Raw genomic sequence first — 144179 nt, forward strand, 5'->3', positions numbered from 1 at the left:
TCGATCGAGTACCCCAATTCTCAGCACTGTCCAGTTTTCGTAAAACAGTCATAACTCACTCATTTCTTGGCCGCTTTGGGCGTGACCTATCGTTAGAATCGTAAAAGGACAAGCTATCACCTCCAATTGGAATCACATCAAAATCATTTATGCATCTCAAGTTATAACAGTTTAAAGACAACCTCTTTATAATCGAAAAACACAACTACTTGATTTTACTTCCAAACAACTTAAACAACAACCAAGCAAACAAAACCAGTCCAAAACTCATAAAACCAGTATTCATAATCATATGTTACTATTTTCAAAAGCCAAACAACAGCATTCATCATGCACATAATTTATCTAACTTGCCAATTATGACTTACCCACATGTTTTTATTCTATCACTTTTCGTAAACAAAATCACAAATACACGACATCAAGTCCCCTATTCACATGTTACTAGCATAACAACATTATAAAATAACTTCCATTATATAACATGCTTAATCAAGAACCATGTTATCACACCACGATGATTCATCTTTTCCCACTAATTCATCCATCATACCGCATATTTACCCACCATATTCGTTCAACACATTCACCCAACACATGTTCAATTCACACTCCCAACCTTCTGTACTTTTACTCAACACGACAACAACAACATGTATACTTACACATCACTTTATATATATATAGACAAAACACTTTTCCTTACATAATTATAACATGCCAAATTACACGTATCAATCATTATACTTTCATGCTTTACAATCCACCAACATATAATTCACGTCATCATCATCAATTCATGCAACATACTACTACATAGATACACACAGCACACAATATGCACATAACGATCCCGACACATATCCCATGGTGACCGGTTCAAAATTGTAGGGCGAGTTCGCGACTTTAGGACGTCTCCCAAGTCTTTGCATTAGCTCCTACAACCTTTACCCCGGGTTCATTTTAATTGACTCCCTAGATTCATTAGATTCATTGGTTACGGGTTTCGGATCGTCGCTCGATACCATTTGTAACACCCCATACTCCAAGTGCCTTACCAGGACCACTCGGTGTAAGGATGCTACCATCTCGGTTAGCCGAGGCATGATAATCATAAGACAATGAAGAAACATACTTTATTAAATAAGTTTAAGTGATTACATTACAAACCAACTGTAAGCAAAATACAACTATTCTCAAACTATAAACCAACTGAAAGGAACTGCTTCTAATAAACACAAATGAAGACTAAAGACTACGATATGTGATGACTCCATCCCAGCTAGATCCCACGCGTATCCAAGATATACACGCTTAAGCAATCGCTCACCACCCCGAATGGATCACCACAGTTTTAAAACATTTAAACGGGGTCAGTACTAATCACACAACTTATATATATATATATATATATATATATATATATATATCAATAATAAGACAAACAGACAACTGAACTGTCACACACACACACACACCACCAACCAATCCCCATCATCTCAATCTTGATGTCCACCCTTTGGACCACCACTGCCCGATGGGGGACCGCAGCCGTTCCCACCTAAGCCCCGCTCATCATACCGAGCGATAACCCTGTCCCATTAATGTGCACATCCCCTTCCGTGGCGGGTTCCACGAAGGGCGAAACTAGGGCGTGAAGTCACTCCCGCAAGTGACCCCACTCAGCCGAGAACGCATCTCGAGAACCATCAACAGCAATCACAATCTCAATCACAATCACAATCATCATATCAGACAACTAACTACAGCACATCACCAATATCCCATTATGGGACTAATACTGAGTAGGAAATCCTACCTGGAAAGCACAACACGCAGACGGTATCTACAGCTGTATCAAAACGGCTCCTCTACGAATTCTCCTCCTATCATACAGCACATAAAGACTACACATCACAAACTACACACCAAAACCCCCAATTCCTAAATTAGGCTTTCACCAATCTTAACAAAACATTATAGAAATTATATTAAAAGCTTACCCTCGACGCAAGGAATCCAACGACACGAACTACGATACGAACCGACCGTCGAACTCCGGAATTGTCAAGAACGCGATTAGGAAGAAGAACTAGTTGCTTTCTCTCTTAAACAGGTTTTAGGTTTTGTAAAAAGTGATTTAAAACAATGACGAATATGTTTAAATACCTTAACCGCGTAATTAACAAAACCCGAGAAAACTCCCCCGTAAAACCGGACACTCGATCGAGTACCCAAGGTACTCGATCGAGTACCCCCTTACTCGATCGAGTGCCTAAGGCTACTTGATAGAGTACCCCCTTACTCTATCGAGTACCTAAGGCTACTTGATAGAGTACCCCCTTACTCTATCGAGTACCTAAGGCTACTTGATAGAGTACCCTACAGGTCAGAAACTTTTCTAAAACGCAACTTACCCTTACTCGACAGAGTAAGGCCTACTCGATAGAGTACCCCAAGACTTATAAATACGGAGTATTACATCTGATCCGTGATAATGCTTCACATATTGGCCATTAACCTTGAACCTTTCTCCAGCAGAGGTCTCCAATTCAACTGATCCAAACTTTGTGACTGCTGTGACCGTGTAAGGGCCAGTTCACCTGGATTTCAGCTTACCAGGAAATAAACGGATACGAGCGTTAAAAAGGAGTACCTTATCGTCAATATGGAACTCGCGCTTGATGATTCTCTTATCGTGCCAGCGCTTCGTTTTCTCCTTGTAGATCCTAGCATTGTCATAGGCCAGCAGCCTAAATTCCTCTAGCTCATTCAGCTGTGTCATGCGTTTCTCACGAGAGAGGTTAGGATCCAAATTCAAATCACATATAGCCCACCAAGACTTACGCTCTAACTCAACAGGCAGATGACATGTCTTACCATAAATCAATCGGTATGGTGACATCCCGATTGGCATTTTAAACGCAGTTCTATAAGCCCATAAGACATCATCTAACTTAAGACTCCAATCTTTCCGTGATTTAGAAACAACTTTAGCTAAGACTTCTTTCAATTCTCTGTTAGAAACCTCAACCTGACCACTAGTTTGGGGATGATACCCCAAACCTCTACGATGTTGGACACCGAATTTAGTCAATAAAGCACTAAGTTGTTTTTCTTTAAAATGCATTCCCCCATCGCTAATGACAACCCGAGGGACACCAAAACGAGGGAAAATAATCTTTTTAAATAGTTTAATCACGGGTTTTGCATCGCAATGGGGAGTAGCAATAGCTTCCACCCATTTGGATACATAATCTACAAAATTACGAGGATATATTTATTACCTTGATTTTCGAAAAGGTCCTTGATAATCAATGCCCCGGACATCGAAAATCTCAACCTCAAGAATGCCTACCTGGGCATCTCATGTCTCTTGAAATATTCCCGATCTTTGACAAGCATCGCACTCAAAGAACAAAATTGCGACAATAACGCATGCAAAGTTGGCCAATAGAAACCAGTTGAGTACCTTAGCCACGATCCTGGACGGACCGTGATGACCGCCATAAGCAGAAGAGTGGCAAGCCTCTAGGATGTCCTTCACCTCCCATTGAGGCACGCATCTCCGGATGAGACCGTCTGCGCATTCCTTGAAAACATAAGGATCATCCCAAAAATATTGTCTAGCATCATAAGCAAACCGCTTCTTCGCCGCCATGAAAGCTCGGGTGGTATCTTACCTCACGTCACAAAGAAAATTAGCAAAATCACCAAACCACGGAGGTGGATAAGACCCTGAAGTAGTAATAGCTAACGGACTCTCATCGGAAAAGAATCATTAATAGGCAACGAATCCTCCCTTTACTCGTCACCGCAGACGAGATAGGTGGTCGGCTACTACATTCTCTGCTCCTTTCTTATCTTTGATCTCCAAATCAAACTCCTGCAAAAGGAGTATCCACCTCAAAAGCCTCGGCTTCGCATCTTTCTTAACAAAGAGAGTCTTCAACGCTGCATGGTCGATAAACAATAACCTTAGAACCTAACAAATAAGACCGAAATTTGTCTAAGGCAAAAACTACAGCTAGAAACTCCTTCTCAGTGGTAAAATAATTAATTTGAGCCTCATCCAGAGTTCGGCTCGCATAATATATGGCATTCAAAGCTTTATTCTTCCGCTGTCCCAAAACTGCACCGACCGCATAATCGTTGGCATCACACATGATCTCAAATGGGAGGTCCCAATCAAAGCGAATGATTGGCGCGAAAACTAGGGCCTCCTTTAACCTTTGTTAAAAGCGGTAAGGCACTCATCGAAAATTCAAAGACAAAGCATCCTTAAGGAGCAAATGTGTAAGTGGTTTAGCAATTTTTGAAAAATCCTTAATGAAACGCCGGTAAAAACCAGCGTGACCAAGGAAACTCCTCTCCTTTAACATTCACGGGAGGAGGTAATTGCTCAATCACCTGCACCTTTGCGTTATCAACATGTATACCTTTATCAGAAATCAGATGCCCTAACACAACTCCCTCATTGACCATAAACTGACACTTTTCCCAGTTTAAAACAAGATTAACATCTATACAACGCTGCATGACTTTATCAAGGTTAGCTAAACAACGATCAAAGTCACTACCATAAACTGAGAAATCATCCATGAATACCTCCATAATATTCTCTATATAATCAGAAAAAATCCCCATCATGCACCTCGAAAGGTAGCGGGCGTTACACAAATCCGAAAGGCATTCTACGATATGCAAAAACACCATGTGGACAGGTAAAAGTGGTCTTACTCTGATCGTCCGGATGAATAGGGATCTGAAAGAACCCTGAATATCCGTCTAGAAAACAGAAAAATTTGTTAGAAGCAAGTCTTTCAGTCATTTGGTCAACAAAATGGAGGGGGAAGTGGTCTTTCTTGGTGGCGGCATTTAACTGTCTATAATCAATGCACATCCGCCACCCTGTCACTACTCGAGTTGGTATTAATTCATTTTTCTCATTTTTAACCATGGTAGTCCCTCCTTTCTTCGGGACTACCTGAACTGGGCTAACCCACTTGGAGTTGCCAACTGTATAAATAATACCTGCATCGAGTAGTTTTATCACCTCAGCCATAACAACTTCCTGCATCTTCGGGTTCAACTTACGTTGACCACATGCAGTAAGGCTTGTAGCCTTCCTCCAACTCTATCCTGTGCATACAAACATCGGGGCTGATGCCCTTAATGTCATCCAAAGAGTAACCCGAGCTTTCTGTTTTCTTAAGCACACACATCAAAGCGGACATACTGGTCATCATTAAGCTTAGCACTAACAATAGTCATCTTGCTCCGTATCATCTAGAAAGACATACTTAAGATTAGGAGGAAGTGGCTTACGCTCGGCACCTTTACCTCTACAAAGATAGACAGAATCAGCTTCAATGGTGTAGCAAGTGTTGACCAAGTTCTCGTTGGCCAAGCTTAAAAGCATCTCATCTTCTTCCTCATTGAGCTCGTAGCTCTCCATTGAGGCTACCAAAGCATCTGGCTCCTCAACATTCTCCACTGTATTACCCGCACACTCATCTAAACGGGTTAGATCTGCTAAGGGATCCTTGGCTAAGGATTCCCTCCAATTACAAGTAACAGCCCTGTCAACAATATCAATGGAATAACACGTATCCTCATCAAGAGGTTCGGTCGCCTTGTGAGCAAGATCAACTCAATGGTGTCATCCCCTACCTTTAAGGTTATGGTTCCGCGTTTGACATCTATTACATTGTTGTATGTAAAAAATGGTCTACCTAAAATAATAGGTATCCATTGTCCTCAAAGAATGTCCAAAACAACGAAATCGACAGGGATAAAAAACTTACCCACTCGAACGGGTACATCCTCTAGAACTCCTATAGGTCTCTGAGTCGATCTATTTGCCATTTGAACGGTAATATCGGTCACCTTAAGTCTACCAATATTTAACCTTTCGCAAACAGAATACGGCATGACACTGACACTGGCCCCTAAGTCACAAAGGGCCTTTCCAATTTCGTGGTTACCTATAGTGCAAGGAATTGAAAAACTACCCGGGTCCTTTAATTTAGGTGGTACATTAATTTGCGAAAGAGCATTACATTCTTCCACAAAAGCAACATTACCATCATCACGAAAATTTCTCTTACGATTTAAAATATCTTTCATAAATTTAGCGTAAGAGGGTACCTGGGTAATTAAATCAGTGAACGGAACCGTTACCTCGATATTCTGGACCATCTCCAGAAACTTACCAAACTTACGCTCCAGCTTAGTAGTCTTCAAACGCTCCGGATACGGGACTGCAACACTGGCCGTAGGATCAGTAACCTTCGGCTTCCGTAGGCTTAAAACCTCCGTCAAATCATCGATAAGTGTAGAATCATGCAAATTAGTTGACGGAATTGCGTCTTGCACTAAAGACCCAGTCGATCGACCGGTCAGCATGGTCGATCGACCAACTTGGCTGGGCGTGAACAGTTCTGTTCAAATTAATCTCGTCGGTGACTTTCGATCGATCGACAATGTTGGTCGATCGATTGCTTGTCTTTGGTGTGAATAGTTTTTGATCAGAAACTTTTTTATCTGACGCTTCAGTCGATCGACTGACAATGTTGGTCGATCGACCAGAAGTACTGGCAGTTGAGCTCGTTTTTGTACCAGAAATTAGACTAGCCTCTTCATCATTTTCCGAGTCTCCTCTTGGCTTGTCGGGACCTTCATAAGAGAGGCCACTTCTGAGATTAATGGCGTTAATCGTTTCAATTGGCCCTTCACATTTGTTTGAAGAATTTTCGACTTGCTTAGCCTCTATATTCTCCAACTGCTTCACAAAATTCTTTGAGGACTCAATCCCTGCTGCTTCCATATTCGCCACTTGAATCAAAAGAGTTTGGACCATTTCTCTCAACTTCGCGGTCTCATCTGAATTATGGATAGGAATTTCAACTCTTTCCTTGGAAGTTTCAGAGGCCTCGAGCCTCTCAAGACGGGTGACACGGCTATCGCAACCCTATCAAAGATAAAACCTAACGGTCTCAACTAAAATGTAGCAGAGGCAGTCGAGTATCGAATCCACAGGGAGGAAATGTAATTATAGTTGTCTATTCTAATCCTATGGTAACAATTGGGGGTTGTTTAAATTTTGGTTTCTAAACTACGAGAATTAAAGCGGTAAATTACGATTTAACTATCAAGAAGAGAGGGACATGTCGGGATTTCGGTTCACTACGGCGGTCAACAACTCAGCGATAAATGACTCGGGCGAACTAATGTGAGACGGATGTTAGAAGGTCCTTTCGGTCCACTTCCTACCCTAAAATACCACTAACTTAACTTTCGCCCTCATTAGGGTAGTCTCTTTATTTATAGCAGGCCTATTTAGTCCAATCTTTCGATCCAGGATTAATTGTAGCCAGTTTAATGGGTGACATAGAAGCGTGCACTCAACTAGGTCGGGAATTACAGTTAAATTGCTATAGTGACAGGGTCTCTTAATCAATTCGTCCAATTCATTCACTACGTCGTCATTTTTCTACCGCAGATCCCCTAATCCCAACATGAAGGGGTTTAGCTACTCATATTCTTAATTAAACTAACAGCAAATAAAATTCCAACAGAAAACATGATGAATAACAATAAATCGCAATAATAGATAAATTAGGGCAAAAGAATAAATAAAGCAAACAAGGAATTAATGCAACAAGAAGGTTAATTATTATTGAGAGAAGAGAGGAAATTACAATCCAAGCAAATTCCGGCGTAAAGAACCCGAAATCCAATGAAGCAAAATCCCGAAAATAAGAGTAGCAGTAGTTTCTAGTGTAGAAGATAGTAAAAAAGATAGTAAAAAGAATATCTAATAACCTAATTAACTTAGGTTAAATAGCCAAAAAAACAAAGAGTTTGTGCGGAAATAATTAAAACATGGACTGATTAAAGCCCATTCCCGTGAAAACCACTCGATCGACCATCATCTCAGCAGAAGTCCCTCGATCGACCAGCTTCTTACTCGATCGAGGACTTGGTCATGTGGTGCTTACTCGATCGAGGACTGGGTCATCTCGATCGACCAACAGGGGGTCTAAAAACCACTCGATCGACTAGTGAATAGCTTGATCGAGCACTTTATCTTCATTTCAGCTCACGTCTTCACCCAAGTGCCTTGTAATGCGTGCCACGACACTTCCAAGTGCAGTATCTCACTCTGGAACAGTCCCGTCTCCTCTAAATGCATGCAAAAAGGACGAAAAGGAGTATGGTTCCACCACTTTCGCGATCATTCCTACAAAAAGGACAAAATACACCAAAGTAGCCAATTCGGGGCAAAATACCATAAAAATAGTATAGAATTGCATAGAAATACGTGCTGAAATAGGCTAAAAAGACTATACATTAGGCACGTATCAAATCTCCCCAAACCAAACCTTTACTCGCCCTCGAGTAAACTCAAAACTAAACTAATGGAACGGAAATGACAACTCAGAGCTAGCTTAACTTGTCTACTTGAACCGATTTAATGCAACAAAAATCAACAGTTAAAGCCAAGCGATCGAAGACAAACGAATTATAAGCTGTTCATAAATAAAGCTGACCTATCGACCTTGCAAGACCAACAAAACTGGACTCTCACGTGGTCACTCTTCTCTCACGAAGCAAAGGGCGAATGTAATATGTAGAAGAGAGAAGAAAAGACAGTCGCTCACCTAACTGCGACCTACATAGCATGCATGCAACAAAAATGAAAGACAATTCAAGTACTAATGCACACACTCCAACCAATAATGTCCGTCACAGCCGAGGGTATGCAATTAATATGAGAATAGTGAGGTTCAGGTGAGAAAAGGTAAAACAAGTTATGGAAATGTGGAGGTAAGAGCGTCAAGCTAGTTCCTAACAGGACCATAATGAAACCATCCGGATCTCAAACTGACTGAAAAACTAAGTACTAGTGCCCTTCACTTGGCACAAAACTCACTAGACTCAAAGCACAATCTCCTCAAAAAAATATAGGATAGAACGGAGGAGTCGACGGTTACAAACTTCCCTTTTTAAAGACACCGTCAAACAACTAACTGAAAAACAACTCTTGTCGATTGTACATCTTCGAACATCTTCTCAACTCTGACAAGAGGGTACAACTTTTTTCACAATTTCTCTTTCTTTCTTTTCATATCAGCTCTTTTTTTTCTGTTTTTCATGTATATTTTTTTCTTCTCTTTTTTTTTTTCTTCTTTCACGTTTTCTTTCTTTTTCTTTTTTTTCAATACTTTTTTTTTTCTTTTTCCTCCTTCCTTAATACAAACACCAACTCCCAACAAGAATGACAGGCCAAACTGCAGTGGAAAATATACCACAAAAGGACAAACTAACTAGCTTGACTAGGCAGGCTTAGTTTGGAATGTAGCTAATGGGTCAAAAAGGCAAGTTTTGGCTAATGTGGAGCTAAGTGGGTGAAAGATATAAAGAAAGGGGAATTTGCAAGACCCTCCCTGCATGTGACACCAACCACAAACCCGAATATGTGCATTTGACGAGAAATTGAATGTCATAAATGTGCAAATGAGACAAACATGCTATGCAAGGAGTACTACTCTCAAAATTCCTAATGAACTGGTCATGAATGTCACCAGTTATGGCTCTAAAACTCAGAATTTTTAAGTAGTTTGCCAGTTTATAGGTCAAGTCTAAACAGTCAGCTTATATTCGAACAGAAATTCGTAGATTATGCGTATGACAAGGCTAAAGACTATCAATAAAAGTGCAAGGCTCAAGTAATATGACAAGTTATAGTGCCATTTCATCACGGGAATCTACCGTTCCGACTCAACCTATATGCAAAAATAAACGTGAAATGTTTTTGAATTTTTGAAATTTTTCTAATTCTTTTTTTGATTTTTTTGATTTTTATTGAAAATAAACAATGCAGGCAAGAAATTAAACGTGAATGCAAAACAAATGCAGATGCAGACTCAAAAGGATACAATACCCTCCCCAAACCAAAACGGACAACGCCCTCGTTGTCCTCCAGCATACACCAGCAGAAAGATGGGGGATGGGGGTATACAACCAGCAAAAATAAAGAATAAAGGAGACAAAAATGAAAAGAGTAATGTACATACAAAAGCGAACTTCCCCAAACCAGCCCAGAAAACCGGGAAGTGAGTAGACCGATAGCTACTCGTCGTCGTTCAAGATCGCTGCCGTCTCCTAGGTACTCCGACTCAACAAAACGGTCTCCCCAAACCAGCAACAGACAAGGTGGAAACTCAGTCGTCATCTCCAGGCTGATCCTCCGGACCGGGTGTGAACGGAGGATCACTCTCCTCCTCTCTCGGCTCATTTGTGCCGCTGCTCGGCCCCAGAATCCGCACCTCTCGTGCTACGGTGTCTCCTCCGGCTCCTCCTCCGAGTCGAAGGTAGTGGAGGGTACCGTCCGCCGGGGTATCGGTAGAAGGAGGGATGTGGCCACCCTCTGGGCCCGGTCGCCGTGCTCGGATGTGGTACTCGTGAGAGCGGGAATACACCAAAGCCATATCCCGTCTCATCTCGGTAAATGTACCCGCACATATCCAAAAGCAAGGCATCACGACGCCCTTGGTCCATGACCTCGGGCGCCCCTAAAACAGGAGGGCGGACAAAATTGGCCGGAAAGGCCGGATCGGAAGGAGGTGGAGTGAGTGAAGGTGTAGGTGTGGGAGTCTGTGGGGTCCGATCGAGTCCGAGTGCGGGCGGAGTCTGAGCCTGAGAGCTAGAAGTCGCTCCGGCCTCCCGCTTCCTCTTCCTAGAAGAAGAAGTAGGGGTAAAGGTGAGGTGGTAGGTGGGTGGAGGTGGCCTCGCTCCCTCAGCAGCAGACGGGAGCGGTAAGAGTGGAGGAAGGGTAGAGCACGGCAAGGTAATAGACGTGGAACCACAAATCTTCCACGTCCTCGCGCTCCCCTTCGCCTTTGGGGACCAGGCGATGTCGGTCATGGCTCCCAGGTCAAGGTAAGCCATCCTATCGGGTGCAGTAAGTCCAGGCTCAGTGGGGTAAAGGTGGCGGGCAATCCTAGTCACTAGCCCGCCGCAGACAACGGTCTCTGACCCGAGTCCCAATTCCGTTCCAATCTTTGAGCTACTAGATAGGCAATGTTTAGAACAAACGGGGTACCGTAGTCAATGTTGAGGTACCCCGCGAGAATCGCTAGCTCAGTGTTGGTCACGTTATTGGGCTCAGGTCACCCAAAGATGGTCTCTCCTATCAGACGCAAGTAGTAACGGGGGGCAGGTAAGTGAACGTGAGCTCCCTTCCGTGAGGAGAAGGGGGTGTGAGAAAGTGCAGCCCAAAGTGGCTGAAGGAGGTCTCGAGGTGGGTCGGTGGGACCGTCACTAACTAGGCCTAAAACCTGCCCAAACCTGGCCAAAGTCCAGTGGTGCGACTCATTGCGGAGTCGAAAGTGAATGCAAGAACTGGAGTGGTCAGCATCGTAAGAGTCGGTGTCAAAAGAATAGGAGCTGAAAAACTCGTATGTAGGGGTACGAATAGCAGCTTCCTGCATGGTGATCAGACCCGACATACCCGTCCCGTTCAACAAACTACAGACCTCCTCGTAAATTCCTATGGTCTCTAGGTCAGTCCGTGCAAGGAAACGGGTGGAGGAGAGGGGGCAACGAAGTAAAGCGGCCAACCGAGTCCGGTGGTCCGGCGAAGTAAAACGTCACCGTGGGCATCCGCATAAAGGGGTGAGAGCGCCCTCTCCCGTAACATCGCCTCGGAAGGGCCGGAAGTGATGGCTAACTGGCTAGCCTGCTGATGCGGCCTCGGTGGCAGCATACCAGGCGTCGGGAACCGAGGGGTGAGTCCTCTGTCCAGCATGGAGAAGGGCCTGGCAGGAGTGGTGGCTGGTGTAGCCTGAACTGAGCTCCCGGCTGAGCTAGCTGAGGTGTAAACTGTCCCTGCAGCTGAAACAAGGAGAATCTGGTGCTTTGCGGTGGTGACTAGGGGAAGTAGTGGTGACAATGGGGGACCACCGACTCGCTCACGGGACGGGCCGGAGGACGTACTAGTAGAAGGCAAAGAACTAGCATCCATCCTGCAATCAAATCAAAGGACTAAATAAGAAAGAACGGCTGCTAACCGTGGCTAAAATAACGCGTTAACCAAAGATGTGACAAAGATGTAAGTCCCTAAAAGTCGAAAAAATCGACTCTCAAAGAAGTAAAATCCCAACAATTCCTCTGGATTTTCGAATTGGCAGCAAGTGAATGGTGATAATGTGACAAAATAATGACTGCTAAAGGAGACTAAGAGGCATGGAAGCCGCATATGAAAGCATGTGGGACTCCTAGCAGACGAAAAATACTCACAGTACAAGATTCCCAATGATTTACAGCATGTAATGGCGATAGGGGACGGAAAAACAGATAACGGCAGCAACAAGTAGGCAAGAACTGCAGTTAGACAAAGCATGGCAGCATAAAAACCGTCTAGCAGTCGAAAAATTCGACTGAGAAGCCCTAGTCGCGGAATCTAGCGCAAAATTCGAATTAAACATGTAACAACAGCGAGGAATTGCGATAAGATCATCAACAAGCTAATTAAGGGCATATAAACACAAGTAAATCGAAAAAAATCGTCTAGACATGGATTTTTCGAACCCTAACTCAAAATCACCTCAAGAAATTCGAATTAATCGAAGAGAAAATGCAAAGAGTGTGAATGAGACACTTACTTGATGATGATGATCCTATAAAAGCAATTAAACTTCAAATTAATAAGCAACAAAGGCGGATTTTAATCGAAAAAACCGCAAACCCTAATTCCCTTTAAAAACAGTGAAGATGAACACAAATAGAGGGAAAAACAAGGGGCTATTGAAGATTAAAGTGCTAGCAATGGAATGTAGGTGACGGATTTGGTGATTTTGGGCAAGAAAATGGGGATTTGGGGGAGTGAAAATCGCAATTAGGGAGGGGGTTAGACGGAATTAGGGATAAGATGAAAATAGAATTAGGAAAATAAGAGTTTTAAGAAGGAAAACTCCCGTGTCCTATTCATACCACTCGATCGAGTGGTTTTTAAATCACTCGATCGAGGACTTTTGATGTCCCCTCTGCTCGATCGAGTAGGCATCCCTTCGATCGACCAGTTCCTCTGTGGCCTTTCTCGATCGAGTAACCAGACAGCTCGATCGACCCAATTTCCACTCGATCGAGTACAAAAAGTACTCGATCGAGGATTTCCTCTTGTAGACTCAATGAATTTCCGTCTTTACTTCCTCGAAATGCGTGAAACTTCCCCAAACCTGCATAAAACACATCCAAACACATCCCGAAATACCAAATACGCAGAAAACACAGTCTATAGTCGTAGTCTATGCTAAAAATTGTCTAAACTAATTGTCCTAATTAAAACGTAATAAAGCAAAGTTAAAAGAAATTCAAAATTGTCTATTACAATTTGTTACACGGGGCATTTCCCCGTTTAATTCTCATCAGCTTTCAGTAGCCCCTTCGTGGGCTTCTGACTGGAGGACGTCACCTCAGCGATACTGACCGACCTCTTCATCTTCCATGAGCTTGAATCACCATTTGCGACAGTAGGAGGAATGTAGTTCCAATCTATGTAGGTTCGAACTTTCTTCGTTCTCGCTCCTCTGTTGTCTTCATTAGCATCCTTGCTGCCACTTTGATTGATAATGGCCACACCATGTCCTTTGACAGTCCTATCCTCGCTTTCATCTGTACCTGCAGTAAGGACAACAGACGAATTTGCCTCCTTCTTGCTCTCAATCTGAGGCGGAGGGTTAACAATGACAGCAATATTCTCCAAATTTTCATCTGGAGCGTCAACAATAGGGACAATAGAAGAAAGAGCATTACAAGGTTGAACTTGCATGGGAGCTCTCCTAACTTGGGTGATGAAAAATCGGCTCCTCATCCCCTACCCGAAATGTCAAAGTCTTCCCATCGACGTCTATCACTTTGCACGGGCGGTGGATAGAAATGGTCTCCCTAAAATAATAGGGGTGTGTGCATCTTCGGGGATATCTAAGACAACAAAATCGATGGGAATAAAGAACTTCCCAATCGGGCAGTACGTCTTCTACTATACCTAATGGGAAGCCGTGACGGACTACGGTCGGCCATTTGGACGATCATGTTGGTGCAACTCGGTTTTGTCAAACCAAGTCTCTTAGCCAGAGACAAAGGTAAGACACTTACGCTAGCGCCTAGATCGCATAGCGCATTATCAATCAACTGCATACCGATGTGACACGGAATTGAAAAACTACCCGGGTCTGATTGCTTAGGGGGTAACTTATTTTGAAATAGGGCTGACCCTACCTCAGTTAAAGCTACGGTCTCACTGTCATTTATACTCCTCTTACGTGCTAAAATTTCTTTCATAAATCCTAAATAAGAGGGTACCTTAGTCGAAGAATTCGAAACGGCACGGAGACTTCCAAGTTCTTCAAAAGTTCAACAAATTTGCCAAACTGTTGATTGACTTTGGTATTCTGCAGCCGCCTCGGGAAGGGAACCGTGATAGGTATCTCGAGTCCCTTGTTTCTCTCTTCCAAAGTGTCTTCTGGTGCAAGTTCGGTATCCTTTGGACGCCTCTTACCTCTCGAACGAGGTCTTTCCGGTGATTTCTCGCTTAAACGAGCACTAGCAGGCTCTCGAATAAACTTCACGTCATCAATATCACTCGATCGAGCAATGTGCTCACTCGATCGAGCAGTTTCTTCATCAACTTCAGTCGATCGAGTAACATTACCACTCGATCGACCAATCTCAACTTCCTGTTCACTCGATCGAGCAGAGAGACTACTCGATCGAGGGCTTTCTTCACCATTTCCACTCGATCGAACACCAGCCTTCAGTCGATCGAGCAATTCCTTTGTCGTGAGCCCTTTTTTCTTGGCAGAACACTGTTCATCATCAGTTACAGCTATCTTCGGGTCTGATTTCTTCACTTCTGGTCCCTCATAAGAAAGACCGCTTCTCAATTCGATCAGGTTTACCGTCTCATGTGGGTTCTTCTCATTTTGAGTCGGTAATTGACCCGGCTTCCTCGAAGATTGATTTGCAGCAAGTTGGGCAACTTGAGTCTCAAGTGCCTTGAATGCCGTGTCCTTCTCTTGTAATTGCTTTGCAATGGACTGCATCATGGACTTTAACTCACCCATCTCACTCACCCCACTAGAGGATGATGCACCTTGGTTAGGAGGGTTGAAGGATGGAGGCTTCTGATAGCCTTGTTGCTTTTGGTGTGGAGGAATATATGGCTGCTGCGTTGGAGGAGCCGTGGGGTTGAGCACGTTCTGATTGCTCCACCTCAAATTGGGATGGATATTCGGCTCGTAGTAACTGTTGTTCTGCCTGTAATGTTGAAAGGCAGCGCATTGCTCAAAAGGACTAGGACAATGATCTGAGACATGTCCATCTCCCCCACATCTTCTACGAGACGAAAGGACCGTCATCACAAAGATTAACCTGGTACATGCCCCCCTTGGAAACCCCTCCTAGCTCATACTTGTCAAACCTTGCACCGAGGGCTTCAAGTGTCGCGACAGTAGATTCGGCGCTCTTCTTTGGTTTCCTCTCGAGTTCCCATATTCAACTTTATGGGTGGCCAGATCATCAATGATCTTCCACCCCTTGGTAGCTCCCAAATTTTCAAAAAAACGGCCATTGGCGTGACATCTAAAACGGCCCTGTGATCATCATATAAACCATTATAAAAATGGTTGCACAAGCTCCATTTTTCGATCCCATGGTGCGGTATGGTGCGCACTAGCTTCTTGAATCGAACCCATGCCTCGTGGAAGGTCTCGTCAGGCCCTTGTTTAAAGCTCGTTATCTGAGCTCTAATGGCAATAGTCTTTGAAGCGGAGAAATACTTCTTGTAAAACGCCAAAGCTAGCGAATTCCAGTCAGTTATCCCCTCACCGCCTTGCCCGGTCCAAATCCCTATACCACTCCCTTGCAAAGATCGCGAGTGAGAAAATGAACATGGTTTCTTTCACTTGGTCAGGAGTCACGCCAGTTGGTGGAGACATGGAACTGCAATAATCAATGAATATTTCCATGTGCTTGGCTGCATCTTCATTTGCAGCTCCCCCAAATAGATTCCTCTCGACCAAATTTATAAGGGACGGCTTTGGCTCGAATTTTCTTGCCTCCCCTGGTAACGTGAATCCCTTGTAGAGATTCGCTGCTGTAGGTTCAGAGTGACTAGCAATGGTCGCTTCTTCAGCCATCTCAGGAATGTCTGGAAAGGTAACGGTTTCAACTGATGAGGTAGAAACTGGAGAAGACGGTGGGTTGTCCTCAAACAGTTCGTTCTCGTAGTAATTGGAACGAGAACTAGGCTCTTCTTCTAGCTGTTGATCTTGGAACAATCTCCTCTTTACGTGCAGAGACCTTTCAATCTCAGGATCAAACGGTAGTAGTGGACCACCTTGCGACCTGCGCATAAGAAGAAACTACAACAAGAAATGAGAATAGTCCAAGGAACGGGTGTCCCTTAGACCGAAACAGGATTAAAACGAAACAACTAATAAAATTGAACAATTGCCTCCCCGGCAACGGCGCCAAAATTTGACACGGCTATCGCAACCCTATCAAAGATAAAACCTAACGGTCTCAACTAAAATGTAGCAGAGGCAGTCGAGTATCGAATCCACAGGGAGGAAATGTAATTATAGTTGTCTATTCTAATCCTATGGTAACAATTGGGGGTTGTTTAAATTTTGGTTTCTAAACTACGAGAATTAAAGCGGTAAATTACGATTTAACTATCAAGAAGAGAGGGACATGTCGGGATTTCGGTTCACTACGGCGAGTCAACAACTCAAAGATAAATGACTCGGGCGAACTAATGTGAGACGGATGTTAGAAGGTCCTTTCGGTCCACTTCCTACCCTAAAATACCACTAACTTAACTTTCGTCCTCATTAGGGTAGTCTACTGTTTATAGCAGGCCTATTTAGTCCAATCTTTCGATCCAGGATTAATTGTAGCCAGTTTAATGGGTGACATAGAAGCGTGCACTCAACTAGGTCGGGAATTACAGTTAAATTGCTATAGTGACAGGGTCTCTTAATCAATTCGTCCAATTCATTCACTACGTCGTCATTTTTCTATCGCAGATCCCCTAATCCCAACATGAAGGGGTTTAGCTACTCATATTCTTAATTAAACTAACAGCAAATAAAATTCCAACAGAAAACATGATGAATAACAATAAATCGCAATAATAGATAAATTAGGGCAAAAGAATAAATAAAGCAAACAAGGAATTAATGCAACAAGAAGGTTAATTATTATTGAGAGAAGAGAGGAAATTACAATCCAAGCAAATTCCGGCGTAAAGAACCCGAAATCCAATGAAACAAAATCCCAAAAATAAGAGTAGCAGTAGTTTCTAGTGTAGAAGATAGTAAAAAAGATAGTAAAAAGAATATCTAATAACCTAATTAACTTAGGTTAAATAGCCAAAAAAAACAAAGAGTTTGTGCGGAAATAATTAAAACATGGACTGATTAAAGCCCATTCCCGTGAAAACCACTCGATCGAGTGGGTTAAACCACTCGATCGACCATCATCTCAGCAGAAGTCCCTCGATCGACCAGCTTCTTACTCGATCGAGGACTTGGTCATGTGGTGCTTACTCGATCGAGGACTGGGTCATCTCGATCGACCAACAGGGGGTCTAAAAACCACTCGATCGACTAGTGAATAGCTTGATCGAGCACTTTATCTTCATTTCAGCTCACGTCTTCACCCAAGTGCCTCGTAATGCGTGCCACGACACTTCCAAGTGCGATATCTCACTCGAACAGTCCGTCTCCTCTAAATGCATGCAAAAAGGACGAAAAGGAGTATGGTTCCACCACTTTCGTGATCATTCCTACAAAAAGGACAAAATACACCAAAGTAGCCAATTCGGGGCAAAATACCATAAAAATAGTATAGAATTGCATAGAAATACGTGCTGAAATAGGCTAAAAAGACTATACATTAGGCACGTATCAACGGGCAGTAATAGAAGTAATGAGTGTCACGACGGTACTCATTTCATCACTTTGCTTCCGTGAATTCCCACGTGAACTCCCAAACTCAGCTCTATGGACCGCCATTTCCTCAATAGTGTTCCAACCTCTATTCTGACCGGTATTGTTTTGAAACCTACCATTCGCAGCTACGTCCAGGATGACCTTGTAATCATCATATAAAGCATTGTAGAATAAGTTGCAAAGATACCACTGCTGGAAGCCATGATGAGGGACAGCTCGGACCAAACTTTTGAAACGTCCCCATGCTTCACAAAAATCCTCATCAACTCCTTGCTGGAAACTTGTGATTTTGTTTCTCAAGGCGTCAGTCTTTGAAAGTGGGAAGTACTTCTTGTAGAAGGCTAATGCTAGAGATGTCCAATCCGTGACTCCAGCTGCTACCCTATCAAGGTAGCGGTACCAATCTCGCGCCGAATCCTTCAAGGAGTATAAGAACATCAACCCCTTTACTTCATCCTGAGTCACCCCAGCTGGTATAGGTATGGAACAGCAGTAGTCTGTGAAAATTTCCATATGCTTCAAGGGGTCCTCATCTGGTAGACCAGCAAATTGATTTCGCTCAACTAAATCGATATAAGAGGAACGAAATTCGAAGTTACCCGTAGTAGGGGTAGGTAACTGGTGCCCCTTTGGAAGATGGCGTTCCTTTGGCTGAAGATTATCATATATAGTAGCCATATTCGCAGAACTGAGAGTACTCAAGCCTTCCCCTCAAAAACCTGTCTTCTAACTGTGCAAAAGCAAAACTAGAAGTAAAGGTAAGCAACGGCCTCAAGGAACCAAAGTTCCTTGAGACAAGAAAAATAAACTAAAAATAAAGCAAACAGAATTACACCGTCTCCCCGGCAACGGCGCCAAAATTTGATACCGTCGTTTTGTATCAAAATTAAATTTATAATTCCAAACTAAAACTATAGCTAGTGATAGTAAGGGTCGAACCACAGAGAGACAAGGTTGATTTTGTTTGCTATTTTTCAGTCTATAGAAGTAACAATTAAAAGGGGGGTTTTGAAATTGGTTGATTCTAATGACTAATTGCTTAAATAAGAATTTCAAGATAAAAGGAAGATCGGGAAATTCGGTTCACCATGGCAATGGTCAGGGCAATAAGGTAGCAGAAATCCTATAATACGGTCTCAGGGGGTATAAGCAAGTCTTTCGATCTATGCTCAAATTAACCTTGTGGTCTTCTAATTCCCCGAAATTTCTCAAAGCTTTCGCTCAAAGGAAATTCCAATCTAATGATAATTCTAATTACTAATCTTTCAATCTAGTAAAAAGGCTTATCAAAAGACAACAAGATCGATATGGAAGAATTCATGCTAACAAACAATCCTAATTTATGCCATGGCTCACCTCGTTCCCAATCAAAACAATTAGCTACGCATGACTAAAACTAAAACAATTGCTAAATTGATAACAAAGAACAAGATTGACATGATTGAATTTAAATAAAAGACAAAAGGCAAGAGATGAATTGCTGGAATTAAATTGGTAAAACAAGAATTGAAATAACAAGAATTAAAAGAAGAGGAAATTTGCATAAAACTTACTAATTGAAAAGATGAACAACGTAATCGAATTCGAGGTTTTCCGTCTCCAAAACTAGATCTAAAAACTGAGTTCTTCAATAATGAAAAGCATAACCTAATAATTGCTGCGTTCTACTGATTAAAGATGCCAAAAGTTAATTACAAATTGGGCTTTTAAAAGTCTTAAACGAAAAATCAATATCAGCTCGCAGACTGGTCGATCGACCTGTCAGCATGGTCGATCGACTGGTGATAGCAGTCCAGTAGCGTCTGATGTACTTCATTGGTCGACCGACTGTGAAGCATGGTCGATCGACTGGACTCAGCTGTGCAAGGGCTTCTTTCTCTCTTCAAATCAGCTCTTCACTCCCATGCACGCGTCCCAAGGTGGATGAATCTGAACTCCCTTCTTCAAAGCTTCCCTGAAGTTGCCTCCGGAGGACGGTTTAGGCTTGAATTAGCTCACTTCCATTCATTCCTACAATAAATCATAAAAAATGCAAAGTAAACCGTTTCGGGAGAAATAGTGGCCTTAAGCCAACAATTATGCATGGAAATACGTGCCAAAACTGCAAATAAAGTGTATAGAATATGCACGTATCAGTTAACTATCGGGTATCCCATAAGGGTTTAGTTGAATATACAATACTCCTTAGTGTAATAAATTAGGTGTAACTTAAGAGTTTAACCTTAAGATAAAAAAACCTAATTGCATATATATTGGTTAAGAAGAAAAATGAATGTACGTATATATTTAGTAATTTGAAGCAATTTTCTTAAAATTGAAACTCATTCTAAAAATTTGTTCATTTTGTTATTATAAATAAAGAGTAGAATAACAAGGTAAGATAATGAGACTTGATTTGTGAATAGATAACATTTCAAATAAACAAAAATGAGTTATATAATAATTTTAATAGAATTAATCTAAAACTAATCGATTTTAGGAGTAGTATCATAATATCCCTCTCCCTCGAATCCACACAAAACCCCTGATTTGTTTTTTGGAGGTCAAACTTTGCAAAATTTGACCGTTAATTCACTTAAAAATATATCTCACATCTAAAAAATTAAATTCCGTATTATATATTTTACATGAAGTTCATAGGGAACAACCAGCCTTAATGGTTAATAGTCAAAAACAAATTTTTATTGTTTAGAGATCTAACAAAAATCCTCCAAACAGGCTACATATATAATTGAGATACATGTTTTGCGTACCACCATTCAACATTTACATGGTTGTATTACAAAATGGAATATTAGTAAATGTTGTAAGTTAATCTAATTTGTGAATCTTATAAAATCGGCCTCAGTTATCACGTGTTCATTTTATGGAATTAAACCACATTTTTGGGAACGACGTTTTAAATTAACTAAAATCGGTGGCCCGTACAACAATAAAGATAGGTAATTACATAACATAACTGTGTCTTCGGATGCTATACAACTGATATAGTTAATACCAAAAGGAGTAGCTTTTAAGTTAAAGGGACTGATGATCCATCAATAATCAACCCAAAAGTTTTTTGTGTTCCGATTTTCAAGATAGTTGGACTTTATTTTTATCAGCTTAATTGACTTCTACTATCAAACCATGACAATGTAAACCAACGTTTGCAATCTGTTGTTCAACAAATTCTTAGAACGTTCAACATGCATATTGTTAAAGATGATCCTAAATGGGAGCCCCATGCATTCTATGTAACAGAATCACAAATATTTTTGTACTGTTGTTTAGAGACTACTAATTTTATTAGAATTTAGTATGGATTTGATTTTACGAGAAGGTATAAAAAGAGCAAAACACTCTCTTAATTGTAGATAGTCAAGGTAAACTTTTTCTATATGAGATCTAACATTTCTCTAAACACACTAAATATAGATATTTATGATACTTGTTGCTTTACGTAGCACCATTTAGTTTTACGTAGTTGTTATAGGTTAAAATAATTTGCAAAACTCATAAAGGTCTATCTCCGTTATTAAGGGCGGTTCATTTGGTGAGCTGCACTCATTGTCGTCAGAATTACGATTCGATCCTATGATTTTACGATTTTACAATCCAAAAATGCTTGTTCGATCCCAGATCCTACGATTCTATCATGTCTCTAGAATCTTACTATCCTATTTATTTGAAATTTTCTAGAGGTAGGATCATAATACGATTTTACGATCTTACGATCCTACGATCTGACTCCATAGTAAACATATTAAAATAAATTTTTATATAATGACATCGTAAAATCCAAATTTCATGTCATTTTTAGAAACATGTTCATGAAATGATACTAAACTCATTAATTATCAATATTTGGGTATAAGTGTTTTCATCTTCAATTATATATTTTTACCAAATAAAAAACTATATTTAGTGAATTTGTAGAATCTTACGATTCTACGATCCGATTCTACCGATTCGATCCTACCCTCCCCATCGATTCAAAATAGAATCCCGGTCCTGACAACATTGGCTGCACTATATTTATGGAGATAATGTTTTGTATTTAATTAAAACCAGTTATTTCTATAACAATAATGGAAAAACTAATTACATACTCTTACTATGTTACTTGATGTTTTACAACTGAAATGATAACTACTAAATGACAAAACTCCTATGCTAAAAGCACTAATAGTTCATTGATCAACTATACCAACCACGAACTTTTGTTTATCAATGATTTAATCATAATTGAACTTTTTTTTATCAACTATATAATATATTTATAAAGATGACCCTAATTGGAGCCCCGTGCTCCTCTATAATAATAATAAAAATAATAATAATAATAATAATATGATAATTACATATTTCCTAATTAACTTCTTATAACCTTAACCTACCACTATAAATAGATGGTAAACCTCAACAATAGTCTTTATTATTCATCAAATCTGAAGATAATTCACAAAAGAGAGATAGGGAGAATAAGAAGGAGAATAGCAAGGAATTTATCGTCTTTTATCATCTCAAGGTAATATTTTAAGACTGTCTCATGTATATACATTTGCTTTGTTATAACTCGTAAACTAGACTACCGTTTGACGAACTAAGATAGTCATCATGACTGTGGATTACTAGGGTTTGACCAGGACCCGTCGTTGACCGTCATTGACCACCAAGGACCTCGGGAAAAGGGGGATCTCAGGCGGGTTTGAGGGTGGTTATCGCATACATTAAACACGGGTTAACTCCTTTGTTGTGACTCGACTTAGACTCGAATCTGGTATGGTTGGACTCGTGGTGGTAGGGCGAGTCTATTGGTGGCTATAGGGTGGTCGTGGGTGGTGGTTTGCGTAGGGTCTTGTTGTCGTTAATTCGCATAAAACAGGGGGATAACAGGGGAGTCTTGTTGTCGTTAATTGTTGGGTTGTTTGTCAATGTTGTTTTTCTAATTGTGGTCGTTGGTTGTGGTGGTTGGGTAGGAAGTAGGTGGTCGGTGGATATAGGTGCAGTGGGGGGATCTGTGGTGGTGGTTTGGACCATGTTTATTAACCGGGGTTGTTGGAGGTGTTGTGCGGTTTAGCTATTGCGCAGGCCGTTGTTGTTGTTGTTGTTGTTGTTGTTGTTTCTGCCGGCTGCTATTAGGATGGTTGCAGGGGGTGTGTCGGGTAAAGGTAGTGTTGGCCAGGGAGGCCACCGTGGCTGGGTGGTCCACGGTAGAGGTCGTGTGAAGAGGGGCTGCCGAGGGGGAAGTGTCAAGGTGTGTATGTGTGTGTTCTTTGGGTTGGACGTGTCACGTGTGTTGGTTGATAAGTTGGATTTGTCTTTTCTTCTAATTATTGTAGAGTTGGTTAAGAGTCGGGATTTGAGTCGGGTTTGTTCACGGGTTTTTAATTAGCATAATTGTATAATCAATCAATCAATCAATATATATATAGGAATGAGATCATGTGAGTATTAGTTATATATTTAAGGATTGAGGATTAATACTATGATAGGTATTTAGGGTGGAAACAAGGAAGGGCACATTTGTAATTTAACAGTTGCCTATATAAACTATGTTTTACAGGAATCCCGTTATTTCCTCCTTTTTCTTCTTCTCCCTTCAACTTCTCTCTCTACTGTAGCTTTTTCCTCCATTGTTGAGCTGGAAAACCCTAGAATTTAGGCGTCATCTCCGTTTTTCGTCGTCATTCTTCACAATTATCATATTATTCCAATTAGTTCGTTTGTTCAGGTACGTAATTGGCGTTTTTCGTCCCTAAATTTCGAATCCGTCCTAGCATTACTCTGTTTGTTCTTCTTTCGTTCCTATAATTTGAATTTCATCTTGATTTTGTTTGTTATTTTGAATTTAATTTTGTGTTTCCTAAAATTCGGTACGTTTTTGTGTTTATTTACAGGTTTTGTTGCTCATTCTTCACAATTATCATATTATTCCAATTATTTCCTTCGTTCAGGTACGTAATTGCCGTTTTTCGTCCTTATGTTTCGCCTTCGTTCTTATCTTACTCTGTTTGTTCTTATTTATTTGTTATTTTCAATTTAATTTTGTGCTTCCTTAAAATTCGGTACGTTTTGTTTGATTTCCAGGTTTTCCTGCTCAAATCTCTGCGTCTTCAATCTTCATTGCGATGTCCGTATGTTATTCTTCTTAATTTTGTACTTTCAAATATTCTCAAATTTCTGCGTATTCTCTCTTTATTTTGTATTTTCAGCTTTCAATCACATGTTCGTCATACTTTTGGTACATATTTTTTCTTCATTGACGTTCTTATTTTCCTCAATATGTGATATTGTTTTGTACACCTGGTGATATTGTTTATGTTGATATGTACCATTGTATATTCACGTTTGTGATATTGTTTTTCAACTTCATGTGTGATATTTGTTCCAGAGTACGTGATATTGTTTTCCTGGATATGTGATATTGTTCAGGCACCTGTGTGATATTGTTCCTGCAACATTCTTTGTGATATCGTTTTCCATCTTCAAGTGTGATATTTTTCCCAAACAACGTGATATTGTTTTCCTGGATATGTGATATTGTTCAGCCACTTGTGTGATTTTGTTTTCGTCCATATCTTTTAGACTTTTTCTTGTTATTTTACATTTTTCTTTTCTTGCCAGATTCTACAAGTAATGTAACTTCTTCTTCCTGTAATGATCTTCATGTCTCTGCCATTACCTCTAAAGATAGTAACGATATTGTTGAGTCTTCACTTACTTCTACTGTTCTGATTGAACCACCTGATGCATCTAGTTCTACTCCACATGTTGAACAACATTCTGTTCCTTCTCGTGTGCATCAACTACTTTTGGACTCCACACCTGGTGGTAGTGAATTGTGGACAAGGAATGTTGCACCTGAGTTTAAACCTTATATTGGCCAGTTGTTTGGCACGTTGGAAGAAGCTATTAGTTTTTATGATGTGTATGCAGAAGCATGTGGTTTTGAACCTAGGAAGTCTTCTAAAAAAAGGTCTGTTTCTGGTGATGTGAAGTATAAATTTGTTGTTTGCAACCGTGAAGGTTTTAGAGATCGTAAGAGGAAGGCTACTGTGTTAGATAGTGGAAAGGAGCAGGCAACTCCCAAGCCTTTTGATATCAGGAACACTAAATTAACTAGGATTGGTTGTACTGCTATGATTGAGTTTCGCTATAATGGGGATGGTTATGTTGTTTTTCAGTTTCGTGAGTGGCATAATCACCGTCTTTGTTCACTTAGAAATAAACAGTTTCAAAAAAAACACAGGCACCTCCATCTTTACCATAAAAAGACAATTATTAATCATTCAAGGGTTAATCAAGGGCCAACAAGGGCATTTAGAAATGTCAAGGAATATGTAGATGGCTATGAGAATGTTGGAGCTCAACTGGTTGATTTTAAGAATTTTGGAAGGGATATCAAATGTTTCATAGGAGACCGGGATGCTCAACAGTTTGTTAACTATTTTGAGGATAAACGTGATACCACTGAAGGTTTTTACTTTGCTTATGAGGTGGATTCTGGTAAATGCTTGGTTCGTGCGTTTTGGTGTGATGCAGAGTCTCGTAGAAACTATGCTTTGTTTGGTGATTACATCACTTATGATCCAACTTACAGTACGAATAAGTATTGTATGCTTTTCACTCCTTTTATTGGCGTAGACCACCACAAAAGGTCAGTTACTTTTGCTTCTGCGTTGCTATTTCATGAGGATGAAGATTCGTTCACATGGGTCTTTCAAAAGTTCCTTGATGATATGGGACAGCGAGAGCCACACTGTATAATAACTGATCAGTATGCTGGAATAAAGCTGGGTTTGCGTGCTGTCTTCAAACATGCTAAGCGCAGATATTGCATGTGGCATATCATGCAAAAGCTTACTGATAAGGTTGGGCCTGCAATTTCGAGAGAGACTGATTTTGTCAGCCGTTTGAATGCTATTGTTTGGGATCTTTGAGTTAGAACCTCTTGAATTTGAAGAAAAGTGGTGTCAGTTGGTCAATGAGCATAATCTTGACGGTAATTCCTGGTTGTCAACCATGTTTAGAAAAAGGAGGAAATGGATCCCAGCTTATTTTCGTGATGTTCCTATGGGTTGTCTATTACGAACAACTCAACGTTCTGAGAGTCAGAATAATTTTTTCAAGCATTTTGAAAATGCACATGGTACACTTGTTGAATTCTTGATGCGGTTTCAAAGTGCCATTGATGTACAGCGCCATACTCAAAAACAACTTGATAGAGACGATGATTGTACTCTTCCACAATTAGCGACTTCTCTTAAGTTGGAAGCTCATGCTTCCAAGGTTTATACAAATGTTTGCTTTCTCGATTTTCAAGTAGAACCTTCTGCTTCTATTTGTTCCCTTAGTGTTGGTGGCTTCACACCACCTGCAAACGGTGTAGAATTAATTGGTATTGCTGATGCCAGAACGCAGAAGACCTACCAAGTCGTCTACAATTCTCTAACGAATGACGCTGAATGTTCTTGCAAGTTGTTCAACAGGAAGGGTATTATTTGTAGACACATTATCTGGGTTTACTCTGGAAAACAAGTCTACACTTTGCCCGATAAATACATTCTTATGCGGTGGACCAAGAATGCACATAAGATCCCTATTTATGGTCCACATGGTGAGTTAATTGAGGATTTTGATGCCACTGATTTACGAAAGATGGAAATGTACAAGTTATGGTCAGAGTTCTACGCGACCATCAGTGTGCTCAAGAATGTGTCTACGAAGGACATCACTGATCTTGTTGACACCCTTAAACAATTCAGGGTGAAACTCAATCCGCAATCAGAGTCAATGACCAAAGATCAGGAGTTGGAGATGCTTCTTGGGTGCAGTTCCTCAACCGAGGTAAGGATTTTACCACCTCGTCAGGCAAAGAACAAGGGTAGCGGGAAGAGAATGATCTCCAAAAAGCAACAATGCATAGCTAAAGCGGAGAAGCCTAAAAGGCTTTGTCGTAATTGCAAACAAATGGCTCACCATGATAAACGTAACTGCCCTAATGCTTTTGTACCTGATGCCGACAATAAGGTATGTTCACCATGACCAGTCTATGTATGAAACTATTTATCTATGCTGTATGGTCACGAGTCAGAAACAATACCATATGTTATTTAAAATAATATCACATCTTATACTAAACAGTATCAGTATTTGACGATACCAGAATGTGATATTATTTGAGGATAACAGAATGTGTCAACACATCTGTCTCAACTTTGTTTTATATTTTCCTGGTAATTTTAGAAACAATACCACATCTTGTTAGAAATATTATCACACTTTTGTAGTACACAGTATCACCGCTGAGGATAACGAATGTGATATTGTTTGTAATTGTTCCGAGATAGAAACAATATCACACTTCATTTGAAATAATATCACTCCTTATATAAAATAATATCACTGTTTCACCTTTTTGTATTTTCAGGGTAGTTCAGATGAGGATGATGCTGATGATGGTTGATCGGTCGATGGAGTTTTTGTTGATGGCGCTCATTAATTATAGCAGCAGCAAATAGAGGACATTCTTTATGACTAGTATATTAATATAGACCACAACATTCATTAAAGTATAAATTATACTTTATTTTATATAGAAAGTACTCGTACTCGGAGAATATTTGATTATTTTATTTGTCTCGATTGTCTTGTTTTTGTATTTTTTGATATTGAGAAACAATATCACACCTTACATTTATATATTTCACATCTTACTCTAAACAAAAGATCACTACATCAGGACTACCATATATGCCTTTTGCTTTAAGTTTTTCACATATTGTGTTTTGTGTGTTGTCAAAATATGGCGTTCATAATATGCTTCAGCTTTTCTAACACAATATCAACTTGTGTACACAACAATATCACAACATAGTGAAAACAATATCAACGTAAGACTTAAACTAACATATTCATTTTGTGATATTGTTTAGGCATCCGTGTGATATTGTTTAACATACTGTGCGATACTTAGAAGCAATATCAACCTGTGTACACAACAATATCATAACATTCTAAAAACAATATCAACGTCAGATTTAACAATCCATATCCATAGTGATATTTAAAAGTAAACAGTGTGGTATTGTTTTAGCCCTGTGTGATATTGAGAAGCAATATCACAGCAACTATTACACAATATCACACCAAACGTGAAATAATATCACACTTTAGCAACAGTTAGATGACATCCAAAATAGCCATCACTACTTTACCATTATAAAAAGTTACCATTAAATTCGTTTTTGTACTACCATTACATACCCTTTAGTTTAATTACAACTTCGTTCTAACAAATATAGTAGTCCTAATTCCTTCCTCTTCCTCTACCGCGGTTCTTCGAATTTGCAACGGTCTTAATCCTACCACGTTTGTATGTTACTGCGGGCCCGTTCCTACGATCTTCACCATCTTTTCCGGAATCAGCTCCTCTGTAAAGCATATCCATACCAACAATCATTTATTATTTCTGGACACCTTTGTCCTAATTACTATCTATCTTTTTCTATATACAATTGTAAATTGTTTTTACCTTTTCCTAGGAGATTGCCGAAGAATCGGCAATTCTGTGTTAATAATCGGTTTCTTAGTACAATCCTCCTTTGTCTTTGTTTCCTAACATCTTTATTTTGTCTCCTCCACAACAACATCAAAGCATTCTCTTTTGTTTGAACTTCGCCATTGGTACTTCCTCTTCTCGCTTACCTTTCGCCTTTTCGTTGTTCTTCCTCTGTTGTTTCAATGTCTTCCATATTTCATCCTTCCCATCTGAAAATTCTTTCACTTTTTCGATCAAAGGTGTTCTTTCTCATTTATGTCACTAAAAGCAATGCTTTCTGCCATTTCTAGCCGTAGTATCGCCTATACACTTTTTGGTTCAGGTCGGCTTCAAACATTACACCCTCATATCGAATCATGTGCATCATTAAGAAGTTCACAGACTCAGTATTGTTCATCTCTGTCTTTTGCCAAGGGAAGTTGATGTTGACAACATCAAACGTTATTATATCATCTGCTCTTTCCACTTTCTTCTTTGCTAAGTAGTCACTCATGTGCTCCGCCTACAATATTACGGTTCACCATTAGTAATAATTTCACAAACACAGAAAATCCATTATTTCAATGTTACTATACAACAATACTTTAAAGAACTATCAATTAATCATACCACCAAATCTGCAACTTTGTGTATTTGTGTTTGCTCCCGATCGGGTACTCTGTGTTGTCCAAAGACTTCCACTTTGTCTTGGTTTTGAAATTTATACAAACACAGAAATAATGCTCTTTCCATACCATTGGAATAAAAACCAGATCTGCTTGCAGGTTACAGAGGAACTGTGTTTCTTCTAATGATTCGTCCCATTCTTAGAACATCTTTTCTTTAATCAATTCCCTGTCTCCAGCTCCTTCGGTTTTAATTTCCTGTTTTGAATATATATGTTACAAGTCCTATTTTTGTTTTAAAGAGTGATTATATTTAATCAAACTAAATGGACAGCTTACCATGTGTCGAATCCCAAAAAACATCACACTTGTTTCACATTTTTCTGTGTGCTCAATATGGTTCAAAATGAGGGACCAACATTCAATCACATTGCTACTGACATGCTCATTTGGAAGCAACGACAATATATCGTTTCTGACAAGATATTGATCATTACTGAATTTGGCAACCACCTCACTGCTCCAAACATTAACACAAACCAAATTAAAATAGTGCACACAATATCACACTTCTCTAAAAACAATATCACATCCCTTAAGAAACAGTATCACAAAAATAGCAGTTATGATAAAATAAAAGTACCATCAAATTTAAATAGTGCAAACAATATCACACTACTCGAAAACAATATCACACTCTTCAAGAAACAATATCACGAAACATACTCTAATGGGAAATTGTGGTCGTCAATAGGCGATAGTCAAGCACTTGTTTCCTCATGGTCAACATCTTTGCACACAGTGATTTGTTAGCCTTCATAAACCTTGAGACGACCTCCACGTTAGAATCTGCCACACCACAGTTGTATGTGCTACCAAGGCCATCTGATTTCCCCCTCCTACTGCTTCCCACCACACTGGCAGAACCATCTTCTACCACACCTACAAAAATATTTATTTTTGTTATTTGAATATATAATGCTTATATATAATTAAAATAAGTCAGTGTTGAAGAAAATAACCTGTTTTTTTTTTGTACAGGAGTTTGAACATTCTTTTTCCCACCTTTCCCTCTCTTTCTTTTGCTTGCTGCTTTCCTCTTTGCTACTAATTTAGGCAACAGTGTCCCTTTGATTGCATTAAGGTTTGTAACCTTCCTCAGGACCTGACTCCTACATTTATTTAAATCGCTCAACACAAGCGTTGCTGCAATCTCCCCCCTGTACAACTGCCTCTTCTTTTCATCGTTCAGTTCACATTTAAAATCTTCACCCACAAAAAACATCATGTGGAACATCATGAATAATCCACAATCCAGGTTCAACTCTTTTGTTTGCCAATCAAAGGCGACATTTGTCAGCACATAGTCTTGTACTTTCGCCCCACTTGCATAACCTTTACTGTTGAGGTAGTGCCCGTAAACAGTTCCCTGTTTATGTTTATAAAAAATACCTATCAAATTTCAATCTTTAGCTAACAAAAGCATTATATCCTTAGTTCTTATTTTTAAATATAGTACTTACAGTTAAATGAGCAAGGTGTACATGCTCCTCGTCCTCAAAATGATCATAATCTCGGTTGTCAAGTAGAACATTTTTTCCCTCTTGGTGTCAATACAGACGCAAATGTAGTGGTCTTGATATAGCAAAGGTATGAACACCTATAGAAATATTTTATAGAAAATAACACTGTCATTCACAGACCATAGCATACAATATCACAAGTACTGAGTAACAATATCACAGAATATATAATACAATATCACAACTAAAATAGCTACGATTTAAGAAACAATTTCAATACTTACTTCGACAATATCGGATAATTAACTTAACAAGTATTAGATAATTAACTTAACAATGATCGAACTAAAAGTACTTTTAAATTCTTACCATATCGAATTTAAATTCAAAGTGGTCGTTTATATTGATTTGACCACGTATCCCATGTCCTCCATACGTCTTCCTTCAGTCTTGTCGGTTCATCAACATTTTCTTCATCTACCAATAAGATTTTCTCCATACCACCCTGTTTGTTTATAACAGAATTGATTAGTCGTGTTGACAGATTTTTCCACGTAATTTAAAACACAAGGAACACATGAGGTTTATGTTTCCCATACCGAGTGGGCAAGGCCATAGAAAATCCTTGTTGGTCTGTTGCTGTCTTTTGGCACCATTTCAAACTGATTGAGCAATATTGCCCATGCCTCAATAACCACTGCTTCTATTTTAGTGTCAGGCAACAAAGACTCAATATCGCTCTTTGGTATGTTATGGTAAATACCAAAGTCACAGACAATCTCTCTGTACCATTTTCCAAAAAAAATAGCATATTAGTTTTTAAATTATTTTTATGTAGTAGATTAATTAATGTCTTACATTCAAAAAATAAACTTACGTCTTCTTAATCGCATGATCTGTAAGGAAGCAATAATCCATTACTTCCTTCCGACGCTTCAAGACAGTCTCAAATAAATGGTCCTGTCTGAACATGAAATCTGAGACAAGTGCAGCATCCCTGTCTGGTAAACCACAGTCCATAGTACACCCCAAATTATGAGGTACCATATCTGCCGATTCAGGTATTTTGTTCATGTTGTCTGCGTGCAACAAATAGTTATTGATGCTCCACGTTCTCTCTGTTTCCAACTGAACATTTGGAAGAACCTCCTTCATATGAGACCCCACACTTTTATCATCATTTTTCTCCCCAGCCTCTTTTCCAGACTCCACGTTCTTATTATTCAGGTCCTCAACATCTTTTCCAATTCCCTCCTTAACATTTGTTACGTCCTCAACATTTGCTGTCTTCCCATCCCTTTTTACAGCCTCCTCATTCATTTCCTGAACCTTCTCAACAGTCTTGGTCCCTCCTAAAACAACATTGATTACACCTTCATCAAGCTGTGTCAACACATCTGTCTCCTCATTTATTTTTCCACACTGTTTTTCACCGTCTTCTTCATTTAGTGTATCACGATTCAAATCTTCAACGGGACTTCCTACTCCTACACCAATACTGGATATAACATCATTCAATTTTGAATTCATGTCATTATTCAGTCCATCATCTTGGTCTTCATCATCACCACTGTCCAAGTTAGTAACATCATTAATATCATCATCCTGTTGTTTGTCATCACATTCCAAGTCATCATCACTGTTCTGTAGATCTTTATCTGTACATCCACCGTATTTTTGTTCAATTCCTTGTCTTTGCACTTTCAACATTTCAGTCCAAACATCAAATGCTGGCATCCCTTCTTTTGCTTTCTTCATTTCATATGACCTCGCTATCAACATGTCCAACAAGTTATGATACCTAACATCTTTCATGAAAGGCAGCGTTTGAGTCTCTTGTGTCTTGTTTTCAGGATTCTCAACCTCTTCTTCAAAGAAGACATGTTCTTTAGGATCAACATCTTCCGCACCATCTACCTTCGCACCAGATTGTATAGATGTAGTTGCTTCACCCATTGAACTCTTTGCTTTCATAGTGATCATTTTTCTCATGTTACGTACATACCTACCTATGAACAATTCATTGTCCCTTTTCATACGTAGATAAATTTCATGAGCACGCTGCCAAATTACAAAATAAATATATTAAACACTAAAATAGACTCTTTGATAATAAGAAGATATGACACAATAATAAGGTTTTTAATATCAACTTTCATAACAATATCACAAATACTACAAATAATATCACACTAGTGTAAAAACAATATCATAACATTTTTAAAATCAATATCACAACAATCTGTTATTCAATATCATTTGCTTTTCTAAACTATATCACAATTATCAATTAACAATATCACAATATCATACAATATATCAAACAATATCGTATCTAAAATAATTATCAGATAGCAAATGCTTTTATTCAATATCAATATCATAATAATACCACAATGGACTCAAAACAATATCACACTAGTTCAAAAACAATATCACAATAATATTTTAATATCATAGCTAAAATAATTATCGATTAGAAATTTATTTCATTAGTGCTTACATCCATTGCCCTTGCTCTGATTTGTTCATCGGTTTCAACACCACTAGGCAACTTCACCATCATATACCCCTCTTTTGTTTCCACTTGACTTCATGATCGACGTCCGAGTCGCAATATCTCTCGCGCTGCTTTGAAGAATATGGTGTTTTTTAGGGACTTCTTGTTGTTGACGGATGGGGTCTTCATCTTTGATATTGGAGCATTCCCCAAAGATCCTGTTTTTTTCTCATCATCCACTCTCTTTAACAATTTTTTATCGTCCCAATGTTGGATGAGTGGTAAAGTGTGTTCCAAAACATCACCCTTGAAATCGAACCTATGCATATATGCTAGCATAATAACTATTACGCATCCACTGACAGTTGACTTTCCCCCTTCTTTGAACACCCTAACACTTCTAACCATTTCCTCAAATACATATTCACACCATTCAAATTGGCTTATCCTTGTCACATGCTCAACAGCCTTTACCAGTTTCAAATCCAGAGATTTATTTGAAGACAGTGCTAGGAAAATAGACATGCTGTAAATTACAAACATTCTTTTAAATTCATCCCCAGCATCATTACATTCCATCAGTCTTTCATGTACATCTTTGACCATAATTGGAGCTGAAGTACTCTCCAATCCAAACTTTGCCCTCCATGCATTTTTCATCTTTGTGTCTGTCATAGCAGTGGTGTTTCCCATGTGAGCAACGTCCACTTTCCGACCTTGTCGAGGAAGTTGAAATATGTCATGCACATCGTCTTTCGTCAACAGGAAATCAAATTTTTTTGTTTTGAACATGTTGCTTGTGTGATCAAATGCCTTCAACAAAGATTTTCGAATTCCATGTGGAATTTTTGTTAGTTTCAACTCTAACAATCCACCAAAGCCAACATCAGAAACAGCCTTCCTTTGTTCTTCATTTAAGTTGGCAATCAACTCAACCAATTTCAGTGGCCTACATTTAGTTTGAAACGGTTGCACCTTCTTCTTTTTGATCTCAGGCTGCTCTACCTCTGCATCCTGTACCACCAATTCGGCATCTTTGTTTCTATCAGTCTTTGATTTCTTTTTTGATGGTTGGCCCTTTTTTTTGTTGACGGCAGGATGCTCTTCAATTTCATCCGTAACACCATTTCGTCAGCTTTACTTTTATTTTCATTACCATTTTTTGACCTCTTGCTTGGTTGTTCAACCTCATCATTTTTTGATCTCCTCTTTCTCGTGTATGTTTTTTCAGGTTGTTTTGAAGCTGTCAAGTCCATTCTGCTGAATCAATATCACACTTCATTAGACATAATTTCACACCTTATTCAAAACAACATCACTATTGTATGTCACTTTGGTAATAAGTATTTTTAAAGGAGTATACGATTTTGTATTTACGTAAACACTATCAATAATAGAACTACACAAAATTCATGAAGATTCAAAGTACCACTAATATATTGATTCAATATCGGACCATACAAGTAACGAAGATTACAAGTTTGTCTTCCTCATTGCCAACACATATATCAACGTTATTCATTGTATCTTGAACAAAAACTCTCAATTCATGGACCTCATTGTCAAACAAATTCAATTCAGTGTTATGAAATTGTACTCGTTCACATTTAACCAAACGTTTAACCCTAATTTTCGCGATTCAAACAATTTGCAACCGTTATTTTGACAAATACACAATTTTGAACTTTCAATTTCACAATCGAACAGTGTTCAAACGAATAATTAAACGGTTTATTATGTTAAACAGTTTTTAACCAGTTTTAACCCTAATTTTTCACAATTAAACAATGTCGAACTTTGAATATCACAAATAAACAATGGAACAGTGTTTAAACATAAATTTCTTCATTGAATATGTTAAACCCTATTCTTAATTGCTAAAAACAATACGAAATACTTATTTTGCACTTCGAACAATGTCAAACCCTAATTTTTCGCAGTCGCACAATATTCAACGCTAATTTAGCAGATTTAAAGAGGAAAATATGCAATTTCAACTCATGTGAAAAAAACATTCAAGTAACAACTACGAAGTTGTACAATTATATGAAAATTATTGGAAATTAACGAAGTTTATCAATAATTTTGATACTTAAACTAACTAATACTCGATTTTAACAATGATTTCACTAAAATTGAAGTCCTCGAGAGAATTAAGATAGAAATTGTACCTGATTTTCAGTCAAAATGCAATTGAATTGAACAATGATTAGTTTTGTTTCGTAAATTGTTGTTGATTCGCGTTAATAATCGGGAATTTTAGTGGTTTTTTGAGTTTTTAGAGAGAGAAAGTGAGAAGTCGAAAAAAAAAGCTGCTGTGATTATGAATTTCAAAAGGCGTGTGTGTGTTTTTTTTGTTACCTTTTTTTTAAGTGATATTGTTTAGTTTATTGCGCGATATTGTATCCGTTACTCAATCCTCAAATATTTAGGGGTTCTCACCGGATCCCGACTCTCTATATATATATATATATATATATATATATATATATATATATATATATATATATATATATATAAGAGGCTTTTTTCAGCAATGCTAGAGACTCCAACTTTTTTTAAACACGATTTTATTTTTAATTATAAACTCAGCTGAAGATAATTATTTTTAGCTAATAAAATAAGAGATATAGTAAATTACGAAAAAGATTGAGTTTTATTTTTGAATCCTACACGATGACCGCCCTTTTACACAAATTATATTATAAGATGGTTTTACACAAATAGGTTATGTTTTTCATTATGGGACCATCTTACACAGTAACTACGGCCTGAAAAAAGCCTCTTTTATATCTATCTATATTATTAAAGGAAGCTTTTTTCGAGCGATTATAGAGATTCCAACTTTAACGAAATACCTAATCACAAAATATAAATATATTAAGAAAAAAAATAAAATATATTAGTTTTTAACTATGATGCTACTTCTTTTCTTCCAAGTATAAATAGTCTTTCATAATCCTCTACCACCCATAAATTTTGATGCTCACGTTTTTGTTTGATCATTTATATTAGTTTGTCTTGAGCATTATAATTGTGTACTATTATGATTCTACTTCTTTTATTATTAATCTCATAAAATTTTGTATATTTGATTGCAGGAGGTTTTGGCTCGATGCTCACATTCTAGAAAGCTATTATGGTTAGTTTCCCTATATTCATGAATTACATCTATTTCAATCTGCTGATTATATTTTTATTTTTATGGGTGGTTTTTTATGATTAATCTTTATCTAACATCTTTGTACTTATTTTAGATGCAATTTTTTTTAAGCCTAATTGTTAAACATCTGTTTTCTTTGCCGTGTATTTATGAAGGTACAATTAGCAATGAAATACGTAAAGAGAGTCCAATTTTACGATTTGCTAATAGAATGGGGATATTAGAGAGTCCAACTTTCTTAAACTACTTACTTATGTGAGAAAATAATATCGGTGTCATATAAAATTTTACGAGCTCCTACTTCATACTTATTAGATTGGAAAATTTTATAGAATAAACAATCAATCAATTTAACAGATGATATTGTAAGGGTGATGTAATATTAGTGCAGGAACTCCATTGGATTCGAAACTCAATTTCTCATGCACCTGTCACCATTCTCTTACACGTAGAATTCTAATAAAAAAAATAGAATCAATGTGTGTTTATAATTCTATTAGAATTTAAGGAGTCATTAAAAGATTTAAGTAAAGTCTTTAAGGTAAACTCTATTGCTAAACGTTGAAGATAGTACGTGTTTGATCTTAGTTAGTAAAATTGAACACAGACTCAACATACAACGTCCACTTATTAATTAGTAATAATACATTCAAGAAAATAGAATGAAGAGATAGATAAATCTAACCTTTTTAGAAATCTTACCATGGAAGTAGATAGAGTTCGTGAGATCCATTATAAGTGGACCTGACAAAATTAACCCGACTCGAATCTGACATGAGACTGAATTCACCCAACCCTATTCAACTCAACCCGTATGTTTATTATTGTATTCTAACCGTTAAGCCCAAAATTTTGAGAACAACTGATCCAAAAATGACCCGAACTCAAAATGACCTCACTCGACCATATTGTAAGTTGATTGAATCCCTGAATAGGGTTGATTATCATTAGCTAATTTATAGGTACAATATACAAACTATATCCTAATTACAAGGAGAGTATTTCTCTAAGTATAGAAAACATGCTATATAAAAGATATGCAAGATCATAAAGAATATATACAAACTAACTAATAATATTTACTAATACATATTTCTAAAATTGTGCAAAGTTAGAACTCTTACAAGTCAGGAGCCATAGGGAAGTTACTATCTACGTATACAAAAATACTTGTGTGTAAACAATTGACTATAAACCTTAAATAGAAAAGTGTTAACTATTGATCGTATCGAATTGAAGGGAATACTATTTACCAGTTGTCCTCGAAAGGGACAATACGAGATACTTTTTAAAAGCACCAATTGTTGGAATATGTGTCCTCCGACAATAATGCGATCACAATTTTCGATCATGATGATCACATGTTTAAATCTCATTTTAAGAATACATGTGGGATGTAATATTTTACAGTCAACTGGTTCACACATATCAGTAATGATTGGCTGACTAGAGTTTGACATTACTGTCGTGCGACAATGGTGATCAGTTGATCCCCTTAGGTCATACCTATAGGGAAATACTCTTAATTGATTATTTAATTAATCGTATGCCGATACGAGTTAATTAAATTGCTTAAAATTGACGGATGATTTGTGAGTAAGATTAACGTGTCTTATTATAATTCGATTAAATTAGATACGGTCTAAGTAATCGAATTGTTTTATTACTTAGATAAAATTATTGTTTACGAAACAATTGAAATTGAAATTAAATAAATAATTTATTATAAATACAAGACGTTGTAATTTATAATTTGATAAACCGTTTTGGTACAAGTAATTACGAATTACTAGTCGATTTTGTATATGACATATTTTATGAGTATGTTGATTTTTAATATGTTAAAAATACATTACCATTTAATATGTCAAGTAACATGTCACATATGTTACAATTGACAAATGACAAAATAAAATGGACCTCCCATTTTATATGTATGTGCCGAAAATGGAGGGGATTATGGTTGAAATTGTGTTAATTATTTTAAGTGAAAAACACAATGATTACCCATAGTCTTAGCCTTGCATACCCATGATTTCTTGGGTAGTAAAACTAGCTCATGCATTGGGCACCCTCTCCCTCACCACCGGTTTTCCAAGAGGAAATAACAAGAGTTTTTCCTCCATCATTTTTATTCATCACTTCAAATATAATTTCTAGTGTAAGAAATTATTATTTTCTCTACACATCTTATGAAATATTTTTAGAGAAATAAAAACCTCATAAAAGCTCCTCTCTTGACCGAAATATTCAAGATAAAATACAAAATATTTTGTGTCAATTTTTATAGCAAGACTTATATTATTACTAGATCATAATAATATTAGTTATTAAGGGATTTTCTTGGGTATATACTTTTGGGAGAGGTTCTATTTTGGACCTTTTGTTCATCCATTATAAGAAAGCTCAAGAACTAACAAGAAGGAGATCTTGTTGGTGCCCTAATATCCGAAATCTCAATGTAAGATAGACGATTTCTTCTCTTATCTTGTTTTAGTTTGCATGCATAAGATCTAGAATTTATTTTATGACTAAATAAACTAATTCATATATGAATATGTAAACTTATGTAAATTAATGAATTTAACAAGTGGTATCATGAGCCTTAGGTTGTTTGCATGCAAATCGGTTTATAGTTTTTCCGAGTTATAAGATTAACATACAAAACTAATTAATTTGGATTTATGAAGATAAACCTAAAAATAACTTTGCATGTTAAAAGTTTCTGGTCCTAAGTGATTTTTAGGACATTTTGGTTCATTTATGGATTTTATTGTTCATTTTATATAATATTGGCATTAAAATGTGATTTTTATGATAAAAAATGTCATTTTTGGACGAAAAATAGCTAAACTTCGAATTTTTCAGTGGTTTTTGGATATGTGTTCACATATATTATCTTCTGATGGCCTGTAAATTGTCATGTTAAAATAAGTTGTTTTGCTCGAAATATGGATTTTTAAAGTTAAAATCGTATTTAAATGGGTAAATAGGTTAATATGAGTTATATTTCGAATCTGGTCATGGAAATTTAGTATGTTGTCACATGCAATTTTACAAGATGTGTGCAAAATATTTGGCTATAATGAAGTCTTTATGAATGATTTATGAATTTTTGATGAAAAATCACATAAATAGTGACTATAACTAGTAATAATGCTAAAACATACTTCATGATTAAAGGAAAAACGTCGCATGTTGCATTTTATCATATATTTCAGATCTAAAAGTGAAAAGTTGATAAAAAAATATTTCCTCATATTTTTATGGTCATAATTGTTAAAACCGATAAACCGCAACATTGTTTTTCTCGATAAATTTTCGGAATTTTTAACCTAAGTTTTGAATATTATGAGTGTCATGGTATTTTTCCAGAATGTTAATGAGTTTAAATTTCAAATTTCAAATTTATTTGAAATTTTTATAATTTAATCTGAAGTTTATAGCATAATTTTGTATTTTAGGTCCATTTATGAACAATATTAAGAAATCAAGTTTAATTATTGTCAAAATATTAGTGGAGACTAATTTTGAGTCCTAAGATTCTTAGGGTAATTAACTTGTACATAAATATGAATTTATGTAATTATTGTGATTTTAACAAGTTATAATCACGCAAATCCATGAAAACCGATAAATATACGATATTGGCTCTTAAAAGGCGATTTAGCACAAAATCTAGCATGTTCATACATATTATAATGCTGCATTTTATTTATGATTGTCATATTTTAATTTTATGTAATTTTTGAATTATGTAATTTTACTTAGTATGGCCTTAGTTTTAATTGGTATTACCCGAAATATTTGGGAATATCGATTCGGTTGTAATTATTGTGATCTCGTATCACCGTTTTATAATTTAATAGATTTATTTTTATTTTTTATTACAAATGTATAATAGGAAATTATGTAATTCATTTTGTAATTTAATTATTCCGGAGTTCCTTGAAGACGGTACCATTCGAGATAGCGGTCCATCAAGACGGTGTTACCTTGAAGTGCGTGCCAAGACCGAAGTTCAAGGGACCGAAGGAGTTGGTTTCCGAATTTGTAATAGTTTATTAGATTTACTATTTTAGGAAGGCCATACTAGGATTTTATTTTTATGCTTTGCATTTTATTTATATGTTGCATGCATCGCTAAATCGCCATAACTAAACATGCATTTTTAATCGAGTTTATCGACCATGTCAATTACAATTACCGTAGTTCACCGCTTTAGTTCACTTAAAACGTGATAGATAATAAATTGACATGACCTCTCGCTAAAATAAACAATTGAGACTTAGCCTTACCAAAAAGTAGAAACCATGAAAACCTATTTCGTGAGGGAGTGCGCTCGGCCACACCGGGGTACAAACCTTGTTACGTAGGGGAAGTGGGTGATAAATGTCTATCCACCGAATTCATGTTGATAAGGGATGAATCGGCTACACCGTGCCCAAGTTAATGTGGATTTGGATCATGGACACATTTATTCGAAATTTGGGTTGAACTCAACAAAAGTATTCTCGACCATTGCCGGATGTGTTTTGGGCTAAAGATAAATATTAATGTAATTTTATCGACCAAGAGTTCTAAAAGTAGAATCGATTAAAGAGTTAATCCACCGAGTTATATTGATAAGGGATGAATCGGCCACACCGTGCCCAAGTTAATATGAATTTGGATCTTGGAATCATTTATCAAGTTGGGTAGAGGTCACTAGATAAATGTAATAAAACTTGTTTAAATTAAAATTTACGAGTATTATTATTATTTTGAAAACGACAAGTGTTTTATTTCTTCTATTTTGTTTTGTAGACCACTTTTATTTCTCATAACAAATGGCCGCACCAAACACCAACGCCACCACTCTCACTAGTTTCATGGCTCCGATCCTTCATGGATCGTTGTAAACTTGAAAAGAATGGGTCAAATTTCTCCGATTGGGATGCCCAACCCAAATTGGCCGCCCAAGGTGACGACAAGCTTCGTTACCTCATTGAGGCCTCTCCACCCGAACCTAATGCTAGGTTGAGTGCCACCACTAGGGAAGAATATGAGGCTTACCACAAAGAGTCTGTCGCTATGAAAAATGTGTTGATTTTTGCTATGGAGGCGGATCTCCAAAGGAGAGCCTTTAAAATGGGCACCGCTTATGAAATCTATTCCAAACTTGTGACAATGTTCTCACAAGCACCGAGGATCGTCCAATATGAGGCGGCCTCGGCATTCTTTGATTTCGATTTCAAGGAGGGCCAAAAGGTTAGCTCTCACGTGCTCAAATTGTTGGAGCTAGTCGAGACATTGAAACTTCAAAAGGTTGAAATCCACAAGGAGCTCATTGTTGATAGGATTCTTCATTCCTTATCCAAAGTCAAAGCATATGTACAATTTCGGGTGAATTTCAATATGCAAGACAAGGACGTGTCTCTTGAAGAGTTACACAAGTTACTTGTGCAAGCCGAAAGAGACATGGGGCTAAATGTTAACCCACCTAAGGATGTGCTTAATATAAGCACTAAGAGCAAGGGGAAGTTCAAGAAGAATGGGAAAAAGGGTAAGAGGCAAGCTCCCATGTCCACCAAGGCTAAGACTTTTGAAGCTAACACTTCCAAAACCAAGAAGGGTCCTCTTGATAAATGTCATTATTGTAATGGTGTTGGACATTGGAAGAGGAATTGTTCCAAATATCTTGGTGACATCAAAGCTGGAAAGATCACTCCAGTAGGTAAATGACTATCCTTTCTTTTATGTTTCTAATTCAACTATGATATTTGATACAAAGTTGTGATAATGTATCCCCTTTTTATTGTAAATAGGGTCTCCTCCAAGCAAAGACAAGGGAAAAGAGAAGCAAGCTTGAGAAATCATGAAGGAGCTAGGAGTAGCTACCTATGAAGCTTGGCTTTTATTATTATCTTTATTTTAATGTTATGAATTTTAGAACTATTTTGATTTCCGTGTTTGACATGGAAATGTATTATCCTTTTAAACAATGGTTGTATTTTGGATTATGGTGGCTTGGCTTGCAACCCAAGTCACCCCTTTTATCGTATTTGTTTGTTCTAAAAATTCGTCTTTACATGCTTGCACATAGAAACATATGATCATCTACTTAAAGTGATCCAATAGACAATTATAATGATGGGATTCATTATATGTCCACAAGCTTAAGGCTTGTGTATGATCAAGTATAAAGTGATGTTGAGTTGATGAACTCTCCTAAAGGAATGTCGATTACCGAGTACATGAAGGGTAATATCCGTATAAAACCCATAATTTGAAGGATTATAACGCAAATTTAATACGTGATTTATAGTCATAAACGAAAACAACAATGAAACGATAAAGATAAGAATTAACCTTCGGTCCTAGTGCAAATTGGCAATGAGAGATCAAAGTAGATCTCCTCCTAAATGATGCACCCAAGATCGTCCGAGAAATGCCCTTGTGCTAGAAAGAATCCTCTAATTGTCTTGCAATATTGAGAGGATTGTTTTGTGAGTTTTCGTTGGATGAGAGATCCGAATTTTGAGAGGCAATTTTTCTCAAAACCCTAAAATTTTGTGAGAAATGAATTAGGTTACAAAAGAGAGGATAACCTCTCTTTTGTTCTCTCTCAACCGTACCCATGGGCTCTCTTGGGAAGTGGGCTTCCACTTCCTTTTAGTTTTAGCTCATGGTCTGGTTCGCAAATCGCTAAAATGTATATGACGCGGTTTTGTTATAAATCGTCATCGGTTATCGGTTATTAAAGCATCAACTAATAATACGGATTAGTTGAAACATTAATACATGTCCGACAAAGACGATATTTTATAATTATATTCAATATACATTTAATTAAATATAAAACGCTTATATTCAATTTACGAATTAACTGCTTAATTCGCCTTAGCCATTATTATTTAATCCGTATTAAATAAAATATCTCAACATCACATTTTGACTAATTATTAGTCAAATAACTCAGACTAACTGGTTAGTCAAATTTGGCATCTACATGACTGTATTTTCATACCGTCACATCTCTCAAACGTATCCTATAGGTGTGACTTTTAGGGACCAGTTGATCACCGCCATCTGTATGACAATAACGTCAAACTTATCTAGCAAGCCAACCGTTATCGATAAACTTGGACCAACTGATTATGATACAAAAGTATACCCTTTGATCCTTTTAGAGATTTATAAGTCCTTGCACTAACTGTAAAGGACACCAGCTCCAACAAGCTCCCACTTGTCCGTACAAGTGTATGTGCAATGACGTTATCCGCACTAACTGGAGGACACCACCTCCAACAAACTCCCACTTGTCCGTACAAGTGTATGTGCGATAACCGATTCTCATATTCATTTAAAATTTCTCCCACTCAATGTAAAACAATTTGCAGATCCGGATCCGCAAAGGTCGTATTTTACAATCGATCTGTATCAAGAGTGGTTTCCCCGACTAGAGAGTAACTTAACTGATAAAACGAATACGTATTCGAGCATGGCCATGCATTTCGATTCTGACTCCTCGAGTGGCCCTGAGAAATATCGAGTACCCGATAAAGGCTGAATATTTCCTTCAACTCGAACTCCTTCCGATCTAAGCACAGCATGAAATGACCCGAAAACAATCTACTTGGCCCCTGTTACGGATGACCGTGAGAAAGAAACCAAAGTCACCCAAAATCTGCCTTAGTCTCTAGAGACAGTCGATAGTCAAAAGAATCGACTCTTAGGATCACCATGGAGGTCCTATCCACGACCGGGCACCGAATGTTGTAAAACATTTAGGACTCCACGTTGATGTCACAATTGTGTCCTACGAGATATCCGTATAAATCGCCTCTGTGATTGGTCGATCAACTGTTGACTTATGGCTCGTTGAACCCACCATCAACCAACGTCACAAAATAATTACCTTGAGTTATCAGCTCACGTGGGTAATTAAGGACCATAAAATATAATGTTTGTTCAGTTCACTTTGTGGTGTTCAAAAATGTCGGACAAAACCACATGAAAAACAAAATATATAAAATATCAAAACGATGATGTCGTATAGAGTACAAAAGAGAATGAATCTAATCCATAAAAGAGTACTACAACTTAGGAACACGTTTAATTCCCATGGAATTAACATGCCCTTCATGCTTATCTTGTCGTAATGGTTTAGTGAGAGGATCTGCTATGTTATCATCTGTAGCAATCTTTTCTATCACTACTTCCTTTTGCTCCACGTAATCTCGGATTAGATGAGCTTTCCGTTGTACATGTCTAGACTTGTTGCTAGACTTTGGCTCCTTAGCTTGGAAGATGGCACCTCTATTGTCGCAATAGATGGTGATCGGGTCATTCGAACTAGGCACTACAGATAGTCCATGTAAGAATTGACGCATCCATATCGCTTCCTTTGTAGCTTCAGACGCGGCATAGTACTCGGACTCAGTCGTAGAATCTGTTGTAACAGTTTGTTTGGAACTCTTCCAGCTGACTGCAGCGCCATTAAGAGTAAAAACGAATCCAGACTGAGATTTCGAGTCATCACGATCCGTTTGGAAGCTAGCATCTGCGAACCGGGTTCGCATAGCTTTTGTTCGCCTCCATAAGTCAATGCCCAATCTTTAGTCCTCCGTAGGTACTTAAGAATGTTCTTGACACCATCCAATGTGATTCACCTGGATCTTTGTTGGAATCGACTTGTCATACTCAATGCATATGCCACGTCCGGACGTGTGCATATCATGGCATACATGATTGATCCTATAGCCGAGGCATAAGGAATCCGTGTCATGCGCTCTTTCTCTTCCGGTGTCTCTGGTGACTGAGACTTGCTCAAATGCACTCCTGGAGCCATAGGAAGAAACCCCTTCTTGGAGTTAGTCATGCTGAATCTCTCTAGGACTTTGTCTATGTAAGACTCCTGACTGAGAGATAACATGCGTCGTGATCTATCTCGATAGATACGGATGCCTAGAATTCTTTGTGCCTCTCCCAGATCTTTCATCTGGAAATGGTTTTTCAACCATACTTTCACCGAAGTTAAGAGAGGTATGTCATTCCCAATCAGGAGTATGTCATCGACATACAATATTAGGAAGACAATCTTGCTCCCACTCGACTTGATATAAAGACATGGTTCCTCGACCGATCGAGTAAATCCATTTTCTTTAATCACTTGGTCGAAGCGATGATTCCAACTCCGACATGCTTGCTTAAGTCCATAAATGGAACGCTTAAGCTTGCACACTTTCTTAGGATGTTCTGGATCGATGAAACCTTCGGGTTGTACCATGTACAACTCTTCCTCCAAAAAGCCGTTTAAGAAGGCGGTTTTCACATCCATTTGCCAAATTTCATAGTCATGAAAAGCGGCAATCGCTAAGATAATCCGAATGGAACGCCGCATGACTACGGGTGCGAAAATTTCATCGTAGTGCAAACCTGGCACTTGGGTGAAACCTTTAGCAACTAGTCGTGCTTTATAGATATCTTGTTGACCTTCCAACGAATGCTTTATCTTGTAAAGCCATTTGCATTGAAGGGGACGAACCTTAGCAGGTAAGTCAACAAGATCCCATACGTTATTCTCATACATAGAGTCCATCTCGGATTGCATGGCCTCAAGCCATAGCTTTGAGTCGGAACTAGTCATGGCACCTTTATAGGTTGCGGGTTCACTACTCGTTAAGAGTAGAACGTCATCTATGTCATGTTCCTCGACCATACCAATGTATCTGTCTGGAGGAATAGAGACTCTTCCCGACCTCCTAGGTTCCTCAGGAATATTCACCGCAGCCGGGATTGAAGGAATTGGTTCCTCCAATGGTTGCTCGGTATTTGGTTCTGGAATCTCCGACAGGTCGAAGGTTCTATCACTCTTTGCATTCTCGAGAAATTCCTTCTCCAAGAATGTCGCACTAGCCGCAACAAAAACACGTTGTTCGGTTGGCGAATAGAAGTAATGACCAAGTGTTCCTTTAGGATAACATATAAAGTATGTCTTGACCGATCGCGGGCCGAGCTTATCCTCGTGTCTCCACTTGACATAAGCCTCGCAGCCCCAAACCCGTATAAAGGACAAGTTAGGGACCGTTCCCTTCCATAGCTCATATGGAGTCTTGTCAACAGCTTTAGACGGACTTCGGTTAAGTATTAGAGCAGCTGACAGAAGAGCATAACCCCACAATGAGTCAGGCAACACGGTGTGACTCATCATGGATCGAACCATATCAAGTAATGTTCGATTTCTCCGTTCGGACACACCATTCAATTGAGGTGTTCCAGGTGGAGTTAACTGTAGGGCAATCCCACAGTCTTTAAGGTGTTGATCAAACTCGTGAGAAAGATACTCGCCACCACGATCCGAACGCAGTGTTTTAATCTTTCTACCCAATAGGTTCTGTACCCTATTCTGGTATTCCTTGAATTTCTCAAAGGATTCACTTTTGTGCTTCATTAAGTAGACATAGCCATATCTACTTAAATCGTCCGTGAAAGTGATGAAATACCTATAGCCTTCTCGTGCGGTGATTGACATAGGACCACATACATCCGTGTGTATGAGTCCTAATAGGTCAGCAGCGCGCATTCCAACACCTTTGAAGGAAATTCGAGTCATCTTACCGATGAGACATGATTCACACGTGCCAAATGATTGAAAATCAAAGGCCGAGATAGCTCCATTCTTTATGAGCTGTTTTACGCGTTTCTCATTAATGTGTCCCATACGGCAGTGCCATAGATACGTTTGATCTTTGTCACCAACCTTTAACTTTTTATTCATTACGTGTAATATTTCGGTGGTCTGATCTAAAACATAAATTCCGTTCATGGAGACTGCCTTGCCATAAATCATATCGTGTAAAGAGAAAATGCAAGTATTATTCTCTATTACAAATGAAAAACCAAGTTTGTCAAGTGCGGCCGAAATAATGTTTTTCGAAAGACTGGGTACATAATAGCAGTTATATAAAAATAACTCAAATCCGCTAGGAAGCTGGATCACGTATGTTCCCCTTGAGACGGCAGCCACTCGTGCTCCATTCCCAACACGCAGGTCCACCTCACCCTTTACGAGGGGTTCCATGTTTCGAGCCCCCACATGATTACACAGATGAGAACCACAACCAGTATCAAGTACCCAAGTTCCGTAACTTGTGTGGTTAATCTCAATCATATGAATAAAAGTAGAAGAAGAAGACATACCAACAGGTTTAACACGACCTGCCTTTAAGTCCTCATGATAAACAGGACATGTACGCCTCCAATGCCCAGTCTTGTGGCAATGATGGCATTCCATGTTTTCATTCTTGCTCTTTGTCGCGCCTGATGAGGTGCTCGACTCACCAGGCCCACTCTTACCTGAACCCGACTTCTTAAACTTCGGTTTGCCTACTGCTAGGCCTGGCTGAACTTTGCCCTTACCCTTGCCCTTGTTTGACACAACGAGAACATCCTGTTTCATGCTCCCACTGAACTTCATGTCCTTCTCGGTGCATACGAGAAGGGAGTGCAGTTCATGGGGACTTTTCTTCAAATCATTCATATAGTAATTCGCTCTAAATTGCGAAAAACCATCGTGGAGTGAATGAAGCATGCGGTCAATCACGATGTTCTCGCCGATTTTACAATCAAGCGTCTCCAGTCTCTCGACATTCTCAATCATGCTGAGAATGTGTGGGCTAACCGGTTGGCCCTTCTCGAGTCTCGCATCAAAGAAGCGAGTGGTATGCTCATAGGTCACGATTCTCGGTGCTTTCGAGAATTCCTTGGTGAGCGTGGTGAAAATCTTGTTTGCACCTTGGGCTATGAAGCGTTTCTGCAAATTGGGTTCCATTGCAAAAATGATTACGTTTTTAATCGCACCCGCTTCCAAGGCGAAATCGTTATACTTGTCGATCTCGTTAATTCCAGGTAGTGGGGCCTGGGTTTGACGGCATGGGCTCAAGCGAGAAATTTGAGCTTCCCGTCGGCGGCAAGCATTCCGTAATGCTTTGCCTCCCGATCCGCGAAGTTTGATCCATCATTCTTGATCGAGTTGACGATTCATCCGATTCATGAAGATCCGAAGCCGGGACTCACGGTCCAATGTGGCACTTGGCATTGGGTCGTTCAAGTGACCACCATATTGTTATTTGCGCTTTAAGTGAACGTGATCTACACTTTGAAAAGAAAGAAAACACAAAACGAAATAAGCAACTCATCGAGGTGATTTAAGTCTATTAAAATTTATTTTAATCGTGTAGACTCATTGCACTTGTATAATTGATCTCCCTCAAGAATAATACAAGTGATCCCAAGACTCAATTTCCGTAAATTGATAAGCCAACTGTTTAGCTAGTTCTTCCGTAAAAACTCTTGGTCGATAGATTTCCGTAAATCCTATCTATAGTCCACCATGATCACAGGATCGTACGAGTGACCATAGTGTTGAGATAAAATAAGTCAATCGGTTCCAACTTACCCGACGTAGAAGGGGTCATATTATGCCTACCGACGAAGAAGGGATTCATTGGAGTTTGACCTATAAAGACCGTTCTCAATTTTTGTTTATACGAGGAAGGTCCCATCAACTAAGTTTCAATTCATTTTAAGTGAACGAATAACTAGCAACTGCGTGAATGAATTAATTTAGATGATGGCTTAAATCGTGTGACATGAGAATGTCAAAGAAAACTAACTCGTGACCTCTATATGTGTCAGTTTTCATGCAATTATTAGGTGGTTTGGTTTTAGGCGGAAAATGATGCATACTATCGTTACGATAAAATAAATAAATGAATGCAATACGTAAATAAAATTCCTAGTGTGGCCTATCCTAGTAAAAAGAACATAATACAACTTTGGAATCCACCGTTGGACCCGAAAAGCTTGTCTTGATGTTCCATCTTTGTCCATGTAGCGGGAGTGAGCATCCGGTCTCCTTCTTTAGTCTTCTCAAAATTACAATTAAAATTTACAAAATATAAACCTATTTACATTCTAAATAAAAACTGTAATTAAAAGAAATAAAAGGAGATACGAGATCTCAAAATACAACTAAGACCGTGTTCCATCATTACGGTAACACGTTCTACTAAGGCCACACTAAGTTACAACCGTTTGCAAAATAAAATAAATACGTAATTAAAAGCATTCAAAATAATCTAAAACGATAAATAAAATGCATCAACTAAATTAAATTTATTCGTGACATAATTCCGTAATTATGTTAAATTATCCAAACCACCAAAGATAATTAAAATTATGTGACAAAACCGCTTCATCAACTTAATTTTAATTCATGATAATCCGTTACTTTAAATCGTTTTAAAGTAACTAAATTGTTCGTGGGTGAACCGTTTCACTATCAAGCGAGTGCATAAATCCGTATTATGCAATAATTGGCCGAAAAAAAAAACAGAAATTTTTTTTTTTTTTCTTCACGTCTGATTACGTGAACAGTACCAAAAATTTTTTTTTTTTTTTATTAAAGATGCTCATTGCCATGAGCAAAAAGAAAGAAAAAAAAAAAAAATCAGACGCTCTAACCGAGAGCAAAACATCCAATACCGAATCGATTTGACAAAACTCAATTGCAATTTGAACATAATCCGGATTAAAACAAAATTACAATTGACATGATCTTCACATATTGTTGTAATTATCGTTTAAAACAACAATTCGCAAAGAACAAACCGAAAACAAAACAAAACAAAAGATCGACAATGCAACCGTGTAAACTGGACACGGTTCCCAAAGCCAAAACAGGCCGTGACAAAAACAGCCACACGGTTTTATCATTTTTAAGCAAAAAATATCGATTTGATAAAAACCAATTGCGATATCACCTAATCCGTATAGAAATGAAATAGCAATTGATAGATCTTTAACATATTACAATGAATATCGATTACAAAATAATCTGCAAAGATCAAAATCGAAAACAAAAAGAAAACAAGGCACGAAAAACAAGGCAGCCGTGCCAAAAAAAAATAAAACCGTGCATAAAAAAAATTTGGCCGTGTGGTTTCTAGCAAAAAAAAATTTATCGATCCATTTCGATTGATGAAAATCACATAGAAAAATTTACGTGGCCTGGCTCTGATACCACTTGAAGGGTAATATCCGTATAAAACCCATAATTTGAAGGATTATAACGCAAATTTAATACGTGATTTATAGTCATAAACGAAAACAACAATGAAACGATAAAGATAAGAATTAACCTTCGGTCCTAGTGCAAATTGGCAATGAGAGATCAAAGTAGATCTCCTCCTAAATGATGCACCCAAGATCGTCCTAGAAATGCCCTTGTGCTAGAAAGAATCCTCTAATTGTCTTGCAATATTGAGAGGATTGTTTTGTGAGTTTTCGTTGGATGAGAGATCCGAATTTTGAGAGGCAATTTTTCTCAAAACCCTAAAATTTTGTGAGAAATGAATTAGGTTACAAAAGAGAGGAGAACCTCTCTTTTGTTCTCTCTCAACCGGCCGGCCATGGGCTCTCTTGGGAAGTGGGCTTCCACTTCCTTTTAGTTTTAGCTCATGGTCTGGTTCGCAAATCGCTAAAATGTATATGACGCGGTTTTGTTATAAATCGTCATCGGTTATCGGTTATTAAAGCATCAACTAATAATACGGATTAGTTGAAACATTAATACATGTCCGACAAAGACGATATTTTATAATTATATTCAATATACATTTAATTAAATATAAAACGCTTATATTCAATTTACGAATTAACTGCTTAATTCGCCTTAGCCATTATTATTTAATCCGTATTAAATAAAATATCTCAACATCACATTTTGACTAATTATTAGTCAAATAACTCAGACTAACTGGTTAGTCAAATTTGGCATCTACATGACTGTATTTTCATACCGTCACATCTCTCAAACGTATCCTATAGGTGTGACTTTTAGGGACCAGTTGATCACCGCCATCTGTATGACAATAACGTCAAACTTATCTAGCAAGCCAACCGTTATCGATAAACTTGGACCAACTGATTATGATACAAAAGTATACCCTTTGATCCTTTTAGAGATTTATAAGTCCTTGCACTAACTGTAAAGGACACCAGCCCCAACAGTACACTCATCAAATCTAAAATTTATTAGTCAATCTATGAGATAATCCTCCTTCTACTTCAAAATCATTATTTGTGTCTCATAAGCTATCTTTGAATATCTAGTGTATTTATTCTAAAGATAGAGTGGGAGAAAAAAGAAGACACAAAGAATTCAAAGAATAATTTGTATGCTTGAGTAAATGAGATCTACGAAAGGAAGAATGATTTGTATACCAAATTAGATAGTATACATGAATAGATGAGATCTATGGTCTCGAATAGATGAGATCTACATGACAAAAGAGACCAAGTGAAGTAATCAAAAGAATATGTTCTTAAGATAACTACACGAGGAGACCAAAAGAAAGTTTTGATTGAAAATGACTAAAGAAGATAGAAAATGAGTAAAGAAAAGTCTCAACAAAAGATTTGGCTAGTCTATGACCTACATATAAATAAGAGTTTCAATATTGATATTTACTTAAGAGCCTAAATAAAACAAAGTTGCATCCTTGAATATAAATGAGATTTATGATTAAAAGTTGCAAAGAAAGATATGCCAATGTCTACAAAAGCTAAGTTAATTGTTAACCACGCTAGTGTCATTACTTAACCTCATTTTGAAAATGAAATGGTTAAACCTTCTTCCGAAAAGGGTATTTTGAGAAGGACGTGTATTAAATGGAATTTCATTTTTAAATAATGACATTGCTACGCATCATTATAAAAATGAATGAGTTAGAGATTAAAATCTCTTTCCATTAGTTTAAGATTGAAACCTTTTCAAAATAGGTATTTTGAAAGAATATGTTGGGAACATATATGGTTTTAATCTTAATAACTTGGCAAAGCAAAATGTATTTCAATTCTTGAAATGTTTCGATTGAGTAATCAATTACGAAACATGTGGAATTGAGTGGGAGTTTGAAATTATCATGTGAAGACATGAAATTTAGTGGGAGCAATCATCTTGTAAAATTTATAACTCATTACTTACTGAGAATAACGAGTTAGTACTATCTTTCACAAAGAAGTATTTGAGTTTTCAATTCTGGATGAAAATGGACTAAGATGAATCCAATCACATCATAGGATGTTGGATAGGCATTGAGATATGCACATCAAATCAACGAGAAACGTAGGTTATTCATATCGATGAAAATGGAATTACCATAAGCAGTCATGGTCATTCATTGAACCTAAGAATGGTTGATCACATGACTAAAGATTACTAATGTTTCCGCCATTAGAATAATCATGCACATGTCCAATAATGAATCATATGCTTAAGAGCATGATGAGTCATTGGTAAGCCATAGAAGAATCGTCATGAATTCTCGAGAAGAACTAATGAGCTATTCTAGTGTTTGACAGAACACTCTGTTATGTGACAAGAAGTTGCACATATTGAAGTTCGAAAACGCGTAAGGATTTATGAAAATCCTAAGCTATTTAAGCTAAAAAGAGAAATAAGAAGTTTGAAAAGATACTTGGTTATAGTAAGAAATTAATCAAAACTAGTATTTTCAAAATTTGCTAGGACTTATGAGAAGTGCTAGGCTAATCATCTTGACAATTGTTGCAAGATCCTACAAAACATATACCTGGTACATTATGAGTTGGAAGAACACTTGACTAGTGTGAGTTATGCCGTCCACCATAATTCGTTTGTTATGTAATAAACAACAAGAAAGTTCTTTCAAAGTAAAGAACCTAAAACTAGTTTGGGAAACTAGATATGTACTTGGTGAGATTCATGCTATCTAAGACAAACATGAAAATAAAGGAAATGCAATTCAGGAGTTTGAACACATGGACACATGGTATGTTAAACACATGTTGCGAGTAACTAGTGTTTACACACTTACAATATACATCACAAGGTTGTAATATGGTATGGACTACCCGAATGTGATGTCGACATTTGTCGTTTGAATTATTATTAACTCACCTTGTACTTTGTTACATCCAAACGGGTTGTAGAGACAATTGAACCCCGTTAAAGTGAACATGGATTAGCATTGTATTCGCCCATAGTCACTTACATGAGGTGACATCTCGAAGTGACTAGAGTGTGATGCGATTGATGATAAGTTCAAGTGCCATGGAGTCATGTGAGATGACTAGTCGATCACATAGGCAGACTGTTAGGAACACTTTGTCGGGCTAATGACCGCTTATAGAGTTCTGGCAAATTTATATAGCCTGGTCGTGGCGAGAGCTACTATAGTATTCTAATGAGTTGATTCTTTTGACTAAAGACTGTTCGCCTAAGGTGGCACAGTTTCAGATTAACTTTGATTTATGTTACTATGACCTTCGTAAATAGGGTCAAATGGGCATATTTTGGGTTATGATGGCTGTGGCTAGTCGAAGGGAATAAGTGCGATAGGAATTGTCCACCCCTTGTCAGGGTATAATAATATCTCAGGGCCACTTGAGGAGTAATGAACTGGAAATGCGTGGCCACGCTCGGAAGGCATCTATGGTAGATAATTCCGGTTAATCAGTTATTCTCCAGATCGAGGATACCACTTTAGATATGATCAATTGCAAGTACGACCTGAAAGACACCTTGCATTGAGTGGGAGATAGTAATAGGACAAGAGAATTGGTGACGCACACTTGTCGAGGACAAGTGGGAGATTGTTGGAATATGTGTCCTCCGACAATAATGCGATCACAACTGTCGATCATGATGATCACATGCTTAAATCTCATTTTAAGAATACATGTGGGATGTAATATTTTACAGTCAATTGGTCCACACATATCAGTAATGATTGGCTGACTAGAGTTTGACATTACTGTCGTGCGACGGTGGTGATCAGTTGATCCCCTTAGGTCATACCTATAGGGAAATACTCTTAATTGATTATTTAATTAATCGTATGCCGATACGAGTTAATTAAATTGCTTAAAATTGACGGATGATTTGTGAGTAAGATTAACGTGTCTTATTATAATTCGATTAAATTAGATACGGTCTAAGTAATCGAATTGTTTTATTACTTAGATAAAATTATTATTTAAGAAACAATTGAAATTGAAATTAAATGAATAATTTATTATAAATACAAGACGTTGTAATTTATAATTTGATAAACCGTTTTGGTACAAGTAATTACGAATTACTAGACGATTTTGTATATGGCATATTTTATGAGTATGTTGATTTTTAATATGTTAAAAATACATTACAATTTAATATGTCAAGTAACATGTCACATATGTTACAATTGACAAATGACAAAATAAAATGGACCTCCCATTTTATATGTATGTGCCGAAAATGGACGGGATTATGGTTGAAATTGTGTTAATTATTTTAAGTGGAAAACACAATGATTACCCATAGTCTTAGCCTTGCATACCTATGATTTCTTAGGTAGAAAAACTAGCTCATGCATTGGGCACCCTCTCCCTCACCACCGGTTTTCCAAGAGGAAATAACAAGAGTTTTTCCTCCATCATTTTTATTCATCACTTCAAATATAATTTCTAGTGTAAGAAATTATTATTTTCTCTACACATCTTATGAAACATTTTTAGAGAAATAAAAACCTCACAAAAGCTCCTCTCTTGACCGAAATATTCAAGATAAAATACAAAATATTTTTGTGTCAATTTTTATAGCAAGACTTATATTATTACTAGATCATAATAATATTAGTTATTAAGGGATTTTCTTGGGTATATACTTTTGGGAGAGGTTCTATTTTGGACCTTTTGTTCATCCATTATAAGGAAGCTCAAGAACTAACAAGAAGGAGATCTTGTTGGTGCCCTAATATCCGAAATCCCAATGTAAGATAGACGATTTCTTCTCTTATCTTGTTTTAGTTTGCATGCATAAGATCTAGAATTTATTTTATGACTAAATAAACTAATTCATATATGAATATGTAAACTTATGTAAATTAATGAATTTAACACCAATCTCTTATTTATTTTTAGTCATGGTAGAAATTTTTAGTTTAAAAGTAAGAGGGTAAATTGATAACTTATACCTACTATAAGTCAATTTTTCAAATCTTATACCTCGGATAATTTTCTTTCAAAACATATACCGAAAATCCTCATTTTTTTTATACTCCATACCAAATCTCAAAAACAGACTAAAATTGACGGTTTTGCCCTTATTATTTAAGCTATCATCTCTCTTTCCCCACAACATTGATCCTTACCTCCCTCTCTTATCCACAACATATACCCACCACCACCACGACCTGTCCCTCCTCTACCAGCGCCACCACCAGTGTCGAGCTGTCGCCGTCGCCGCCGGCGCAAATGCTACCATCGGCCGATTGGCTCTCCTAATGTCACCCAATTAAATACCCATAACCCCCAAATCTCAAACCCACATACCCTCACGACCAGCACCTTTTTTTTTACTTGATTCATTGTTTTCTTGATTGAATTGCATTGATTGCCATAACCACTGATCATTTGATAATGTTCACTAAAAAAAATTTCATTTGATAATGTTGGACGAACTTGATTGGGGGGTAGTTCTTGATTGAATTGGATTGGTTAGTAACTGCCATAGAAGAGAGGGGAAGCGTCGTTCGAAAGGAAGATAGGGTCACAAAAAGCATGGGAGTCTAAGTCATTGTTACTTCCTACTCTCTCTGTCCCGATCATTTGTTCCCTATATAGGGAAGAATTGGAACGAAAACAACAAACCTTGGAGGTTGTGGGTATTTAATTGGATGACACTAGAAGGGCCAGTCGGCCGAGGGTAGCATTTGCGGCGGTGACAGATCGACACCCGTGGTGGCGCTGGCAGAGGAGGGACACGTTGTGGTGGTGGTGGTGGTGGTGGGTATATGTGGTGAGTGAGAGAGGGAGGTAAGGATTAATGGTGTGGGGAAAGAGGGATGGTAGCTTAAACAATAAGGGCAAAACAATCAAATTAAGTCTGTTTTTGAGATTTGGTATCGAGTATAAAAAAAATGAAGATTTTTGGTATAAGTTTTGAAAGAAAATTATCCAAGGTATAAGATTTGAAAAATTGACTTATAGTAGGTATAAGTTATCAATTCACCCAAAGAAAAATGATATCAAAATTTAATCTGATTGATTAGTTATTCTATTGGAGTTTAATTTTTTTGAACTACTTTCGAGCAATAACATGGTCTCCAACTTTTTCAAACTATGGATAAGTTTCATATTTGAAGTCTCCATGTAACAGCATTATCATATACGGAGTACATAGTAGTAGTGCAACAATTATTATACATCCTACTAAAACAAATAGATAAAATAATTTATCATATCCAAATGAACTGAAAATAAGTGTTGTATGAGCAATAATTTACGTGAAAATTTGAGTTTAGATACTTTGCCTATCCACCGAGTGGAAATTTGAGTTTTGCGTATAGTAATTGTTGATTTACGAGACTTTATTTCTAATATACAGAGACACCACAAAGTGAAATATGTAAACAAGTAATCGAGACGGACATAATATAACTTAAAAACTATTATAAAGCAGTTTAAAATGAAAACATAATACATTAGGAACTCCAAACAATGTCACCTTCCCTTTGTATCAGAAAAAACAATGCCCCATCCCCTAAATTAGATAAAAAATAATAAAATACTGCATTTGATAGATTTGTAATTAGTTAATGATGATTCATCATGACATTATTAGTCTCATCATGAGTTAAACACCACACAAACGAAGTAACACATATAGTTTTGATCATACTCCCTCCCATCCACTCTTTTCTTCCCTATTTCCTAAAACGGATTATTCAGTTTTTCTTCCTCTTTCCTTTTTGAGAAAGTTTTTATTAATATTATACGCTTACCTCTCTACACTCATCAAACCTCACCATATCATTTATTAATATTTAATTCTAATTATTCCAACTTCTCTCCAATAACCAAACCCCACTTATCTTCTTTATTAATATTTAATCCTAATTATTTATAACTCTCTTCAATTACCAAACCTCATTCATATCTTTATCAATATTATACTGCCCACCCTTAATCCCCGTGCCCACTTCAAGGAGGAAAAAAAGAGTGGATGGGAGGGAGTACAAATTAAACTACAAACATTTTTTAGTTACAACTGTTATATACAAGATTGAACATAACAGTAATTGATCTTTACATGTTTTGATCGAAGCGACAACTTCTATAAGTTAAAGATGTTAATTTAGACTATAAAAACATACAAAAGATACTGAGAGCTTTTATTAATATAAAGAAAACCAGAAAACACCATGATGAACTCTAGATTTACTGATTTACGGTTAACTTATATTCACGTGTTTATTTCATACTATTAGAGTTAAGGTTGAGTTAGGGTTGATTGATACAAAAATTGTTTGTAATATAAAAGCGTCATTATATAAATGCACACACTATAGAAGATTACATATAGGCACGTGCATTGCACGGGCATTAAATCTAGTTTAGTATATACTAAAAGAGGCTTTTTTCAGGCAATTCTAGAGACTCCAACTTTTTTTAAACACGATTTTATTTTTAATTATAAACTCAGCTAAAGATAATTATTTTTAGCTAATAAAATAAGAGATATAGTAAATTACGAAAAAGATTGAGTTTTATTTTTAGATCCTACACGATGGCCGCCCTTTTACACAAATTATATTATAAGACGGTTTTACACAAATAGGTTATGTTTTTCATTATGGGACCGTCTTACACAGTAACTACGGCTTGAAAAAAGCCTCTTTTATATATATATATACTAGATTTAATGCCCGTGCGATGCACGGGCCTATTGTTTGTTGCATTTGTAAGAATGGAAACACTCGAACCGTATGTATACTCTCATGAAATTTGGGTAAAAGCATATACATTTCTCTTTATCTTTCCATACGGCAATTTGAGCAATTATTTTTGTTACGTCGTGTCATAATCTCATTAATTTAATAGACCATTTTTTTAAGTGCTTAAATGTACTTGGTCGGCATGTCTTTTTTCATGTGTGTAATTCTAACAAAAATTAAGGAGTGAGCAAGAGTTTTATAAAAAACAGTTAATCTTGTAGCAGTTGAACTATACGGAGTAGTAACGATGTGATACATATTCTTTTGTTCATTTAATTGCTGCAAGAAAAAATAACAAAAAATATGTAAAAGTTTCACGATAAATTTCATTAGACCGACTTAATTAAGTATTTTTGCCTGTTGCTTAGGTAAATGTTTTTCACTTTAGAAGTAAATCAAAGTTAAAATACTCATCTTAATTGTTTCAATTCACCCTTTTTATTCTTGATATGTATCATAATTCATACTCATCACCCCCAGAACTCATCTTTGTCCCCCATCTGCCGAACCGCGCACCAACAGCCACTTACCGCGATCGAACACCGGAACTATCAGTGCAACCATCACCAATCGCCTCCGCAATTATCCCGTGCCTTTACCATTCCACTTTTAATCGCTAAATATCGAATCTCCGTCTGACATTTACTCTTTTCCGATTCTGATTAATTCCACATCTATCTTTTACCCAAATCATGTCTCATCTTTATGGGTGACTGAACTTAATTTGGTATTTGCTGTCATCTTCTCATCTAATTATCGGAATGACATGCAAAAACCTAAATCATGAATCTTCAATTCATCGGATGGTGTTGTTGTATAGAGTTGTTTATTTGATGCTGGTAGGATTGCTTAACAACAACATCAACAACTGTGAAATGGGTGATAAGATGAAATTTATGGAATCTACTATTGTTCCTGATTCGGTGGTCTGGTATAATCCTACAAAGGTCCGATCTTTCTTGTTTCTTATTAACATTCAATAGTATTTGTTGATTTTAAATAAGCATATGGCTGGATGAATACCATTTCAATGTTTCATGGTTGTGACTCATGACATACTTTGTTTTCTATTTAATTTGCTATTTGATCTTTTATGTTTGTTGAATTTGTACATTCTGTCTCTAAGATTAGACTTAGGTTTATTATTTGTCAACATAATCGTATTACTGCAATTGCTCATATAAAAAATTAAACAACTGTCAAACTTACGGTTGTAAATATTAAACGTAAATAATGAAAAGATTAATGTCTATAAATGTACGTCAACTGTGGTTAAACTTCGTAAATTTGAAGCTTTAATTATTACTTTTGTGTTCAGAAGTCTACAAAGCTGTCCAGATAATAAATCATAGAATTTTTGCGCCTTTGTTTGGGTTTTACGTTAGCCTTTCGATTGCTTTTCTCTAACAAAGTCTTTGGTCGACTTCTTTTTTTTTTGTAAGGGCACTCCTTTTTCTTTATACCCTTTGCGCTACTATAATCAATCGTATCTAAAGCTTTTCCAGGGTCTTCATTCGTCATTGATATTGATACATGACATGTCTTTGTTACTTCTTCACCCACACACTGTCTTTTAGCTAGCATTTGTTCAACAATTTTCATAGACTCTTCACAAACCTTGGACATAAAAGTGTAGGTTTCATGGGATTCACATGCTCGATTTACCAAACTTCCAATACGAGGGCATAACTCTCTGTAACGGCTGGTAAAATGAGTTGTCATATCTACTTCTTTAAGTTTTTCATTCCCATCATGTCTGAGTCCACGTCTTGCGTCTCTTGTCCATCTCTTAAGTATATAATGATCCGGGATCAATTTGATATTCATGATGTCTAACACGTTTAAAGCATGACTACAAAGAATTCCATGAGTCTCAAACTTGCGACAATCACAATAAACAGTCTGCTTCAAAGCATTGCTTACCACTATTTGCTCCTTAGTCTTGTTGATATTCGCAACTGTGTAGATATGCATTAATTGGTCTTCTTTGTGATCTTGTATGTAAGCACCTAAGAATTCTTCATAATCTTCTTGAAACTCTTCAAATATTTTTGGCGTGTAAAGATTACCCGCTTGTATTAACATTAGGGCTTTTTCCATTTTCAATCTTGGAAGCTTATGAATGGAATCATATTCTGCTTTTGATTCATTATAACGCTTGGCATTGACAACCCTTTCAAAATGAGTGAAAAACTCAACCAAGTTTAAATCTGACTTTAGATGACTCTTCAAATGCGAATTCAGATTTTCGCTTAGTTGGGTTGATCGCATACCTGGTGTAAATGCACTGATAACATAAGCCCATGCCCACTTTTCCTTCACTTCAAAAATAGTCTCTAGCCAAGATTTAGTGGGTAAACCATGTTGCACAAGTAAAGCATCCCAAGCACGTAAAAATTCATCCTCCTTCTCATAGACATCAATACATGTGAACGTAACTTGCCGGCTGGAGAGGATGGTTATTGATGCCCGTCGTTGTGTGCACCAAAAATAAAATTTATAATTCCTAACTACAACTATAGATAGCGGTAGCAGGGTCGAACCACAGAGAGGCAGATGTAATTATTAGTTGTCTAATTTCAGTCTAAGGTAACAAATATGTGGGGGTTGGTTGAATTAGTCTATAACTAATGAGCAATAAACTAAAGAAATGTATAAAATCAAATTTAAAAGGGGTACTAAGATGGTCGGTTCACTGTAGTTTCGGCAGCAGCATACTAAGTAGGTCTGAAATAAACACATGAGGCGGGAAAACAAGAGGTCCTCTCGGTCCACTCTCAACAAGTAGCATCTTTCGATATCGCTACGGGTCCCTAATATCACTAGAACTGACTCTCGTCCTGAAAAGTGACTTATAATCTAAACTTTACCTATCTTTCGATCTTAGCATAGTTTAGTCATTTTAATTGGTAGTCTAACAACCTTCCCTATCTTTCGATCTAATGGGCCAGTCAATTACTAAGCATTCAACTAGTCGCGTGCACTCGATTCGTCAAATATAGAATTTAAATTAATTAAAACGAAGCAAAACCTCACGTGGCCAGTCGATCGACCAGGGTATGCGGTCGATCGACCGTGGCGTGACTCAGGTCATATCATTCTACTGCCGCCTAATCTACAGTTCCCCTACATCCTAGCACAAGGTATTTAGTTACTCATGTCTACGATAAAAACAACAATAAAATTGGCTAATAAAACAGAAGAATTCATGATTAAAACGACGAAATAAACAATTAACATAAAACGATAACTTGGCTTTCGGGAGACTATTCTAGCAATTCCTATACTACGAATAATATAAACAACGAAACTGAACAGAAGAATACCGGAAAATAATTGCAGAGAAAGATCCATGACCGAAAGTGAAAAAAACTTTATTAATGGAAGAACAATAATCTCGAACCCTAATTATGAAAATAGAACTAAAACTAATTTAAAGCTTGATGAAAAAACTGAATTCCTATTCTGAATGCTAAAGCTACGTTATATAAGAATACCACGTAGTTCTTATTCCAAAACCTAACATATCATGGGCTTCTAACTTCTAGATCTTTATACTCACGTCAGAACTAGCGGCTTGGTCGATCGACCACACACGGCAGTCGATCGACTGCTCTTCACTGAACAGTAGCTACTGGAACTCTTGGGTTGGTCGATCGACTAAGGGCAGTGGTCGATCGACTGAAGTAGCTGATACTTGACTTCTAACTTCTCGTGGATCTGTCTTTTGGGCCTCGAAATGCGCACCAAGCTCGTTCCTTGAGTAAATACTTCACATCAAATGCAATGCAGGATACTCGGGGACGGATTTAGCTCAATATCTACTCATTTCCGCATAAATCTGCAATATTACATAAAAATACGAAAGTAGACGAAATGGGGCAAAAAGTAGCCTTAAACTACATAAATGAGCTCTGAAATGCGTGTAAAATAGGGTGTAAAACATCATATAAATGACACGCATCAAACTTCCCCAAACCAAACCCTTGCTTGTCCCCAAGCAAAAACTAGACTCGATCCTAAAAACCTAATGGAACGAGTTCAATCTCAGAGCGAAATGCACACCGAATAGCCTAAACCAATTTAATGCAACTAACAATCAATTAGCAATGTGAATCATGCAAACGAGTTATGTAGTCGTCAAAAACTGCTGAACCGTCAACGATAGAGACTTATCAATATGGACTATCACGGGTCGCTCAAATCACTCAATAAATACAGGTGAGTATATGTAAAAGATAGAAAGAATTTACTTTGTAGTGACTCTCACCTAACTACGACCTATAAGAACATGCCTGCAATATAATATGAAAATGATCTCTACAACCGTACATATGCATTCCAACCAAACAAATGACCATGACACATGCCGAGGTAAATATGGATATGTGAGGTATGGGTAAGAAGAAGGCAAAACATTTATGGGAATGTGGAGGTACATGTGATCAAGCTAGTACCGTAACAAAACCATATGACAATATCCAACTTCTTGCTCAAAATCTTCAACAATAAACGGTGCTATAGCAAGCACAAATCTCGCAATCTCCATAATAATTAATCAATCAACTCTCCATAAGATATAAATGCAACATGGGAGCAAAAATAGCCATATAATAAAGACTTTGAATTATGCGAATTGATTTCTTTTTCGGGCAGCGGTCGATCGACCAAGACGCGCAGTCGATCGACCGCATCTACAGTTAAACACTCTTTTTTTCTTTCTTTTTCGAATCATTTTTCTTTTTTTTTCTTTCCTTTTTCCATCTTCCCAACTTCATCTCAAAATGAGCATATGCCACCAAAAACAAAGTAACAACCCCAAGAACGTAAACTACTAGCTTGACAAGGGCAGGCTAAATGTAGGATGTAGTATTGGGACAAAAAGGCTGTTTTCGGCAGTGTGGAGCTTATGGGTAAAATTGAACAAAGGAAACCTCTTCCACATGTGTCAACAAACCACAAACCGAATGCATACAGGTATTAAGCAGATTAAGTTCATATTTATGCACATTTATGTAACATGTCTCATAAGGGGTACTACTCACAATCCTAGATAAACTGGTCATAGGTGACACCAGTTATAAGCTCTAAACCTCAGAAAATGATTTAGTTTGCCAAAAATCTAAGTCAAGTTTCAAGTTCAGCAAGATATTAACGAAAACTCGTAGATATGCATATGTGATTCTACTAATAACATGTCAATTTGCAAGGCTTAGGCATAAACAGCTGAAAATGCAATGTCATCATTGAAATACTACCGTTCCGACTCGACCTATATGCTAAAATAAACGTGCATTTTTTGAATTTTTTTGAAATTTTTCAATTTTTTTGAATTTTCTGATATATATATAGGAAATGAAAAAAACAATGCAAGACAAAATGTAAACGTGAATGCAAGCAAATGAAATGCGACGCAAAACCCTTCCCCAAACCAAATCGCACAATGTCCCCATTGTGCAAAATCATGTAATGAAGAAAAAAGGAAACGGGAATTTGCGTGAAATTAACTAAACAAAACATGAAGTAAGGACTCGGAACTCACAAGACTTTAAGCGCAGCAAAAAGGAAACCTCCCCAAACCAGCGTGAGCTAGGAGGTTTCAGTAGCCAGCAGTGCTACCAATAGGTACCTGAAAAGACAACAATACCACGCATAAAACCGAGAAAGCAATGTGAAAGCGGTAATTATGTGCAAAAATTAAAAAACGGAAGAAAACATAATTATGTCGGAAAATAAAGAGGAAAGAAGACTCCCTCAATTCCGCAAAACGACCAAACACAGCAGGGGAAAAGTCGTGAATAGGTACAGCAGCGACAACGGTCGATCGACCATAGCAGGCAGTCGATCGACCGGAATGAACAGGAACAGAAGCTCCTGGAAGTCGCACCTCAGTCGATCGACCAGGGTAGGCGGTCGATCGACTGGAAATACTGCTGTAACTTTCTGATTTCTTCGAATTAGCTCGATAACTTGAGCTATCAAGGTCTATAGACCTGCAAACACACATAATAACGCGCCCAAAATTGCGCAAAACCCAAATGTAAATTCTAAAGGTCTAAAAATCCTAAACAAACTTAAAAGAGCGAAGTTTCGCACACACAAAAAACGGTAAATAGTCTTAAAAAGCAATAAAATGAAAGTTTGAAAAAGCATGTGATCAACTAATAGTTGATCAAGAATGGCCACGGAATGGCCCACTTGGTCGGCTTCTGGCTACAAGAGGTAGCCTCAACAATGCTCATCTTCTTAGCTGCACTCTTCTTAGCTCCAACATCCGCAGAACTCAATGGATCAACATGTCGGACATCTTCCCACTCAATGACCTCTTCTGACTCATCAGAATCCAAATCGGATTCCCTTACTTTAACTGGCTCATCCTCAAGCTCCTTATCAGTGCCATAGCTAAGACATCCTAGACCACCTCTTTGAACGATTGGCTCCTTCGCAGCTGGAGCAACATGCGACTCTTCCTTCCCCAAACCAGCTCCTGCAATATTCAAAACAGAAGAATCTTCCTCCAAATTGCTCCCAGTCTGGGGCGGAGGTGTCACAACAGGAATAGGCATATCAGGAAGTATAAAATAAGATTTCTTTTCAGAAACCGTATTGCAAGTTATTGGCCACATGGGGTCTTTCTTCCTAACTGTCTAGGCAAAGACAATAGAATGCTTTCCTACCTTAAAGGTCAAAGCACCCGAACCAACATCAATAACTGCAACAGCAGTGTGCAGAAATGGTCTACCTAGTATGATAGGTATGTGGGCATCTTCGGGCATATCTAGCACAACAAAGTCAACAAGGAAGAAAAACTTCCCTATTTGCACGGGAATATCCTCTAAGACTCCTATAGGCTGGAGCGCAGAACGATCAGCCATCAGTACGGTCATGTTGGTAACTGCAAACCTATTCAACTTCAGCTTCCTAGCAAGACTCAAAGGCATAACACTAATGCTAACTCCTAGGTCACATAAGGTTTTCTCAATTGAGAAAGTACCGATGTTGCACGGAACAGAAAAACTACCTGGGTCTTCTAGCTTATTAGGTGCAGTTTGGGTCAAATAAGAGCATGACTCCTCAGTTAGTGTGACAGTATGCACAGTTTCAAGTGACTTCTTCTTAGACAATAATTGCTTCATAAATTTCATGTAAGCAGGCACTTGATTAACTAATTCAAGAAAAGGAACTTGTACGTTTAAGCTACGAACAACATTTTCAAATTTATTAAATGCCATGTTCCTTCGTCGGCACTAATCTCTCCGGATAAGGGGCTGAAAGAAGCAACTTAGCCCTCTCCTCTAAATCTCTCATGCCGGCGTCAGTGGACTTAGGCTGAAAATCCACCACCTTCTCTTTTTAAAGCTCGAACCCTCTTCAGACCGTCTCAGAAATGAACCATTAACCGTCATCAGGTCGTACTTTGGAACCGGAACTAACCCATCAGCATTTGGGTCTTGCCCCAATATTTTCGGAGCTGTCGTACCCCGAAACAAGTGATTCCTCAAGTTGTCAGGCATTGGAGGACGAAAAGAATCACCTTCAGCAGCGCTGTCAGTCGATCGACTGACTTCTACAGGACCAGAAACTACTGTTTGTCGCGGACTGGTCGATCGACTGGGTATGTCAGTCGATCGACTGACATACCTGGCAATTGTCTTTTTCTTTCCACTGTTCGTTCCAGCTTTCTTCGGACTCGGTTCCGCCTCATCTTTTACAGCAATGTTCTCGACCATAGCGGGCTCATCAAGAGTAGACCCACTCCTCATAGTAATGGCATTAAGGGTCTCCTTTTGATCTGTCTGCGTCGGTAAATGTCCCGGAGCTCGAGTTGTATTCTTGCTAGCCAATTGAGCAATTTGGCTTTCCAACATTTTCATCCCGGCCTCTCTAACTTGAGACTCTTTCAGCAACAAATTTTTCAGTTCGGCAAATTCAGAGTCTTGAGATTGCTGCTGCTGCTGAGGAACATAAGGAGGCTTTTGGAACTGTTGTTGCTTATGAGGGGGCACATAATTCTGCTGCTGCTGCTGCTGTGGAGGTTGAATCGGATTCAAGACATTTTGGCTACTCCACCTCAAGTTAGGATGGGTATTCGGCTCATAATACGTGTTTGTCTGCCTATAATGTTGAAAGACAGCACAAGACTCAAAGGGGTTAGGACAGTTGTCTGAAACATGTCCCTCAGCTCCACATCTTTTGCAGACGAAAGGACCATCTGAAACAGCATTCACATGGTAGATCCCTCCTTTTGAGGCTCCTCCCAACTCATACTTATCAAATCTCGCCGTGAGAGCCTCTAGTGCAGCTACAGAAGGAGATTCAGCACTTCTTCTTTGATTTCCCCTGGAATTCCCATATTCAGCTTTATGGGTGGTCAAGTCATTGATTATCTTCCACCCCTTAGTCTCTCCAACATTCTCCTGGAACCTACCACTAGCTGCAGCATCCAGGATAGCTCTCTGATCGTCATAGAGCCCATTATAGAACTGATTGCATAGGCTCCACTTCTCAAACCCATGGTGCGGAATGGTTCGCACCAGCTTCTTGAAACGGACCCACGCCTCATGAAAGTTCTCATTCGGACCCTGTTTAAAGCTCGTGATCTGAGCTCTAATGGCATTAGTCTTCGAGGCAGAGAAATATTTCTTGTAGAATGCCAAGGCCAAGGAATTCCAGTCCGTGATCCCATTAGCAGCTCGATCCAGGTCTCTGTACCACTCCCTTGCAGCATCTCAAAGAGAGAAGATAAACATAGTCTCCTTCACCTGGTCTTGGGTCACACCAGTTGGTGGGGGTATGGAACATCAATAATCGATGAATGTCTCCATGTGCTTAGCTGCATCCTCATTTGCAGCTCCCCCGAATTGGTTTCTTTCAACCAAGTTAATGTACGAAGGCTTCGGCTCGAATTTTCGGTCTTCCCCTGGTAATGCGAATCCTTTGTAAAGATTCGCAGCTGTCGGCTCAGAGTGGCTGGCTATACTCGCTTCTTCAGCCATGACTGGAAAAGCTGGAGATGTGACGGTCTCAGCTGAAGAAGTGGAAACGGGAGATGAATGTGGATCCTCCTCAAATAGCTCATTCTCGTAGTAACTAGACAGAGTACTCAGCTCTTCCTCTGTCGGCAATACTCTAGATGATCGTCTCAACTCACGCAAAGTCTTCTCAATCTCGGGATTGAACGGTAGTAATTCACCACCCTGTGACCTGCGCATAAGAAGAAACTACAAAAAGAATATGAGAATAGTTTAAAAAACGAATGTCCCTTAAACTAAGAAACAGACTAAAATAAAACAACTAAAAATTAGAACAATTGCCTCCCCGGCAACGGCGCCAAAATTTGATGCCCGTCGTTGTGTGCACCAAAAATAAAATTTATAATTCCTAACTACAACTATAGATAGCGGTAGCAGGGTCGAACCACAGAGAGGCAGATGTAATTATTAGTTGTCTAATTTCAGTCTAAGGTAACGATTATGTGAGGGTTGGTTGAATTGGTCTATAACTAATGAGCAATAAACTAAAGAAATGTATAAAATCAAATTTAAAAGGGGTACTAAGATGGTCGGTTCACTGTAGTTTCGGCAGCAGCATACTAAGTAGGTCTGAAATAAACACATGAGGCGGGAAAACAAGAGGTCCTCTCGGTCCACTCTCAACAAGTAGCGTCTTTCGATCTCGCTACGGGTCCCTAATATCATTAGTACTGACTCTCGTCCTGAAAAGTGACTTATAATCTAAACTTTACCTATCTTTCGATCTTAGCATAGTTTAGTCATTTTAATTGGTAGTGTAACAACCTTCCCTATCTTTCGATCTAATGGGTCAGTCAATTACTAAGCATTCAACAAGTCGCGTGCACTCGATTCGTCAAATATAGAATTTAAATTAACTACAATGAAGCAAAACCTCACGTGGCCAGTCGATCGACCAGGGTATGCGGTCGATCGACCGTGGCGTGACTCAGGTCATATCATTCTACTGCCGCCTAATCTACAGTTCCCCTACATCCTAGCACAAGGTATTTAGCTACTCATGTCTACGATAAAAACAACAATAAAATTGGCTAATAAAACAGAAGAATCCATGATTAAAAGGACGAAATAAACAATTAACATAAAACGATAACTTGGCTTTCGGGAGACTATTCTAGCAATTCCTATACTACGAATAATATAAACAACGAAACTGAACAGAAGAATACCGGAAAATAATTGCAGAGAAAGATCCAAGACCGAAAGTGAAAAGAACTTTATTAATGGAAGAACAATAATCTCGAACCCTAATTATGAAAATAGAACTAAAACTAATTTAAAGCTTGATGAAAAAACTGAATTCCTATTCTGAATGCTAAAGCTACGTTATATAAGAATACCACGTAGTTCTTATTCCAAAACCTAACATATCATGGGCTTCTAACTTCTAGATCTTTATACTCACGTAAGAACTAGCGGCTTGGTCGATCGACCACACAAGGCAGTCGATCGACTGCTCTTCACTGAACAGTAGCTACTGGAACTCGTGGGTTGGTCGATCGACTAAGGGCAGTGGTCGATCGACTGAAGTAGCTGATACTTGACTTCTAACTTCTCGTGGATCTGTCTTTCGGGCCTCGAAATGCGCACCAAGCTCGTTCCTTGAGTAAATACTTCACATCAAATGCAATGCAGGATACTCGGGGACGGATTTAGCTCAATATCTACTCATTTCCGCATAAATCTGCAATATTACATAAAAATACGAAAGTAGACGAAATGGGGCAAAAAGTAGCCTTAAACTACATAAATGAGCTCTGAAATGCGTGTAAAATAGGGTGTAAAACATCATATAATTGACACGCATCAGTTATGTTCAGCAACAAAATCAAACACATTTTACTTGCCCACTTCCCGATCAAGAGAAATAGACATATGTGCTTGGCATCCTGTTCTTGTTTCAGCCCTACCATCTTTCGTTAAGTAGTCTCTTTTATCGACACCACGTTCACCTTTTTTGTGACAAGAAAACCTTCTTGAAGTCAAAATTCCATCTTTTTTGCTTAAATTTCGATACTCTCTATGAATACCGAAGCCTATTCTCCTTGCATATTCATTGTAAAAGTCATATGCATCTTTTTCACTCTTGAATTGCATGGCTATTATTGGAGTATTGTCGGCAGGAATTTCTTCGCCATGAGTCAGCGATTGATCATGGATTGTATTTATCCAGTTTGATATATCTGGGACTGGTGTAGTGTCCATTTGGACATAAACTAACAAAATATAAGTTGTCATAAGAAGTATGTGAGAGTATCTCTTCTAAGTAACAACATTGTACTTTTCATTTAGAAAAATTAAAAGTGATGAGATTTTGTTTTACGACAATATGCAGGTTCATGAAGCATGTAAAATTATTTGTATCTCAGATAAGATGCTCGCATACAAACAAGAAGGTGAAACAACAAGAATTGAGATCGGGATGATGAAGAGAAAGAGATTAAGAATGTACCTTAAAGAGCTTGATAAATTGTCGCCTTGTATAAATGAGCAAATTATTTGTATTGAACTTTCTAGTAGAAAATGAGTAAATTATTTGTATTGAACTTTTTTTATTGAAAATAAGGTAAATTATTGATAGCTTTACTCCTAAAATGGTTTAGTATTCCCGCCAAAAACTAACAAGTGGGGTTAGCTTTAATCACTTTTCTTGTATTTGCAAGGAGTAAATCTAAGCCTCATGTTTACAAGCTAACATGTGGCAACATTATAGCAAGGTACTGGAGGGAACTGGAGAGAATCTGAAATTGCGCGCGGATCCTCTCCAGTATGTTACGGGAACTGGATGGTCCAGTACCACTTTAGATGTGTGCCGCGTATCAGTGAAAAAAAAATGAGCGGTACATATTAGTTTCTCTAGAACAGTAAAGGCTATCATTAAAAATGATTAATTTTTTGAGAGTAATTCACGAAAATTGGACTCTCTATAATCGCTCGAAAAAAGCCTTTAATAATATATATAGATAGATAGTTATTGATTATTTGATTTGTCAAAAAAAAAAAATCCTTTTTACTCTGATAAGGAAATAGATTATTCTCCTACAATAGAATAATCATCATCAATGTCATTATCAAAAAGAAAAATGTACTCGTACTCGGCCCAGTTCTATGAAATTCAGTTTAGTTCATTTTAAACTTCACCTCATTCAATTCAGTTCGGTTCGTTTGAGCTGGAGCTTGGAGGCCGATCCTTTGGTGAAGAAGTCCCATAGAATCATAGATTAACGGGAATATTCCAACGTATACGTATCCTTCTCATATTAATCCATGCTTAAGTTTAACTGAGAAAAAACCGACTTAGCGCATCATTTAACTTCTATTGAACTTGGACAATTTTTGACCTGTTGTAACAGGTATCCTATTAGGTCACTTGATGTGGTCCCAATTTTTTGTTTTTAATCTTCCTGAAACGTACCTGCCTCCATCTTGTTCTTTTTCTTCAACTTTTTCCTTTTCCTCCATTTTTCTTCATCTTCTTCTTTTTCCTCCATTGTTCTTCATCTTCTTCTTTTTTCCCTTTTTTCCTTGATTTTCTATTTCGTATTATTTGTTCCATATTTCTTTGTAGTTGTTAATTAATGAAGACACAAAGTTCTTCACTAAACTCAAGTTGTTCAAGTCTCCCGAATAATGTATTTTGCAAACACAATGTTGCAGCGGTTTTGAGAACGGTGAAGAAGGGAGTTAATACGGGTAGAAATTTTTACGGTTGTTCTTTTTGGCCGGTAAGTTAATTTGATTGTTAATTTTAGAATCGGTTGTTATGCAAACACATAGCTAAGTTGTTTTTGTCTAAACTTGAAACATAATGACTGCCATTATTTCGAGTTTGAAGATGAAATGAAGTCAGAGCATGAGCAGCTGAAAAATTTAGAACAGAAGATAAAGAAGCTTAAGAAGAAGAATGAGAAATTGAAGAACAATGTGCTGCTATTAAAAGAAGAAGTTAGGAAACACTGTAGATGTGAAAAAATTGGGATGATTATGTTAACTTTATCTTGGGTATTCTTTGCTATTTGTTGGATGTTGAAGAATGGTATTTGATGAAGTATATTAATGTAATGAACTATATGTAATTGTACCAAACTTTTGTTTCCATTGCAATGAGATCATGTCATTTCTTGCTCAAATTGTTTCCAATGTTGCTTACATATCTTTCAAAATGAACGGCTACAGCAATCACAAGTAGCTAAACTACTTAAAATGGTACAGCTGTAGCATATCCTTGAAAATAAACTACTACTTAATTCTTCTAAATATCCTACACATATCACATATCCTTGAATATAAACAAAATAAACAGCTGCAACAATCACTTAATTGTCTATGTTTAAACATGAGGTTTTCAAAATAAACTTGCTGCAACAATTCAGATTTGGCTTCCCCTTCAAATCTGGTTTGATGACACCTGAGTTGTTGGGTTAGTGTTGGATTGACTAGGAGGATGGTGGATATTCCTAGGTCCGTTGAAGTTGTTTGGGGGGTTGGTGAAAGCATTCCCGTGACCATCAAATAAGACTCCTAATCCCTGGGGTACCTGCAATTGTAATTTGAGTTCAATTAATGATGAATGAAAAACATAAATAAAATAAGATTGTTCATCAGCTCAATCAAGTATCTTACCCTTTGTCTTGAAAAACCTCCTCCTGAAGAACCTCTTCCTCCCCTTGCACTACCTCTTCCATTAGACTTGATTACCCTGCCATTCCTTCCTAGCCTTGAAGGGTGTGCAGTAGGTTCATGATTGGTTTGGGAGTTTCTAGAGGTTGTTGCCCTATTGGAGTCAGAAGTACTCACATTTCTAGGTCTGCCCCTACCTCTTTTAGGAGTTGGTTCAAGCAATAAGGTCCCTTTTTGAGGACATCTTCTTTTGTTATGATCTTTAGACTTGCATACAGAACATGTCATTTCTAGACCATGTTTTGTTAACTTTCCACTTCTTTTTGGGTCTTCATGTGGATCCCTTCTCCTTTTTTTCCTTGGTCTACCAGGACCAACCTTAATGGGTGGGGGAATCATTGGGGCATCAACTTTAGGCCAATGCCTTTCTCCTGGGCAAGGGACTATGGGGTAGTTGTATGCCCTAAGATAAGTGGTTTTCCTATAGGCTTCATGGACAAAGTCCTCTGCCTCAGCATGAATGTCGAATATAGCAGCTATAACATGGCAACAAGGCATACCTGTCACATCCCATTTCCTACATGTGCATGTCCTATCAACAAGATTTACCTTCAGTTCATCAATCCCACCCCCATTCCCATCTTTCACCTGATATAGAATAGGACTAGAGGGTAAGGGAGTACAGCAAGCTGCCTTTTCTTTTTCAACTTCTTTTTCAACTTCTAACATTTTTTTTGGTCACCATACTGATAATACTCTGCAATAATGAAGCACTTATTATGTCACTAATACAGAGTACGAAAAAAATTATCCAGAATAACTAATATTAAGGAGAAAATGAATTAAAGAAGTATTACCTGATGCTCATCAGAAATGATTGTCCAGCCCTCACCATCTTCCTCTCTTAAAGCTGTTTTCAATTGTTGAAAGAACCACTGATAACTCTCATTATTTTCACCCTCCACTACGGCCTATGCCAAGGGGTACATTTGTTCATTGGCATCCCTTCCAGTAGCACTTATTAGCTGACCCCCCAAGAATGTCTTCAAAAAACAGGCATCAATACAAAGAAGCTTTCTACAACCTTCCAACCAACCTTGCTTCAATGAAGCAAAGCATACAAACAACCTCTAAAACACTGGTTCAGAACCAACCACATGAGGATTGGTACACAAGGTGAAAATGCTGTTAGGGTACTCTTGTTCAAGTACTGACAAATAACTGCCAAGTTTTGAGTAATGTTCCTTCATAGAACCATGCAACAACTTATGTGCATAATACTTGACCTTATAAGCAAAACCTTTCTTGATCATTATCTTGTAAGCTCTCCTGACATTTTCTATAATATCAGCTGCTGGCCAGTGAGGTTTTGCCTTAAAAACATCAAGAAATTGCTTTGCTAACCAAGTTGATTTCATTTGCCTATTACTTTCCATGGTCCTCTGACAGTTGTGGGTGTTCTTGATGCCTTAACCAAAAAAACAAGCTTGCGTATTATCCCAACTACCATACAATTTGAATGGACAATCTTTTTTACACCTTACTCCAAGTCTTCTACCCCTTGATTTATCACTCACCACAAATGTACAATTTCTATCTTGTGCTATAGAATATCTAGTAACACAATCCCTAAAGAACTCTCTTGTAGAGAATCTAATCCCTACACACCACTTTAACTTAGTAAAGTCAGAATGCTCATTAACAACAGGTATTGAAGTCTTTCTCCTCTTACCTGGTACAAAATCATCGTCACTTTCACCAGGAGTGTCTACTTCATCACCACTCTTGTCATAGTCACTCTCACAACCCTCCTTTGATCCACTACTTTCAGCTCCAGTGACAGCAGGTTCTTGACCAGGTAAGAGTGTGGATGCAGCTTCTAGTTCAAGTTGCTTAACTATTTTCAAAGCATTGGCATTCCACACCTTAACTTTGTCCTTAACTTCTTGTAGCTCTTCATCATCTGAGATGCCATCATACAAAATATCTTGCTCTAACAAATTCTCCTCGGCCTCATTTTCAATTAACTCCCTAGCTTCTACATCACTTCCCTCATCATCACTTAACTCCTCACAATCAGGCTCATAATCAGGCTCACCTTCCTCTTTTGAATCTTCCTCCACCACGGCAGAAGTACTAAGACTTGCTAGATCTGACTCTTCCTCATATGTATTAAATGCATCATTTATAGTAATGTCATTGAAATCAAAGGTACATTCTGGAGTATCAAATTCAAGGTTTTTTGGGGTAATTCTAGGTGATTTTCTTTGGAGTATTGTAGATGCTTGGCTTTCCTTTTGTGAGGTTTTGGGAGGTGTTGAGTTTAGGGTTTCAGAATGTGGTTCTTTAATAACAGTGTGAGAGGTAGAGGTAGAGTTGCTTTTTTTAGTGTTTTTTTGAAGTGGTCCATGCTTTTGAGATGGGTATCTTATTCCAACCTTTCTCCTTGGGGTCAATTCCTTGGAACACTTAACAAGACTTGTTAAGTTACTTTCTTTATCATTACCCTCAATTAAATGCATTAAGTTAACAAAAAAACCAGCAGAAACCAGGTAGCATTCAACAACCCTCTCAGATACAGCTATTTTACACATAATTTGAGCCCCTTTATCATCTACTACTCTCTCTAATTCACCTTCGGAATTTATAAAAAATATAGCATCAACATCCCTTTTATAATTCCCACACTTCTCACCCTCCTCAACAATGGTAAACCAACAAAACTCATCTATGTCAATAGTTGCAGTCCTACACATTCTACCCGTATACACCATACCAGATTCATTTCTAGTAAATGAACCACCATACAACAACTTCAGAGTAACCGAATCCAAAGAATTAACCTAAATAAAATTTCAAATTTCAAATTATTAAATTAAACATTGGATTTAACAGTTGGCTGCATAATTATACCAGTTCCTTCAAAGTCGTTCAATTTATCATCAATTCGAATCATTTATCTTTGTTGCAAAATACTAGTAAATAATCTTGACCAAATACATCCCACTCCTTATACGAATAACTTGATTTTACTTGATTTAACACAAGAAAGAAACTTGTACAAAAATATAGTAAACATTAGTGGAATTCATCATCGCCCTAATGTTATACACACTCAAAAAAGACAAATTAATGCCACCTTCAAATGAAAAACGTGTTTTAGTTGTAAAGACAAACACAAGAGTCAAGAATGTAAAAAAAGTGAGAGTTAGGAATGAAATTCGCATACAAATTGAATGAATAGGATTGAAAATCGAAATAAATAGCGAAACTTACATGCGCCATATGAAACTTCAGTGCTTGATGATCATCAATAATCAATGATGGGATGAACGTAGCCACTTAAGGGGGTTTTCTTTTAATTTAGGAGTAGAATACAGAGAAAGAATTTAGGGATTTTATTTTCAATTTAGGGATTTGTGTTCTTAATTTGGGATATTTGTTTGTTTAAGTGAGAGAGACGATGATATGTGTTTAAGAAGTCAAGGAAACCGGTACATTAGGTATCCCTTCCATAAGTTCAATAGAAGTTAAATGATGCGCTAAGTCGGATTTTTCTCCGTTAAACTTAAGCATGGATTAATATGAGAAGAGTACGCATAGATTGGATTATTCCCGTTAAATATCCCTAGATTATTCATTATCCTACAATAGGGTAATCATCATCATTCATCATCATTATCAAAAAGGGAAAATGTACTCCGTACTAATCATCTATTAATGATGGCGAATTAAGCAAACATTTAATTGCGATTTCTCCTCTCTTGCACTTCTCTCTTCGAACCTCCTGAAGTCTAAGCCTATCTATCTTCTCGCAGCTCAGCTGGGACTTCCATTTTGTGTATCAGGTATATCACTTTCTCGACCAATGTTACTATTTGTTCAACATTTTAATTACTCTTTTTTCACCTTCTTTTGCGAATCTGGTAATAAAGTTAAAAGTCTTTGACTTGTTTCAATTTCTGTTTCTGGGTTTTGTCCATTACTTGCTTAATTGAATTGGGTTCTCTTCATTTAATTCTGGGTATTAAGTTTTATTTGATTAATTTGTGTATTTTGTATGGTGGGTAGATCCTATTATGTGGTATTCTACTATGATTAAGTTGGTAATTGGGGTTAAACCTATTATTTTTACTGTAGATTCTGTATAAGTTGGATCTTGGTATCTTATACGTACTTTTGTTGAAATTTGATGTTTTGGGATGTTATCAAGGTAATTAGACAGTTTTTGCTGATTTTATATTAACATGGGGGTTTTCGACATAGGGTTAGTTTTGTTGGCATATATCTGGTCTAGTCTACTTCCTTATGCGAGATTGCGAGGCACCGAGTGATATTGTTCTGAGGATATATTGTGCATTTTGGCATTGAGTTGCAATTTAATAGTGTGTTGATTTTGAGCTAGAAAGCTGATAACTTTCTGTTTTTCTTTTTAGTTGATTTTGAAAGATACTCAGTTTGAGTTCTTTGTTTGGTGATTTGGAGTGTTTAGTTGACTAGTTTCGATGGCGAAAGTTAATTTCGGCTTGGTGTAGTAGCCATTTCACTCTGGTCAACTTTTGAGTTTACTGTCCCTTCAGTTTCCTCTTTGTGCTCTTTGCTCCACAAATTTTGAAGTGGGTATACTTTCTTTAGATTATCATTGTTTTCTTGAGGTATATAATATTATAATTCATGTAAAAGTTTGCACTAGTCCTAGACGAACTCAAATTAAGCAATAGTGTACAAGAAGCACTAATTTTAGAGGTTGGCTTTGTTTGAGAGAAGCCTTTTTCCTTGTTCATTTTTGCTGTTGCTATGAAAACCATTACCTTTTCTCAGTGGCATCTTGAGGGAATATTGAGTAGAAATATATTAAGATGTTACGAATTTATAATTGTAATGTTGCAATGGTTCCTTTTGGCTGGTAAATGCACCATATGTCTTGGATTTGTTGAGTCCGACATGGAATCGTCATTTGCTTCATTCATTGGTAGCAAAAATTCGATTAGTGTAAAAAAATCCAATATGGAGCAAGATGCTGTTACTTTACGCAGATAACGAGTAGAAAGATCATGTTGAGGAATTTCAAGGCTTCCCTTTCTGAAATGACCCTTTAATGCTAAAGTGGCTGCTAACATCATCGTGGTATTATAAGAGACTGCCTCACTGCATTACAGCCGAGTTGTAAAGGTTTTGAAGGAACTGGGATTACATTTTGAGGCAGTATCAGCCATGTATAGGTAAGGCAAAATGATCCCAAGATAAAAATGCGGCAACTGATTTCGAGACCATATCTGAGACTGGAATTGTGTCTGAGAAATAACTTGTCTTTTTTCTTTCTGTTGAAAACTTAGTTAACTTCTCTGTATTATCTACTTGCATTATGGTACATTTTCTGCAGATTATCAATGTACTACTTAGGCTTTAGAGCCTTCGTGGAAAATAAGGAAGTAGGAGCTCACTAATTCAAATTTGATGTGTAGGTCCTGTAGCATGGAAGATGACAGAGGGATTGAACTCAGCTTGGGTTTAGGATGTGGCCCCACATCTTCTCCTTCAAAGGATAGGAGTGAAAACTCAGCCGACGATAAAATGGATACTGATGAGAGAACTAGTAAAATTTTGAATGATTTTAGAAATTTCCTCAATGCTGGTGCTTCACAATCTTCTCAAAGGACAGATCTTGCAAAACCTTCAGAGAACTTCTTTAACAATTTTACGCAGACTGCTTCTGGTGGAAATGATTTGAGTAATGTTGACATGAAAAAACATAAAAACCAGGAAACCGACTCCGATAGTTCTGATTTACAAGTTAAGGAAGTACATTCTCACATATCCATTACAACCGACGACGAGGGATCAACTGGTGATAATGAAGACATGGCAGAATCTGAAGTGGAAGTCTCAATGTCAAAAATCAGCCCACATTGCGATAATGAATCTAGAACCCCAGGTGGAAGTGCTAGCTCTTCTCTAGCTCCCAAGGAAAGTGATGGAAAGGCAAATATTAGCGCTTCTTCATTTCCAGTGCAAACTGTGATTGCTGTAAGTGTGCCTTATTCGTCAACTGTCAAAGAGTCACCCTCAACAAGTTCACTAAACTCGCCAATTTATCCATTATCTATGCCGAGCATTCCTCCTACAACTGTTGGCCATTCCCACCCACATGCTGCAAGTACTGGAAGTGCCCCAGTGACTTTAACATACTCATCTTTGCAAATTCCGAATAAGGATAGCTCGTGGGGAATGGCTCGATCTCAACCCCTCCATTCTCCGTATGCTACCAGACTTGCACCATCTTCAGGTAAATGCATATAATGTACCACAGTGAACTCATCTCTTTGTTTGGGAGGCAAGGTTTTAGTTTGAGCTGTCTGAATGTGAGTTAATTTTAAAATTTTGTATAAGACTTCTTTTAAGGTTATGCTTGAAATCATGGCAGTGGATTAGTGATGAGTTTACTGTAGCTTGCTTGAGGCTGTAGCTATAATTTCTACTAGTTAGAATATTGTCAAGTTAACTAATGTCTAATGATGTTCGAGATAAAGCTTGTTCGAAATTAAGAGTATGACGAAGAAAAGAGTAGCTTGCCATTGCTTGAACATTTGTCTTGAGATTATGCTTTGCTGGAACAATTGTTTTGAGATATGTCTTGCTGAGTCATAGCTTGCCATCTTGGTGAAAAGAGTAGCTAAGTTGGTGTATGTGATTTGTAGCATGTATTGTATGTAGGGCCTTATTCCTTCTTTGACTGCATTAATGTTATAGTGGTTCTTAATAACTAATGTCTAATGATGTTATGCATGCTGAAATCCAGATTTGGCTTTGTGTTATTGACTCGGTTCTTTCTTTATTCCCCCTTGAAATGCAGTTTCCATGCAAGTGAACAACCCGAATTCATCTGAAGCTATACGGCCTGATGTGGGTCCACGAGAGCAGCTAAGAGGTCTGCAAAAAGTGGTGGGCCAGGTAGGCCCCTCTTCCCAGCCAGTAGGTAACACAACGACACGAACAAGCAGTAGTTTTCCATCTGAATACCCAGCCATTAAGCCCGGTATTGCATCAGAGGTGAAGTTCGGGGGATCGGGCTCCTTCCCGAATTTACCATGGGTCTCTACAACAGGCCCCGGACCCAATGGCAAGACGATTTCCGGTGTCACTTACAAATACAATGCCACCCAGATTAAAATTGTATGTGCTTGCCATGGAATTCATCTATCTCCGGAAGAATTTGTACGACATGCTAGTGAAGACCAATCAAGAGTCGTTCCCTCCACTGGCTTAGCATCTCTACGAAGTAGCAACCCAGGCACCACTTCAGCAATGAGTTGATTGTTTGTGATTGCAAGTTTGGTATTTAATCAAGATCACAACACCGAAACATGATCTGTTTTTTAAAGGTTTTTGAAGATCACTACAACCGCATTTTGAAGTGATGATGGTTCCATGTAGAAGATGCCTGAGGAATCTAATTAGAGAAACTTTTTTTTCCTTCTTTTAATGTAAAAGGAGTCACAAGGACATATTTGATAGTGACGGGGTTTTGCGCTAGGTCATGACTATCTCTTGTCAATGACTTGTCTGCAACTAGAGAAACTTCGTTTTTTCCCCACTTATGTAAAGTGAGCCAGCAAGGCAATTTTGATCTGACAAGCTTTTGCACGAGGTCACGAGTACCACCTTGTGATATCTCTGCTACCTCTACCTTCCGAAGCATACATCGAAGTAAGGAAGCCAGGTATGGCTTGTGCATCTCGACATCCATATCTAGCATTTTTCGTGTATAGCAATGCTTGTATTAAGCTAGCATTGCTCCTCCCTCACCAGAGGAAATACACTTGGAATCTTCCACTTAAGCAAGCTGTATGAATCTTAGCGTTTGCTTAGTAACCAGTGATTTTGCCCTCGGTAAAACACTCTAGTAATAAAATTCGAAACTTCTTGTCAGGTATTTTGAGAGTAGCTAAGTTGGTGACTGTGATTTGCAGCATGTATTGTATGAACCTGTATACTTGGTGCTTATTTAAGGAATAATGATGCTTACCTTCTTATAATTGTAACGCGTCAAATTGATGATGTTCAGTTCTTAAACAGGACTCTGATTGTAAGGAAATGAGTATGAAGAATGAAACCTACTAATCTTTCAGTTCTCTTTTCAAATAGCCAAAGTTTGGTTATGCGGTCATTTGATCGAGTCAGTGCGTAGTACAGAGCATTAGCTAAATCTAGTAGACCTTAGTCTAATGTATATAATACATGTATGATTGATACTGGGTCGGCATGACTTAAATATGATAACCGTAAAAACAGGTTGTCATACGCCGAATAATTAATCATTCGACTGCAGTTCTTGACTGCTAACTGCTATACGAATATACAACCGATATTGCAATATAATACTCCATGACGGCCCTGATGTTGCATAAGCACGAAAACTGGTACCTAATAATGAGATGAACAAAACATGGAGCAGGGATCCTAGAAATTGTCTTTGGTGACGTTTAAGGTTTATCCATGTAGTTCATGTGCAAGTTTCAGCAATACCTGGCGTAAATCATGCAGTATGATACAGTATGTAAATTAAATTATTTTTATACAGCTTGGTTTTCCCAAAAAATGCATGACTTGTGCAATGCAACGACTTCTCATCAAATTATTGTCTCAGTCAACAATTTATCCCCCCACGGCTGTAAGCTGTCATTGGGACAACTGACAACTCTGGTCACCCGCTAGTCCGCTACTGTATCCATTAAGCAAAACATGCTCCATTTATCGCCATAATTGTTACTCTCCTTCCATCCGAAATTTATATCATCACCCTGACCTCACCAACGATAGACTTACACCCTTTCCCTAAATGAAACCGGATCTAAAGATTCAAAATGATCCAAACCAAATTAACCTGATATGCTGTTATGTACCTGATTCAAATAACCCATTTATCCGGTGTACTCGCATCTAAAGATCCAAAATATTTGATCTAACCCATGATATCATTCATTATTCTATATTAAAAGTTGTTTTCAGTCACAATAAATCAATAATGTGATAAATCAATATGGTCAGTCAGACAGAAGTAAATCTTCCTGTGTAATGCATTAGTGTATTGGATAGCCAAGTAAGCTGAATTAAGACTGTTGCAGAATTGTTTCCAGTATTAGCCTCTGCAGTTAAATGTTGGACTACTTCTATCGTCTTTTTTGGTGATAATGTTAAAAGTTAAAACCCGCACGTCAAATTAAATTACAGTCAACAATTTACTTCCAGCAATTTGAATGACAGGGACTCTGAACAGTCTGTTCAACCCTGTTGTACACCCAAAAAATCTCGAATATGGTTACTGTCGTGGTTAAGGGATTGGGTGCACAATCAGATTTTAACCGACCTTTTTTTCAACTACGTATTGATCCCTCAATTAAGACAGCTCGACTTAATTCTCTTGTATGACCATACGTCGGTAGATTGATGTAGACGAGTTTTAAATCTTATGTCGAAATAACACCTTGTCGTAATACTAGGACATTTTTCGTCTTCGTACGCAAAAATCATACAAGCTGTCACTACATCTTTGATTAATAACCACTAATTAGTTAATTAAACTTGAAAAATGTCATTGTCGACGTGCTAATGGAGGCGTCTACACGTACATAACAAAGGGTTAGTTAGCCATGACTTCATGATTACAAGCTCTAATTGTAATATTTTAGTTCAGATGCATACTTGATCTGGCTTGTGTCAGGTACCTACAACTACTTGACTTTATTTTATATTATAATCAGTTCAATAATTTCAAACATAATTAATTAAATCTTACTCAAGCATATAATCACATAAATAGGTCTACTGTCTTTGTCTTAACAATGGAACAAATTTAGAAAACTATCCCACTTAATTTTTAAATGGCAAATTCTCATTTCATACGGGTCTTTTCCGTCTGAATTAAGACGGACTATATCTGGCCATTTAACGATAAAATGTAAATATTTTCTGTACCATCAGTTTATTGTTAAAAAGTAGCAATTTTAATCATAACATTTTATCATTAACAATCACTTTTTATTAAAAGAATACTGTCATTTTCTCGTGTTAAGTTAAAACTGTCTTAAGGGAGGCTTACTCTTGTCAAATATTAAACACATATAGATTAGAAATGTTGTCATTATATGATTTTAAAATCAAACAATCTCATATAAGTAGAGTAACAATCCTTTCCTACACAAAAATTGACCAAATACATTTCTTGTTCTTCACTAGCCAAACATTCTACATAAAATTACGACATGATTTTACCAATGTTGTTAGAATCGAGATTTTTCTTAGTGTTTGTGATCTTAATCTCAACAAAATTAGCTAATGCTCAAGCTGATAAACTAAACAATACAGCATCAAACTTCCAACCAAGCTTATTTGTTGTAATTGGAGTGCTTTCCTTCATGTTTTCCCTAACATTCATCCTCCTACTCTACGCGAAAATGTGTTACCGAGAACCAACCGCGATTCACATACAAAACCCCAACCAAAACAATCCTAACAGGGGAATGTTTGGCATACAAACAAGGTTTTCAGGGTTAGACATAGATGTAGTAGAAGCACTTCCCTTCTTTAGGTTCTCCTCTCTTAAAGGAGCTAAACAAGGCCTACAATGTTCGGTATGCTTGGCCGAGTTTGAAGATATTGAGATTCTTAGATTACTCCCTAAATGCAAACATGGGTTTCACATTGAATGCATTGATCAATGGCTTGAGAATCACTCAACTTGTCCTTTATGTAGGCAAAAGGTTAGTATAGAGGATATTAATAAGCTTATATACTCGAGTAATAGTATGAGGTTAATCGTGGAAGGGAAGTCGAGTTTAGAGGAAGCGTCATTGTCGAATTTGGAGATATTTATAGAGAGGGAAGATGATGAGAGATCATCAAGGTTTAATATAGGAGATAGTTTTAGGAGAATTTTTAATGCTAATAAGAAGGAAGAAGTGATTAAGCCTATGGAATTAGGAGAGAATTTTAATTTGCATAGGCTTAATCATCAAATTGTCGTGTCTGATGTCGTGTTTAAGAATCGTTGGAGCGATGTTAGCTCCTCGGATTTGATGTTCTTGAATTCTGAAATGCTTGGAATTATGTCGAGTGATCGAATTTCTTCCTCAAATATGTTGGGTGGGAAAAACTATGGAAACCATAGTAGTAGTACTATGAGCATAAAGGAAGAAATGGAGAGGAAAATTATGCTTGACCAAAAATTTGGTCAACTTAAGAGGTGTAGCTCAAATTCCAGCTTGAAAATTGAGACGGGTTTTGATGATTCGGTGCAAATCAAATCGGATCATTCAAGAATAAGGGCAATGTCAGAGATTACAGCTGTTTCAAGGTTCAAGGATTTGAGGAGTATGAAGAATAAGCTTAGACAATGTTTAAAAGAACCTGATAATTGTTCGAATGACGAAAATGTTAGAGATGATGAGATTAAGAGGAGAAGAAAATGGTTTCCTATTGCTAAAAGAACAGTTCAATGGTTTGCTAACAGGGAAAATTACAGGTTTCAGCACGAGCAGAATCAACCGTCTCGGAGTACAGGTCAGATATTGGATGTATAGATTTTGAATTCTCGGAGTTTTATCCTAAGAATTTATTTTCGGTGTCAAAGAAGTTGCAGAGAAAGTGTAATGCAAAGGAAATAGCTAGGGATGTTGAACCGGCAAACTATCGGTTCAGAGTACCTGTTTCAATCGGTCTGTTCAGAGTACCTGTTTCAGTCTGTCGTAAATCACTAGGTTAAGACCTCTTTGAAATGTAGGCAAGAATGTGAGTATATAGTAGAGGACACATTTCTGAATACGGAGAGAGCACAATATCGGTTATTTAATCTCTTTTGTTTTCTCAATTGTACATAAAAATTTAGAGGAATTGCAATTGGCTATCTTTCAAAATTAATGAATACCTTTTGAGTTGTTTGTAAAATCAAATCACTTTCAAACGTCTCAATTATCAAGCTTCGTCATAAGAGTAGTGTTTACTAGACAAAACCAAGTCGGAATTAAGTACTTATATTCAAAATAGCAGCATTCTTCAGTACGTAACGAAAGGACTAATGAAAATTAATGGCAGCATTCTTCAGTACTTTTACAACCACATTAGTACAGTGATGCGTGAGCATTGCATTATGGAAAGAAGAGGAACGAAGGCAACAAGCTGAATAGCTCGGACTCCAAGGCTGAGATACACGGATTCCTAAGCCGTGTAGGGGTGTTAGCTAGTATTTCCTAAGTCGAGTCTATTTTAGTTTCCTAAATCGAGTATGTTTTATTTTCTGAATAAAATTAGGAAAACTTGTTAGTTTCCTAAATCTAGTTTTATTAGGAAAGTTGGTATTTCAGTTATTAGTTTATTATCTCCTAGTTAGTTTAGGAAATTAGGAAGTAGCTTGTTTTCCAAGCAAGGTTAGGGTGTCGAGTTAATATAAATAGAACTTCGTTGTAACCTATTTTTCAGATTATGAGATTAATAAATAGTTCTGTGTGAACAATTTTCGGCATTAAAACTTGCGAGTTTGAGTGTGTTGTGATAGAATTATGAACGTTGAATATTATTGAATTGTATTGCATACTTTACGATTCATGAATACAACTTATATACTAGAGTATAGGGCTCTGATTTTAGGGTTACATAATTAGAGAATATGGAAATCGAAATGTACACAAGATACGGAAAATATACGACGCTAGAACTAGGAAATATTTACGATAAACGATCTAGCTAAATATATTACAATAACTAGAATTAGGAATAAGATAGATTCTCTATACGCTCCCGCAAGTTGGACGGTCGTAACGTAAGTCCAAACTTGGAATCCAGAAGAAGAAAGCGATCTTTGGAGAACGGTGTAGGAAGCGGATCAGCAAGTTGAGCATCACCTTGTTGATATGTGGAACACGGATAGGACGTAGCTAGACTCGCTTACGAACTAAATGAAATCCATGCGCAAGTTTTTTTCATACGGATATCGGATTGGCGGGATAGTGGGACGCACCAAAATTGGCACAAAAAATTACGGGGACGGATGACCAAGTCGGTGATGGTGGGTAGTCGGAGGTGTCGTGTTGATCGTGTAGAGAGTCGGAGGAGGAGGTGTCGAAGTATGCTTAAGTTAGACGATTATTCGAAAAATAAAGTGTGTTTTGCGACGGTCTTTGCTGAGGTCGTTGGAGGGTCAAACGGTAACGAAAATCCGAGTTTTTAGACGTTTTGGAATTGTGAGATTACGAATTTTGTGAATATGGGAAGAGTCGGTGTCTTTGATAGTCATAAGTGGTGCGGAAAACGGTCGAGAAGGCTGCTGGTTAGAACCTCTGTTTTTGTGAAAACAGGGTCTGTTTCGAGGTGTTTTGCGTAGGCTATGGCTCAGTTTCCTAGAGTTTAAGCTAGGTTTGTAGTCGAAAACGGGAGGTGTCGAACTGGGTTGTATCACGGTGGTCGAATGACGGTACCACCAGTGGCGAATCTAGGATTACTAGAATGGGGGTGTTTTATACTCCCAATCAATAGTTTACACTTTTTTTTTGTATTTCAGTCAATAGTTTATACTTTTCTAATCTAGTAAATAAATCAACCCACATGGGTGGAGACCATTACCTTTCCACCCCATTTCGAGTTGTTTTTGATTTTTTTAATAATTGTAAACTTCTCCAATCTCCCTACCTTAATAAAGCAACAACAGTGGGAAAGAGAGTGTAAAATTTATCAATTGATCTCCCTTGTGACGGGTTACCATTTGTGGCGGATATTTTGTGAGATAAAATGTTAACAAAATGGGTTAGTGGAGAAAGGGGACCACATGAATAGTGTTGCAGAGAGAGAAAAAATGGGTACTTTATGAGGTAAAATGGTATCCGTCACTCAAGAGTGACGGATATGTTCCGTCACAAACAAGAATTTGTGAAAATTTATAGCATACAAAAAATACCAAAATATAATTACTAGAATAGTGTACAATAAAAAAACAAAAAAGCTATAAACCGCCAAAAAAAAAAGGATGTGATAACATACACGTGAGCATTATAATGCAAAGAGGAGGGAGAACCCACCTACCTTACTTCATTCTTTTTCCTTTCAAAAGATTTCGATCAAAGTATATTGATTCAATATTTATGAATACTTAGCTCCAATCTCATAATCCCCAAATCAATTTTGCCCTAATTCCCAAAATCCCAACAAATAGGAAAGAACGATTTTCTTATCCCAATAAGATTCACAAACATAATCAAAGATCTCAATATAAAGCATACCTTTCAGAGTTTCGGAGACGGAAAATTTTAGACGGTGATACTTTTGAGAAGATGAAACATTGAAAGATTTGGTTGTATCTTGGGGGTTGAATACTACTCCATATGTTTCCAGTTTGAGTGATTTGCAATCTGTTTTTTTTTTTTATACTCTTTAAATTTTTTTTTAAGAATTAATGGAGGTGAGGGTTCACCCCCATCACCCCCTATAAATCCGCCTATGGGTACCACAGTGGTTGTGAATGGTGACGATTGATGACGGGTCAGGTTTTTTTTTTTTTTTTTTTTTTTTTGTGGAGATGCGAATTATGGTGTGTGTCGATGTCGTTTATGTGTGTGATGCAGGAGAGGGTCGTGGTGGCGTGAATAAGGAGCAGCGGTGGCTGTCGTTTTTGAGGTCGAGGGACGATGGTGGTGGTGAGATGGTCGATTTTCGTGGTCATGGTGGTGAATTGTGGTGATGCGTAGAAGGTGTTTGCGGAGTTTCGAAAGCGACAGGTGTACGTTTGATGCAATTCGCGGGTGACGACAACAGAAGTGGGTCAGGTTTTGGACGGGTAGATTTTCGGAAATAGGATCTACTCCGATTGATTTAACCTCTATCAAGAGCACGAGGCTCTGATACCATGATAGAATTATGAACGATGAATATTATTGAATTGTATTGCATAGTTTACGATTCATGAATACAACTTATATACTAGAGTACAGGGCTCTGATTCTAGGGTTACATAATTAGAGAATATGGAAATCGAAATATACACAAGATACGGAAAATATACGACGCTAGAACTAGGAAATATTTACGATAAACGACCTAGCTAAATATATTACAATAACTAGAATTAGGAATAAGATAGATTCTCTATATGTTGCGATCATCCTTGCTGAGGTTGATTGTTTGAGTGTTTCAAGTTCGTACCTTGCGAGGCGGAGAGCGAGATTCACAATATTATCCCGGCTACTTTGTTACTTTCCACGTTATTACAACAATTTCAGTTAAATTCCGCTGCGTTAATCCTAAAATACTTAGACGAACAGACATTCAAACTGTCAGATTTACACGTTTTTCATCCTGAACAGACAGTCGAACTGTTTAATCTAATTCGTCTGGGTTATTTTACATCAAATAGAGTAACTTTTAAGTTTGTCAACTGAAGAAGAACCATTGAAGCATCAGAGGAGAAGAGAATTCAATATTGTCAAACGACATACGGCAAAATAGCTCATAATGGTGTGGTGTTCATCAGGGGATCTAGATATAACACAGCCAGGAGTAGGGACTAATCACATAGAATAGATATTCTTACAGTCTCTTAAGCCCTCAGAAGCCTCGACAAACTGAGCTGCATTATGCAAAATCGATTACTTTAGGACACGTGTGACACCCTTAAATCTAGTCTTAATTAAATACGTAAATTCTACAGAAAAACTGGTAGGATATGTTTGTAATTGGTTCAACTAGCCAAAAACCTGTAATTTCAAAAAAAATTTCTAAACCAATCACAACATTTCCAACATTCCCAAGAGGCGGGTGCCAAAACCTGCAATGCTAACGAACTACTTTACATGCCATAGCTAAATAAGAAAATAGAATGATACAAACCAAAAATAGAAAAGGGAGACATATGTCCCTTCAAATTATATACAAAACCAAAAGTTAAAAGGTTTACTATAAGAATAGCCAAAACTAGGTCCAAGGTTCCTTATGCTCACTAGCTCGTCTGTGACCCCAACAAAGCATCAACAACCCACAATCGCATTTTATACAAACACGAAAGCCACAATTCAGTGGGGAGTAACTTCGAGTCCTCCCAGCCACGAATCGTCAAAATTAATGTAACATGTAGTAAAACATGTAAACAAGATGATAAATAATTCAATTATCCATTATTCTAACATATGAGCCATAAACTGACCAAACTAAACTATCATGTGAAACATATAACAAATTGTAATCCAAACTCTATCAACCATAGCCGGCTTGCATCTCACCTTCTATGATTCATAGAATCATCAAACAAGAAAGGGCAATATATCAAAGACAGGCATAAGTTCTTAGTCCCGTCAATAGTCACTTTGTAACTCGAGTCTATACCACGAGGTAGGGAAGGTAATCGAACCGGTATCTTGGCTCAGCGGTTAATATTAATAAAACATGGCCAAGAGACAACACAACCCTAGCCTAAAATCACAAGCAGACCTAGACATGCGGATACACACCACCGCACCCAAGACCCACAATTTTTCTAAAACAAAGTGAGTACCCTAAGGAGTCCACCAAAGGGTTGGCTAGTACTTAAGCTGACCACTTACTATCAAAATAAGTAACGAGGTCATGCCCCAACTTGGATATAAATCAACTAGTCAGGAACACAAAGGCTATCAAGCAGTGAACATATACTCGTCAAAGACTATAAAGACCTATCTATGATGAAGGCCGAAATACTCACCTAGGACCTAGTCCCAGCTAGTCCCAGCTTGAATACTTTAGCCCACACCACACAAGACAAGTAAGACACCCACTTAACCCTAAGAGGACAAAAAGTCCAACTTACCAACCTAAATGCTAACATTCTATCATGTGAAAGGCTATATAAATGTCTATTCAGCAGATAAACCAACAGAATCCTCAATAAGTATTCAATACTAATTTCCAATTTTAACAATATTAACCATATTAAAGGCTTTAGGGAAATCTAGGGCCATTTCTACAATATAAGATACTACTAAATACAATCAACTATACATGTGAACCTAAGATATAATAAATGGCCTTAAACAAGAAAAAGGCCGATTCTCTAATTCATTCAACCGAATTTTTACCCGCAACCCCAGCCCTGCGACAGGTACGGGTTAAATTGCGGCTGACCAATCACTCAATTAACTGACATCGCATCACCAAAGGGACTAAGGCTCGATTTTCGGACAATCAACAAAACATTACAATTATCGCTATATAATTCATTCTGAGCCTAATCTTTACAATTTCATTTTCTAACCTATACTAACATGTGCAACTACCAAAATAAATATAATTTTTACCTTTAACATAATTTTTATTACTAATTTGATTTAATTCAAAAGTTTACCCATACATTACTTATTCTAATTATCTCATTAATGAACCTAAAATGACGAACAATGCATGAAAAACCACGAAACAAGCAACGGGCCGACCCGGGCCAGCCGTGGGCCTGCCGGGCTGCTGCCGGGCCCGCTACCGCCACCATTACTCCTCTTTTTTTCCATTTTTATTCATTATAAGACCGTCTGAAACATAATTAATCGTTCCCAATACTAACTTGTTAACTAAAACTAACAAAAATACATGGGTTAAACATGCATGCATCAAATTTAATCATGTGAAAATTATTACTCAAACAAAAATCACAAAACATACAAAAACAACAAAGCATGTGACGATCTTTCGTCGAGTAACTCGAAATATGTTACCTTAAGCTAGAAAAAGAGCAATTAGCACCTTAAAACCCAAACCCTAACAACAACTAGCCGCTATCCTCGACAATATACGAGTCCCCAAACTCGTCTTCCAATTCTTCACCTAAATAAACAATAAAAACACAATAAATAAGCATGAACACCGAAATTTCCGAAAATTCGTCTTAAAACAACTTCAAGAAAACTGAAATTAAACTATACCAGGTTGTAGATCTCGACGAGGGGATTCCGAAAATATAAATTATGCGAAAAACCGATAAGAAATGAGAAAGTTATGGCCAAATTAGCTTGAATTTGGGTAAAATGGTGTTTTGTTTTGTTTTTTGGGAAAGTTAGAGGATGAAGACAAAGAAAATCAGAAAAAAAATGAAGGGGAAGGGGGTGTGGTCCGCGGGAAAGGAGAGAAAGAAAGGAAAGAGCGGGTTTGAGTCGGGATTTTTCGAGTCGGTTTTGACTCGTTTCGATAATAATTAAAACCGTAGGTCAAATGCAAATTCCGACAAGACCAAAGTTTTTAAACACGAGATTACAAGAAAATTGAATACTCATACGACCCATTTCCAAATTCGTTTACCCAATGTTCAAAAGAATTGTCATTTTCCCCCCGATACGCCCTTATTTCGAAATAAAAGATTTTACACGGTTTAAACTATTTTTAAACATCTCGAAACTATCAAAACAAATACTTTACCTTAAAATATAATAAAATTATATTTCTTTGAATTATTTTTACTTTAAATACATTAATATTAAATTTAACTTGATTAATTAATTATTTTCGAAATATATTAACGGTCCGAAATTACGGGGCGTTACAACACGGGTGTTGGAGTAATTTTTCACAAAGTTCAAGCACAATATTACCTCAATGCCTCAAAAGTCTCTCGCCAAGTTTCCAGAGATTTCAATAGTTAATACACACAAACCGCACAGTACAATGAAAATCAGCCAACAAAAGAGCATGATTTTAAAGAAAAATTTGGCGAAAATGAATGTCATGGAAAAGAAAAGGCTGGAGTTGTTGCATTATTTAAGTTCAATACAACAGTTGCCTGAAACCCTTGGAAGGTTCGTCAAATCATTTATTTGCAGTACTTCTTTCACATCATTAGAGCAATCACATTGACGAACGATCAATTTCTTCAGGAAGCTCGCGTTTCTAAGAAGATGTTGTAGAAGTAACAACGAAGCCTCGTGGCCACAACAGTTATGCACTTCTATCACTTTAGCATGGCATGAAAACAGTAATAGAGATTCACTTGGAGGTGACACTGGATCACGACAGCAGCGAAAAAGGCCCTGAAAAAAGACACATACCGAGTAAAAGTAAATAAGTAAGCAATTAGTCAAGTGTTAACAAGGGTATATACTTAGTTGATACTAAACATTTCAAAGATCACTGTTTCGAGTTGCGGAGATTTGTCAGGCAGGCTTGACACGTATTTCCATGAATCATAAGAGAAGTAAAAAAATTTAAACTTGACAGGCTACGAAAATCAAGCACTTGCCCCACATCGTTTTTCATAAGAAGATACTTGTAACATGAAAGAATATATGAAAAAAAAAAATTATACTAAGTATTGTTGTTGTATTTCATTTCAGTCAAATACTCACTATTCTTTTGTTAAGTAACATCCAACACAAGACTTAATGGGAAGTGCTATATGTATTAATGAAGTATATGTAACATTGTGTGATGTTAAATGAATATTAATTCATTTGTTAACATTACGTGAAGAATGTGAAAAATATATGAATTTGTTTTTAATTCATGTGTTTGTAACATGAGGTGATTTATGATGGCATATCATAATGTCACTTTTACATGGCTATATAAAGGATGGCAAATCCTTTTGCAAAATCATCTCACAAAATGTAATCAAACAAAGTGACTAAAAAGTCGGGGTTTAAGGGTGAGGTGGAGTACCAACGGGTGTTTTTATACAATAATTTATGAGGTTACTCTAGGATAATATTAGTGGCATTGACTAATATTACTGGAGGGCTAGAGGTTGTTATCTTATATTATTTCTGGTTTCGAATTGGTATTAATTCGGGACGTTACGTTGTACTGGTACTATATTATTATAGTGAATTCTAGCCTATTTGGCTAGTGGGTTTTACTTCCGGTTTGGAAGGTTTTGCCCTAGGTTTGACCCTAAAATATCGTTTCATCTTAATACTGCTTACATTTATTTACTTTTACGGTTTAATTGTCGATTGGTTGCTTCCGTGGCGCGTGGGAGATTGGTGTTAATTTCCCAACAGTGGTATCAGAGCCACTAGGCTCGATCTGGTGGCTGGTTTAATTGACAAGGATGTCAAATATGGGGTCTCAATTTGCAGTACCAAAATTTGACGGTAAAAGTAGTTTCACCCTTTGGCAAAGAAGGATGAAAGATCTCCTGGTTCATCTTGGTTTGGCTAGATCCTTGAAAGGAGATGATGGTAAGCCGGAGAAGATGAATGATGACAACTGGGAAGAGGTTTGCACCAAGTGTGCAAGTACTATTAGATTGTACATCTCGAATTCTGTCATCAATTGTGTTCTTGATGACGACTCTCCATCGATGATATGGAAAAGTTGGAGAAGCTCTACATGGCGAAGAGTTTAACCAACAAGTTACTTTTGAAGCGATGGTTGTATCGATTAAGGATGGAGGAGGATGAAAATTTAATTGGGCACGTAAATGTGGTCAATGGACTGTTAGACGAGTTAAAAAAGATCGAGATGAAGCTTGAGGAGAAAGATAAGGCGTTACTACTCCTCAATTCTCTCCCGGACACATATGAGACTTATGTGGATACTATTCTGTGCGGGAAAGACATCATTACGATGGAGCAAGCACGGACAGCTTTATTGTCCTTTGATGCGAGGAAGAAAGACAAAGCTGAGGTACAGAGCGACAGTACGGGTACAGTTGTAGTTGCTTGGGATGGGAGAGGTCGATCGTTTAACAAGGAGGATGGATCGAAGCATGGCAGGTTCTGTCCTAAGAAATTCGGGAATGAAGAAAACAAGGGCGACACCAACTTGGTTGCCGATGAAGAAAGTAGTGGTTGCTTACTTACCGACGGTAGTGACGGATTTGCGGTCACGGATGTTAATGACGTGTCTTCCATGAAAGAATGTATATTAGATTCTGGTTGTGTCAACCACATTTGCACCCGGAAGGATAGTTTTGATGAGTTCCAAGAAGGCGTGGCTAGGAAATAGAGTTTGGCTGATAACTCAATAGTTGATGTCATCAGTGTTTGGGTGGTGAAAATCAAAATGTCAAATGGGGTGGTGCACACTTTGGACAAGGTTGCTTATGTTCCAAAGTTGCGGTGAAATCTAATATCACTTAGTCAAATTGACTTCGAAGGTTATGGGTATAAAACTCATGGTGAAGTAATGAAAGTTACTAAGGGTTCTATGGTCCTCATGAAGAGGGAGCTTCGTCGTGGATTATACCGTCTGAGTGGACATATAATAAAAACCTCACAGGATAGCTGAAAACGGAAAAGTCGTGCACGTGTTTCGTTCGCGGAAGAGGCGACGAAGGTAGATTGTTTTCAGGGTAGCAAGCTAGGGCTGTAAATGATCTGAGCCGACTTGTAGAGCCCTCGAAATCAGCTCGGTCAAAGCTCGACTCGAAATCGGTCAAAACTGATTTCGAGCCGAGGTGGACCAAATTCGAGTCGATTCCGAGCTTAGTAGAGCTCGGATCGGAAACTTGTTTAGGCTCGTTTTATATTTTAGTATTAATTAATTTTGCCATTTTAAAATTGATATTATTATTATTATTAAAATGTTATTTTAGCATTTAATATTATATTTTTTATTATGTTTGATAAAGTATTTTATATTTCCATTTTTTAAGTCTATATTTAATCGAGTTCGAGTTGAGCTCAAGCCTAAACCGAGCCGATTCCGAGCTTTATATTTTTAAGCTTAGAAAATTCCGAGCCTACTCTGAGCTCAAGCTCAAGTTTCCAAGCAGATTCAAAACCCATCCGAGCCCTAGCTCAAATCGGCTCAGTTACACCCCTAGTAGCAACGAGAGTAGTGGAATTAACATTATTAATGCGGCGGTAGTGAAGTAACAATAATGACAGAGAGAGTAGTAAAAGTAACAATAGTAACAACGAATAACAAATGTAGTAAAAGTAACAATCGTGAAAATTGGACAAAGTATGTAACAACTAGCTAACCAATCCATTTAAGGAAAATATTTATTTATTTAAATATATAAGTATCAAAAAATTGACGAGAATAATGAATTTAACCCGTAAGAATATCTGGAGTAGTTAAAGAAATAATAGTGAATACAATAATATTAACAAGGGGGTGTCGTGAAAATAATATTAACTGCGGGAGTAGTAGATGTGTCTCATAATTTGTTGATAAATTTATTTAATCATAATTTCTGGATACATAGAAAATATATTGAATAGTAAATGTATGAATTAGGTAAGTCTAAGGTATTTTTATGAGATGTGTTTTTTCACATACGGATTTTTACAATATCACCCTTGTCATTTTTCATTCCTCACTCAATTAATTTTTTCCTCTATTCCCTTATCTCCCATTACAACTTCCCATCACCTCCTCCGATCAGTCGCCAGCAAACGTTGCTCCGGACAAACTATTAAAAAATACATGACCAATAACAAGGAAAAAGTTTAAATTCATTTGTCGTACTGTCAAATTGCTAGGCAATTCATCCATTTCGCCAATAAGCTCATAATCATATCAGTACAAATGTGCATCGTTACTGTCATCGTCGTCGAAGCAAACTAATTAATATTATAGTATTAAACAAAAAAAAAAAAAAAAAAAAACAGCAACACAAGGACGCTGAATTACGATCATCTTCCTTTCCCACCACCGCACCACCACCTAACCACCACCATCCCTGTCCCAGCCAACAACCAGGCCAACCACTCTTGCAGGCACCACTCACTCCAGTCAAGTCTTACCCCCAACCGACAACCCGACTCTGACACAAACCATTCGCAGCACTCCGTATTCGATCAAGTCGTCCTCTTTCCTCACCAACGCACAACCCATATCGCACCACCATCACCGCACCGCGCCCAGAGCAACCATCAACCACCCTAACCACCGTGCCTTTCACCACCCATAAACCCTAATTAATAATAATTGTTTTTCATATTAATTTCACTAAAAATTAAACCTAGTAATTTGAATAAGACGTATTAATAATTGCTAACAACGAAAATTACTTCACTGGTCGAATAATTATAATCCATTGTTCAAGTTTTTAGATTAGTTAGATTGGATTTTAAGGAAAAGGTCTACATAAGACATAATAATTTGATTATTATTAGGGAAAAGGGTATAACATGGAAACTTTATGAAAAAATGTATGTGAAAGAGTAAAGTGCGTATGTAAAAAGGAATTCCGATTTTTATTTCATAGAAAACATGTGTGATTTGTAATAAAATGGAAAATTTGGTTTAGACAACATGATTTCATACATTTACCTACCTTATTCTAAAGGGTTATTTAATGACAATACTCCAAACTATTGGGGTGCTTCTTAAAATACTCCAAACTTTATTTTAACTACCAATATACTCAACTTTCACATCTATTCTCTTTTACTAGAACGAGTGGATGGGCTACCTGCTGAATCGGTTTTTATTTTATCCCTTCTCTTTCTTCCCCTTACTTTATTAACACCATTAATCTTTCTTCTCTAGAACATCAAAACCCCATTGATTTCCTCCAATTAATACTTTTTACCATCTCCATTATTCTTATGACCATCATCTACCTTAAAACTCCTTCATCAGCTTCTATTTATAGAAATTAGCAGAAAGCGCTTAAAGACGAAGTTATTTGCATCTGATTTGGTAATTAATGGGAAACATAAGATTCGGTATTCTGGATTTGTACTGCTTTTATGGATATTTTGTTAGAACTTTAGTGTTTGGTATTCTAGGTACTTAATGGGAAACATAAGAATTGACCTTAACTAATATGAACACAATGAAACCTTCTCTAACTACCAACTAATTTCTGCATTTTAATTTAGTGTTACACTTGAATCCCTAATTCTAATTTGTTCTTATAATTATCATATCATTTGAAAGCAAGATAAAGTTTGAATCTTCAAAGGGTTTGCATATGTTGGTGCTCTTTGAAACTTCAGCAGGATTTGCCCTTTTCAATGTTTTAGATGAAGGAAAACTTCTCAAATCGATACAAGCTATTTCTTTTTTGGGTTTTTGGTGTTATTTTTGTGTGTATAAATTAAAGATTACAACTTTTTTTTTGGTTTGTTGCGTTTACAGGATTTATGGAAGGAATTTTCTTCTACTACTGATGTAACTAAAAGGGTCAATTATGTGACTGTTATTTATTTATTTTTAAAAATTTGGTTTAGTGTTAATTTTTCCATGTAATTTGGAAGAAACCCATTTGTTAATCACGATGTTCCTCCGATCCCATCTTTTCTGGGTTTTCTGAATTTTTTTAGAGTAGAGAAGATAAAGATCATCTATAATGAGAAATGTGGGACTTTCTACCTGCTATCACAGGTTTATAAAGGGCCAATTATATTAAAAGCAAATGAGTGTAATAGTTGGTTATATTGGTAGTTAAATTATAATTTGGAGTATTTTGAGAAGCACCACAATAGTTTGGAGTATTCCCATTAAATAACCCTATTCTAAATGTCCCTAAGACTGGTTACTGTTCATTTGAACAGTTTTAAACGACACTCCTCCCGTTGTTTTGGAGTTCGTCTTTTTGAGCCTGGGCCTTGGTTTACCAAGGCATCTTACATTGGGCCTTCATTTGTCGTGCTCATAGGATTGTATTTGTTTCCTTACTAACAAAACCCGCACTTGTTTTTGTCTCGCCTCCCTCAACCTCTCACTTCATCTCTTGTTCTCTAACTGATCATGCCACTCAATCTTTCACCTCCATCAAGATCAGCATTGATGGCACACCTATTACTTCCTTCTTTCCTTCCTTCACAATCCATCATATGTGAATCAATCTCGGGAAGCCTCTGCGGTTTTGGCGGCTCTCCCTCATATGTGAATCAATCTCCGGAAGCCTCTGCGGTTTTAGCGGCAACGGGATTTGATTCAAACCCCACCACTATTATCAAGAATCAACGACATTAATTTGAGGACAAGGCGACAGCCAAGAGTTGCTTATCAAGACCGCCACTATCAGAATATTCCAAAGGTGTTACACTTGAAGGTATCATATCTATTAACTCAGACCTACCACATTACCAAGATTGTACTCATATTTTTTTTCACTTTTACATACAAATATTGATTTGATTCATATCTGAAATGCTTCTCGTTTGATTAAAGTGTGGGTTGTTGTCTTTAACTTGACTGGCCCATTGTTTGTTGTTTGTTTGAGGTTTTGTTTTTGGATTTGTATTTGGATTTGTTGTTCAAATTTAGTGGGTATCATCTTAGTTTTCGGGTTGGTTATCTGTATCGGATGGTGTGTTTTAACGGAGACAGTGAAGGGGGTTAGGCTGGTGGCGACGCAAATAACGATGCTCGATGGCCATATTCAAAAAACGAGGTGAGCTTTTGTTAAATTTCCAATGTTTGAGTTGAATTAAGATGGGTTTTGTTTATTTGTAAGTTTTGATTATGGTCACAATGTGAAGATGTTAAGAGGGGAAAAGAGTAATGAACTATTTCAATCCTGTAATTTGTTGTTTTTGTTGGTAATTAAATCCAAATTGAATGGTGGATTGCAGAAACCCGAAATCAGATCAGAAACAAGCACAAATTTAGAGATGAGATATCAACTATCTTCGCAGGTTTCCTATCGTTTAGGTGATCATCCTTTCAATATCTTAATCTGGATGCTTTAATTTATTACCAATGCGTTTTCCATCTTTTGGACAAATTTTCTGCTAAAAGATGATAAAATAGGAGAGTGAGGGGGAGGGAGGGAGAGGAATGAGAGGGTATGGGAGGAGTTCAGTGTAGAACCAGTGTATAACCACCAGTTGGACTGAGAGGAAAGGGAGGGGGAATGACATGTTGAAGGATGAGGGAGAGGGAGAGGGATGGAGGGAAAGAGAAAGAAGCTACAAGGGGGAGCTCAATGGAAAACAAGCGAGCTGAGAAAGAAAGGATGACGTATTGATCAAAGTAAAATAGAAGAAAGAGGAAGGAGAGGGTGTGAGGCAAGCTGAGTGCATAACCAGTGGAGTGGGTTACCAATGGGACGAGGGGAGAGGGAATGAGAGGGAGAGAGGGAGAGAGAAGGGAGCCACAAGGGAGAGCTCAACAGAATGGAGTGAGTGAGCTGAGGAACGAGAGGATGACATATTGATCAAACAAGAAGGGGAGGGAAGGATGGAGGTAGAGAAGGGGGAGGGAGAGGAAGCAGAGGGTGTGAAGGACATAAGACTCACAAAAGAAGTTATTTAGAATTTTTTTATTTGCATTTTGTTAGGTTTCTAGATTTAGTTGGGGTTTACCTATGAATGGTAATTAGGCATGATTCTGATAGTTGGATTGTGCTCGTCAATTGCTGATGATATTTTACACCAAGTAAATGTAGTAATTTGATGTTTTTAAGTATTGAGATTGTGCTGTTTAGCTCTGTTACTATTTGATTTCTAAAGTTGGGGTTAAGTACTAAATAGGGCCAAAACTGGTAACTGGTAAATGCACATGCATTTGTTATTGGAGGTAGGTATGACAAGTATTTAAATACCTTGCTGTAAATAGGTGATGACTAAAAAGAAATTATCGAGAAGTGTTTTAATTGCCTTGTTGTTGGGTTTGATTTAGTTTGGTGAGATGAAACAATTAAGTTTATGTTATTGTGTAGCGGTTTAATTTGCTTGCTATTGGTTCGGATTGTGTTAAGAGCTATTTTTTTCCAATTATTTCTTGTTATGTCTTTTGAGCAGTAACCGGTGGAGGAGATGGGGTGCACGACAAAATAAAAAATGATACTGTAGTATTTAAAGAGTATAGTTCAGGCAAACTTAGGGTAGGGAGAGAGAGTGAATGGAGTCGCAATAGAAGCTTTATGGCTGATAGTGGGGTGGAGGAATCAAGGAAGGGGAAAGAGGGGGTTATAACATATTGTTGAAGGAAGAGGGGGAGAGGGAGAGCTCTTGGTTGCGAGAAAGGAATACAGATGTTGCTTGGTAATGTTAATTGACTAGGTAGATAAGTTAATAAGCTTAAATGTTTAATTATTTTATAAGTGGGTATTTATTTTGAGGTGGGTAGTAAGTAATGTCATTTATTGTAATTGTACATAAAAATGTGAGAATATTTAGGTAATCAACTTATTAGATGCATTTAAGCATATGATTGTTTAGCATCTGGTTGATCGTTCATAACGAAAATCAGTACAGTTACTCTGCTGTTATAGGCTTTGATTTAGTGTGCATATTTTACCGTTAATTTATATGAATTGTCACTCAAAATAATCTGATTTTAGTAATTTCTCTTAGAGAGTTAGAGGTGATATGTGTTTAGTATAATCGGGAAGCATTGTCTACTCTTCAATACTGGTTTCTATTATGCAACCATGAGTCTGAAGACTAGAATAGTTTTAAGGTAACTTGTTTTAAAACAGTCTCAAAAATTTTGAAGTTTAAAAGTTGTGTGTTGTATGTGCTCCATTGAGAGAACTATATTTTGTAGCTAGAGGTAAGAGCCCCCTTCTCTCGTACAAGTAAAGGGTAATTTTTATTTATGTTTTAGGAGCGAGGTGAGATATCAGCCCCTAATGATAGATGACACGACACATTATAGGTTTTACTTTCTTTTAGGAGATGGTTTAGGCTAAGGTGCAATTTTGTTGCTTCCATTTGAATGTGGTCTTGTTTTATGTGGTTAGTTGTCTCATGTTTTTAACGGATTAATGGATAAATGAGTGTCGATTATATGTGTGCTGCTCATTAATGTTGTAGGCATTGAGCTCAATAATTTTGTCCGAGACTTTTGAGACCCTCTATAATATCTTTGCTTTCTTTTGTTGTCCATAAACTTCACTAGCATTGTGTAATTGGGCCTTTGCCTCTTTGCATTACAGGACATGATATGGCAGTATATGTCTACTCTCCATTGCTCAAAGCATTTCACATGCCAAATTGAGCGGATGTATCTTGTTATCCAGTGAGCGCAACTGCTATTGGGCCTATTGTGAAACTTCTTGATGTAAGCTCTTTTTTGTCAGATTTTATGTGAGGCTCCCATAGGCCATAATGAGATGAGAAGGTACCATAAGTTGACCTTTCTGCTCCGAAGTTTTAGGTTTGAACACGCTGAGGACAATAAACAGTTGCGGAAGCAAGTCGAAGGATGCGAAATGATAGAAGAGTGAATCAGGAAGGTTCAGAAAAATCCTCGGCCTGAATTTGAGATTTGGAATAAAGTAATAAACCGGTCTCTCATTGCAGCTGTCAAATAGTGTACGGTTTAGGTGTTGGTTGGAAAAATAGACCTTTGATTTCATCTCTCTATTGGCTTATGTTCAAGGCTTCAAACTTTTCATCGGGTCTCCCTTTAGTTACCCAAGTGTTTTCTTGTTGTACTAGGATACTCCTTTTACCAATGCGTGTTTTTCTAGGAGTGCCTCTTCTCTTACATTTTGCCGTGATTTTAAATTGATATCATTTCCCTATCGTTTGTTACGCATGCCCGATTGTGTTTAGTTGCATTTTAGTCTGAAATAAACATCATACTATTCTCTGATTTAGCAGGCAAGTAGGAAATTGAATAGTAGCGTGTTCCTTACATCGAAGAATACTTTCAAAGTGGTGTCTATCAGCCTTGCTCCAAGATTCCGAGTATAATGAGGGTGTATATCAGTAGTGCATAATATCTCTTTGGTAAAGAAATTGTGTCTGTTACACGCTTCTACGTCGTCATCTAAGGCGTTTGTTTCCTATTATGACTCGGTGCACTAGCAGTTTCAAACTCTTTAGGTCACTAAATTTGAACCAGTCACAAATGTACACAAAGAAGACAACGAATCGTAACTAAAATATCTTGGGGTATCACGCGCTTCGCACGCGGTACAACAACTAGTTCTATACCAAATACATCTAAGCAGCTATACCATCTCTCAAAATTTGTCATACCATAATTCAGGATGAGATGGAGATGTTTGTATCTTAGATATATATATATATATATATATATATATATATATATATATATATATATATATGGCTGATTCAATATGCCCGAAGAATTACCATAAGAAAAATTGGGATATTTTACATGGTACACTATAGCCGGTCAAAGAGTTTTTTAATGAAAAAAGAGGGGAACCCCTTAGAAAACCGAAAAACATAGGAATATCATGTAGAATATCCCAAAAAAATTCTTATAGAATGACACGGTCCACCATTCTTAAAGATAAGTTTCCACTGTCAGGAAAAAAAATGTATACACACCATCTTTTATGATGGCTTTCCTTTTTTCCAAATAAGATCCATTTTTCGGCGAAAACTAAATTCTGCTAGATAGCAATTCCGTATACAAACATGGCCAATAGGCATAAAAAACCCGACCAAATTTGAACAATATGGATTGCTCCATAGGTATCATCCAGAGACGAGCTTAACAACGATGGTGATGATGTTCAACATAATCAAGGGTATCCTCATATATTGTGCTGCATAAATAAGGCCTACGAGCTGCTGCTTAAGTGACTGTCGTCTGCCGGCAGAGGCTTCGGTAAAACTCAATCCCTTGGGAGCAAGAAACCGGTCCTCATTCAGTATCGCCAATGCATTGGCGAACAGCAGGAACCCTTCTAGAAGGGTCCACAAACCCATTAACTGCAAAACCAGACCACCTCAATTTCATTATTTTCAATGATTTATTTCAGTAACGATACTGCTAGAACTACAAAGTTAGCTAGTGAGACATCAGTCCTTTATGTTTCTCGTATTTATAAGACTAATGTGGTAGGCTGACGTGTAAAACCCTGAGATACAAGGTTTCTGTGGCTACTGGTTCATCTGACGTACGAATGTGATTTGCTCACTCCAACCTCCTCAGTTGGATAAGATGAACTTCCTAGACTACTTAACTGAAGAGTGATGAGGGCGTAATTGGTTCCCGAGTTATGAAACCACTAGTAAATATGGATTGATGTGTGATTTATTAGGGTACAACTTTCGATTCCATCTCTCTATACAAGATTGTAACTACAAATTTCTATTTGAGCTCTCTATACTACTCCGTATATCTTACTATCCTTACCCCCATAGCTCTCACTGCTCTTTCCCTGTAATAATTCGATTAAACTTAATTCGTCAAAGCAGGATACCTCTAGTCTAGAGATCCATAAGCCCATTCACAACAATAACCAAAGCATATATAATTCAGTCATTACAAAGAACTAATTTCAGAAGGTGAGTGGAGATATGACAAGAATCATCTTGTTTCAATTAAACAAAGAATAACCAAGCAGCACGAGCATATAAAATGCTAATGGATCCAAAATCTACAAAGGGAATGTGCTATTTGATCAACATAATTGGTCTCTCTTAAATATGGGTATATCCGTCTTAAGAATGATGACTGACTAACCCACAGACCCTGATAGATCGGGTGCTCAGTTATGGAACAAGAATTGATTCCTGAATATAAGAATCATAAGCCCAAAATGACAGGTAGTGATATGCGAAGCTGAATCTATAATCTAGTTCAAGTTTGCGCAATTGACATTCAAGTCTATTGGGTTATCAATAGAACTCGAATCAAATCAAATATACGTATAACATTAAAGTAAATATTTACAATTTCACAAAGCCAAATCAACTTTAATTGAAAATAAAATAGAAAAGGAAGAATACGAATGATAGAGATTATATTACCTTGATAGAAAGACGATCTGGTACTGGGTTATTTGGAAATTAGGGCTTGTTGATTTCCGGGATTTGGGGTTGGAGGATCGGAGTCGGGAGACTACTAGTCTACGAGTAATTGTGTAATTCAGATTTCAGACCTGCCTTTAATTATTTTAGGCTTTTTTCAGGGGTTCAATTTCAATGAAAACGAGTAGAGGTGGCAAACATGTCAATCGGATTAGTTTTGATCCGGATTCTTTCAGATCGGGTTATTTCGGTTTATTTTTTTTTCAATTTTAGTTCGGTTCAATTCAACTTGGATTCAATTTTCAGTTTTAATCGGTTGTAGATATTTTGGGTCGGTTCAGGTTCGAGTTGAGTCAATATCGGTGCAAATAAGGTTCGTGTCGGGTCAATATCAGAGCAGATGGGATTCGAGTTAGGTCATAATCGGATCGGATGTCAAGGAATTAGAGCATCCACATTCAAGAGGATGATTTTCTCCTCTTATATTTTCTCTTTCCTTCTCTAATTTGGACACATCTCTTTCACCCATATTCCACTATTTCCATCCTCTTCTTAAAAAAATCTCCACATCGAAGAGGATCCTCTTATCCTCCTCTCCCAATTTTTTTATAAGCAAAAACTAAAAAAAAAATGAATTATATGCCACATGCTAGATAATGAATGATAAGTGGGTACAATGGTCAATGTTGCATATCCTCTAAAAATAGAGGAAGTGTTCATCTTCCTCCTTCAAAGAGGATATGTAACAATGGTTCCACATTGAAGAGGATATCCTCTTAGATGAGAGAGAGTGTTAAGAGGATGGTCCATCCTCTTCAATGTGGATGCTCTTAGACCTTTATTCAAAAGATTGGATATAATACGAATATTTTTTTTTAAAAAAGTAATAAATAATGTTTTTTTTGTATAACTACGATATTTTATTAATTCATTGACGTCAAATGGGTGACACTCATGTACAAAAAGACACCTTAGATGTGACGCCTAGGTACTTTCAGGTCATTTCTGGTTCCAATGTTGGGTTTCTGTCACCAATGTACGGGTTGAAATCGGTTCAGGTATATATCGGTTCAGATTAAAACAATTCAGGTTGAAACAATTCGGGTTTATTCGGTCTTGGGTCTATTTCAGATATTACAAATTCGGTTCGATTCGAATCAATTCAGGTTTCGGGGTGAAGTTCAGTTATGTCTTTCGAGTGTACGGTCAGGTGTCGATTCAGGTATTTTCGATTGGTTTTTTGGGTTCGGTATACTTTTGCCAGGTCTAAGAACGAGAGAGACGAGTTTGCTAATTACCACTCCTAGTAGTCTACTAGTATTCTAATTTCCTAAAATATATAGTCGATGTTTTATAACGAATCGTCAACGTTTTAAAAAAAACGAACATTATCCTCCATACTCTCTCTCTCTCTCTCTCTCTCTCTCTCTCTCCTCCCTCCTGCTTCTCTCTCAAAATCTCCAAAAACCAATTTAAACTAACAATTTTTTTTTTAAAAAAAAAAAAAAATTCAAGATCGAAATCAAGTCGGATGCCCAATCATTGGTAAAATTAAAAATTCATAAATAAAATCACTAAATTTGCGTCCGTACTATAATTTTCATTGTGTTCTTGGGTCTGGGCGTATAACCTTTCGATCCTTGGCAAATATTAATGGCAGGTAATTATGACTACCTCTTTGTAACACCCTTACTTACCAATGAGCTTTAACAAGACCTTCCCTAATAAGTAAGGGAGTTACCTTCTCGGTTGCCCGAGGTAAGTATATCAAATAGACATAAAAGAACAATTAATGATCTCTTTACAACTTAGAGCGGAAACAAAAGAAGAACAACTCAACTATGACAACATAAGAAAATACAACTGGTGAAACTACTATCGTCCAACGACCGACTCTACGTCATGCGACATTTCCAACTCATCACCTACATCGAGACAACAACCATAACAACCTGAAAAGTCTCACTGCTCTCCATTTGCCGGCAATATCAAATGGATCACCGCAGAGCATAGACAAAAAGAAGAAACACAACGAATACACCACACAAGTCAGTAACATGATATAATAACGGTAAAACGAAGCAATTCAATGAACAGCACAACTCATGACCACCGATTGCCAAACACCACCACACAAGTTCCATAGTATCCAATGGTTCCCATCGCAACAAGTAACCCGCACCGCCAGTGGGAGATCGCAACCTTGCCACCTAAGCCCCGCTCATCACAACGAGCGAACCCAAAGCATTAATGTGAACATCCCCCTTGTGACGGGAGCCACAAGGGGCGAACATTGGGGTGAAGACCATCTCCCGACAATGACTCCACAATCCAATACCAGTAATACCAACAACACCTGTGACACCCTCATTTATTGCGGAAAAGTAAACACGTAATTCTACAGAAAAACTGACAGGATATGTTTGTAATAGGTTCAATTGGGTAAAAACCTGTAATTTTTAAAACCTGAACCTGTTATAAAGATATCCAAAAGGGAAGGTGTCAAACATGCAAGGTCCAAAATAAATCTCATGAATGAAACATCGCTAAAGTCGCGAAACAAAGTTATACAAACCAAATATGAGAAAGGGAGACATATGTCCCTAAAATGTATGTGACATAAAAAGGGTTTAAGGGTCACAATGAAATAAAACCAGTCTAGGTCCCAAGGTTACTTTGCTCGCTAGCTCGTCCATGTACCCCATATATGCATCACCTACCTGTCATTCGCATTTTATACAAATACGAAAGCCACAGTCAGTGGGGAGTAACTCCGAGTTCTCCCAGCCACGAAATGTCATAATTAATATAACATGTAAACATAAGAATATGAATATGAATAACACATAGCCTTAGCATATAGATGCTAGACAATCGTGCTTATCATGTGAACAACAATATAACAACACATAGTCCTAGCATGTGAATACTAGACCGACTCATACTACACTATCATGTGAATCACATAACATCCAGAATCCAAACTCTATCAACCATAGCCGGCTTGCATCTCACCTTCTATGATTCATAGAATCATCAAACAAGAAAGGGCAATATATCAAAGACAGGCATAAGTTCTTAGTACGGTCAATAGTCACTTTGTAACTCGAGTCTATACCACGAGGTAGGGAAGGTAATCGAACCGGTATCTTGGCTCAGAGGTTCTATCAAAACATGGCCAAGACACAACACAACCCTAGCCTAAAATCTGCAGAGACCTAGACATGCGGATACACACCACCGCACCCAAGACCCACAATTTTTTAAAATAAAGTGAGTACCCTAAGGAGTCCACCAAAGGGTTGGCTAGTACTTAAGCTGACCACCTACTCTCAAAATAAGTAACGAGGTCATGCCCCAACTTGGATATAAACCCACCAAGTCAGGAACACAAAGGCTATCAAGCAGTGAACATATACTCGTCAGAGACTATAAAGACCTATCTATGATGAAGGCCGAAATACTCACCTAGGACCTAGTCCCAGCTAGTCCCAGCTTGAATACTTTAGCCCACACCACACAAGACAAGTAAGACACCCACTTAACCATAAGAGGGCAAAGAGTCCAACTTACCAACATAAATGCTAACATTCTATCATGTGAAAGACTATATAAATGTCTATTCAGCAGACAATCCAACAATATCCTCAATATCAATAATAATCCAAATTCCAGCTAACCGTTAATCTCATAATTCATGAGAACAAGCTAAAATGGCAACAAGGCAAGAAGACTCAAGTATAAAGCATCCAAAGCATCCAACAACCAACATGTGAAATGATAATTACAAATATCAAGGCATAACATAAAACATCCAATCTCACCTCAAAGACAAACCCTCGACCCGAGTCCCGCGACGGGTCATCGGTCAAATCGAGGCTGACTGGTTTAAACCTAGCTTGACCAAACTCGTTCGGTCAATCTGTCCCAGCTCAGAGTCTTGGCCTACTTTGGCCCAAATTACAAAATTTATCGCAATATTATTCTCATGCTATTTCCAATTTTTATCATGTGAAAAACGAAAGTAAAACATTATCAATCACCTAAACACTTATCAAACAACAAACACAACATCAACTACTAATGTGACATTAATTCGTCGAGTAACTCGGAATAGTTACCTTAAGCTAGCAAAGAGACAAGCAATAAACTTGAGAAAGCTTCTAAAACCCAAAATTACTCTTCATCTTCAACCACATATGAGTCACCTAAAATAATTATGTGAAAGGACGATATTAACGAATTATCGTTATATAAAATATGAGACGGAAATTAATTTAATTATATTTTAAATAAACCAATATTTCAATCAACGAAATATTTACGTTATTACGCCATTAATCCAAAGCTTAGACTATCATTCATCCACTGCCACTAACAATCTCAAAGCTCAACATACCAATTCTCAACCCATCTCCAATAATCCATTCAAATCCCATCTCACAAAGTTTGACAAAAATTATTATTACTATTATAATTAATTCATATAATACGACACCAATTACCATCAGATACTAGTACAGATATCACCACTTAATTTTGAATACGAAAAATAGTTAGCACAGATTTCATATAACCCCGAACAATAGTATTAATAATAGGATCGGTAGAATCGTGTTACCTTAAACGCCCCTTATTCTTCGAATAAATGGTCCACAAGGCACGAGCCTCACCCGGGTCTTCGAATCCTTCATAAAAGGGCAAGAAAACGGAATAAAGAAGCTAAAAGACGACACTTTTATAAGACGGCGAAAGACGAAACCATTACAAAAAGGAGACTTTCTTACCTTAAAAGGAGGAGGAAGGAAAGGGGAAGAGAATGGTACAAAAATTACGGAATTTGGTCGAGAAATGGGCCGGGATCTGAGGTTGAATGTCGACGGAAAAATGGTGATTTGGGGTTCTGTTGATTGTTGCTATTGTTTCGTTGTTGCTGGTGAAACACGAAAGGAAGGGGAAAAGAATGGGGTAGGGACGGGTGTAATAATAATAATAATAAAAGAATAAGTGACGAGCTTGCTTGCCTGCTATATATTATACGTACGTTTCTTCATCGTTAAGTAATTTCACTCGTTTTTAAAACCGTCTCGAGTTAATAAAATCGGTTTTAGTAAAAGTTTCAGTAATAAAACGGAATCAATAATAAATAAATTTAATGAGTGAAAATAAAATAAACTCAGCTAGTTAACGTAAATAATACAATATCGGCTTGAATCGGAATTATTAGCGATTTTTACAAAACTAACGGATATTAATAAAAATTGCTATTTTAGTGAAATAAGCTCAAAATAGCTAATTGAACGGTTTTGTTCCCAAAATCCATCTCGGGTTCACTTAAAACAACTTTCATAAGGATTCGTAAAGAAACGGAAATTATTAAATAAACAAACTCGAACTAACTTCAATAAACTTGAACTAACTTTCAATAAACTTATTAATGATTATTAAAATTAACGTATCGAATTATGATGAAATTAATTAATTAGCTAAGCATATATATAAATCGTTAAATGATGTAATTAAATTCAAAATAGCAATTAAAAGAATTTTATCCAACTTAATAAAATACGGGGTGTTACAATCACCCCATCTTTTAAAAAATTTCGTCCTCGAAACTTGAAAGTATAAATGGAAGGTTATGAAAATAAAACTGAAATTGGAATCGGTAACCAAAACATTTTAAAGGTTATTTATCGTAAGAATCAAAATTCTTCCAAAAGTTTCAAATAAAATTTTCCGAAATGAACTGATTCTCATCAAGGGAACGAAAGTGTTCTCGTTACGTATTCAAAAACATCACATTCCAAATCAAAGATAAGGTCAAAAGGCAAATCATTTGCATAAGTCAAAAACCAAAATACCTTCAAAAACATTAATGAAGAGTTTTCAAAAATATAAGTCTCATTCATGGAACGGAAATGTTCTTGTCGTGCACACAAGAACGCTAACTTTCCAAGTCAGAGACAAATTTAAAACAAAAACTATTCGCCGACAAGCGTAGAACAAGTTATCAAACTTTCCCAATAACTAGTTCTAACATCCGATCAACGTTAAAATCAAAATAAAAGAAAGGTAATCTACTCAAATTTTCTTTTGCAAAAAGCCAAAATAGAAATAAAGGTTTCACTTTTAAAGCCAAATGGGAGTCAAATCCCTGAAAATGTAACATTTAACTTTGACAAAGAAGTCATAAATAGATCAAAGTTAACAGAAATTGGATAAAATTTAAAGAAATCTCGGGTTTAGCGATTAAAATCATGATAGAGAAGTCTATATTCAAGGAACAAATATGGGATTAAATCAAATTTTCATTTTCAAATCTTTAAAAATAGGTTAGGTTTGCAGAAGTGACATAAACTTTTAACAACGAAATGAAATTGGTAGCTTGAAAGTTTAGAAATTGTACCAAAAAGGAAAGTAACTTAGATAGCATAAAAACAAAGTATGTTAAGAGAGCTCAAACTTAACCAACAAGAGAGCTATAATGACTTTCCTAGGGATAAGAACTGAAGTCAAATTTACAAGGATGTCAAAGATAGAGTTTCACAAGATACGAGTGTCAAACTTAAAGGAGGAGCAAGATGAAGCGAGGAAAGGAGGTATGAACGGTAACGCTTATGATCGAGGAGAAAGGGAATTTAGACAACAAGGAAACTTAAGCAACATGTCAGGGTGTGAGACTAAAAGAGTCGAATCATAAAGATAACTAGTTAACAACCAGTAAGAGATATTAGAATTAGGGAGGTATTCAAGACAAGGAAATAACGAGTAAACTTTTATACTTAAGAATCAAATCCAACCAAGGTATGAACGAAAGGGAGGAAAACGATTAATGGTACGAAAGAAGATTTTAAGGCTTAATCCATACGCTTCCTAAAACTTAAGGTTCTCTCTAACAAGGTCACGCCTATTAAGGTATTGTACCTTCCTAACAAAACGACCAAATCCCAAAACAAGGGTCAAACACAAACAATCTCCCCAAGAGTCAAGTTTTCCAACCAAGGTCAACATTCTTCAAAAGAAAGTGTACTATCAAATGGCGTTAAGGGAGGATAACTGGATAAGCAAGGAACAAAGGACAAGTTAGGAGTACAAGCGTAGCTTTTAAAGTAAAACAAAAGGGAGTTCAGAAGAAGGATAAGCACCAAGAGATTAAGAATAAGGCGAGATACAAAAAGAACGAGAAACATCTTCAAGGAAGTAGAAGCATTCTTCAAAAAGAACATCAATATTCCAATTCAAAGACATAAAAATACGTTTTTACACCAACAAATGATAAAACTAATTATCAGACGTCTCCAATAACAAGCTTTAACACTAATTGACGTTAAAACCAGTGAAAAACATTAAAATATTTTCAAAACCTTTAGTTCATTTTTTTTTTTTTTTTTTTTTTTTATTTATTTAATAAGGGTAATAACTCCATTAGCTATAGATAAGCTCACGGTCATTGATCCAAGAACGCAACAATTATTAAATGACATTCAACAAACAGGTTAGTACCTAACAAAGAGCAAACACAAAGAGACTACAACATAAGGCCCTAAGTCTACCCATCCTACCCGTCTCTCAAGTTTATTATTTTAAGGTCAAGTTATTTATAGTAGGGTGCACAAACGTGCGTCGGGAGCAAATATGCTCTGATACCAACTGTGACACCCTCATTTATTGCGGAAAAGTAAACACGTAATTCTACAGAAAAACTGACAGGATATGTTTGTAATAGGTTCAATTGGGTAAAAACCTGTAATTTTTAAAACCTGAACCTGTTATAAAGATATCCAAAAGGGAAGGTGTCAAACATGCAAGGTCCAAAATAAATCTCATGAATGAAACATCGCTAAAGTCGCGAAACAAAGTTATACAAACCAAATATGAGAAAGGGAGACATATGTTCCTAAAATGTATGTGACATAAAAAGGGTTTAAGGGTCACAATGAAATAAAACCAGTCTAGGTCCCAAAGTTACTTTGCTCGCTAGCTCGTCCATGTACCCCATATATGCATCACCTACACCGTCATTCGCATTTTATACAAATACGAAAGCCACGATCGATGTGGGGAGTAACTCCGAGTTCTCCCAACCACGAAATGTCATAATTAATATAACATGTAAACATAAGAATATGAATATGAATAACACATAGCCTTAGCATATAGATGCTAGACAATCGTGCTTATCATGTGAACAACAATATAACAACACATAGTCCTAGCATGTGAATACTAGACCGACTCATACTACACTATCATGTGAATCACATAACATCCAGGAATCCAAACTCTATCAACCATAGCCGGCTTGCATCTCACCTTCTATGATTCATAGAATCATCAAACAAGAAAGGGCAATATATCAAAGACAAGCATAAGTTCTTAGTACGGTCAATAGTCACTTTGTAACTCGAGTCTATACCACGAGGTAGGGAAGGTAATCGAACCGGTATCTTGGCTCAGAGGTTCTATCAAAACATGGCCAAGACACAACACAACCCTAGCCTAAAATCTGCGCAGACCTAGACATGCGGATACACACCACCGCACCCAAGACCCACAATTTTTTAAAACAAAGTGAGTACCCTAAGGAGTCCACCAAAGGGTTGGCTAGTACTTAAGCTGACCACCTACTCTCAAAATAAGTAACGAGGTCATGCCCCAACTTGGATATAAACCCACCAAGTCAGGAACACAAAGGCTATCAAGCAGTGAACATATACTCGTCAGAGACTATAAAGACCTATCTATGATGAAGGCCGAAATACTCACCTAGGACCTAGTCCCAGCTAGTCCCAGCTTGAATACTTTAGCCCACACCACACAAGACAAGTAAGACACCCACTTAACCATAAGAGGGCAAAGAGTCCAACTTACCAACATAAATGCTAACATTCTATCATGTGAAAGGCTATATAAATGTCTATTCAAATGAGACAATCCAACAATATCCTCAATATCAATAATAATCCAAATTCCAGCTAACCGTTAATCTCATAATTCATGAGAACAAGCTAAAATGGCAACAAGGCAAGAAGACTCAAGTATAAAGCATCCAAAGCATCCAACAACCAACATGTGAAATGATAATTACAAATATCAAGGCATAACATAAAACATCCAATCTCACCTCAAAGACAAACCCTCGACCCGAGTCCCGCGACGGGTCATCGGTCAAATCGAGGCTGACTGGTTTAAACCTAGCTTGACCAAACTCGTTCGGTCAATCTGGCCCAGCTCAGAGTCTTGGCCTACTTTGGCCCAAATTACAAAATTTATCGCAATATTATTCTCATGCTATTTCCAATTTTTATCATGTGAAAAACGAAAGTAAAACATTATCAATCACCTAAACACTTATCAAACAACAAACACAACATCAACTACTAATGTGACATTAATTCGTCGAGTAACTCGGAATAGTTACCTTAAGCTAGCAAAGAGACAAGCAATAAACTTGAGAAAGCTTCTAAAACCCAAAATTACTCTTCATCTTCAACCACATATGAGTCACCTAAAATAATTATGTGAAAGGACGATATTAACGAATTATCGTTATATAAAATATGAGACGGAAATTAATTTAATTATATTTTAAATAAACCAATATTTCAATCAACGAAATATTTACGTTACTACGCCATTAATCCAAAGCTTAGACTATCATTCATCCACTGCCACTAACAATCTCAAAGCTCAACATACCAATTCTCAACCCATCTCCAATAATCCATTCAAATCCCATCTCACAAAGTTTGACAAAAATTATTATTACTATTATAATTAATTCATATAATACGACACCAATTACCATCAGATACTAGTACAGATATCACCACTTAATTTTGAATACGAAAAATAGTTAGCACAGATTTCATATAACCCCGAACAATAGTATTAATAATAGGATCGGTAGAATCGTGTTACCTTAAACGCCCCTTATTCTTCGAATAAATTTTCCACAAGGCACGAGCCTCACCCCGGGTCTTCGAATCCTTCATAAAAGGGCAAGAAAACGGAATAAAGAAGCTAAAAGACGACACTTTTATAAGACGGCGAAAGACGAAACCATTACAAAAAGGAGACTTTCTTACCTTAAAAGGAGGAGGAAGGAAAGGGGAAGAGAATGGTACAAAAATTACGGAATTTGGTCGAGAAATGGGCCGGGATCTGAGGTTGAATGTCGACGGAAAAATGGTGATTTGGGGTTCTGTTGATTGTTGCTATTGTTTCGTTGTTCTTTGGTGAAACACGAAAAAGGAAGGGGAAAAGAATGGGGTAGGGACGGGTGTAATAATAATAATAATAAAAGAATAAGTGACGAGCTTGCTTGCCTGCTATATATTATACGTACGTTTCTTCATCGTTAAGTAATTTCACTCGTTTTTAAAACCGTCTCGAGTTAATAAAATCGGTTTTAGTAAAAGTTTCATAATAAAAAACGGAATCAATAATAAATAAATTTAATGAGTGAAAATAAAATAAACTCAAATTAGTTAACGGAAATAATACGATATCGGCTTGAATCGGAATTATTAGCGATTTTTACAAAACTAACGGATATTAATAAAAATTGCTATTTTAGTGAAATAAGCTCAAAATAGCTAATTGGACGGTTTTGTTCCCAAAATCCATCTCGGGTTCACTTAAAACAACTTTCATAAGGATTCGTAAAGAAACGGAAATTATTAAATAAACAAACTCGAACTAACTTCAATAAACTTGAACTAACTTTCAATAAACTTATTAATGATTATTAAAATTAACGTATCGAATTATGATGAAATTAATTAATTAGCTAAGCATATATATAAATCGTTAAATGATGTAATTAAATTCAAAATAGCAATTAAAAGAATTTTATCCAACTTAATAAAATACGGGGTGTTACAATCACCCCATCTTTTAAAAAGTTTCGTCCTCGAAACTTGAAAGTATAAATGGAAGGTTATGAAAATAAAACTGAAATTGGAATCGGTAACCAAAACATTTTAAAGGTTATTTATCGTAAGAATCAAAATTCTTCCAAAAGTTTCAAATAAAATTTTCCGACAGAACCAGATTCTCATCAAGGGAACGAAAGTGTTCTCGTTACGTATTCAAGAACATCACATTCCAAATCAAAGATAAGGTCAAAAGGCAAATCATTTGCATAAGTCAAAAACCAAAATACCTTCAAAAACATTAATGAAGAGTTTTCAAAAATATAAGTCTCATTCATGGAACGGAAATGCTCTTGTCGTGCACACAAGAACGCTAACTTTCCAAGTCAGAGACAAATTTAAAACAAAAACTATTCGCCGACAAGCGTAGAACAAGTTATCAAACTTTCCCAATAACTAGTTCTAACATCCGATCAACGTTAAAATCAAAATAAAAGAAAGGTAATCTACTCAAATTTTCTTTTGCAAAAAGCCAAAATAGAAATAAAGGTTTCACTTTTAAAGCCAAATGGGAGTCAAATCCTGAAAAAAATGTAACATTTAACTTTGACAAAGAAGTCATAAATAGATCAAAGTTAACAAAAATTGGATAAAATTTAAAGAAATCTCGGGTTTAGCGATTAAAATCATGATAGAGAAGTCTATATTCAAGGAACAAATATGGGATTAAATCAAATTTTCATTTTCAAATCTTTAAAAATAGGTTAGGTTTGCAGAAGTGACATAAACTTTTAACAACGAAATGAAATTGGTAGCTTGAAAGTTTAGAAATTGTACCAAAAAGGAAAGTAACTTAGATAGCATAAAAACAAAGTATGTTAAGAGAGCTCAAACTTAACCAACAAGAGAGCTATAATGACTTTCCTAGGGATAAGAACTGAAGTCAAATTTACAAGGATGTCAAAGATAGAGTTTCACAAGATACGAGTGTCAAACTTAAAGGAGGAGCAAGATGAAGCGAGGAAAGGAGGTATGAACGGTAACGCTTATGATCGAGGAGAAAGGGAATTTAGACAACAAGGAAACTTAAGCAACATGTCAGGGTGTGAGACTAAAAGAGTCGAATCATAAAGATAACTAGTTAACAACCAGTAAGAGATATTAGAATTAGGGAGGTATTCAAGACAAGGAAATAACGAGTAAACTTTTATACTTAAGAATCAAATCCAACCAAGGTATGAACGAAAGGGAGGAAAACGATTAATGGTACGAAAGAAGATTTTAAGGCTTAATCCATACGCTTCCTAAAACTTAAGGTTCTCTCTAACAAGGTCACGCCTATTAAGGTATTGTACCTTCCTAACAAAACGACCAAATCCCAAAACAAGGGTCAAACACAAACAATCTCCCCAAGAGTCAAGTTTTCCAACCAAGGTCAACATTCTTCAAAAGAAAGTGTACTATCAAATGGCGTTAAGGGAGGATAACTGGATAAGCAAGGAACAAAGGACAAGTTAGGAGTACAAGCGTAGCTTTTAAAGTAAAACAAAAGGGAGTTCAGAAGAAGGATAAGCACCAAGAGATTAAGAATAAGGCGAGATACAAAAAGAACGAGAAACATCTTCAAGGAAGTAGAAGCATTCTTCAAAGGTTGAACAAATCTTCAATCCTCAGCAAAAGGCACTAAATCTTGATCTTCGTAAAATATAAGTGTCCTTTCAATGGAACGGAGATACTCTTGGCGATCACTCAAGAACATCAATATTCCAATTCAAAGACATAAAAATACGTTTTTACACCAACAAATGATAAAACTAATTATCAGACGTCTCCAATAACAAGCTTTAACACTAATTGACGTTAAAACCAGTGAAAAACATTAAAATATTTTCAAAACCTTTAGTTCAAATTTTTTTCTTTTTTTTTTTTTTTTTTTTTTTTTTAATAAGGGTAATAACTCCATTAGCTATAGATAAGCTCACGGTCATTGATCCAAGAACGCAACAATTATTAAATGACATTCAACAAACAGGTTAGTACCTAACAAAGAGCAAACACAAAGAGACTACAACATAAGGCCCTAAGTCTACCCATCCTACCCGTCTCTCAAGTTTATTATTTTAAGGTCAAGTTATTTATAGTAGGGTGCACAAACGTGCGTCGGGAGCAAATATGCTCTGATACCAACTGTGACACCCTCATTTATTACGGAAAAGTAAACACGTAATTCTACAGAAAAACTGACGGGATATGTTTGTAATAGGTTCAATTGGGTAAAAACCTGTAATTTTTAAAACCTGAACCTGTTATAAAGATATCCAAAAGGGAAGGTGTCAAACATGCAAGGTCCAAAATAAATCTCATGAATGAAACATCGCTAAAGTCGCGAAACAAAGTTATACAAACCAAATATGAGAAAGGGAGACATATGTCCCTAAAATGTATGTGACATAAAAAGGGTTTAAGGGTCACAATGAAATAAAACCAGTCTAGGTCCCAAGGTTACTTTGCTCGCTAGCTCGTCCATGTACCCCATATATGCATCACCTACCTGTCATTCGCATTTTATACAAATACGAAAGCCACAGTCAGTGGGGAGTAACTCCGAGTTCTCCCAGCCACGAAATGTCATATTTAATATAACATGTAAACATAAGAATATGAATATGAATAACACATAGCCTTAGCATATAGATGCTAGACAATCGTGCTTATCATGTGAACAACAATATAACAACACATAGTCCTAGCATGTGAATACTAGACCGACTCATACTACACTATCATGTGAATCACATAACATCCAGGAATCCAAACTCTATCAACCATAGCCGGCTTGCATCTCACCTTCTATGATTCATAGAATCATCAAACAAGAAAGGGCAATATATCAAAGACAGGCATAAGTTCTTAGTACGGTCAATAGTCACTTTGTAACTCGAGTCTATACCACGAGGTAGGGAAGGTAATCGAACCGGTATCTTGGCTCAGAGGTTCTATCAAAACATGGCCAAGACACAACACAACCCTAGCCTAAAATCTGCGCAGACCTAGACATGCGGATACACACCACCGCACCCAAGACCCACAATTTTTTAAAATAAAGTGAGTACCCTAAGGAGTCCACCAAAGGGTTGGCTAGTACTTAAGCTGACCACCTACTCTCAAAATAAGTAACGAGGTCATGCCCCAACTTGGATATAAACCCACCAAGTCAGGAACACAAAGGCTATCAAGCAGTGAACATATACTCGTCAGAGACTATAAAGACCTATCTATGATGAAGGCCGAAATACTCACCTAGGACCTAGTCCCAGCTAGTCCCAGCTTGAATACTTTAGCCCACACCACACAAGACAAGTAAGACACCCACTTAACCATAAGAGGGCAAAGAGTCCAACTTACCAACATAAATGCTAACATTCTATCATGTGAAAGGCTATATAAATGTCTATTCAGCAGACAATCCATAAATATCCTCAATATCAATAATAATCCAAATTCCAGCTAACCGTTAATCTCATAATTCATGAGAACAAGCTAAAATGGCAACAAGGCAAGAAGACTCAAGTATAAAGCATCCAAAGCATCCAACAACCAAAATGTGAAATGATAATTACAAATATCAAGGCATAACATAAAACATCCAATCTCACCTCAAAGACAAACCCTCGACCCGAGTCCCGCGACGGGTCATCGGTCAAATCGAGGTCGATCTGGTTTAAACCTAGCTTGACCAAACTCGTTCGGTCAATCTGGCCCAGCTCAGAGTCTTGGCCTACTTTGGCCCAAATTACAAAATTTATCGCAATATTATTCTCATGCTATTTCCAATTTTTATCATGTGAAAAACGAAAGTAAAACATTATCAATCACCTAAACACTTATCAAACAACAAACACAACATCAACTACTAATGTGACATTAATTCGTCGAGTAACTCGGAATAGTTACCTTAAGCTAGCAAAGAGACAAGCAATAAACTTGAGAAAGCTTCTAAAACCCAAAATTACTCTTCATCTTCAACCACATATGAGTCACCTAAAATAATTATGTGAAAGGACGATATTAACGAATTATCGTTATATAAAATATGAGACGGAAATTAATTTAATTATATTTTAAATAAACCAATATTTCAATCAACAAAATATTTACGTTACTACGCCATTAATCCAAAGCTTAGACTATCATTCATCCACTGCCACTAACAATCTCAAAGCTCAACATACCAATTCTCAACCCATCTCCAATAATCCATTCAAATCCCATCTCACAAAGTTTGACAAAAATTATTATTACTATTATAATTAATTCATATAATACGACACCAATTACCATCAGATACTAGTACAGATATCACCACTTAATTTTGAATACGAAAAATAGTTAGCACATATTTCATATAACCCCGAACAATAGTATTAATAATAGGATCGGTAGAATCGTGTTACCTTAAACGCCCCTTATTCTTCGAATAAATGGTCCACAAGGCACGAGCCTCACCCCGGGTCTTCGAATCCTTCATAAAAGGGCAAGAAAACGGAATAAAGAAGCTAAAAGACGACACTTTTATAAGACGGCGAAAGACGAAACCATTACAAAAAGGAGACTTTCTTACCTTAAAAGGAGGAGGAAGGAAAGGGGAAGAGAATGGTACAAAAATTACGGAATTTGGTCGAGAAATGGGCCGGGATCTGAGGTTGAATGTCGACGGAAAAATGGTGATTTGGGGTTCTTGATTGATTGTTGCTATTGTTTCGTTGTTCTTTGTGAAACACGAAAGGAAGGGGAAAAGAATGGGGTAGGGACGGGTGTAATAATAATAATAATAAAAGAATAAGTGACGAGCTTGCTTGCCTGCTATATATTATACGTACGTTTCTTCATCGTTAAGTAATTTCACTCGTTTTTAAAACCGTCTCGAGTTAATAAAATCGGTTTTAGTAAAAGTTTCAGTAATAAAACGGAATCAATAATAAATAAATTTAATGAGTGAAAATAAAATAAACTCAGCTAGTTAACGGAAATAATACGATATCAGCTTGAATCGGAATTATTAGCGATTTTTACAAAACTAACGGATATTAATAAAAATTGCTATTTTAGTGAAATAAGCTCAAAATAGCTAATTGGACGGTTTTGTTCCCAAAATCCATCTCGGGTTCACTTAAAACAACTTTCATAAGGATTCGTAAAGAAACGGAAATTATTAAATAAACAAACTCGAACTAACTTCAATAAACTTGAACTAACTTTCAATAAACTTATTAATGATTATTAAAATTAACGTATCGAATTATGATGAAATTAATTAATTAGCTAAGCATATATATATAAATCGTTAAATGATGTAATTAAATTCAAAACAGCAATTAAAAGAATTTTATCCAACTTAATAAAATACGGGGTGTTACAACACCACTGTCACCATCTCAATACTGTAACTGAACTAACACAACAAGGCACTCACAACAATGATAACCACATAACACAATTAAACAACAACCATGAACTGAAAGTGAATAGGGAAACCCTACCTTTTCGCCACTTCTTAGCAATAGCATAAATCATATCGACGCCTAGCAAGAATCCACATTAAAAAGTTAGCGTTTGCCAAACAACTACATTACCACCATTCTCTTAACTAAACCAATTAGTAAACAAAGTTGGTAAGATTAATAACAACACTTGCAAAATTAATAGCAACAATTTAAATAAGTTTTTATTGCCGCGATGTTATCTACCCCTCTTAAAAGGAACTTCGTCGCCGAAGTCCACTCCTAAGTTGGAACAAAGAAGGCATAAACGCGTGAACACGACAAGTAAGCTAAAACAATTATCACACCTCATTGTCACATATAACTACGCATGAAATTAATCCAATGCAACTATGCTTAAAGATTGAATGGAATTAACACGAGTTCTGTAACAAAGCATGTAATGATATATAACAAATCTAAACACACACAATAGAATCACATTGCCACCATTTTCCTAACCACACCAACTCGCATACCACATCCGGCTCAAATTCCAACCATGTTGTTGGACCATCACAATACCGTCGTACCAACACCACATTGCCCGTGCCTCGGGCCCACATAAATTGATACGTGCATTTTATATAGTCTTTTTAGGCCTCTTTATGCACGTATTTCTATGCTATTCTCGTAGTTTTATGCTACGAAATGCCCCGAATATTCTACTTTGGTTTGTTTTGCTTTATTTGCAGGAATGGACCCATAAGTGGTAGATTCGAGCCTTTTATCGTCCACTTTGCATATATTTAGAGGAAGAGTGAATTTGGAACGGGAATGCTGCTGTCTCGGGACGAGTGAAGTCATTTCGGAAGTTAAATAGATAAGTCGAAGCTGAAATCAACGAAACAAGTAGCTGGTTGGGTCCAAGTCACTCGATCGAGTGCTTTAATGGTCGATCGAGTAGTTTTGGTTATAAGAGGTTCTCGATCGAAGGCCTTTTGTGTTCGATCGAATTGCTTTATTTTGAGTTTTCTCGATCGAGTAGGTTTTCTACTCGATCGATAGGTTTTGCTGAGAGTCTGTTCGATCGAGCTGTTTAAAATAGTTCGATCGAGTAAATCTCTATTGGGCTTGGGCCTCTTAAGTGTTAGTTTGTTTCTAGGTTTAATAAATCGTCTTTCCTATAAATAGGAAGACGAGAAACACTTTTTATGGGATCTCATACACTACTTTTCTCCCTGGCTACTACTGAATATTATCTCTCTATTCTTCCAGACTACCTTTGTAATTCTCTTTCTTTATCCTATCTTTTTGCAATGTTCTTTATTTCTCCGTCTTCTGCTTTTATATTATTTATTATGTCTAGCTAATTCCCCTGCTAGGATTTAGGGTAGTCAATGAACCGATGTTACTTGCTAATTAGGTTACAGATCTTTCGTTGTTATTAGGTCTATGTTGTTAATCACTGCTTTAATTGTATCTAGCTATTTGAATCGATGCATTTAGCCTTTTTAACCTTGGTAAGCCTTGACCTAGACCGGAAGGTTGGAAGGGGTGAGACCCGCAGTGAACAATAGGATGCTTTAGTGAGGGTGGAAGCTAAGCTAATAGTATTCTAGGATGAATTGAGACCGGAAGGAGATATTCGTTGCCCCTTAGACTGACACAATGACTGATCTGTGACCTTAGCTGCAATTAACTGATATTCATTAATGACCCGACAATCCTAGTTTCCTTTCTCTATTGCTAATCTCTCTTATTCCTTTCTCTTACTTTAATCTCTTTAGTTTAGTTCAAACGTTTAAAACCCCCATCCTGTGACCATAGACAGACCGAATTAACGAGTAGATAGTGACCGCCTCCCTGTGGAGATCGACCCTACTTACCGCTAACTTCTGTTAGTAGTACTTAGGTATTTATTTTTGGTACCTGACGACGATATCAAATTTTGGCGCCGTTGCCGGGGAGGCAACTATTTATTTGCTTGTTATTTCTGTTTGTCTTTAGCCTCGAGGAATTTATTCCTCGAGGCTGCTCTTATCTTTTTCTTTAGTGCTGTTTTGATAGGTCCTACCTAGACAGTTCTAGGTAAGAGATCGTCAAAGGGAAGGGTTGAGTACCCTTGACCTTCCACCTATGTTCCATTCTATGGCGCAACAGGTGGTTTACCGTGGGAGATGTGGTGCTGCTGGGCACAATGCAGCTGTTTCCTTAGCGGGAAACGACGAGGTCTATGCGTTCAAGCAGCATAGACAAGCTAGTCAACCTGTTGCAAATGTGCCGCCACATCCACCTTATCAACGAGGCTATCAAAAGCCTCCATTTGTTTGGCCACCGCAACAACAAGCTCCTTCTCCTGATAAACAGAAAGAAGAGATTGCTGAGCTAAAATCTTTGGTGACGGCGCTTGTGCTCTAATTGCAGGAGCATTATAGACTTAATTACGCTCAAATTAATGAGCTCGACTCTGAAATAGCTCAGTTAGCTGCTAAGACGGACTTTAGGCACGCTGAGAGTGGTCTTTCCCATGAAGGACCCGAGTTGCCTATTGGTATTGATGATCCATATGACTCGGAGTACGAAAGTCAATCTGAAAACGAAGCTTCATGCGAAGATTTCTGCGTTGTACAACAACTTGCACTCGATCGAAATGATTATAGCGGTCGATCGAGTGAAATACCTGAGGAAATATTCGATCGAACAGATTATACCACTCGATCGAACATATGTTTTGAGGAAGTTCTCGATCGAGTTGTTTCATGTACTCGATCGAGTAAAATTCAGGAGGAAAGCTCTCAATCGATTATTATCTTTACTCGATCGACTAGTTTGGCCTTGAAGAGCAATGCAACGTCACCTTGGTTCGTTTTGGATGACAATTTTGACGAAGACAATGGTTACGGTGAATCTCCTCTTTTCAAAGCCGAGTTAGATGCGCTCGAGGCTGCGATTTACGGGGTAGAACCCACGAAGGAGGGGAATGAGAAGACAGCTGAGTCAGTAATTGCTCCTAGCACGGAAGAGGTAATACATTCTTTTATCAACGATTCCGACAGTGAGAGCAACCAAATTGAGGTAGTTAACGATAATTTCATTATTGTTGGTATTACTAATGTTAGAAATCTATATCTCATTATACTCAACATATTCATATATGTTTCAATTTAATTTAGTCATAAAATTAAATAGATCTTATGCATGCAAACAAAAGTAAATATAGAGAAGAAATCATCATTCTTACATTGGAAATTTCGGATTATTGGGCACAAATGAGTTCTCCTACTCACTTGTTCTTGAGCTCTCCTAAAATGGATGAACAAAGATTCAAGAGTAGAATCTCTCCCAAGGAATAATACCCAAAGTAACCCCTTAAAAGATTAATATTATTAATACTAGAACAATATTAATCTAAATAAAATTGACCCAAAATATGGAATTTTGTCTCTTATTTTCGGTTAAGAGAAGGGAGAAGAAGGAGTAAATAATCTCTCTAAAACTCTCTATTTTTAGATGATGGAATGAATGAATATACACTAGAATGCATATATTTTATATTAGACAAATTATAGAGAAAAACCCTTGGCTTTTCTCTATTACAAATCCGGGTAGGGTGGGGTGGTGTTGGCCAATGCATGATCAAGGTGCTTTTCACAAAAACAACTAGGTTTGCATGGCTATGTATTAGGTTAATGATTATGCTTTCCACTTAAAATAATCAACACAATATTTTAGCCTAATACACCCTAAATTTCGGTACATATAGTGTAAAATGGAAAATCCATTTTACACATTATTTTGTCAATTTGTAACATGTAACATGTTTCATGACATTAGGTATATAAAATGTATTTTTAACAATTAAAAATCAACATATTAATAAAATATGTCACTTATAAAGTTAACCTAGTAATTCACAATTACTTGTACCGTAATGGGTTCCCGAGTCATAAATTACAACATTCTGTATTTATAATAATCAATTCATTCCTTTTTAATTGTTTCCGTAAACAATAATTTCATCTAAGTAATAAAACAATTCGATCACTTAGACCGTATCTTATTTAATCAAATTATAATAAGATACGTAAATATTACTTCCAAAATCGTTCGTCAATTTTAAGTAATTTAATTAACCCGTATCGTAATACGATCAATTAAATAATCAATTAAGAATGTTACCCTTTAGGTATGACCTAAGGGGATCAACTGATCACCACCGTCGCACGACAGTAATGTCAAACTCTAGTCAGCCAATCATTATCGATATGTGTGGACCAGTTGACAGTAAAAATTACTTCCCAATTGTATTCTTAAAATGAGACTTAAACATGTGATCATCATGATCAACAGTTGTGATCGCATTATTGTCGGAGGACACATATTCCAACAATCTCCCACTTGTCCTCGACAAGTGTGCGTCACCAATTCTCTTGTCCTATTACTATCTCCCACTCAATGCAAGGTGTCTTTCAGGTCGTACTTGCAACTGATCATATCGAGAGTGGTTTCCTCAATCTGGAGAACAACTGATTGACCGGAATCATCCATCATGGATACTTTCCGAGCATGGCCACGCATTTCCAGTTCATTACTCCTCGAGTGGCCCTGAGATATTTTTATAACCCTGACTAGGGGTGGACAATTTCTATCGCACTTATTCCCTTCGACTAGCCACAACCATCATAACCCAAAATATGCCCATTTGACCCCATTTACGAAGGTCGTAGTAACACAAATCAAAGTTAATCCAAATCGTGCCATCTTAGGTGAACAGTCTTTAGTCAAAAGAATCGACTCATTAGAATACTATAGTAGCTCTCGCCACGACCAGGCTATATAAATTTGCCAGAACTCTATAAGCGGTCATAAGGCCCGACAAGGTGTTCCTAACAGTCTGCTTATGTGATCGACAAGTCATCACACATGACTTCATGGCACTTGAACTTGCCATCAATCGCATCACATTCTAGTTACTTCGAGACGTCACCTCATGTAAGTAACTATGGGCGAATACAATGTTAATCCGTGTTCACTTTAACGGGGTTCAATTGTCTCTACAACCCGTTTGGATGTAACAAATTATAAGGTGAGTTAATAATAACTCAAACGACGAATGTTGACATCACATCTGGGTAGTCAATACCATATTACAACCTTGTGATGTATATCGTAAGTGTGTAAACACTAGTCGATTGTAATAGAAGTTTAACATACCATGTGTGCATGTGTTCGAACTTCTTTAATTGCATTATTCTTTATATTCATGTTATCTCTCATAGCATGAACCTTACCAAGTACACATATGGGTTCCCAACCTTGGTTTGGGTTCTTTATCTTGAAAGAACTTCCTAGTGTTTATCACATAACCAACAAATTTGTGGTGGATAAAATAACTTGCACTGGTCAAGTGTTTTACCAACTCACAATGCACTAGGTATACGTTTTGTAGAGTCTTGTAACAATTGTCAAGATGATTAGCCTAGCACTTCTCATAAGTCCTAGTATATTAGAAAATATTAGTTTTGAGTAACTTCTTACTTTAACTAAGTATCTTTCCAAACTTCTTATTTCTCCTTTTAGCTTGAACAGCTTAGGATTTTCATAAATCCTTACGCGTGTTTGAACTTCAATATGTGCAACCTCTTGACACATAACAAAGTGTTATGTCCAACACTGAAATCGCTCATTGGTTCTCCTCGAGAATTCATGACGATTCTTCTATGGCTTGCCAATGATTCATCATGCTCTTATGCATATGATTCATTATTGGACATGTGTATGATTATTCTAATGGCGGAAACATTAGTGACTTTTAATCATGTAATCAACCATTCTTAGGTTCAATGAATGACCATGACTGCTTATGGTAATTCCATTTTCATCGATATGAATAACCTACGTTTCTTATTGATTTGATGTGTATATCTCAATACTTGTCCAACATCTCATGATGTGATTGGATTCATCATAGTCCATTTTCATCTAGAATTGAAAACTCAAATACTTCTTTGTGAAAGATAGTATTAGCTCGTCATTCTCAATGAGTAATGAGTTATAAATTTTTACAAGATGATTGCTCCCACTAAATTCCATGTCTTCACATGATAATTTCCAACTCCCACTTAATTCCACATGTTTCGCAATTTACTACTCAATCGAAACATTTCAAGAATTGAAATATATTTTGCTTTGCCAAGTTATTAAGATAAAACCATATATGTTCCCAGCATATCCTTTCAAAATACCTATTTAGAAAAGGTTTCAATCTTAAACTTATGGAAAGAGATTTTAACCTCTAACTCATTCATTTTATAATGATGCGTAGCAATGTCATTATTTAAATGTGAATTTCATTTAATATACGTCCTTCTCAAAATACCCTTTTCTGGAAGGAGGTTTAACCATATCATTTTCATAATGAGGTTAAGTAATGACACTAGCGTGGTTAACAATTAATTTAGCTTTTGTAGATATCGGCATATCTTTCTTTGCAACTTATAGTCATAAATCTCATTTATTTTCTAGGATGCAATTTTGTTTCATTTAGGCTCTTAAGTAAATATCAATATTTAAACTATTGGTCAAAAGTCGCTCATAAACTAGCCAAAACTCTTGTTAAGACTTTACATTAGTCATTCTTCTTCCAAAACTTTCTTTTGGTCTCCTCGTGTAGTTATCTTGAGAACATATTCTTTTGATTACTTCACTTGGTCTCTTTTGTCATGTAGATTTCATCTATTCGAGACCATAGATCCCATCTATTCGTGTACACTATCTATATAGGTATACAAATCATTCTTTCTTACGTAGATCTCATTTACACAAGTATACAAATTTTGCTTGGTGTTCTTTGTGTCTTCATTTTTCTCCCACTCTATCTTTAGAATAAATACACTAGAGATTCAAAGATAGCTTATGAGACACAAATGATGATTTAAGTATAAGGAGGACTATCTCATAGGTTGACTAATAGTTTTAGATTTGATAAGTGTACTTGGTGATTGACATTCCTTTAAGAGAGTTCATTAACTCAATTATCACTTTATAATTGATCATACACAAGCCTTAAGCTTGTGGACATATAATGAATCCCATCATTATAGTTGTCTATTAGATCACTTTAAGTGGATGATCATATGTTTCTATGAGCAAGCATATAAAGACGAATTTTTAGAACACGGAAAAATACGATAAAACGGGTGACTTGGGTTGCAAACCAAGCCACCATAATCCAAAATACAACAATTGTTTAGAAAGGATCAAAAATTTCCATGTCGAACATGGAAATCAAAAGGTTCTAAAAATCCGAAACATAAATTAAAATAAGACAATAAAAAGCCAAGCTTCATGGAAGCTACTCCTAGCTTCTTGATGATTTCTTAAGCTTGCTTTTCCTTTCCCTTGTCCTTGCTTGGTGGAGGCCCTATTTACAATAAAAATGGGATACATTATCACAACTTTGTATCACAATATCATAGTTGAATTAGAAACATAAAAGAAAGGATAGTCATTTACCTACTGGAGTGATCTTTCCAGCTTTGATGTCACCAAGATACTTGGAACAATTTCTTTTCCAATGTCCAACACCATTACAATAATGGCATTTATCAAGAGGACCCTTCTTGATCTTGGAAGTGCTAGATTCAAAAGTCTTAGCCTTGGTGAAAGTGGGAGCTTGCTTCTTACCCTTCTTCCCATTCTTCTTGAATTTTCCCTTGCTCTTGGTGCTTATGTTAAGCACATCCTTAGGTGGGTTAACCTTTAACCCCATGTCTCTTTCGGCTTGCACAAGTAACTTGTGCAACTCTTCAAGAGACACGTCCTTGTCTTGCATGTTAAAATTCACCCGGAATTGAACATATGCCTTGACTTTGGATAAGGAGTGTAGAATCCTATCTACAATGAGCTCTTTGGGGATTTCAACCTTTTGAATCTTCAAAGTCTCGACTAGCTCCATTAATTTGAGCACGTGAGGGCTAACCTTTTGGCCCTCCTTAAAGTCGAGATCAAAGAATACCGCGGCCGCCTCATATTGGACGATCCGCGGAGTTTGTGAAAACATTGTCACAAGCTTGGAATAGATTTCATTAGCGGTGCCCATTTTAAAGGCTCTCCTTTGGAGATCCGCCTCCATCACAAAGATCAACACATTTTTCATTGCGGCGGACTCCTTGTGGTAAGCCTCATATGCTTCCCTAGTAGTGGCACTCGACCTAGCATTAGGTTCGGGTGGAGAGGCCTCAGCGATGTAACGAAGCTTGTCGTCACCTTGGGCGGCTAATTTGAGTTGGGCATCCCAATCGGAGAAATTTGACCCATTCTTTTCAAGTTTACAACGATCTATGAAGGATCGGAGCCATGAAGTATTAGTGAGAGGTGTTGCGTTGGTGTTTGGAGCGGCCATTGGTTATGAGAAATAAGAGTGGTCTACAAAACAACATAGAAGGAATAAAACATATGTCGTTTTCAAAATAATAACACTCGTAAAAAATTTAATTTAAACAAGTTTTATTGCATTTATCTAGTGACCTCTACCCAACTTGATAAATGATTCCAAGACCCAAATTCATATCAACTTAGGCCACGGTGTGCCGAAATACCCTTTATTAACATAACTTGGTGGATTAACCTTTTAATCGATTCTACTTTTAGAACTCTTGGTCGATAAAATTACATTAATATTTATCTCTAGCCCGAAACACATCCGGAAATCGTCGTGAATACTTTCGTTGAGTTCAACCCAAATTTCGAATAAATGTGTCCATGATCCAAACTCATATCAACTTAGGGCACGGTGTGCCGAAATACCCTTCATTAACATAAATTCGGTGGATAGACATTTTCCACCCACTTCCCCTACGTAACAAGGTTTGTACCCCGGTGTGGCCGAGTGCACTCCCTCACGAAATAGGTTTTCATGGTTTCTACTTTTTGGTAAGGCTATGTCTCAATTGTTTATTTTAGCGAGAGGTCATGTCAATTTATTATCTATCACGTTTTAAGTGAACTAAAGCGGTGAACTACGATAATTGTAATTGACACGGTCGAAATACTCGATTAAATGAAAATGCATGTTTTAGTTATGGCCTTCCTAAAATAGAAAATCTAATTAACTATTACATATTCGGAAACCAACTCCATTGGTCCCTTGAACTTCGGTTTTTGGCACGCATCTCGAGGTAACACCGTCTTTAAAGGTTCGCCTTCTTAAGTGGCATCGTCTTCAAGGATCTCCGGAATAAATAAATTACGTAACAAATTACATAATTTCCTATTATACATTTGTAATTACAATAAAAATAAATCTACTAAATTACAAAACAGTGATACGAGATCACAATAAATTACAACCGAATCGATATTCCCATACATTTCGGGTAATACCAATTAAAAACTAAGGCCATACTAAGTAAAAATTACATAAAATAAAATTACATAAAATAAAATTATGACAATCATAAATAAAATGCAGCATTATAATATGTATGAACATGCCCAATTTTATGCTAAATTGCCTTTAAGGAGCCAATATCGTATATTAAATAATTTTTACGGATTTGCGTGATTCAACATTTTAAAATCACAATAAATTACATAAAATCACATTTATGTATTAGTTAATTACCCTAACCATCTTAGGACTCAAAATTAGTCTCCACTAACATATTGACTATAATTAACTTCATATTTCTTAATATTGTTCATAAAAGGACTTAAAATTACAATAAAAGCCATAAACTTCAAATAAATTGATACGTGCATATTCTATACACTTTATCTGCGGTTTTGGCACGTATTTCCATGCATAATTGTTAGCTTAAGGCTACTATTTCTCCCGAAATGGGTTACTTTGCATTTTCTATGATTTATTGTAGGAATGAGTGGAAGTAAGCTAAATCAAGCCTAATTCGTCCTCCGGAGGCAACTTCAAGGAAGCCCATAAGAAGGAGATTCAGATTCACCCACCTTGGGATGCGTGCAAAGGAGTGAAGAGCTGATTTGAAGGAATAAAAGAGCCACTGCACAGCATTACCAGTCGATCGACCTCTCCCACCAGTTGATCGACCGTTGGAATCAAGCAGAAGCTACTGGACTGCTACAACTAGTCGATCGACCACGCTGACTGGTCGATCGACCAGTCTTCGAACTGATACTTATTTCTTCGTGTTAGACTTTTAAAAGCCCAACTTGTAATTAACTTTTGGGATCTTTTTATCAGTAGAACGCAGCAATAATTAGGTTATGCTTTTCATTATTGAAGAACTGAGTTTTTTAGATCTAGCTTGGCAGACGGAAACCTTCGATTTCGATACTTTGTTCTTGAATTCAGTTAGTAAGTTTTTATGCAATTCCTTTCTTCTTTTAATTCTTGTTATTTCGATTCTTGTTTTATCAATTTAATTCCAGAAATTCATCTCTTGTCCTTTGTCTTTTATTTAAATTCAATCATGTCAATCTTGTTCTTTGTTATCAATTTAGAAATTGTTTTAGTTTTAGTTATGCGTAGCTAATTGTTTTGATTGGGAATGAGGTGAACCATGGCATAGATTAGGATTGTTTGTTAGCACGAATTCTTCCGTTCCGGTTTTGTCGTCTGTTGATATGTCTTTTTGCTAGATTGAAAGATTAGTATTTAGAACTATCATTAGATTGGAATTTCTCTGGAGTGGAAGCTTTGAGAAATTTCGGGGAATTAGAAGACCGCAAGGTTAATTTGAGCATAGATCGAAAGGCTTGCTTATACCCCCCCTGAGATCGTTTTATAGGATTTCTGTTACCTTATTGTCCTGACCATTGCCGTGGTGAACCGAATTTCCTGATCCCTTTTTTTATCTTGTTAAGAAATTTCATTTTAGCATTTAGTCAATTTAGTCGACCAATCTCAAAACCCCCCAATTAATTGTTACTTTTATAGACTGAAAAATAGCAAACAAAATCAACCTTGTCTCTCTGTGGTTCGACCCCTGTTACCACTAGCCTAGGTTAGTCTTAATAGGAAATTATAAATCTTATTTTTGGTACTCACAACGACGGGTATCAAATTTTGGCGCCGTTGCCGGGGAGACGGTGTAATTCTGTTTGCTTTATTTTAGTTTATTTTTCTTGTCTCAAGGAACTTTTGTTCCTTGAGACCGTTGCTTACCTTTGCTTCTAGTTTTGCTTTTGCACAGTTAGAAGACAGGTTTTTGAGAGGAAGACTTGAGTACTCTCATTTTGGCAATTATGGCTACAATATATGATAATCTACAGCCAAAGGAACACCATCTTCCAAAGGGGCATCAGCTACCTACCCCTACTACGGGTAACTTCGAATTTCGTTCCTCTTATATCGACTTAGTGGAGCGAAATCAGTTTGTTTAGTCTACGGATGAGGACCCCTTGAAGCATATGGAGATTTTCACGGACTCTGCTTTGTTCCATACCTATACCAGCTGGGGTGACTCAGGATGAAGTAAAGGGGTTGATGTTCTTATACTCCTTGAAGGATTCAGCGCAAGATTGGTACCGCTACCTTGATAGGGTAGCAACTGGAGTCACGGACTGGACATCTCTAGCATTAGCTTTCTACAAGAAGTACTTCCCACTTTCAAAGACTGACGCCTTGAGAAGTAAAATCACAAGTTTCCAGCAAGGAGCTGATGAAGGTTTTTGTGAAGCATGGGGACGTTTCAAAAGTTTGGTCCGAGCTGTCCCTCACCATGGTTTCCAGCAATGGTATATTTGCAACCTATTTTATAATGCTCTATATGATGATTACAAGCTCATCCTGGATGCAGCTGCTAATGGAAGGTTCCAAAACAATACCGGTCAAAGTAAAGGTTGGAACACTATTGAGGAGATGGCAGTCTATAGAGCTGAGTTTGGAAGTTCACGTGGAAAGTCACGAAAGCAAAGTGATGAAATGAGTGCCGTTGTGACACTTATAACTTCTATTACTGCCCGTCTCGAGAAGCTCGAGATCTCTGAAGCTTCCAAGGAGAAAGTTGAAATACCTGTTCAAAACTCGGATGAGACCGCAGAAGTTGAGAGAAATGGTCCAACTCCTTTTGGTTCAAGTGGCGAATATGGAAGCAAAGGGATTGAGTCCTCAAAGAATTTTGTGAAGCAATTGGAGAATATAGAGGCTAAGCAAGTTGCTAATTCTTCAAGCAAATGTGAAGGGCCGATTGAGACAATTAATGCCATTAATCTCAGAAGTGGCCTCTCTTATGAAAGTCCCGACAAGCCAAAGGAAGACTCGGGAAATGATGAAGAAGCTCGTTTAAATTCAGTGCGAAACGAGCTCAATTGCGATATTCCAGTCGATCGACCAACATTGTCGATCGATCGATCAAGCGTCGATAAAATAGTTTCGATCGAAACTATTCACACCAAAGACAATCAATCGATCGACCAACATTGTCGGTCGATCGATTGGATCACCTGACGAAATCAATTCTGAACAGGAACTGTTCACGCCCAGCCAAGTAGGTCGATCGACCACTCATACCAGTCGATCGACTGGAATCCCAGAGCAGGATGCAAATCCGTCAACTAGTTCGCATGATTCTTCACTCATTGATGATTTGATTTGGGGTTTTAAACCTACGGAAGCCGAAGGTTACCGATCCTACGGCCGATGTTGCGATCCCGTATCCGGAGCGTTTGAAGGCTACTAAGGCGGAGCGTAAGTTTGGTAAGTTTCGGAGATGGTCCGAATCTCGAGGTAACGGTTCCTTTCAACGACTTAATTACCCGTGTACCCTCTTACGCTAAATTCATGAAAGATATTTTAAATCGTAAGAGAAATTTTCGTGATGATGGTAATGTTGCTTTTGTGGAAGAGTGTAATGCTCTTTCGCAAATTAATGTGCCACCTAAATTAAAGGACCCTGGTAGTTTTTCAATTCCTTGCACTATAGGTAACCACGTAATTGGAAAGGCCCTTTGTGACTTAGGGGCCGTGTCGGTGTCATGCCCTATTCTCGTTTGCGAAAGGTTAAATATTGGTAGACTTAAGGTGACCGATATTACCGTTCAAATGGCAAATAGATCGACTGAGAGACCTATAGGTGTTCTAGAGGATGTACCCGTTCGAGTGGGTAAGTTTTTTATTCTGTTGATTTCGTTGTTTTGGACATTGCGGAGAGGACGATCGGATACCTATTATTTTAGGCGACCGTTCTTACATACAAATTGGGCATGATAGATGTCAAACGCGGAACCATCACCTTAGAGGTAGGGGATGACACCATTGAGTTCGATCTTGCCCACAAGGCGACTCGAACTCGCGATGAGGATACGTGTTATTCCATTGATATTGTTGATGTGGTCATTACTTGTAATTGGAGGGAATCCTTAGCCAAGGATCCCTTAGCCGATCTAACCCGTTTAGGTGAGTGTGCGGGTAATACAAAGTGGAGAATGCTTTGAGGAGCCGGATGCTTTGGTAGCCTCAATGGAGAGCTACGAGCTCAATGAGGAAGAAGATGAGATGCTTTTAAGCTTGGCCAACGAGAACTTGGTCAACACTTGCTACACCATTGAAGCTGATTCTGTCTATGCTGTAGAGGTAAAGGTGCCGGAGCGTAAGCCACTTCCTCCTAATCTTAAGTATGTTTTTCTAGATGATACGGAGCAGTACCCAGCTATTGTTAGCTCTAAGCATAATGATGACTAGCTGTCTGCTTTGATGTGTGTGCTTAAGAAAAACAGGAAGGCTTTGGGTTACTCTTTGGATGACATTAAGGGCATCAGCCCTGATGTTTGTATGCACAGGATAGAGTTGGAAGAAGTGATGTGAACATTATTTGCGCACATTTAGTCCCCTAATTGAGCCTATTTTGCATACTATTATAACATTCTTTGGCCATTTTATCCGTCAAAACCTTCCTATTTGCTTTTCTATCGCATTTCATATGTTTTGTAGAAAAGGAGATAATAAGGCGGAAATTCCCGTCTTTCGTGCATATTTGGAAGCTTATTGATGATATTAGATGGACTAGTATGAAGAAGAGGCAAGAATGATGACCAAAGATGTAGGAATAAAGAGTATATAGAAGGGTCATAAGGTTTAAAGCAAGGAGGAAAAGCAAGGAAGCCATTCATGAAGAAAACTGCTCGGAACGCAAACTAAGGGTTGCTCCTTTGGCTCTGAAAATATGCTATATGGAACGGCGTCGAAAAAACAAGCGATCTAGGCTTTTGAATCACTCCAATAGGAGTCCGGATGAGAAAATGACGTCCGTTTTACAATCCGAGTTCAAACAAAGAAGCTGTACAGGAATCCGCGCGTCCCGCGCTGAAGACGCTCGTCCTCCCAAATCCGCTCGGATTGCTCCAAATCCGCTCGGATTCCCTCTCTTTTTGCCCGAGCGACTTGCTCCAAATACGCTCGGATTCCCTTGCTACAATCCGCCCGTCCCGACACTAATCCGCTCGGATTCCTTTACAGCAATTTTCGTGTTGTTCAAGCTCCGTGAAAGACGCCCTTCCTTCGAAAAATACCGGCTTCTCCCTGCTCAAATCTCAAAAGTGTAATTATTAGTTTAGCCCTTAGTTAACCCTAATGCATCCACCTAATTTCCACTATAAATACCCCATTTGTAATAATCAAACCATCAAGTTTTATTAGATTAGAACCAAGTTTTATTAGATTAAATCAAGCTTTCTTAGATTAGATTAGGAGTAGATTAGAATAGATTAATCTCAATCTTTCCACTCAAATTACACATTAATCTCTCCTTAATTATTGTTCAAGTTTATTATTCAAGTTTATTATTGGGTAATTGAAGATTATTGGGTTATTATTGGGAGATTGACAACCTTCCATCAATCATCAATTTCTTCTATTATTCTTTGCATTATTATTTTGGAATCTCCATAGGTATAACTCTCTTAATCCTTGTTTTAATTATTGTTAATCTTTCTTACTTGTTCATCATGTTTTACCTTGTTAATATGATTGACAACCTTGTTAGCATGTTAAACTTGATAATGAGTGAGTAGTCTCTTAGCTAGGATTAGTGGGTAATTAAGGGAAACAAACATGGGGATTGATTCATGCTTAATCTAATATGTTCACATGATTAAATTGCTTGCTTGTTGTGATGTCAACTTTATGCACATGTTATGTTTGATGAAATGCTAAGCCTATGAATCCTTGCATTTTTACCATCTCTTATCTACTCAACTTGACTTGTAAGATATAAACCAACTCGAGTCTTGTTAGACCATGCATAGAAGTTGAATAGGAGGAAAGTAAGTCGACTTGTAGGTGTTGTACAATCTAATCGATTCGGCTCCGGAACCCAACTCTTCCTATGAACCGTAAGACATAAACCAACTCGGTTCCCCCACAACATTAATTGCTTGCAACATTGTGAACATGTTTGTATGATCAACACCATGAATCCCCTATGCCCCCATGATATCCTAGCACTTTTTATCAATTATTTACATCCTTCCTTTTATTGATTGTTTTACCTTATTGTTTGCATTAGTTTAGACACAACTACAAACCTCATCAATTGTGACACTAGCATAAATTGAGATAGACAGACTTAGAACCCAAAGCACACCGTCCCATGGATCGACCTCGACTTACCCCTAACTAGTTGTATGTTGAGTATTATAAATGTGTTTGATTGGATGAGTGACGACATCGTCCGGATCAAAATGGCGCCGTTGCCGGGGATGGTGCTATGTGATTAAGTTCTTACTTGTTTGTCTATTTTGATTTTGCTTTAACCTTGAGGAACTTGTTCCTCAAGGATTGTTTTTACCGTTTTCTTGTAGTTTCCTTGTTTGTAGTTATATCTTTGTCCTAGTTATGATGATGACTGAAGGCTTGGCACGTGGAGTATGTGGTGAATCTTTTGAGTATGACTACCATGGGTATGGGGAGTTTTTGGAGCAAGTTGAAACAAACCTACCTTACAACTCATATAATGAAAGTCCTAACCACTACCCCAACTTTTCTTACCAAAGCCCCCACATCCTACATCCACAACAACCACCCTCCCAAAACCCACTTTACAATCAATGCCAAATGTCATCCTACAATGAACACCCATACCACCAAATTCCCATGTGCCCACAACAAGAGAATGAGCATAATCTTGACATGCAAAGTGTGGTTCTCCAAATGGTAAGGTGCCAACAAAATCTCTTCATGAAAATGCTAGAAGAGAGCCAAGCTAGGGACAATGTTCTCAAAAACATTGTTACTAATGGCGAGAAGTTGGCAAATCAAATTGCCCAAATGGAAGCCACCCAAATTCTAAATGAAGAAGAAGGGGAAAATAATGAGGGTGAAGAAGAATTTGGATGGCATTATGAAGCTACTCTTGTGAATCCCCCACCACCTCCTAAATTCATAAGTATTGAACACCCCATATTCCAACTTGTACCCAACTTTACAAACATTCATGATAGATGTGAATATGAAGATGTTACTTTTGAGGAAGGGGAGTGCTTGATTGATTATGGACCAAGAGTGGATGATGAATTGAAGCATGATGAAGTTGGGGTGGAGAGCAATGATGAATGTGAGTTGAAAGCCAATTATGAGACAAGCACTTTGTCTAAATTGTCTAATGAATCTAGCTCACACACTAGCCTTGCTTCTCCAATTTGGGATACCTATGATGATGATGATGAGGAAGACCTCCCACCACAATTTCCCTCTATGACCCATGTAGAGGAAGTGTGCTCCCTTGGCACTTATGGGAGTGAAGGTAAAACTTGGAAAGAAGAGGTTGATGAATTTGAACTTGCTATCTTTGGAGAATTGAGAGGCCAAGAGGAAAACTATGATGTTGGCATCTTTGATCATAGTTTGGAAGAAATTGAAGCTCTTTTCTTTGAAAATGGTTCAAGTTCTAAGGAGGGTCAAGAAGAAAGTGAAGACAATGAAAGCATGAATGACCTCAATGGTGAGAAGTTGACTCCTCCACATCTTATCCTTCAACTATCCCCTCATCAAAGAAATGAGAACTCTCCTTCTACTATTGAAGGATTGATGAATCAATGCTCTATCATCATAGAATTTGAAAGAGATGGTAAAGAGTGGAAGCCTCCGGATGAATATGGGCAATACTTCATACATTGTATTGATAAGAATCATGTGCTTGTTGGTTTGAAGCATTGTAAGAAGCCAAGTGCCAAGGGCAAAACAAATGGGAGAGTATTTGGCAAGTTCTATTCCAAGCCAAGATGGGTAAACTACGTTTTGACATCACCAATCTCCTATTTATGCTTACATGAAGCCCATTCAAAAGCCTTTGACCGGTTGTTGAGAGCATTAAGCAACATGGACAACATCAATAATCATGGCAACAAGGAATGAGTTTGGTGGAGTCCTCCCTCAAACCACCATTTGTAAGATATCCTTTCCTTTAACTTTGCATTACATTTACACTTGCATTTGGTTATATACATATACATTTAGCTTGCATTTGTATTATATTTCATATTGCATTTGCATTAGTTAAGTTCAAATAGTATAGTTTGCATTGTAATATATCTCACATGATTCATGTAAATAGTTGCATATAGATTAGAATTCATGCATAGTTACTAATGACCAAACCTATTTCTTTTCTACACTAGAAATAGTGTTTAAATCGGTTTGGGGAGGTTTGATCATAAGTGACCATAGTTTACTAGAAATCATGCATCATATAGTATAGTTTAGATTGCATTCATTTGTTATATATGTCATATAGAATTGCATTTAGTTAGAGCACGCATTCATTCATACCATATCATTGCATTTGTACTTTATTTCAAAAAAATCAAAAATCCAAAAACATGTATTTCTTTTTCATTCCTACTCCTACATGTACATTGAGGACAATGTCCAAAATAAAGTGGGGGATGGGAATTTATATTCCAAAAATGCATAAAAATTGAAAAATTTCGAAAAATCACAAAAATATGTCTTTTAATTTCAAAAAAACAAAAACCATAAAAATTTGAAAAATTGAAAAACCCAAAAACATGTTCATTCCTTTGTAGTGTAGTCATGTATATATTGTTGTATATATTTTTTTTGTTTTATCCTTGTTCACATTGATCGACTACGCCACATCCGAGACATGAGGATATTGAAGACCGCATGGTATGATCTTTTCAATCTCCTTTTTCCTCTTTATGTTAATGACTATGTGGCTTTATTTTGATTGATGCGGTACAACAATGTGAACTTAGGACTTGCATTTAGTTTATATGGCATATTAGTTGGTAGAATCATTTGCATTAGGTTGTATATATGCTAGTTGCATCATGGCATGTAGTTTGCATGGTTAGAAAAATTTTGCGAAACCGTCTACTTGAGAAGCTTGACAAGTGTATATAGGCCCTAGTAGATGCTTTTTCTTCTTAAGACTTTGCTTGTTAGAATACTTGTAAAACACCCTAGGATGTGTCATGCTAGTATCCTTTGACCCATGGATTAAGGCATAGTCAAGAGTACCTTGTGGTGTGATAACTTCTTGGCTACCGTTTATTCCAAGGTGACCCTTGAAACCATGCATCCATCCATCCATCATCCATGTTCTACCACATTTTTGTCATCAAAGGGAATGGGCACAAAAAGAAATCAATTTGAGTTCAATAAAATGAAACGTGAAAGAAAGTTTGCAAAATGCATCAAATAAAAAGAGGAGCAAAAAATAGAACTCCTAAAGCTTCAAATATAAGCCACCCTCACTACATATGAGGTGACTTTGAAAATGTTCAAAAGAAATGCAAAGAAAAGTTGAAAGTTGTCAAGTGTTGAAATGCCAAAAATCAAAAAGAAATGGCAAAAAGAAAGTGTTCTCAAATGTTATATGCCACAAGAAATTGGAGGGAAAACAAAAACAAAAGCAAACTCCCAAATGAAACTCAAATTTTATTGATCCCTTTATCCATCGTATCCATTTTTGTGTATGGTAGAGAGGGGACGACCCTTCTTCTTGTCTAGGCAAGAGGGGGAATTCCGCGATCCTCCAGTGTTTCTAACACCATAGGGAGTCTACTCTTGACAAAAGCATTTAACGATTGAGGACAAAGGTACCCTAGCTTGATACAACTTGGAGGTGATTTATTGGTATCCTTCTAGGCTTAGTAGTTTGAAGAAATTGTATCTATGAAGGAGTGTGTACCCTTGAATTGCTTCCCTTGTAGATAATTTCCGCCACTTAGATGAGGAAAGTGGCTATTCTTTTGTAGATGCATCCATTACTTGATTTTGTGTGCTTAATGATTGGATGTGTCGCCATTTTGGCAAGACCCACCTTGCCTTGCAAGAAGGCATCCTACCTCATGGTTGTCTTGTTGTGAGTTGAAGGGGCGGAGTGAGACCCGCTAATTGTCTCATATCGGTTATGTTATTAGGTTAGTTTAAATAAAGGTCTAGTTTTAGTCACCTCTTTACTCGAGACGAGTAAAGGTTCGGTTTGGGGATATTTGATGTGAACATTATTTGCGCACATTTAGTCCCCTAATTGAGCCTATTTTGCATACTATTATAACATTCTTTGGCCATTTTATCCGTCAAAACCTTCCTATTTGCTTTTCTATCGCATTTCATATGTTTTGTAGAAAAGGAGATAATAAGGCGGAAATTCCCGTCTTTCGTGCATATTTGGAAGCTTATTGATGATATTAGATGGACTAGTATGAAGAAGAGGCAAGAATGATGACCAAAGATGTAGGAATAAAGAGTATATAGAAGGGTCATAAGGTTTAAAGCAAGGAGGAAAAGCAAGGAAGCCATTCATGAAGAAAACTGCTCGGAACGCAAACCAAGGGTTGCTCCTTTGGCTCTGAAAATATGCTAGATGGAACGGCGTCGAAAAAACAAGCGATCTAGGCTTTTGAATCACTCCAATAGGAGTCCGGATGAGAAAATGACGTCCGTTTTACAATCCGAGCTCAAACAAAGAAGCTGTACAGAATCCGCGCGTCCCGCGCTGAAGACGCTCGTCCTCCCAAATCCGCTCGGATTGCTCCAAATCCGCTCGGATTCCCTCTCTTTTTGCCCGAGCGTCTTGCTCCAAATCCGCTCGGATTCCCTTGCTACAATCCGCCCGTCCCGACACTAATCCGCTCGGATTCCTTTACAACAATTTTCGTGTTGTTCAAGCTCCGTGAAAGACGCCCTTCCTTCGAAAAATACCGCTTCTCCTGCTCAAATCTTAAAAGTGTAATTACTAGTTTAGCCCTTAGTTAACCCTAATGCATCCACCTAATTTCCACTATAAATATCCCATTTGTAATAATCAAACCATCAAGTTTTATTAGATTAGAACCAAGTTTTATTAGATTAAATCAAGCTTTCTTAGATTAGATTAGGAGTAGATTAGAATAGATTAATCTCAATCTTTCCACACAAATTACACATTAATCTCTCCTTAATTATTGTTCAAGTTTATTATTCAAGTTTATTATTGGGTAATTGAAGATTATTGGGTTATTATTGGGAGATTGACAACCTTCCATCAATCATCAATTTCTTCTATTATTCTTTGCATTATTATTTTGGAATCTCCATAGGTATAACTCTCTTAATCCTTGTTTTAATTATTGTTAATCTTTCTTACTTGTTCATCATGTTTTACCTTGTTAATATGATTGACAACCTTGTTAGCATGTTAAACTTGATAATGAGTGAGTAGTCTCTTAGCTAGAATTAGTGGGTAATTAAGGGAAACAAACATGGGGATTGATTCATGCTTAATCTAATATGTTCACATGATTAAATTGCTTGCTTGTTGTGATGTCAACTTTATGCACATGTTATGTTTGATGAAATGCTAAGCCTATGAATCCTTGCATTTTTACCATCTCTTATCTACTCAACTTGACTTGTAAGATATAAACCAACTCGAGTCTTGTTAGACCATGCATAGAAGTTGAATAGGAGGAAAGTAAGTCTACTTGTAGGTGTTGTACAATCTAATCGATTCGGCTCCGGGACCCAACTCTTCCTATGAACCGTAAGACATAAACCAACTCGGTTCCCCCACAACATTAATTGCTTGCAACATTGTGAACATGTTTGTATGATCAACACCATGAATCCTCTATGCCCCCATGATATCCTAGCACTTTTTATCAATTATTTACATCCTTCCTTTTATTGATTGTTTTACCTTATTGTTTGCATTAGTCTAGACACAACTACAAACCCCATCAATTGTGACACTAGCATAAATTGAGATAGATAGACTTAGAACCCAAAGCACACCGTCCCATGGATCGACCTCGACTTACCGCTAACTAATTGTATGTTGAGTATTATAAATGTGTTTGATTGGATGAGTGACGACATCGTCCGGATCAAGAAGGCCACAAGCCTTACAGACAGGGTCAACGCAAGTTGAACCCGAAGATGCAGGAAGTTGTTATGGCTGAGGTGATGAAACTACTCGATGCAGGTATTATTTATACAGTTGGCAACTCCAAGTGGGTTAGCCCGATTCAGGTAGTCCGAAGAAAGGAGGGACTACCGTGGTTAAAAATGATAAAAATGAATTAATACCAACTCGAGTAGTGACAGGGTGGCGGATGTGCATTGATTATAGACAGTTGAATGCCGCCACCAAGAAAGACCACTTCCCCCTCCCTTTTGTTGACCAAATGACTGAAAGACTTGCTTCTAACAAATTTTTCTGTTTTCTAGACGGATATTCAGGGTTCTTTCAGATCCCTATTCATCCGGACGATCAGAGTAAGACCACTTTTACCTGTCCACAGGGTGTTTTTGCATATCGTAGAATGCCTTTCGGATTGTGTAACGCCCCTGCTACCTTTCAGAGGTGCATGATGGGGATTTTTTCTGATTATATAGAGAATATTATGGAAGTATTCATGGATGATTTCTCAGTTTATGGTAGTGACTTTGTTCGTTGTTTAGCTAACCTTGATAAAGTCATGCAGCGTTGTATAGATGTTAATCTTGTTTTAACATGGGAAAAGTGTCAGTTTATGGCCAATGAGGGAGTTGTGTTAGGGCATCTGATTTCTGATAAAGGTATACATGTTGATAAGGCAAAGGTGCAGGTGATTGAGCAATTACCTCCTCCCGTGAATGTTAAAGGAGTGAGGAGTTTCCTCGGTCACGCTGGTTTTTACCGGCGTTTCATTAAGGATTTTTCAAAAATTGCTAAACCACTTACACATTTGCTCCTTAAGGATGCTATCTTTGAATTTACTGATGAGTGCCTTGCCGCTTTTAACAGGTTAAAGGAGGCCCTAGTTTCTGCGCAATCATTCAGCCGCCTAATTGGGACCTCCCATTTGAGATCATGTGTGATGCCAGCGATTATGCGGTCGGTGCAGTTTTGGGACAGCGGAAGAATAAAGCTTTGAATGCCATATATTATGCGACCCGAACTCTGGATGAGGCTCAAATTAATTATTTTACCACTGAGAAGGAGTTTCTAGCTGTAGTTTTTGCCTTAGACAAATTTCGATCTTATTTGTTAGGTTCTAAGGTTATTGTTTATACTGACCATGCAGCGTTGAAGACTCTCTTTATTAAGAAAGATGCGAAGCCGAGGCTTTTGAGGTGGATACTCCTTTTGCAGGAGTTTGATTTGGAGATCAAAGACAAGAAAGGAGCTGAGAATGTGGTGGCTGACCACCTATCTCGTCTGCAGCTGATAGAAAGGGAGGATTCGTTACCTATTAATGATTCTTTTCCTGATGAGAGTCTGTTAGCTATTACTACTTCAGGGTCTTATCCACCTCCGTGGTTTGCTGATTTTGCTAACTTTGCTGTGACAGGTAGGATACCACCCGAGCTTTCATGGCGTGAGAAGAAGCGGTTTGCTTATGATGCTAGACAATATTTTTGGGATGATCCTTATGTTTTCAAGGAATGCGCAGACGGTCTCATCCGGAGATGCGTACCTCAATGGGAGGTGAAGGATATCCTAGAGGCTTGCCACTCTTCTGCTTATGGTGGTCATCACGGTCCATCCAGGACTGTAGCTAAGGTACTCCAATCTGGTTTCTATTGGCCAACTTTGCATGCAGATTGTCGCAATTTTGTTGCTGAGTGCGATGCTTGTCAAAGAACGGGGAATATTTTCAAGAGACATGAGATGCCACAGGTAGGCATTCTTGAGGTTGAGATTTTCGATGTCTGGGGCATTGATTATCAAGGACCTTTTCCGAGCAGTCAAGGTAATAAATATATCCTCGTAGCTGTAGATTATGTATCCAAATGGGTGGAAGCTATTGCTACTCCCCATTGCGATGCAAAGGCCGTGATTAAACTGTTTAAAAAGATTATTTTCCCTCGTTTTGGTGTCCCTCGGGTTGTCATTAGCGATGGAGGAATGCATTTTAAAGAGAAACAACTTAGTGCTTTATTGACTAAATTCGGTGTCCAACATCGTAGAGGTTTGGGGTATCATCCCCAAACTAGTGGTCAGGTTGAGGTTTCTAACAGAGAATTGAAAGAAGTCTTAGCTAAAGTTGTTTCTAAATCACGGAAAGATTGGAGTCTTAAGTTAGATGATGTCTTATGGGCTTATAGAACTGCGTTTAAAACGCCAATCGGGATGTCACCATACCGATTGATTTATGGTAAGACATGTCATTTACCTGTTGAGTTAGAGCGTAAGTCTTGGTGGGCTATTTGTGATTTGAATTTGGATCCTAACCTCTCTCGTGAGAAACGCATGACATAGCTGAATGAGTTAGAGGAATTTAGGCTGCTGGCCTATGACAATGCAAGGATCTACAAGGAGAAAACAAAGCGCTGGCACGACAAGAGAATCATCAAGCGCGAGTTCCATATTGGCGATAAGGTACTTCTTTTTAACGCTCGTATCCGTTTATTTCCTGGTAAGCTGAAATCCAGGTGGACTGGCCCTTACACGGTCACAGCAGTCACAAAGTTCGGATCAGTTGAATTGGAGACCTCTGCTGGAGAAAGGTTCAAGGTTAATGGCCAATATGTGAAGCATTACCACGGATCAGATGCATATGTTGGGAAAGTCGAGGTATTATACTTCGACCCGTTATCGGATGATGCAAAGTGAGGTAAAAAGGTCGTGCGGGACCTCTTAAACCAGCGCTAACTGGGAGGCAACCCAGGTTGTAATTAGTTGTAATTTAGGAATTTTATTTCGTTAGTTCATTTAATTTGCATTTTGAGTTCTTTGTTTTCTTTAATTTCTTTTAATTTGCAATTTCTTGGTTTGGGAATATACGCACCTTTGATAATTTTTGCAGGAATATATTTTATGCAAAGTGCGTAAAATCAGAGGCAAAGGCGATTTAAGTTGGCAAACAATTTTTGACGAATTTAAGCTAAATTGCCAGTGTTTTTAGTCGATCGACTGGGCAATTTGGTCAATCGACTGAAAAGGAACAGGTCAGAGGCTACTGTATACGGAGCTTAGTCGATCGACTGGGCAACATAGTCGATCGACTGATGAGAAAAGTCCAGAAGCTGCTGCAAATGACAGACCGGTCGATCGACCGAGTAAAGTGGTCGATCGACCACTCCGCGGGATCAGATTACAACTAAAAGGGAAGTTTTCACTCATTCACTCATTCACTTTCACAAACTCAGAAACTCATAAGCAAACCCTAAGTCTATCCCCCTTTTCGCGATTTTCAACTGAAACCCCGTCTTACACTTGATTTTTCCTGCTTTAATCTTCAAGCTTCTTCAAGGTATGTCTCTAATCCCATTTCCATGCTCTATTTTCGCCTCTACTGCGGTTTTTATGCAAAATTTTCGAGTAATGTGCTTTTGAGATGGAAAAATCGATTTGGGGAAATTGATTTTTGGGATTGATTTCTTGTCTTTTCTATGCTTTAATCGCTTGTTCGACCCTTTCCCCCTTGATTTTCGACACTAGCTAGCATCGAGGAGGCGATTAAAGCCGTTTTCTCCAAAATCTCGAAACCCTAATTTGCGTGGATCATCTGATTTTGATTCGGGTTTCCAGAAATTGACATTGTTAGGGGATTTCTCGTTGCTAATGCGTTAATTGCAGGTAACAACAATGACAAAAGGAAAAGAGCACATGCAAGAGGGACAATCGAGCCAAGGCCCTCCCAAGCGGCCACGCGGACCGCCACTGATGATACAGGCTACTACGGATAGTCTACCTGACTATCCGCAGGTTATCTTTGCTGATTCTACTCAACGTGCTAAGTTTTCCCTTTTTGTCGCGAGAATGAAGGTCACAGCTACCCGGTTTCTCCATAAAGATACTTTGGAGAAATTAGGCTGTTATGAGTCGGTTGTGTCCCTGCTAAATGGGACAGGTATGATGGGTCTTGTGGACATGGCTGAGTTCACATACTATGTTTTGACACTCGAGTTCTTTTCTTCCTATGCTTTTGATTCGGTTTCTTTTGCGGAAGACTCGAGTAGAGC

The 144179-nt window shown here is 37.4% G+C and overlaps 7 protein-coding genes, 3 long non-coding RNA genes and 2 other non-coding genes across 14 annotated transcripts; 6 read left to right on the plus strand and 6 right to left on the minus strand.

The window, feature by feature from the left end:
* Window positions 1–18219: 18219 nt before the first annotated feature.
* On the plus strand, window positions 18220–18328 carry LOC141610338 (small nucleolar RNA R71). Its single transcript, XR_012528241.1, has one exon. It is a non-coding gene; the product is annotated as a small nucleolar RNA R71 (small nucleolar RNA).
* A 4820-nt stretch (window positions 18329–23148) lies between these two features.
* LOC141608154 (protein FAR1-RELATED SEQUENCE 5-like) lies at window positions 23149–25948 on the plus strand. Its single transcript, XM_074427514.1, has 3 exons — window positions 23149–23176; window positions 23906–23962; window positions 24633–25948. The coding sequence occupies exons 1-3, from the start codon at window positions 23149–23151 to the stop codon at window positions 25946–25948; spliced, it is 1401 nt and encodes a 466-aa protein (XP_074283615.1).
* An 82-nt stretch (window positions 25949–26030) lies between these two features.
* On the plus strand, window positions 26031–26778 carry LOC141608155 (protein FAR1-RELATED SEQUENCE 9-like). The gene is made up of 2 exons (XM_074427515.1): window positions 26031–26709; window positions 26774–26778. The coding sequence occupies exons 1-2, from the start codon at window positions 26031–26033 to the stop codon at window positions 26776–26778; spliced, it is 684 nt and encodes a 227-aa protein (XP_074283616.1).
* Window positions 26779–59522: 32744 nt separating this feature from the next.
* On the minus strand, window positions 59523–69445 carry LOC141608156 (protein FAR-RED IMPAIRED RESPONSE 1-like). The gene is made up of 2 exons (XM_074427517.1): window positions 69084–69445; window positions 59523–60654 (listed from the first exon to the last, which is right to left on the minus strand). Exons 1-2 carry the CDS (start codon window positions 69443–69445, stop codon window positions 59523–59525), a joined length of 1494 nt encoding a protein of 497 aa, XP_074283618.1.
* A 1914-nt stretch (window positions 69446–71359) lies between these two features.
* On the minus strand, window positions 71360–74719 carry LOC141609158 (uncharacterized). Its single transcript, XM_074428338.1, has 3 exons — window positions 72718–74719; window positions 71864–72617; window positions 71360–71777 (listed from the first exon to the last, which is right to left on the minus strand). Exon 1 carries the CDS (start codon window positions 74632–74634, stop codon window positions 73330–73332), a length of 1305 nt encoding a protein of 434 aa, XP_074284439.1. The 5' UTR covers window positions 74635–74719; the 3' UTR covers window positions 71360–71777; window positions 71864–72617; window positions 72718–73329.
* A 770-nt stretch (window positions 74720–75489) lies between these two features.
* Window positions 75490–79896, plus strand: LOC141605902 (ninja-family protein mc410). The gene is made up of 3 exons (XM_074424831.1): window positions 75490–75708; window positions 77326–78146; window positions 78714–79896. Exons 2-3 carry the CDS (start codon window positions 77336–77338, stop codon window positions 79172–79174), a joined length of 1272 nt encoding a protein of 423 aa, XP_074280932.1. The 5' UTR covers window positions 75490–75708; window positions 77326–77335; the 3' UTR covers window positions 79175–79896.
* A 2159-nt stretch (window positions 79897–82055) lies between these two features.
* On the plus strand, window positions 82056–84094 carry LOC141609159 (putative RING-H2 finger protein ATL12). Its single transcript, XM_074428339.1, has one exon. The coding sequence runs from the start codon at window positions 82123–82125 to the stop codon at window positions 83437–83439; it is 1317 nt and encodes a 438-aa protein (XP_074284440.1). The 5' UTR covers window positions 82056–82122; the 3' UTR covers window positions 83440–84094.
* Window positions 84095–96429: 12335 nt separating this feature from the next.
* Window positions 96430–100249, plus strand: LOC141609160 (uncharacterized). Of its 2 annotated transcripts, none has more exons than XR_012527256.1 (4): window positions 96430–97154; window positions 97336–97414; window positions 99645–99769; window positions 99866–100249. It is a non-coding gene; the product is annotated as an uncharacterized LOC141609160 (long non-coding RNA). The 2 variants fall into 2 exon arrangements; XR_012527255.1 differs by having other exon boundaries at window positions 96431–97154; window positions 99860–100249.
* Window positions 100250–100955: 706 nt separating this feature from the next.
* LOC141609161 (uncharacterized) lies at window positions 100956–102611 on the minus strand. The gene is made up of 2 exons (XM_074428341.1): window positions 102445–102611; window positions 100956–101400 (listed from the first exon to the last, which is right to left on the minus strand). The coding sequence occupies exon 2, from the start codon at window positions 101395–101397 to the stop codon at window positions 101164–101166; it is 234 nt and encodes a 77-aa protein (XP_074284442.1). The 5' UTR covers window positions 101398–101400; window positions 102445–102611; the 3' UTR covers window positions 100956–101163.
* A 2203-nt stretch (window positions 102612–104814) lies between these two features.
* Window positions 104815–107376, minus strand: LOC141609162 (uncharacterized). The gene is made up of 4 exons (XR_012527257.1): window positions 107232–107376; window positions 107066–107132; window positions 106566–106652; window positions 104815–105164 (listed from the first exon to the last, which is right to left on the minus strand). It is a non-coding gene; the product is annotated as an uncharacterized LOC141609162 (long non-coding RNA).
* Window positions 107377–115622: 8246 nt separating this feature from the next.
* Window positions 115623–118053, minus strand: LOC141609163 (uncharacterized). Of its 2 annotated transcripts, XR_012527258.1 has the most exons (4): window positions 117943–118053; window positions 117776–117843; window positions 117276–117362; window positions 115623–115872 (listed from the first exon to the last, which is right to left on the minus strand). It is a non-coding gene; the product is annotated as an uncharacterized LOC141609163 (long non-coding RNA). The 2 variants fall into 2 exon arrangements; XR_012527259.1 differs by lacking the exon at window positions 117276–117362.
* Window positions 118054–130403: 12350 nt separating this feature from the next.
* Window positions 130404–130510, minus strand: LOC141610371 (small nucleolar RNA R71). Its single transcript, XR_012528278.1, has one exon. It is a non-coding gene; the product is annotated as a small nucleolar RNA R71 (small nucleolar RNA).
* Window positions 130511–144179: the final 13669 nt, after the last annotated feature.

This window comes from Silene latifolia, chromosome 10 (assembly GCF_048544455.1).
Source record: "Silene latifolia isolate original U9 population chromosome 10, ASM4854445v1, whole genome shotgun sequence".
NCBI classification, from domain to species: Eukaryota; Viridiplantae; Streptophyta; class Magnoliopsida; order Caryophyllales; family Caryophyllaceae; genus Silene; species Silene latifolia.

Excerpts from the sequence above, each read along its gene's own strand:
- LOC141608154 (XM_074427514.1), top strand. The coding sequence starts at position 23,149 with ATGGTTGCAGGGGGTGTGTCGGGTAAAG. Across the intron at positions 23,177-23,905 it reads AGGGGGTGTGTCGGGTAAAG|GTTTTGTTGCTCATTCTTCA; the intron begins GTAGTGTTGGCC and ends GTTTATTTACAG. Across the intron at positions 23,963-24,632 it reads CAATTATTTCCTTCGTTCAG|ATTCTACAAGTAATGTAACT; the intron begins GTACGTAATTGC and ends TTTTCTTGCCAG.
- LOC141608155 (XM_074427515.1), top strand. The coding sequence starts at position 26,031 with ATGTTTAGAAAAAGGAGGAAATGGATCCCAGCTTATTTTCGTGATGTT.
- LOC141608156 (XM_074427517.1), bottom strand. The coding sequence starts at position 69,445 with ATGGACACTACACCAGTCCCAGATATATCAAACTGGATAAATACAATC. Across the intron at positions 60,655-69,083 it reads CTTGATCGGGAAGTGGGCAA|CCGGCAAGTTACGTTCACAT; the intron begins GTAAAATGTGTT and ends CATCCTCTCCAG.
- LOC141609158 (XM_074428338.1), bottom strand. The coding sequence starts at position 74,634 with ATGGTGTATACGGGTAGAATGTGTAGGACTGCAACTATTGACATAGAT.
- LOC141605902 (XM_074424831.1), top strand. The coding sequence starts at position 77,336 with ATGGAAGATGACAGAGGGATTGAACTCAGCTTGGGTTTAGGATGTGGC. Across the intron at positions 78,147-78,713 it reads CAGACTTGCACCATCTTCAG|TTTCCATGCAAGTGAACAAC; the intron begins GTAAATGCATAT and ends CTTGAAATGCAG.
- LOC141609159 (XM_074428339.1), top strand. The coding sequence starts at position 82,123 with ATGATTTTACCAATGTTGTTAGAATCGAGATTTTTCTTAGTGTTTGTG.
- LOC141609161 (XM_074428341.1), bottom strand. The coding sequence starts at position 101,397 with ATGGGTTTGTGGACCCTTCTAGAAGGGTTCCTGCTGTTCGCCAATGCA.